The 121728-nt window shown below is 44.4% G+C and overlaps 6 protein-coding genes across 8 annotated transcripts; all 6 read right to left on the bottom strand.

Annotated features, from left to right (window-relative positions):
• Nucleotides 1–2240: 2240 nt before the first annotated feature.
• Nucleotides 2241–3744, bottom strand: atp5pf (ATP synthase peripheral stalk subunit F6). Its single transcript, XM_029520289.1, has 4 exons — nucleotides 3681–3744; nucleotides 3013–3182; nucleotides 2611–2735; nucleotides 2241–2481 (listed from the first exon to the last, which is right to left on the bottom strand). The coding sequence occupies exons 2-4, from the start codon at nucleotides 3180–3182 to the stop codon at nucleotides 2453–2455; spliced, it is 324 nt and encodes a 107-aa protein (XP_029376149.1). The 5' UTR covers nucleotides 3681–3744; the 3' UTR covers nucleotides 2241–2452.
• Nucleotides 3745–4341: 597 nt separating this feature from the next.
• On the bottom strand, nucleotides 4342–33710 carry appa (amyloid beta (A4) precursor protein a). Of its 2 annotated transcripts, XM_029514859.1 has the most exons (17): nucleotides 33503–33707; nucleotides 19277–19444; nucleotides 17932–18061; nucleotides 17622–17734; nucleotides 17320–17510; nucleotides 16692–17026; nucleotides 15990–16157; nucleotides 12986–13119; nucleotides 12001–12075; nucleotides 11756–11914; nucleotides 11353–11481; nucleotides 11120–11219; nucleotides 10129–10341; nucleotides 9863–9916; nucleotides 8887–8978; nucleotides 7349–7495; nucleotides 4342–6953 (listed from the first exon to the last, which is right to left on the bottom strand). In XM_029514859.1, exons 1-17 carry the CDS (start codon nucleotides 33560–33562, stop codon nucleotides 6852–6854), a joined length of 2370 nt encoding a protein of 789 aa, XP_029370719.1. In that variant the 5' UTR covers nucleotides 33563–33707; the 3' UTR covers nucleotides 4342–6851. The 2 variants fall into 2 exon arrangements, with proteins under 2 accessions (XP_029370719.1, XP_029370725.1); XM_029514865.1 differs by lacking the exon at nucleotides 15990–16157 and having other exon boundaries at nucleotides 33503–33710.
• Nucleotides 33711–34505: 795 nt separating this feature from the next.
• cyyr1 (cysteine/tyrosine-rich 1) lies at nucleotides 34506–39956 on the bottom strand. The gene is made up of 4 exons (XM_029518003.1): nucleotides 39692–39956; nucleotides 37115–37214; nucleotides 36165–36325; nucleotides 34506–34850 (listed from the first exon to the last, which is right to left on the bottom strand). Exons 1-4 carry the CDS (start codon nucleotides 39774–39776, stop codon nucleotides 34717–34719), a joined length of 480 nt encoding a protein of 159 aa, XP_029373863.1. The 5' UTR covers nucleotides 39777–39956; the 3' UTR covers nucleotides 34506–34716.
• Nucleotides 39957–42588: 2632 nt separating this feature from the next.
• On the bottom strand, nucleotides 42589–48818 carry adamts1 (ADAM metallopeptidase with thrombospondin type 1 motif, 1). Its single transcript, XM_029516202.1, has 8 exons — nucleotides 47880–48818; nucleotides 46398–46738; nucleotides 46172–46304; nucleotides 45619–46076; nucleotides 45340–45526; nucleotides 44970–45148; nucleotides 44565–44740; nucleotides 42589–44469 (listed from the first exon to the last, which is right to left on the bottom strand). Exons 1-8 carry the CDS (start codon nucleotides 48490–48492, stop codon nucleotides 43728–43730), a joined length of 2829 nt encoding a protein of 942 aa, XP_029372062.1. The 5' UTR covers nucleotides 48493–48818; the 3' UTR covers nucleotides 42589–43727.
• Nucleotides 48819–51798: 2980 nt separating this feature from the next.
• Nucleotides 51799–65235, bottom strand: adamts5 (ADAM metallopeptidase with thrombospondin type 1 motif, 5 (aggrecanase-2)). 2 transcript variants are annotated; one of them, XM_029521442.1, is made up of 9 exons: nucleotides 63969–65235; nucleotides 58875–59007; nucleotides 58550–58717; nucleotides 57798–58081; nucleotides 56527–56710; nucleotides 56232–56407; nucleotides 55971–56146; nucleotides 55296–55649; nucleotides 51799–55202 (listed from the first exon to the last, which is right to left on the bottom strand). In XM_029521442.1, the coding sequence occupies exons 1-9, from the start codon at nucleotides 65043–65045 to the stop codon at nucleotides 54968–54970; spliced, it is 2787 nt and encodes a 928-aa protein (XP_029377302.1). In that variant the 5' UTR covers nucleotides 65046–65235; the 3' UTR covers nucleotides 51799–54967. The 2 variants fall into 2 exon arrangements, with proteins under 2 accessions (XP_029377302.1, XP_029377293.1); XM_029521433.1 differs by having other exon boundaries at nucleotides 51800–55649.
• A 2643-nt stretch (nucleotides 65236–67878) lies between these two features.
• LOC115050604 (sodium- and chloride-dependent GABA transporter 2-like) lies at nucleotides 67879–121462 on the bottom strand. The gene is made up of 18 exons (XM_029513515.1): nucleotides 121350–121462; nucleotides 121073–121268; nucleotides 83680–83749; nucleotides 77922–78042; nucleotides 76852–77081; nucleotides 76559–76693; nucleotides 74863–75003; nucleotides 74688–74778; nucleotides 74470–74602; nucleotides 73729–73863; nucleotides 73049–73152; nucleotides 72430–72554; nucleotides 71644–71756; nucleotides 71432–71569; nucleotides 71222–71324; nucleotides 69997–70097; nucleotides 69546–69716; nucleotides 67879–69427 (listed from the first exon to the last, which is right to left on the bottom strand). The coding sequence occupies exons 1-18, from the start codon at nucleotides 121460–121462 to the stop codon at nucleotides 69269–69271; spliced, it is 2379 nt and encodes a 792-aa protein (XP_029369375.1). The 3' UTR covers nucleotides 67879–69268.
• Nucleotides 121463–121728: the final 266 nt, after the last annotated feature.

Genomic DNA, 121728 nt, shown 5'->3' with positions numbered 1-121728 from the left:
TACAAACTACAAATCACAAAAACACCAATCCAACAACAAACCACAAGCCAACAAATCAAAAACCAATTACAATCCAACCACAAAATAAAAAACAATCCAACAACAAAACCACAATCCAACAACAAACAATTCACAAAAACACAGAGCCAACAAATCAAAAGCGCAAGCCCACAGCAAGCCAACAAACTACAAATCACAAAAACACCAAGCCAACAACAAACCACAAGCCGACAAATCACAAACCAATAACAATCCAACTAAAATCACAAAAACAGCAAGCCAACCACAAACAACAAGCAAACAAACAGCAAGCCAACCACAAACAACAAGCAAACAAACAGCAAGCCAACCACAAACAACAAGCAAACAAACAGCAAGCCAACCACAAACCAACACCAAACAACAACCCAACAACACAGGGTAAGCCAACATGGACAGCAGCAGAACATTCTCTGGAGTGACAGATCAAAAAAGGTCCAACAAACTTATCTGTCACAGCTGATCCTCATGTCCTCCATCTTGGATTTTCTTCTGCAGTTGTTCTGGACAGCAGACCTGAACCCCTCTCCTCCAGAACAGCAGACCTGGCCCCCCCCAGAACAGCAGACCTGGCCCCCTCTCCTCCAGAACAGCAGACCTGACCCCCTCTCCTCCAGAACAGCAGACCTGACCCCCTCTCCTCCAGAACAGCAGACCTGGCCCCCTCTCCTCCAGAACAGCAGACCTGACCCCCTCTCCTCCAGAACAACAGACCTGGCCCCCTCTCCTCCAGAACAGCAGACCTGGCCCCCTCTCCTCCAGAACAGCAGACCTGGCCCCCTCCTCCAGAACAGCAGACCTGGCCCCGGGCCGTCCACCCAGCAGGACCCCCGGAGAGCCACTGGTCAGCTCCTACATTCTCTTTTAAGGTTCTCCTCATTAGGTCCAGGTGAGCCTCACCAGGACTGCCCCACCCCCTGACCTGTCCCTGACCTGGACTGCCCCGCCCCACACAGCTCACCACACCCCCACATCTCTTTAAAGAGACAGCGACATAAATCCTGTATCGTCCCACCTCCATTTTGAAGGTAAGGCCTTTGAAGCTGAGCTTTAATACATAGACCTGATTTTAACACATCGATTCAATTTAATGTTCTTTACTTTGGCCTAAAAATGATTTGATTGGATTTCTTTTAATGAGCTCTTCATCTCACGCTATGTGTTCATTTCAATCCTCTACCACTCTCTTTGGGCGAGCTATGATGAGCAAAGTCTTCTTACTCTCTGGCTTTCTGTGTGGTTCACATCTGTCACTGACATTTCCTGCTCTGATGGGATCACATTTAGTTTGACGGCACTCTGCTCCCCCCTGGTGGTCAGATGCTGGCACTCCACTTCCTTCACACATTACTTCCCTCTGCAGGCCAATGATTTCACTCTGCTTTATTTTACCAAAGACTGGTGGTTTATTAAAGGGATTTTAAAACGCTGAATCATCACAAGGGATTCCTCTTTTAAGCAAGAGGAAAGGCGTTTCGGTCCGTTCTAACAGTTTACCTCAGCCAACATTTTGTCTTTTGTATCACTGAGGCCCTCAGTGACACAAAACATCCTTGTGATTTCAGTATCAACACAAAAGCAGTCCAGGAGAACAGGGAGTCACTTCAGCCAGTTCTATTGAGCCACTGTTTATCAATATGGAGTGTCTTATTTTTGGACAGCGCATGAATGGATTGTTCAGTTTCATTTGAATGGTGCATCAGTAATAATGTTTTTCTATTCAAAACCACACTGCTGTTATTAATATTATTTGGTGAATATTACATCAGCTGAAATAAAATTTTGAAGTTGTCCTTTACAATTTCTGTGTTCAGCTACTTCATACATCTGAGTCCACAATTCCTTTCTTTAAATATGCTGCCTTACGTTGAGCTAAGTATGAAGCACACTGTAGAGTATCTTTGTCCCGATGACCTCACAGTCATGTCCTGCTCGTGACACCAGCAGCTTTAAACTGCTGGACTGCCCAGAACATCCTCAAATTAAACAATGAAACATATATTTATATTTATTTTTCCACGCTCACCGTGTTGGGAATCAGATCACCTACTAAGCCAGCTGGAAGACAAGGTATATTTAAATTTATATAGAGGATCGTTCAGTCCTGCTTCTATTCATTTCTACAAATTTGACATTGTTTTTTATTATCACCTGACAACTTATAGGTGGTTGTTTAAGTCCTCACACAACTAGGCCCTGTATGTATATGAAGGATTTACAAAGTCATTTTAATAATTAAATGACAACTGTGTCTGAACAATGATGTTAAACATTTTACTAATTACAATACTACAACAGTCAGAATTTTCACATTGCAATGTGATAATATTCTGGAGCCATCGATGGACAGTGTCAATCGTTTCATTAAATACAACATATCGGTGCTGTGTAGGAGGAACAACGAGGACAGCATTCACTGGGACACTTCATCCAGCTTTGGTTCTGGAAAAGGAAAATTACATCATTAAAAAAGGACTATTTAAGCTGTTGTTTCATTTATCTACATTTGTTTGACTCGTTAGTGAATAATTAGGGCAGGAAACTAAACTGCATCACTGTTAACGTAATCACCTGTGAATTTGAAGTCTGGGAATTTGGTGAGGTCGCCACCGCCGTACAGTCTCTGCAGTTTGGAGACTTCTTCAGAAAGGTTTTTCTGGTACACTGGTCCTGCATCCACAATGCCTCCAGAAGTCCTGGGAGAACAAAGACATCAAATGAGCTGGACGGTGATGGAGGATTCATTTGGGTATGCTCAGAGTTTAGAGGGCTGGTTTGGTTCAATGTCAACTCTACAGAAGCCAAAAACAAGCTTCTCTGTTTTCTACATTAGTATTTCATCAGCTGGAAGCTAGAAGCTCTTTTTCTGAATAACTCTTATCTTTAATCCATCTTTATCCTATCAGCCAGGGAAATAAACGCCCTTCTCAGTGTGGGGAGGTTGATGACAGGAGATGTGTGTGATGAACTAACTTGCTCTTGGTGTTGTAGTCACGGATCTTGTCCAGGAACAGCTTCTGGACGGGGTCGAGCTCCTTGGCCCGGGTGAAGAGGACAGCAGAGAGGCCGATGTTCCTGCGCAGGGTCAGGGTGACGGCGGAGCGCAGCACAGAGGACAGGTGGAACAACCGGTGCAGAGCCATCTGAAGGACAGAGGGAGCAAGTCAGGGTGTTAATCATTCACTGCTAAAGACGTGCATGAAATGGAAACTACGGCACTATTTGTCTTTAACAAACTTGTTCCTACGAACCAGTAAGGTGCTGCTGCAGCAAATTACTGTTAGCACTGGCTACTGATTAGCATGCGATAACTTCTGTTGACAGCAACTAACGTACACCGAGCCGGCCTCTTAAACACAACAGCTGTGCTAAAGTGTGCAGTTACGTCCAAAGTGGCTGTAAACGAGCTTTGTTTCATTCTTTCTGAGCGAAAACGGTTCGTTTACTGCATTCACCCAACCGCGCTAATGCTAATGCTAAAAAAAAAAGCAAGCTACGTTAGCTGGCCGGACTCATTGAAACAACACCGGCTGTCTTCTTCACTCGCTGACGTCACAACAACGGACACACAAATGTGCCATCGTGAGCAGACCACCAGGACCAAGTTAAACTCACACTTCTCCGGATGAATTAGCACTCACCTTGGATTTGACACTCAGTGAGACGGAGATCCAAATGTGAAAGACCCGCAGTGGATTGTGGGAATGTGACGTCGACGAGCGTCATGACGTCGCGCAACACGCACGGCTCCTCCTGTTACACTGAAACTGCACAGCGCGTCGATAAAGGAGATTTGAAATGTTTTAACATTTCAATATTTATGTCTGAACATTCATTTGTGAGCTGTTAAAAAAACATCACATTTAAAAAATCTCTAATTGCAGTCGGGGGGTATTTTACTGCATCGCACTGACTTCTTGTTTTGTTTTTTGTTTTTTTTTACTGATAATTCATCTGTACACACCTTTCGTTTTCATTGTGGTTCCACCTTTGATAAAGACACGCTGTATATCCTGTCCACACCTTTAACACAGATCATACAGAGTACAGATGCTGGTTTGGTTTTGGTGCAATGTAAAATAATATGAGGTTTGACAAGATGGTTTCATCTGGGCTGGAAAGTCCTCTGATGTGTCCTTGAGTCACACACTGCAGCGCTGCCAGCCTCAGTCTGACATTGACCTCTGACCCACTTATGGAGCTAAGAAAAAAAGAAAACGTCCCTTCAGAGCATCAATTTTTGACATTATCGTTCCTTAGATTTTTGAGGTCATATCCACACAAGACAAAGATCACAGCATCTGTATGTACATTCAAAACTTTATTATGGAATACAGTGTAGAAAGCGTTTTCCCAGTCAATGCAAATGGCCTGCACAATATTACACAGTGGAAAACAAAACCAATATATAACCCACAGAAAAAGATAGAAAGAAAATCCTGCTTCCTCTTCTACTCTACTGCCCTCTGCTGGGCTTCCAATGAGCACCCTCTGAAAACCAAGAACCCACCACACTGCAGCCTCCGAATATACATCCTACTCATCACTCATCACTGTTCTGACTCCATTCAATGCATTAGCAGAGCGAGAGGTCACGCTGCATTTCTTTCTGTAATGTTGAGATGATGACAAATCTTTAACATGAGCTTGCTGTATGAAGATGAACAGGGGGAGGGATGAGGAGGGTGTTCTTCTCTACAAGCTTGAATTTAACTCAGACTAATATTTGATCCCTGCTTTTGCTTACTTGTCCTAAGTTGCTCTCAGCTCTCTCGACGGTGAACGCCTATTATTTATATACAGACTCCAGTGCTGTGCCTCTGAGGAGTCAAATGTGCGTTGATGGTAGAGAGGTGAGCAGCATGCCTGAAGGGACAGGAAGGCGAAGGAGGGCGTGAGGGAAAGGGAAAATCCATTATATATACAGACTGCCTGGCTGGCTAGCTATCCATCCGGAACTGCAAGTCATCTCTACCTCGCCCTGCTTCCTCCTCCTCCTCCTCCTCCTCCTCCTTCTTCTGACACTTCACCTGTTCTAACAGCAGAAAGCAAAATGATTACAAAACCAAAGAGAAACGGTGTCAGCTTACAACTGGACATCACACCAGACTGACAATGACAAAATACTCCCACGCAGAGATAATCCCGACCCATCCCCCATCCTGGCTTCTCACATTTTCCCCTTTCCCTTCCCACTCCCTGTAACCTTCAGCCCCAGAACTGGCCCTCTTCTGAAAAACACAATAACATGAGTCCAACAACAAAGCAAAATTTAAATAGGATGATTTCTGAAAGCCCCTTGGTATGAGAAATTTTTAACACAATATATTGAAGTGAATGAGAATAATACACAAAGAGAGATGAAGCCAGCCCCCCTCCTGCAGCTTCAGGAACGTAGCATGGTATCAAAAAATAAGAGAAATGACAAACACACTTAAATTCAAAAATCACAGATCTCATTTAAATGTGTATTTTACATGATATCAAAGCAGAACCTGTTCATCTAGATTTATATATATTTTTCATCATTGTTTGAAGTCACGTGATCACGAGAAGATACTAAATGTACAATCTTGCTAGAATGACAATCTATACGTGAGAAAGGAATCTCAAGAGAGAGCAGCGTTAGATCTTGTTTTCTTTTTTTTTGTTTTTCCAAATCCTGTTGTCATGCACTACATAGGAACAGCTAAGACTTGAGCATTACTTTAGTAACATTACACGCAATTTAAAAAAAGGACTTTACATTGGCTGATTTTTTTTTTGTCTCTGTTTTCATTCTTTTTTGAAAAACAAAACTGGAAACGATAGAGAAAAACTCTAAAATAAAAACAGCTCATTCAGAATACATAGTTACTACTGTCGTCATCAACATATTCATTATCATCAGCATCTCCAAATATCCTTAAGAGCCTTGTGTGACTTAACACAGCCCAGCTGTCGTAAGAATGCACAAAGAAAAGAGGATGAAGGGAGGGATGAACACGGAGGAAGGGAGGGAGAGGAGGCTCACTTATACTCCAGTGTCGACTGTAGAGTGAGTGCAGTAGTGGCGCAGTAGGAGGGGAATCGCTGGGCCTAATTTACATAGATCACGTTGCTTGATTCATATATTTCATTAGATAATCATTACTAAGAACATGGTAGAAAGAGATGAATGTGTCCACGTGTGGGAGAATGATTTGAGATGACTGATTGGTTCATCTGCGTGCAACCAATTCTTGTAAATAAGGCCCACGGACAGCGTGCGCCTCTTATCCTGCTGATCAGTGGTCAGATTTGCCTACACTAAGTCCACAACTAAAACTTTCCCAAGCCAAAAAGGAAAAAAAAAAAAACAAAAACAAAAAAAAAAACAACAACAACTATACACTGGCCCTGAATCAGTGTGGCGAGAACCCGCTTCTTTCCCCTACGGGTAGATTTGTTTTGATGCACTGGGCGGGGCCTTGTTCCATACATCAGCAGGCCCAGGCGGAGCAACGTATAAAAGCATCTTTCTTTAATTAAAAGGCGTCTCGCTCCAATAAAGTGAACAAACTTGGTGCAAACTGGCTTGGCCGCAGTGTCCGCCCAGGCAAGAGTGAGAGGAAACCCCTGGCTACAGTCACTCCTCAAGCTCGTAACTGACTATTTCAGTCACTGTGATCTAAGCCACGCTGCCTGATAGAGACGTGGGACTAGTGGGAAGGGAGGGAGGGGGGGGGGGAGGAGGGGGGTGCAATGTGTGGGAAGAAATGTTTGTTTCGGTTCGTGTTTATGTGTGTGTTATGTGGGTGTGAGTGTATATGGTTGTACATGTGACATTCTCCTCAGTTCTGCAGCTGCTCAAAGAACTTGTAGGTCGGATTTTCATAACCGTTCTGCTGCATCTTAGACAGGTGGCGCTCCTCAGGGGTGACGGCTGCATCCACCTGGAGGGGAGGGGAGATTACACTCTTATTTAAATCAACTTCTATAAAAGAATCCGTATGATCATACATGAGCTTATTGTAAGAGTGTTTGACAAAAATAAATAAACTAGGGTTGATCCTACTCTCATTTTTCTTTAATTGAACAGATAATTAAATGATTTAATTAGTTTCAAGCATTCATGAAATTTTGAGGGTTTTTCCTTCTTTTTTTTTCAATGAACCATTTCTTGCTCTACATTGTTGGACGACCTAAATGAATGAAATATGAGCACATACTCCAGTTTTGGCTCTCAGGCGCTGAAAGCAGCCTGAGCTGACACATGCAGGCCCAGCAGGACGCTCAGCTAGAGCAGCTTGTACACAGCTCACACAAACACATCTCAGCTGTTTCTCACCTCGATGACTCCGTGGTGGATGGAGGTATACTGCTTCTTCCTCAGCATCACCAAGGTGATGACGATCACAGTCGCTATGACAACACCTCCAACCATCAGGCCAATGATGGCGCCCTTGTTGGAGCCCACATCCTCTGCGAAGAAGACCTGGATGCATTTGAAAAACAGGTGAGCTGATTTGGCTACAATCAATCGCAGCAGCACGACCTGATTAAGCTTTTCCATAAACTGCAACAAGAACTTCTTATTGTGTGTCTCTGATTGCTTTATTTGTTAATACAACAGACTGCTCCCAGAAATGGTTTGGATGTAACTTCCCTCACAGAGATAATAATCTCTTTCTATCTGCAGCTAATTTATTTTTGTTTCTCTCCCATTTTCATTTCCAGGTGTCCTTGCAGTGTGTGCTGCAATTATAACACCTATTTCTTTGTTTGTATTTGTTCTTATATTATGTGCTTTTTATTTTTAAAACTGTTGGTTCACAGAGACACTACACTTAAACACACACAGAAGTGACTAATGCTGTCTCTTGACTTATTTTCTGAGGAGTAATTTGCTGGTGAGAGCTCTCATTTCTTCCTGCGGCTGTCGGGGAGAGGCACACAAACCACTGACAGAGAAGCAGGTATGCAGCGTGACTCAGCTCAACCTCCAAACACAAATGATTTAGAGAAGTAAAAAATTATGAGAATAAATGAACGCAAGCAGAGTCCCTTGACAGGAGGAAAACAAGTCTGATATTTCCACCTAGACGGACGTTCCTGTCAATTGGCACCAACCACATTACACCACTAAAGCATCCTGACATTTCAATATGCCTGCTTGTGTCAGTGAGTGGAGGCTTAATTCCAGGCTGGTGAGCCTCCTCCACAATAATCCTACAGGACGCTGATTGGGGGTAACGGTGAATATCAAATTAAGAAGCTGAGTTAAAGGAGGCGGTGTGACACACCAACTGCTCCTTGTCAATGTAAGAAATGTGATATGTTATAAAATGTAGGGATTAAGGGAATAAAGCATTTAGGTGAGAAGAAAAAAATATGTGGATTATAATTTCACTGAGGATGGATTGCGGAGAGGAAGGGGGGGTTGTGCTGGTATTACAATGTAGGATGAGATTAATGAATGAATGAAAACAGAACTGGGTTGGAGCCTTATTATGTTCAGTGCAATGACCAGTGAAGCACTTACAGCTACAAACTGAACAAAACTTCACTCTGATCGGTGGCTTTTACAGCAGGCGAGCATGACGCATGATTATCACGGTTGTCTCCACGGAGTCTCCATGGAGACAACCTTCGAAGTTTGCAGGGAGGACAGGCAAGTGAGAACATGGACCTGATTGTTTGTGCTTGCAGACTCGAGGGGGCACAGTTCAAACTTGTCAGTAAATTAAACACATCTGTGTTTGCATGTTCTCGTCTAATACTCTATGTTTAATAGTTGTCTTGCATTTCTACACAAATTAGTGAGTTTCTGCATATCTGCACTGTTTGTGAGCTCGTGTCTTTGGAAGTTTGTGCACGCTGGCTTACCAGTTTCTGGTGGTGAACTTCGTATTCAGTGCTCTGTCTGTCCTCGGTCTCCATCCGCAGCTTGGGAATAGGTTCCTTCTTCATTCCAGTCACTGACAAGAGAAGCAAAAGCACAATCTATTATAGATGGTGACACTCAGCTGCTTTCTTCTCCCCCACACACAAAAGTGCAAATCAAACTCACTTCCTCAAACAGGAAGGACAGCAGAGTAGTGACTCTAGCAGTGGTGGGAAACGAATATAGCTCGTATAGCAGGGCATATGCAGGATGCACAGACTCTGCGGCAGCATCACAAATCTCCTAAGAACTGCAGCAGGCGTCTAAATGGAGGTCAATCGGAGTTGGCTGAGAGAGGGAGCGATAGAGGAAATTTTTTTTTCTGCCTTTCTAGCTCATCTTATCTTGGACCTGAAGCAAAGACCTGACTTCGCCCTAACAAATGTGTTTCCTTACCCCAGAGGATCCTTTTACTAAGTTGTTGATAAAATTAATAAAGAACTGTCGACGACAACTCAGTGGTATTTAAATACACGTTTTCCTCAGACAATGATTTGATTTACTGGGCAGCTTTCACTGTGGATTTAATAATCGTAAATAAATAGCTTTACTTATGGTTGATGCAAGATGATTATTCTGTGCTTTACAACATGACATAAGGGATGTAGAGATGTAGAAGCATTATCCTAATATCTAGATTTATTTTATATTTTATTGGCAAACTGATGCACCCAAACCTCCATTATTGCCACTAGAGGGTGCATTCATCAAGATCCATCTTTCCACATAACTAAGTAAACATTGATAAGGCCTATTGAATTGAGTGCTTGCAAACACAACCAGATGAGTAGGGGTGTAACGCAGCCAGCAGAATATTACCTACAGGCTATAAAAGATGACTATCGGATTTTTAAAATGCATATCAGCACTTAACACCACATCAGTCACTGGAAGAACTATATCAACAACGGCACCAACCTGGTCTTGTGGGGATGCCTCTGTCAAGATTAGGGCGAGAGTCCACTGGCTCAACTAGGGAAGAGAGAGAGAGGATTTTACTTTCAATTTGTTTTATGCACACGCGTCTGCAAAGTATTCAAATAGGTGAGCAACGTTTTTCATGGCATCCATTCCTACGACGACAAAATTTGTTGCCTTGTTTGGCTGCAAATGTCAATCAACCTTAAAGCAGCATAAATGTCACTGTTGCTCTTTGGTGTCGTTATCTGTGTGTCAGTAAATACCCTGGTTCTCGGTGTTGGGCTGGTTGAAGATCTCAGGATGGATAAAGCCAACTCCTGCCAGGCCCAGAGTGTCTTCCTGAGGCACCAGGTCGGTCTGGCCGTCTCCCAGCTCCTGGTCGGGCATCAGGGCGTCATTGCCGTAGCTCACCCTCACATCTGTCTGCAGGTTGGCCAGCTGCTGGGCCATCTCCGCCTGCTCCCTCTGCAGGAGCTCTGGATGGATGTGATGAAGGAGGCAGCAAGGAAGGATACGAGAAGAAGGGAGGATGGAGGAGGGAGTGTCACTTCATTTATCCAACTGTTATCAATCTTGCATTTTGTTGCTTTCAGATAGTTTCATAATTAAATGCTCTGCATGATGATAATACTGCTGATGATAAAATAAATAATCAACTCTAGTAATTAGAATGAAAAAATAGGACAAGCTGTTTCAGTTGAAAGGAAAAACTATTTTCTATGCTCACAGAGAGGCCTCAAGAAATGCTTCAACCTGGTGCCTAGTAACAACTGGAAGGTGCATTTACTTCTGAGTATGTTTGTTCCTGTGTGTGTGTGTGTGTTTTGCTGGGGAGCACAGACTGTGGCAGTCTCCGAGACAGAGACACAGATGGCTGTGTGACGCATGCAAACTCCAATAAACCCAAAAACCCACAGAAACCTAACAAATGCAGGGGTGGGAGGCGAAGGGGATTTATCTTTTGACAAACAGTTTAATTTGACAGAAGAATTAGGCCAAATGGCTCCGATGCCCTTATCAAAAAAAAAAAAAAAATTTTGTATTTTTGTGGGCTGGTATTTGGAGCATTCAATCTCCGTTTCATGTAGCACAAATAGCACAGCGTGTCGTCCTCTATCTCTCCCATGCCATGGTCAGAACAGCATCCAAAATACACACGAACAAGAGACAATGACTTATTATCTTCTCTGCAACAACCCCCCTCCACCCCCCCACTGTCTGTCCTATTGGTCCAACGTCCAAAGACAAACTCACCAACTTGGTCCTGGATATCGTCAGCCACTCCTGGCACCTTGTAGAGAAGTCCCAGACTCTGGTTCATACGCTCCTCAATGACACGCAGGTGAGTAAGCACCTATCAAAAACACAAACCTGCAATTGGATTTCTTCTTCACAGACAAAGCTGTATTTATAGTTTCTAAAAACCAAAATCCTTCTGTATAGGTCTCTTATTTCTGCTTTGCATGACAGTAAACGAGTCAAATCACCTGAGGTCTAATCTGGGCTGCTTTCTTTGGATCCACCATGCGGACGTGTTCAAAATGTTTAAGGGTGTGCTGCCTGTCCTTCTGCTCGGCACGCACGTACTTCTTCAACAGGCTGAAGACGTGGCGAGGCTACAAAAGACATGGGAGAGGATGAGACAGATGGTTAACAGCAGAAGAAGGACAGTGCAGTGTATTTATATACATTTAGTCTGGATCGGAAAATAAACCAGCAGTGATACAAATCCCCAAAATGATTCTTTATTGATTCTTTACTCGTTTAATTTTTAGTTTCCAGGAGAATTACTGACGTTTTCCAGCAGGCCAGATAAAGAGACGAGGGATAATATCTAATTTGAAAAGATAGTAGACATGATAATGCAGTTCTCCTGTCGATGAACCGTACCCGTGGTGGGTCCTGCTGCAGGGCGGTCAGGTAGTTCTCCAGCGCCAGGCGACGGCGGTCATTGAGCAGAGCCTCCACCCGGGCCATGTGGGTCTCCACCAGCTGCTGACGCTCGCTGGCTGCCTCCTGCTCCAGGGCCTCCACCTTCTCCTGAAAACGCTGCAGGGAGACAATCAACATAAGAGCCACAAAAAAAACAACAGTGGGGGCTGTTTTAGGATGCCTCCAGGTTCTGCAGGTCTTACCTGGATGACGGCCTTCTTGTCAGCACGCGGTAGATTCTTGGCTTCCCTCTCAGCCTCCTCCCACTCTCTCATCACCTGAGCACAAGAAAAGGACAACAACATTAATTAGACTTGTCAATCAGCCTCTTTTTTTCCAGATTCTGTATTGCAGGTTGATTTTACACTTGAGTGAAACATCTCTTTGCTCTTTGTGCCACAGATCTGATCTATTCACGGCTGTCTAAATGGAAGAAAATCTGACATTTTACATGGATGTGAAATGATAACATCTGGGCTGCAGAGGATTGACATTAGATTGTTCCAGTCTGGATAAATAATCCTCCCAGATTGTACATATTGATATGAGGGGTTTCTGGCTCTGTACATTACTTTGGGAGTTTATATTCTGAAGACTGAAATCTCCAGTTTCTATTCTTTATTTTCTCTCATCTTCTTGGGAAAGATAATTGTTCCTTCCTCACTTTTTTAAATCAACTGAGGTCTTGACTGAAGTCATGACCTAACAGTTTCTATAAGGGTGAACTCAACTGTGCCAAATCAGATGACGCTGCGTCCGTGGCCCTCCGGGCAACAACATGTGCACTGAGAGTGACAAAAGCCGCATGAGGGTGTTAGTGTTCTCGTTTGGGGCTTTGAAAACTGTGACGTCGTGAAGGACCATCTGGCCCTCCGCCGGAGAGCGAGCTGCTTGATTAAAGAATACAATTAAAGTTGGAATGGTTCAATCGGCTTACCCGGGAGGGATTAACAAACGTACCTATTCGGTTCACTTGCCACGCCTCTTTTCCTTCCATTTTCTATTCATAGAAATGATCATAGTCCTCTCTCAGCTACAAAGAAAATCCTTTTTTCTGTTGTCTCTGCACAGCCACCATTACTGACTCACATTCATGTAGTGACTACTGATCAACTTTAAGATGATAAATTGAAGAAAAAGAACAACTTCTTGTAATTTTTTCCCCTCCTCTTCCCTCTCAGTCTGTACCTGGGACATCCTCTCACGGTGCTTGGCCTCCAGGCTCTCTTTGGCCTTCTGGAAGTGAGCGTGTTCGTTTTCGTCGGTAGGCGCCTCCAGATAGTGGTCCACGGCGTCTGGAGAGCCGGGTGTGGCTGTGGGGACTGCATGATATGTAGGTAGAAAGAGAAAAACAGGAGGCAGAGAGGTGAAAACACTTTCAGTGGTGCTTCATGCACACTTTCATTTGGTTGATTGTGCACTGGCTGCGGCCCTTCAGCACACATGAACACCCTAAATGAGTTAATAGGGTTAGTATGAAACCAATAGAGGAAAGAAAACACTGGCAGCTGGAGCTGGAGGAAGCAAGCATGTGCATGGTTCAGATGACCTGCAGTCCTTCATAGAGACAAAGAGACAAAAGACAAAACCTCTCTCTTTTATATGACTTCATTCAGAGCTCAATATGCTGCCAAAATACAGACGCTGGAATTTATCCTGTGGGGCCTGGCAGGCCAAAATGAACTGTGGCCGACTTATCAGCCAGAAATTTAAGTGGATCGTATCTTTATATGCGTGAAAACTAGATTTAATCAGTGGAATGTTGATTATCTTTCACAAGTGTGTGCATGAATTTCACTGATGTGCAGTCGGTTATGTCTGATGAGAGTGCCTGACCGGACGAAACATAAAACAACACTTTGACCTGAGCCGAGTATTTTGTCCACTCCTGATCATGTGGCCTGTTCTGGTTTTATTAACCGAGGCTTCGAGGTGTCCTGCCTCAGGAACACAGAGCTATTTACAACACTGTATTTAAAGCAGGAATCCACCTGTTTCTTTTCTGTATTTTAACAGCTTTGTCTTGTCATTGCTGCACAGCTGCAATATTTTTACACTATGTTGCTTTTACAATTCAAGGCATCATTGTATTGGAGCAACTCCCTGAAGTCACAGAGCTGCTTGATAAATTTAGCGTTTATGGAACAGTATGTGCATTACCTTCTTTGATAGAAACTGCTGCCCTTGTGATAGATGTGAAAATTACAGATTTGTGCAACCGCCTGTCAACGATTGAGCAAAATGATGGTAATTCAGAATGAAAACGGACAGAAATATCAATTTCCATCCCACTATTAAGTGTTTATGAGGTTGGGGAATCATAAGAGGGAAGAGATTTCTAATACAGCCTGGGTTTTGTGGATGCATCACCTTTGTGGTAGTTCTTCTTAGTGTTCCTTTTTATTCTAAACAACCTGCTCCTGTCGCTGACCAACATCCAACAAATATTCATTAATTCCAAAAATGATTAATCATTATAATGTATCGTATAAAGAGGAAAAAGATGCAAAGCATGTAACATTAACTGCACCATAATTACTGTGATTGCGATAAGTAAAAAAAAAAAAAACAACCATGACATTTGCATAAAGACTGTGGGTGAAAATGCACCTGGAGAGTGTGTGTGTCTATGTCTGCAGCATTTTCTCAGCTCATCTATGGCAAGCAGAGCAGAAAACCTGTATGAAAACACACTTGCACATGGACTCCTGTGCATACACACACACACACACACTCACACACACGCTGTGGATAGAACTAGATCCAAATATAGGGAGTTGGAGATAGCATGACTCCATTTCGCTGCAGGGCAGATCATGCACTTCGTGACTGAGATGCACACACACACACACACACACATATATATCTTGCAAGGTCACTCAACCTTACAGAACACTGAAATCAGCATCATCGCCAAAACACTCAAACTGCTTTCACTCCCCAGGACAAAACACAGGCCCCATCTGCAATCAACTCGCACACATAGACACACTTTTCTAGGCAATGAAAAACAACTGCACTGAGATGGGGGTTGGGGGGGGCTGAAATGGAGTGAGTTTCTGCTTAAAAATCCAATCAATTCAGTTTGTGACTGAGCAATCACAACTAGTTCGATGGCAAGAGGCGAGACATCTCCTTTATTATGAGATTCCAACCGACAAACTTTTTAACAAGGTGTGAAAATCATCAAGCCATCAGGCCCAGTTTCAGCACTGCCACTGATAATCATCACAAAGGAGTACATAGAAGGCAGGTGTGCTCTGACAGGATGTAATGACGTACTGATGAGCTTTTCCTTACTGCCAGGTACTGCTGGGAGATGCTTCACATTTTCTGAACGGCAGCAGGAGAATTTGACCTCCAATTTAAGCGAACTGCATAAATTAAGCAAAATGTATATCCTCTGTGACAAGGATGGAATAATGTAAGCAATGTGTCAAGGATGTAAAGGATAATGTGCAGTGAGGTGAGGATTATTGCAAAATAATTCTTGTCTGGATGGTTTCACCGCTCACATTCATGCTGAAGTAATATATAAGATGATACCCATGAAATTGGCTGTAATCACACAATTATAGCAGCCCTGCGTGCTCCAAAGGATAACCACAGCTTAACCATGAAGATGTAAAGTCCTTCAGCCACTGAAGCAAATGGCCCATGAAAATGAACCTTATGTATCTAACTATTTGTATTTGACAGCATGTTTCACTAAATAAGTAACTTTAACTTTAATCTGATATTCAGAAATAGCAAATCAGTTGGTTCTCTCATGAACCGACTCTGCATATTTCACAACACAACTAGATCCTATTATAGGTTGTAAAGGCTTCATGATTCATCTCACACCTAAACAAAGTAAAAGCAAAGGCAAGAGTGAGGTGATCAGATTGGTGGCTTCAAGAGTCCACAGAAGATTATGGGAAAGGTGAAGTCTGTTTTCGGAGCACACATATTTATTTGGTTGACAGAACACACAGAAATGTACAGGCGGTGAGGAAATATTAGGCAGGAAAGGAGCTGGCAGGTCGGGAAGGACGAGAAGAGAAGCACACCAAGGAGACCCGTGAGCAGCTGTTAATATCAACCGGACAGCGAGTCACAGTGAAGGTTAGAGACACACCGGAGATGGATACAACCGCCACTCAAGCCAGCGAGCAGCTGGGTGAGGTTGGCTGCTGTTGGCAGGACTTACTGACGCTGCTGCAGACAGACAGGCAGTACTCCTCTGACTCAAAGTTATTCCTGTTGCCTCCGCAGCCGCCGTAGATAAACTGAGCACAGTGGCCCTCCTGGCGGTCAAAGTACCAGCGGGGCAGCATGGCCCGGCATGGACCAGTCTCTGCATTGGCCCAGCACACATCTTGAAGGACACACACACACACACACACACACTTGTCATCCACAAAGCTGTCACCATAAAGCACATCAGCACGTCATCTAACAGTCCTTGTAAAGATCACCTTTAAACACAAACACATTAAAAACCTAAAATACTTGATGTGACACAACAGTTCCAGCAGCGTGAAGCTGTTTGAAACTCAAATTAAGAACAATTTAACTCTGAAATGAAGAAACAAAGCTGTTACCACTAATTTTGATGCTAATGGAACGTAACTAATGAAGGCTGTGAAATGAAGAACGAGGACAATACGAAAAAATGACAGCAGGAAATTAATTGTTCAGGAACATGAGGTTCATTTGTGTTTAGCAATGCAAAACGCATTCTTGTGTGTTTTACCACTGAGGTTGTTCCACATTAATCTAAATGCAAAGTCCTGTCATCAGATTACTGACTGACTGAGTCTGTTAATGAAACCAGACAATAATAGAAGTAGAAATAAGATGTAAATCTAAATCGCACACAGAACACACAAATGCTGGAAACGTTCCTCACCTCTGACAACTTCCTCCACAGACTCGGTGGTGGTGGTGGTGGTGGTCGTCATGGCAATGTTGGTGGTGGGCTCGTCGGCATCCTCGTTGTCGTCGAGCGTCGCGATGATGTCGTCGTCTCCTTCCTCCTCCTCTTCCTCCTCCTCCATCACTTCTTCGTCCTCCTCTCCGTCTCCATCCTGGTCATTGTCCAACATGTCCTCTTCCTCTTCCTCCTCCTCGTCATCCTCTTCGGCTGCCACCTCTTCTTCCTCTTCCTCCTCCTCCTCCTCCTCCTCTACCACAGATGGCCTGGTTTCCTCTTGCTGCTCTGCTGGCTCTGGCTCACGCACCATACTGGGAGAGAAGGAGGGAAGAACAGAGGAGAAGAGAGAGGGAAAAGGAGGAAAAAGATGAAGGTGAATTGAAGCAATCAGACACATGGAAACAATTTGAGGAAAGAAAAGGTGGCAGATTTACAATGATGAATGAGAAGAAAGGAGAGAGACAGCATTTGAACAAAAAAATTTAACCTTGTAGTGATTTTCAGAATCAAAGTGGCAACATCTGTGATCATCTAAGCACTGATATATTATTCTGCTTTCGCTTCGGCCTCATTTATCTGTGTGTGTGTGTGTGCGTGTGCGTACCTGGTGTCAGAGTAGTCAGCCTCCACTCCACCCCACCACACATCAGAATCATCAGCGTCCTGCTCAGCGCTGTCAGCATCACGCTCCGATTCAGCGGGACAGCAGACAAACTCCACTCCTCTGAAGCGGTCGATGCCGCACGGCAACAGCATCCCATAATCATGAAGATTCATGGTGCGGTCTCCACAGGACTACAGAGAGAGAATGTGAAATATAGACAGGAAGAGAAGACATCAGTGTATGTAGTTGCGCTAACCATTGCAGCAGTGTGTGTGTGTGTGCGTGTGTGTGTGTGTGCTCACCTCCTTGGCCACAGTGTGCCAGTGCAGGTGGCTCTCACACTGGTCCATGCGCTCCTGGTGCAGGAACTTGCACTTGTCAGGGACGAGAAGGGCGTCGCTCACAAACTCTCCCACTGCAGCAGAAACAACGTCCGGATGTTAAACACACACATGCACGCAGCCTTCAACCACCACACTCCAACAAACACGCCATCGCGAACTCTGCCTCCCTGGTTACTATGGTAACTATGGCGGAGTAACCACAGCAAAGCCTTATCTTTGCTTCTCCGGCTTTCAATCCCTAAAAATGAACACACGTTGCTGCACTCACCCAGGCAGCGGTAGGGCACAACGATGTGCATGTGACTGCGACAATGCTTGCGTCCTTTCTTGCACCAGTTCTGGATGGTTACTGGCTGGTTGGCCTCCACAACATTGGTAATCTGGAGCTCTGGGTAGACCTGCATGCATAATATTGTGTTATAAATGGTGCCGCAGTACAACAAAGGTCAAAGAGATTGTGCATTCACACTCTCTGTGTCCTGCACACTTTTATACTTATTTTACATTTTAACTCTCCTGGTCTTCTTACCTTCTTGTTTACTTGAAGAAATTCTAGTTTCTCCCTCAAATCTTCCAATTTTTTTCCATTTTCCATTTCATTCAAGTTCAAATTGGGGAAAAAACTGATTTGGTGAATGTTTATTTTCACTTGATTTAGTATTTGTGAGAATACAGGAAATATGAACTTGTCCTTGTCAGAGAAATCCCATGCTTCTCCGACACTGTGTTATTTATCTGAGTTTGGTCTGGTTAGCTTCCACCTAATAATAAACTCTCCCCAGCTTGCAAAGTAAAGTCACATGGACTTAAGCCGCTTGTTTACGGAGTTTTGGCGATGTATCATCTTGCCAAATTGGGGATTTCAGCGAATAAAAACAAATCTGCTTGCAGACTCCGTTACACACTCATGATGGACCGTATTGTGCTCTAGATTCTTCAAACACAGCAGCTAACATCTCATTCCAATTCCTAATACACACAATCCTTTGTGCTTTGAATTTTTTTGGTACCTTTGCAAATTATTCTCAATTGCACAAACATGGCTAAGAGAAATCCTCTGGAAAATGAAAGATACAATCTGAATGAAGCAAACAGAGAGGCTCCTCTCCGACATGCTCAGTTGTTGTAATTTGCTCTGAGACCATCAGTTTAACGGCAAAAACTTAAATATGAGCCAAAGGATGAACTAAAATGGCTATAAAAATGTATCACACTGGTTTATTACACAAAGTAAAATAAACACGGGGAAATAAAAACTTGTTAGGTGGCTAAATTAGAAACATTTTCAGACTGCTGGGAACTACGAAGATTGATCAACCTAAAAACAAGACCCTGAAGTTTTTTTTATTATTGTTTTAAAACTATACTGACATTTAATATCTACATTCCCTTAAGTGCCCCCCCGCCACCTCCAGCTGCCACATTTTACTACAGTGCAGACAATTAAGATTCATATCAGCTTTAAAGGTGGATTATATTACACTGTAACCTCAGACTTAATTGATTCAGCAGGGGATAGAAAGTGTTGTACATATGGAACATAAGGTGAGCAGCTTCTGCTGCAGCTTCCAGCACACAGACACACACATGCACGCACACCACCGATGATTTACCTCCTGGCAGTACTTCAGGATGCCCTCCTTGGTGTTGATGCAGCTGTTGGTGCCTGAGGGGTCTGGCTCCCACTTGCCGCTCTGCACGTTGATGTGCATGTTGAGTTTACCACAAAACATGGCAACCTGAGGTTCTGCCAGTAGACCCATTGAAACATCTGTAGGTACCTGTGAAGGGGGGGGGGGGGGGGCAGAGATTTAATGAGACTTACCACTCGTTTTAAACTCTTTGAGCACCTTCACTGCAAAATCCAAGACGGTTGCAATTAAATTTTATTACTTGGATAGAGCGGGGCCAGGAGATTAGTGTGTTTGATGAAATGAGGTGAGTTGGTCTAAGATGAGAGGAACAGGAGAGAGCTGATGTAGGGAGGATTGAGAGAAGAAAAGAAAGTATAAGAAGCAAATTTTCCTTCCCCAATTTCATCATCACTCTGGGCTTGATTTATGTGCTTTCATAATCAAACTCTTATCCCAGATGCATCAGACATTCGTGCGATTTCATATTGCTGAAAAACGAAGGCCATCAAAAATCAAATTGCCTGAAACAACAGGCCAGGACCAACCCAACACACCCTCTGCTTTCTAAGATATTCACGCACGAGCACACAAACCCAGCCAAATGCCCAGTGCACCACCATTTCTGGGAAGAGTGTCCATCTTGGTGCACAGACAGGCTGTTTAAGGTTTTTCCAGGACAGTATTGTGTTTATATAACCCTCTGTTGATTTGTTTTTGCTTCATTTCTCCCTGTTAGTGCAGCACATACTGAGCCTGAGAGCAGGTTGGCTGGAGGCAAAGGGAGTAAATGTGTGTGTCTGTGTGAGAGATTCGCCTTTGGCATTTGAATGTCTGAATTTTTATTTTTTCTTTCACTGATTTCCGCTCCTGTGTGTTGAGCTGCATCTCTGCGTGCGTGTCTGCCTTCATGAGGAGGTTTTGTGCGGAGGTTCCCTCAGGAGAGGAGGTGCAGACAAACCGCTGAATGTCTGCATTGTGTTGGCAAATGAGCTAGAACAAAATGGGAGGGAATACGGTGGGGGAAAGAGAAGGAGACGGCGGGAGGGAGGAGAGGGGCCGTTGCCATTGTGTGCTCCCTAATCTTGTTAATGGTTTTGAAGGCCCTGGCAGGCAAACAAATGCTGCTTTGTGAGATGGATAGCATATTTTTTCTTCCAGACTTGATTTTCTCCAAGCAGCCAGGGGCATGAAGTCCTCTTCCAATATGAGAATAGCTGGTAGGGGCAATCAATTTGGATTAAATTTGAGGCTGAGAACTCAAATGTTTTGGATCGATTTAGCTGCCATATAGCCGGCGTATCAGTAGAAAGATGGACTTTATCAGCTTGCATTATATTCCATTTATACACATTGGCTGCATTTATGCACTTGGCAGAAGAAGAGGACAGCACTCTCTGCAGCTGCTGCCTTTCTCCCATTTACACCTGACTACGCCCGGAGTCCAGAATGAGAAAGCGTGCCTGTCACTCAAACATGACTTGAATGCACTAAACACCTGTACAATGAAACGCCATCCAATTGGCACCAGGGAGTAAACATTTGAGCCTCAGTGTGAGGCTGTTCTGTTATTGGCGTTGCTCTTATTGCGTTGTATTATATTTTAAAGTGCAGCTCTGCAGGAGACTGGAGAGATGATGGTGAAGGTTGTGACTGGTGCAAAATATTAATAAGACTCACAAACACTGAATTTATTGCAGAGCTGCTGTGTTGGTTTAGATCTCGAAGGTGTGGCACTGTCTCAAATTTATGGAGTCACACTCAGGCCATTAACTAAACCAACAAACATCAATGCTGCATTATGGGTAACTTAGTACTTACAGTAAATCAAGGTCAGTAAAGATGTTCACCTGACTGTAATGGGAACTATGATGAAGTCTGTGATCTGATTGGCCCTCCAGACCAAAGCATCAGCCAATCACATCATTTGCTGAGTCTTTGTTTTCATATAAGAAATGGCACTGTTAAATGAAAACAGAGTGACGAACATGAATAACAAAGTGTTACATTTCACAACTCCATCCTTCCTCACTTCCTGTTTAAAACATGCCCTTACATAAATGTATTGAGTCCAAGAGTTCAACCTAAAGATTTGACTCCTGCACCTCCAAGATCATGACATCTTGGAGGTGCAGCCACACACTGCAGGCAAATGGCAATAAAAACAGCACGCACACACACAGATCAGATTACACGTCCATGGGTTAGCTGCAAAGTTCACTTCCCTCACAGGTCCAAGTAACGACCTGCAAGCTGCAGTAGCACAGAAATCAGTAAATCCCTTGCACGCAGACACACACATGAGTGAGTAAAATCCCCCCCTGCCCCCACCTGCCTTCTGCTCCAACTTAACACCGGTGGTCATCAGTCTTGACACCGAGCCATCTGCCCCATGTGAGCACTCTGTGGCTCAGCAACTGAGCAGCACTAAAAGGCACAGATCAAACGCCATCCTGCTCATCAATCGTAAAACCCAAGGCAAGGCAAGGCGAGATCACAGAGTTTTGAAATACTCTTTAAAAAGTCACTTGTATGTGTGATATCTTTTAATTAGCTCACTTTCTGGGTGCCCACTTTCACTCCGGCCTTATTTGCCCATCCTCTGGCCTCTCCCTGACAAAGATAAACTAACTTCCTCTGTGTTCGGAGCAAAGGTAGGCACATCCAGGCCAACTGCTCGCTGGCATTCAAATTTTTTGTCATCCTCTTTTGGCTAGCAAATCAGATCCCAGCCAATCACACTCTCTTCCCCATTCCTGCCTTTCAGCCTCTCCACTGCTATCTCCTCAGCACTCTTCTACTCAAGGAGGAGGAGGGTAGCAGCCAAGCCTCCTCTACAAGCTTATATTTGAGTACCAGAATGACGGCAAAGGCAGGAACGGGAGGAGAATGTAAAAGAAAGGAAGAATAAGCACAATGGAGAGAGGCAGGAAGAGATTGGAGAACAGATGAATTAGACAATAAGCCTTCGGAGCTCGAGCAGAAGGTCAAGCGCTCTGTAAAACAGGAGGGATGTCAGGCTGGAGGGCCGGAGACAGACAGGGACTCTGAAAGACATCAGGGAGGGCTAAATAGAGAAAAGATGGGAAACTCAGCTGTCAGAGAGGGGTAGTTTGGAGAGAAAAGATGTTTGCCTGTACTGCAAGCAAAGTTCAACACAGTCACGTGAAAAGTGTGCAAAGAGTAACATCCCTGTGTGACGAAATCGTCTTTACACTTCCCCTCCATGGCTTCTGACAGATTGCATGCAATTAGGATTTTTGAATGCCCACCCCAAAAAAAAACAAAAAAAAAACACTGAGAGCAGAAGGGCTGTATTTTTATTCTTCTGGCTGCAGTGACAATGCTGGGAAGCTGGAACCTACACTGAGCGAGCAACAGATGGTCTAAAAAAGGCACACTGACAAATGGAGAAACACACGAGCGGCAAAGTGTCAGACAAATGTATAGTATAGAAGGAGAAACCAGGCTGGCCTCCTCTCTCTGTCTCTGTCTCTATCCTGTCTCAGTCCAGGTTCACTGTCCTGCCAGTCCGCCAGCCGGTCATCCTGCTGGGGAGGGAGCAGTAATCTGGGCACTGAGGATTAGGACGGCAGCCTGGTCAGGAGAAATATCCCTCTTTGCTCTCAATCTGGCATGATAGTCATCGTTGCAAGCGAATAAGCCAGGAGAACAGAGATGCTGCTGATGCTGCATGAGATTGACCCAGAGACGAAGGTTCAATTAAAGTCAGCAGACGCTCCCATATCGCTTGGCTACGTCTCACTACAGACATCACCGGTGATGCACCTGAGGCAGCGATCCATCAAAATGTTTTCCACCTTCTTGCCACTTTTATTAATCCGACACTTTCATTAATCATAGAAGCTGATGAAAGCTGCCCAAGTTTGACAAAAACAAGAGCAACAGAGCACAAAGGCTGTCAAAAAGAATTATAGCCGGGTAATGTTTGTGACGGGTTTCTCCAGTGCTATTTACAGAAAGAGTCAATCAGAGACAGAAAATACAGACTTAAGCTACTGAGCCTGCCGACCCACATAGGACCACAAAATTCAGTCGCACATTGTCCAAGTTGTTCAAGATGGACATAAACCATAAAGGTCTCGGGATGAAATAGAGTTTGTTTCACCCAAAAGGAAAAACATACAAGATGGAAACTTACCAAACACACAAACAGACAAACCAACAATCTAATAATGTAATGTAATCACATACAAGTTTGGAGGAGTAAAGCGATTACAGAGAGATTATTTGCTCTGCAATTTGATGAAGTGGTTTGTTGCATGAAGGTTTGTGATGAGGATGTCGAGCTCACTGGAGCGATGACATGCATCGTTATTTGAATCAAACTTCCCGTCTCAGACAGGTGGCCTATTTCACAGCTGGAGACCGTGACCTAAATCACATCCAGGCAAACTTTAGACAGCATGAGCAGTGCCTCGTCGTCATGAGTCTGTCAGATGTGCTGCTTCCAAGGATCAGTCAGACAGCTCAGGTCCCAGTTTTATGCCTTTGAACTTCGCTCTTCAGGTGCACTTGCTGAGTTTTGGCTTGAAGTAGTTTAAATCTGAGCTGCAGGGACTAATCCATTAATTGATAAGTCAATCGCTCTGATTAATCACTTTAAGCTATAAGGTCAAACATTAAGCTCAGAGGTTGATGAGATGTCTGTTTCTTTGTTGCCACATTTAGTTTTGCTATTTATAATGTTTTTTTAATAGACTGAATAATTATACATTCGGTTAATATAAAAGAAAACAGACAAATCAAAAATGAGTGCAATTATAAATTCTATGTCCTGTCAGGAAGTACACCATTATCGTAAATGATAATAATAAAAACCTCTTTTAAAAACAGAATAATAAATCAAAATCATCCTTTACAAGTGTGCGCCCCTTTTAACTATCTCGACTTTGGCAGTCGCCTCTCAGAGCAACAAACGTTCTCATCAATCTATAGAGCTGTGCAGCACTTCACATGTGGGACTTTCAAAGACATAACTCTTTGTACCCCTTTATGTAAATTGCCTTGCCATTCCCATCTCAAAGTCATTGTGTAAAGGGACTTGTACTGATATGTGTGAGCGAATCCGCTCGTGGCTGCTGCTTTCGGAGATGTGATCAGACGCAGAAAAAGATCGAGGGGGAAGAAAGGAAATGATTTATAACACATTACATTTAATGAGGGGTTATCAGAAAGAGAAATATTGCATCACATGCATACAAACTGCTATAAATCCTTTCTTAAGTGCACACGCACGCACACACACACGCACGCACGCACAAACAATCTTTGAAGTGTCCCCATGGGTGCTGGTCCTGCAGTGCTATTAATTGTACAGTCTTATCTGAGTTGCCCAGGCCTGCCACAGGGAGTTGGGTGAAGGTGGTGTAGGGATGGGATAAGGAGGGAGGGGTGTCTTAGATCAGCTCTCATCCCTGAGGGAGGCTCCCTGGAGAGCAAGATGTGTTGCAGAGCTCAGACACACACACACACACACATACACAGTCTCTCCAGCACACATCTTTTACAGGCATCTTTGGCCATGTCCAAGCTCGGAGCAAACAAGACAGGCCTTTGTTGTCCTGGCTGGAACAAACTGTCTCACAGACAAGATAATGTCAACTGGTGAACGTTAGGGATGGTTAACAACGGCTCTGATGCCCAATCAGAGTGTCAGCAACAAACTACTGTAAGTGCAGCGTAACACAAAGCCAGTAAAAAACTTAATTGTCATTTATGAGTTGGCTAATGTGCGACATGCTACAGTTGACTTCTGTTGATTTCCTTGGAGTCGTTAATCAAACTATTGAGGTGGAATCGAGCAGCAGGGTGTTGGTCTGCAGTTGTTTACAAGACTCGTTGCCGAGAGAATTTCATTTACTTAGCAGGGGAGGATATGTGACGGCTGCATTAGATAAGAATGGGGAAGTGACAGACGTGCTCAGACCTCTTGGAAACAGTGGTGCACGAGGCACGTGCACACCCGTACACATGCACTGTATAATCACCTTGGCGAGCAGGCTGCGCTGATACCTAAAACCCTCCGCTCATCTTTGACTAGACTTTAAGGCGTGCGTGTAACACAATCCCTCACTGGTGTGTGTGTGTGTGTGTGTGTGTGTGTAATGTTATCTGCACGTGGTATTTAGAAAGCAGAACTTGTGGGTAGTGTGCTTCACTGATTACAGGAGAGACCGACCCCGTTCTCATCCCCTCTGACTGCCCGTCAGCCAAAAGGTAAATGAGAGAGCAGCTGCAAAAGCCAGACTCAACCACTCTGTCAAAAAAAAAACAAAAACAAAAAAAACTAACTTTGATCTGAACGTGTGACAGAAAGAATTAAAAAGGTCAGGACAGCCACAAACTCTGTCACCTCTACAAACACATTTCATCGTGTTCATGCAGGCATTTCATAAAAATCAATAGGTCTCAGTCGGTCGAGGATAAAAATCGATTTCCTAACTTTAAAAGGTGAAACTGACGGTTCACCCGTCTGACCATAAAACATGCTTGTCTATGTTGGTCAGATCCGGCACAGCCTTTAAACTGGGAGCTCATCTCACCAGTCTTCGTCATCGCCAGAAGTTTTCATGGACTCAGTGCAGGGAATTTAAATTTGCTTGTGATTTATATTTTTCATATTCAAGGTGATTAAGCGTTTGTCTCGAGGGTTCCTCTGGAGTTACAAGCTCAGATAAATCTGATTAGAAGTGTGCAAGAGAAATTATTCTGACTTCTGCCCACTTCATTTGTCTAGACTTGATGGAGGGACTCTGGGTTTCCGTAGTGATTATCCCCATGGTTACAGAGTCTGCTCTCAACCTCTTGAGACCAGTCTGTTTTAACCTCCCTCGGTCAACGTCGTGGCAACCTGAAGTAACACCAGGATCCAAATCACCTGGGAGAGGGAATTTCATCACGATTTTGTGTTCATCAAGACATGTTTGTGTGTCTGTAAGCTGCGCGTATCTGGGCGTGCCTGCTTTTCAACGTGTTTCAATTCATCTGCTATCAACATGAATCCTCACCGATATCCACATGTGAAAATCTGGTTACAGTTTCATCGAAAAACAGTGAAAAACTGCAAGATGCACCAATCTCACGGAGCTCCACGTGTTATTTGAGTCAGGCAGTTTCTTTCTTTTTCTTCCAACCAGCTTCATGAAATTTAGGGCTGAGATAAAATAGCATTCAGCATTTTTCCATTTTTACCACATCCAAACAGGCTATTAAAACTCTAGTGTTGATGTAACACAACTGCATCCTCCTTCAATGGGCGACGCCACAAAGACAAAAGAGGACAGCAGCAGTCGTTTGTGACAGGCTCTCTGGATACATGTATCAACACAAAACATAAGCTCAGCATCTGCACCCACAGCTTCTTCTCACCCAGCAGGATCAGATCAAAACATGTTTTTCATAATTTGTCATCAGGATCAGAAACACATGCTGGAAAATACAACATACATACACAACGTGCGTATTTTTCCCAACGTGTCGGCTGGCAGCCGGTTTGGAGTGGGCTATATAAATGCAAGTGCAAGATTTTTCCTCTATTCTTAAACAACACCAGATTTCCATCAAACCCTGCTGAAATTAAAAACGCAGATGAGTAATAACCGTGTTTACAGCTACAAGGAAAATGATTCTACGGCTGATTGAGAGCTGAGGTCATCCTTCATCATTGTAGTTACAAGGAGTCATTTGTGAATTGGTGCCCCGGGGCTGATGGGTGTGTGTATCTGTAATCATCATTAGCGATTACACCTCCACACATAGCTGCCAGGTAAACAGTCAGTGTTTCCTCAAGGAAAACAGTCATCGGTGGAAATGTACTTAGGATCTTAAAAAGATCCCGTTTTCCTGCCTCAGCTTTAATTTAATTAAACATTAAATGACTAAATACTGGAATAATTACACAGTTCAATCATGATTAATATCAGTTTAACAAGATGAGAAATTTTAATTTGACAAATCCCAAGTGGAAATTTAGGTGAGTTGCTGTAAAGCGTACTCTGACTTTGACTATGAGGTGCATCCTACACAATGGCTTCCAATTTCACAAACGCACACACACACACACACACACACACAACAGATAGCTAATTCCTCATTGTTTTCGTCAAACAAACACAGGAAATCTGCTTCTATCATAGAGACCAAACAGGAAACAGAGCCAGGAATAGCAGTCAAGAACAGCAATCCACTCCCCCCCCCCCCCCCAAACACACACACACACACGGAGAACTTGGCATTTCAAACAAGTGTTGCAATTTCACACTTGCACTCCAAGAGAGCTTGTCATCTAAAACTGATGGTGTATTGCTTGACTCTCAGAGGTGGTGGATTCACAAACCCTCTGAACTGTGAATCTCAAGCCGAGGGCGCGCGGCACATCAGCGGCATACTGTATGGATGACACAGACTTTCAGGGAGAAGAGGGAGGGTGAGAAACTATTCTGGTGGAAAATGGTGTAAGAAGGGAGCGAGGGAGGAACGAGTGCGAAGAAGGACAGAAATAACACACAGTGACCTAATTATAGTCCAAGTACCAGGCACCTGGGGAAGACTCCACTGCTATGGCAACCCTGTAAACCTGGGATGTGAGAGGGCGAGGGGGTGAGATCATCTCTGCAAAGGGAGCGTTACAACCTTCCAAAACAACGACCCTTGTGGGTATTTATGTGTCGATGGAGGCAGCGAAACGAAAAAAGGCCTTCATCATGAAGGAGAGACGACCTCAGAAAGATCTGCCATCTTTAAAATAACGAGTCAGCAACCTCTGCAGAAATCAAAGATGAACCGTGACAGAGTGGTTTCCGAAAGCACATGCGAGTGCTGAGAGGTTGGAAATATGAGAATGGTGGAAAGGAGAGGAGGGAAAAAGGAGCAGTTAACCCAGCTCCACTGCGGCTCCGCAGAGTATTTCTGTGGCTCATTTGGAGGATTTGCATTTGCAAATAATATTTGGATTTGTCACATTAAACTGTGAAGATTAAATCAATTTTAAATCAAATGCAAATTGCATTTTCTTTTCATTTTAAATTCAGCTCATAAACCGAGAGTTGAGCAAACACTTAATCCAATAACATTTTTGGATATTGTGGGTGTGGTGATGAGATACAAGTCAATTTGGAAATCCTGTTCAGACACGTCTTATTTACCTTCTTACTGCAATCAATGGGCAGACGGGAAACAGTGTTGGGTCAACACAATGGTCTTCCTGCTGATTGTATCTCAGACTAAACTACCAGTACACATTTTCTGCGTGTTTTTTTAGGATCAATTTCAGGTAAGTATCTTAAGCCTGAGTCTTGTGGGCCGACTTCATATCAGTCTGCTATAGCTCAGGAGAGAGAACGAACGTCAAAAATCAGCGGTGGTGGGATCTCTCTTTCAGTCTGGAGCTTACAAGTGGGCTGCTGTTCCTTCGGCTCAATTTGAATTCAAAAGAGGCAACACAAAGAGAACACCATTACATGTTGGGCGGCTCTGAGTCATGATGAGTGATGACTAACTCAAAAACACCAAACACCAAACATCTGTTAGTGACGTGTGAGAACTGACTCAAAACTCATTCATCCACTGCTGATAATCAATGATGAACTGATTACCAAATTCTTATTATGATGATCAATATGGATATTTTCAATAAAGAGGTCATTACGTGTTGATGCCTCTGATGATGGAGGTGTGACTGGGACATGTCCAGATGTGTGCGTGTGTGATGTTGCTGCTGAGGAATCGTGCATGTCAGTACAACCCGTTTCTTGTCTTATTATTCAGATTCTTTCTTAACAGCTGCTGACTCAGCAGCAGCGCAATGAAAAGCGTGTCTTCGTGGTGTATTGCTGATATCGGCAGATGGAAATAACAGTTCGATGGTGATAAATGGTTCTACTCGTTGTGAGAGTCGCTCTAGCACGAGCAGCGGGAGGGAAAATGTTGTGTTCCCTTAAGGCTAAGAGGTAATAAAGCTTGTGTTGTGAACATGTTTGACCTATTAGACCTAATTATGAGAGGAAGACGTGAACAAAATGAAGAGGAAGCTTTTCAAAGGACTTGCAACACCACATTAGTGAGTGCGTATGTTTTTCACACAAAACACATCATTTATATGCGTCTTTGCAACATCTGTTTAAAGGGCTTTTGACTTGATCCTCAATCCAAACACATCGCCATCCAGACCTTCACCCTCTATCTGCAACTGTAAACTGAAACGCCTTTTTTGGATAATAAAAGTCCTCTAAATCTGAATCTTTTTGGTCAACAGAAGGAGCCCAGATTTATTCTGACACTATTTGAAGCTCGTTGGGTGAGACCAAACCTTCTGGTATTTATTCACAGAGTTTCATTCAGAGGCCAGGTTGCTCTGCACAAAGCAGGCCTTTGAGCTCCGCAGCGGTGTCTCACCACTGAAATCAGCCAGGTTACAATCATGCTTTGAAAAGGTGGGCTTCTGCGTTTCAGCAGGAAAACATGAACACATTAAGAAAACTGAGGCCAGGTAAAATGTGTGTTATCTGTGCTTTCATTTGGTGAACGCAGAAGAGAGGCAATGAACAGTCAGCTCCAAAAGCCTCCCATTTCCAGGCACCATGACAATAGAAACAACAGTATGAAAAGGTCAGGAATTCTTTTCTCCAGGACAGACAGGGAGGGGCACGGGGGGGGGGACATTAATTGGGAGCGCTGCAGTGTTGTTGACACAACCAAGATAGACAGCATACTCTGTTCGAACAAGAAGATTTCAGAGCCAACTTTCAGCACCACTGGTTGGACATGACGGATTACAAATATAAAATAGAAGCAAGGGAATAAAATTGGGGTTGGTGGGAGGACAAAAAGTGTCATTCTGGAGAGGACATTCAGTCCTGGAATACCAAGAAAAGGCCAGAGGAGGGAAGTGATGTCACCGAGACTGTGACTCTTTTCACTATCAATGAATGTGTCAGTTATTTTCTTTATTGACTGACTAATCTGTTGGTCTATAGAAAGCCAGCAAATGGAAAAACCAAGATATTATGTTACAATATCACGCAAGCCCAACTTCTAACGGTAAAAAAAAAAAAAAAAAAAAAAATGATTTGCTGCGATAAAAACCCGGAAATGACTGTCTTTTTTTTTTTTTTTTTTTTTGGCTTAAGGCGGTCACCTGGGTGTGACATGATATGTCAACTGCAGCAATAACAGCACATCAGCAAACATCAGGTATTTCCGAATCAGAGCGACTTTCCTCCACTGACAAATAAAACGAATAAAACCCAAAGACTGAGAAGCTGGAGTGATGGCGGATGTTAGCCCTGTGTGACCCGACGACAGCTCTGCCGTAAGACATGCTCCAGTTTATGGAGCGATTTCTCAAGTCCAAATAGCCTCAAATCACTTTTGTTGTTGCTATTCCATCTACAAGTGCACTGGCGGTCCTGGGTTAAGCCTCTCGCTGGGGGCTGCAGAAAGGCATTCTGTTAAACTACATTCTGGAGGACGGGTACGGTTTAGCCAGGAGGAAGTGGATACAATAAAAAGCAAAATAAGAAAGTGGAAGGCAAGAGTAAAATTATTAGTGTCGGGAGAATTTCTCCTTCAGTGAATTGAAACTGCAGCGTGAGCAGCAGAGAAGGTGCCAGAGAGAGAAACGCTGGCAGTGCCAACAGGCATAATGGCATTAAGGCTTACTAATAAGGGGAGAGGGCTAGTCCGCCCCAGGCTCAAAGACTGCAGTATGCACACAAACAGACTGCCTGCACCCATCCAAGAGCCATTTCCCAAGGATTTACAAACAAACAAAGGCTGGTATCCAACTCCCACGCTCCACAGCGCGGCCTGCGTGTACAGGGCGGGCCCGTCAGGAAAAGCAGCTTCCTCGAGCTCTGTGTTCAGAAGTGTGTGTTTGCACGGGGCCGTAATGAAGGCTATTAACAAGCCCTAACAAGATCAAAAACTCTCAACGTCTGATTTAATCTCAGTTATATTCTTCAAATTTAAACTTCTGGCGCATTTCATCACTCCTGCTTTTGATGTTGATAAAGTCAATATGACACTCAAAGGGTAAAGATCGTCTGAAGCAATGTAAGCAAAGGATTATGAACAAAGCCTATGGTTTGCCAAACTATTCATTTCATCTGCACTGATTACAGGCTACGTGCAGGAAACCAAGAAGGTCAGCTGCCACATTTCAACTGATGCAAAAACACACACACACACACACAAAAACGGCCATGACAGGAAAACCAAGAGGGCTGAATGGAGGCTTCACTGATCTATTGAAATAACACCTTTACGTATAAAAGAGTTATTATTATTCATATAATAGCTATAATGGCTCCAACTTGAAATCCAAAAATCTGCAGCTGCTCCTCAGATACAATTGCAGGTCCTGTCTGAGACAATGTGGCTACTGGTGGTCAGAGGAATGTGTAATTTATCTCCCAACATGGCCACACTGCAAATAATATCCTCCGTAACAAAATTCACATCAGTGCCATCACCTGAAACGAGCAAATCCTTCAACCTTAACTTTCCACACAGGGGAAATTCCTTCGAGGCTTTTTATTTCAGCTGGGGAATTTACTTAACACACTTGAGTAACCTGTTTGGGGTTTTTTTTTTTTAAAGGGGGGGTCTACAGATTTTAGTAAAAAGAGGAACTAGAACTAGAAGATTTTCTTTCATTATGCAACTTAACACATCTGTGTACTCAGGAAATGGCTGAATTCAATCACAGCAAACAAGGAACAGGAACAAGATCAAGTGGACGAGGTGTTACAACCAGATATTTTTTACAGTGGACATCCACAAAGCGTTATTCTTGGTGAAGACGTATGAAAAATGGATGTAAAACTGGGCTCACAGGAGGGGCAGTTCTCAGCCATAACAAAGGTTTTCAGTTGGACTGTTATCAGAATGAAGGGTAGAAATAGTGAGGGATGAGTGTGAAAGGCAGCAGAGATGATAAAAGCTCCTGCTGGCTTCTCAGTTTTCCGACCCTGTAAATGCTGCAGTGCACCGCCGCCATCTTACTTCTCTATTCTCCACCATCCGACTCAAATATGTCAGACAGCTGCTATAATGTTAGTTTTCACTGGTCAGCATCATTTTCACCGCCTGGTTTATTCCCTTCAGAACAAAAATCACCCGTCGAGTCTTATTCCGACACAACAACGACCTCTTATTATCTTATCATCATTCCCTAAACACGCCCACCCCCAGCAATATTTCCCCTCTGGATGTGGAAACTGAAACAATAGCATCTCATTTAGTTGCATTGGTGACTTTCAGCAGATGAAATGAAAAGTAATAATAATGAATAACAGTTTGATGACAGCAGCTTTCAGTCACATTGCGCAGTAAAACTGAGGATGACAAACATAAACTTATCAAACATTTGAAATTCGAGGAAATCAAACTGTTTATAGGGTCAATTTAAAAAAAAATAAAATATATATATTATAGGGGGAATTAAAGGTGGTGGCTTCTCTCTCTATTGTCTCCTGGTCTTAATAAATCAGTTACCACCGGCTGACACAGAGACTTTGGCCGAAAAGAGCGCACCGAAACGTCATTTTAAAGGAAATACATACTGGTTAGTTATCTCTGCTGCTTCCGGGACATTTATCACAAATGAACACTTTAATAACATCTGGATATATGTTTATAAAGTGCGTATTCAATGGTTTAAAATCCGAGAATTAACAATCAGCGCCAAGCTGCCTACATCATGACACGACTTTTCCGGTTCGAGCCTTCAGTATAAAATGATAAGCAGGCGACTTGTGTTTTTTTTTTTTTTTTTTGAATGTTGTTCAAAATACATTTCAAGCTATTTATGATGAATAAATAACAAAATAAAATCTGATTGTACTGTTAATAAAATTGTATTTTGGCTCACATATTCGTATTCGTCGCATCATGAACCAATAAGTCATCTTTTAGATGATGTCGATGGTAGAAATAAATTGAAGAAAAATAGCTAACTACAGTAACATCTTAATTATTAGTTTATACAACTCAATTTATTGTTCTTATTCTGGATTATCTCCTCGGTCAGGCTCTGAGCTTTAGTTTTGAAGGTACAAAAACGCGTCTCTTCCGGTTTAGTCGTGGCTGAATGTCGCCAGTTTGGCTGACTGCAACAACAATATGGTGGAAATTACTCCAAATTGTCCTCCCCCTCCGGCCAACAACACATTTTTATCTCCATACCTCGGCACTGAGAGCCGACGCCAACACGGCCAGCAGCAGTAGGGCTACTCGGTCCTCCATGTCGGCTCCTTCAGGCGGCGTTTGACCGGGCGGAAGACGGAGGAGTCGGCGGAGAGACGGAGCGTCGAGCTGCTGCGACTCCGGCAGTCTGACGGTGAGTGATCCGGAGACTGCACAGCTGCTGAGAGCCGGATCACCTGACCACAGCGGGTCCGCACACACACAGAGACAGAGAGACAGAGACACACACACACACACACACACACACACACACACACACACACACACACACACACACACACACACACACACACACACACACTATCCTCTATCTCGTGCTGTTTATCATCCACGTGCAGGCAGAAACACACACTGACGTCAGCGTTCATCCGTAGAAAAAAAAAAAAAGTCACGTTTTAATCACATCTTTAATTTACAACACATTAAAAAAAAAAAAAAAATCACACTCACTCACTTTACATCGCACACAGCTGAGATGATGAATGAATAAAGATTTACAAAGATTTGTCCTCCATTTTGGTTCAGATATAATATGACCCCCCCCCCCCCCCCTACACACACACACACACACACACACACTCCCTCCCCATCAAGTTCAGTTTACACCCCCATATTGTTTCAAGTAAGGCAACAGTCCATTCAGGTCAGTGTTACTCTGCATTATGTGTAGGACTCATCATCCACGTCCACCTTATTAATGTTTTTGTTCTTTTAAAAACAAAAGACTTCTTTTTCTTCTTCTTCTTCTTCTGCTGCTGCTGCCAGATTTTCCCTCCACGCTGACTCAAATAGTCGTCACCTTCAAAGCAGGCCTCAGCCTTTAATGTGCACAGGCCGGACAGATAAGGATATCGGTTATTAGTGGGGGAAAAAGTACCAGCTGCAGGCGAGCACGGCTGCTAACACTTATCACGACATGCACATGGTGTGGCCGTCTTTAAATTATTATTATTATTATTATTCCCTCTATACCAGTTGGTCGAGACTTCTGCTGGAATAAATTGCACTGCCCCCCCTTTCTTTTTTTTTCTTTTTTGTTTTCATGTGGACTCTTTTTGGCTCCTCAGAACTGCAAATAAGCAGCAGCAGCTTTTTGGAGGCCCGGCAGCGGAACAGCCTCGTCCAGGTCTGGGAGGAAACTGGGCCGTGAGCTTCTTCTGAAGCAGACGGCGGACGGTCTCTGCAGCATGGATTCACTTGCGAGTCAGGCCAGGATACGGAGGAGGAGGGGAGGAGTTGGCAGGCCGAGGCTGAGTCGGGGTGTAAGGCGGGGGGTGCAGGGATGGAGGGTACATCTCGTAGTCGTAGGTGTACGGAGGTGGAGGACCTGAGGTCAAGAAAAGGAAAGAGAGGAAGAGTTAGTGACGTTAAAGACATTTACTTCTTCCAAATGTTTCCTAATGTGGTTAAAGGTGAATGAGGCCATTTCACAGGCAGTTTGATGGGACAGTCGCCCCCTCTAGTGGTTGAACTGAGGAACCACATCCAAATGGTGAAATGATGCACTCAGCAGTAGTTTCATTGACCACAGATGGATCTACATTATCCACTAAAACATCCAAGCAGCTGGTCCAATGCTGCTCCAGGTTGATCAGCTAAACCGCACATTTCTGCTACTATTACGACCAATAAGTAATTTTGTAACCTGCTGAAGAAGTAGCTTTGGTCTAAAGTGTCCACTGCTGATCTGACACTCAAATGCCTTTTGTCTATGTGGAGCTGGGAATGGCAGCAAGACGGGTGAAACACTGAGGCGAAGGAGAGGTGATAAATAAATAATGACACTCAGAAAAACCAACGTTTCCAAGGCTGGAGAGTCACAGAGCACCGACTGTGACGTGCAGATAAAGTAGCTGCGAGAAACAACAAGAAGCCCCAACGTTGTTTTCTCCCTTCAGGCAGGAACAGGATATAACAGACACGGGAGTCAGAGGCAATACAAAAAAAAAATAATCTGGTGTTTTTATGTGCATTTGAACAGTGTTTTGCCTGAATTGAGCTCAGGGTCTTTCTGTTCTGGAAACAATCAACTCTCTTGTCAGGAAAGATGCCCAAGGCCAAGCCAAACCCCACGACACCTTACACCCTCACTTATTTATTCATTTATTTTTTATATCTGCTGTTTTCTCTTCCTTTGTGATAGCCTGAGGTAAGAAGATAAGGTTTCACTGTCATAGGCCACCGTGTGTGTGTTTGAAATCCACTTAATCACCATAAAGCCACTAACAAATATGTTGGAAGCAGTTGCTGATAAGGCTGCAACTCACAATTACAACTGGCATGGGTGGAAATAGTCATCCCAATAACTTAGTTATCATTTATTAATCAGAAACATATTGTGAAGAAAAACTTTAGTCACATTTAAAGATGAAAAACTCTCATGGCTTGTGTTTGTTTGTACTGATAGACACCTGACACACAACTCTTTATCCAAAAAAATTATTAGGATTATTAAATGAATTTGCTTTTTGAACACCATCAAGTGAAACTGATAAATGAGTGATACATTGCAAAGCTGTTTTGTTCATATTAAGAAATAATTTATTCATACCAAACTAAATTAGATGTGAGGGACTGTAAAGGTCACCTTTTAACTCATGTATAGACGTGTGTGTGTGTGTGTGTGTGTGTGTGTTCTCACCTGGATAGCCTTGGCTCACAGTGTTGATGTAGGAGGTGCTGAACACGCCGACCCGTGCGCCCCTCCCATTCTTCATGCACATACAGATGCAGAGGAACAAGGCCGCCATGGCGCCCATCAGAAAGACCACGCCGAAAACAATACCAGAGATGGCAGTGCCCCTGAACACACACACACACACACACACACACACACACACACACACACACACAAAGACACACAGTCAAATTTCTGCCAGTGAGACAAACGGCAGTATCTAACGCTAGCAGGTTTTGTGATGCATGCAGGCAAAGTGTGTGGCGGTGGGGCAGTGTGTGTGTGTCGTGTTGCACTGCAGAGGAGTCTGAGCTGGCACAGTCAGAAAAACAGGCATTATTAACAGGTTTGTTACGTCTTCACAGTCAGCATTAGTCAGCATGTTGGATTCAGCTCCAGCAGCAGCCAGCACAGCTTTTCCAAACCATTCAAGATTCTGAATGAAAATGTATCCAAACCAGAAGATTACAAATGTGTAGACAACGAGAATCGACTATGGGAAAAGACACGGCTTTCCCAAGAAGCCTGAGAACGAGGTGAAAGTGTGAACGCAGCTGTGAGGAATCAAGTCAGGAGGAGGTCAAGAGGTCAGCTTCTGAAGACGCCTCTGGCACTTTAACAGACAGCTGGTATGTGACTTAGTTCCTCTCAGGCAGAAAGAGGGAGGTGTGTGCAGGGAGTTAAAAAAATAAATAAATAACACCTCATGATGTGTTCAAGGTAAAATGTCTTCCAGTCGTGAACATGGAGGAAACAAAACGACAATATGTGGGCAGCAACATTTGTATTGTGTGATGGCTGACACGTAGACAAAGGTGATCACAGTTCTCTCCGCAGTAAAAAAAAAGCATGAAAGTGTTTAAAAGTTGCCTGGTTTTATCCAGCGTGTCGTCTGTGTGTGTGTGTTAACTTACGAAAGGACGTCCCCCACGTAGGCGTAGTAGGAGCAGCAGAAAGGAGGCGATCCATCGCAGCAATACTCGATACAGCCTTCACACTGAGCCTCAGTGCTACCTGCAACACGCACACACACACACCTGAGTCTGATTTGATAAACTTTCCTTCAGTGGCTGTCTGTTCAGAAACACTTTGAGCTGTCTGGGAATGTTTTCCAGCTCTAAGAACTCCCTGCTTCAGATAGATTTCCTCTTGTATCCACCAATAATGAAACTATTGAGTCAGGCTCTTTTTGAAGCTTCCCCTTCAATGGAAAAATAACTTCAGTTCTATAATGAAATGTTTCATGAACTAACCTCAACGCACACAGCGTCATCGAGCGGCCTCTACTTATACCTTCAAAAGCATCCAGACAGCTGATTTATTACGGGCTCAGAGACTTTTTAAAAGAAGCTATAAATAGCTGTGGCGTGTTTGGGGGAAAAATAAAATAGGAAAAGATCTGTGATGAACTCACACCAGGACCTTGGGTCTGTTCCATTAAACCCAGCCGCCACCGCTCCCCTCCATTACCATATTTCTTGATTTCTTTTTAAATATCCATCCGATTAGAACACAAATTACAGCCTCTGGGAGATTTAAATAAGTCTCCACTTACAGCACAGAGAGGAAACGCTCTCTTCCCTCCACACTCTGTCACGCTGTGCTGTGGATAGAAGATGTTTCCACCAAAAACAAAGCCTTAAATGACATCTGCAATTTTGCTGATGTTCTCTCCTTTTCAGATCCTGATTACAAAAAGAACTAAAGAGGATCCTGATCACAAATAATACCGACTACGGGAGCCGTTGCCATGTAATTTCTCTGCAGTATCTCATTGTGTTAATGGTCGACATGCATGCTTTTATTTTCTATGTTCAGACCTGACTGAGGTGACAAATCAGCCCTCGTGGGCAGCCAGCTGAATCAAAGACTGTAGGCAGCAAACTGGCTGAATCTGTCAGATGAATATCTAACACCACCTGGAGAATTAGCACATTTCCTGAGATGATTACGAAGTCGCCATCGTTAACGAATTTGGGCCCGGGTTTGTTGCCAGAGCGGCCAGAACTGACACAACATCTGCAAAGTGGCTTTCATTTCTTTTTTGTGAAAGGTTGCAGTCGTTCGATCAGTGTTGTTGTGGTCGCAGGATGAATCCATTTATCCCCACTGATCGGATTTATCATCGATTGAGTCACAGATTTACACTGTTTTGAAATATTGAGTGCAGCTAAAACGTTTTAAATGTTGGTCTGTCTGCAGAAAGGCTCCATAACGACACTGAATTGTTTTGCACTTCTTTTTTTTTTTTTTTTAACTAAAATATGATAAGTGCAGCTTTTTTCTCTTTGTTTTGTGGAACATAAAATCTTGATGGATTTGGGTTTTGGACTGTTCCTGGTTACAGATATACTAAATAGTGGCTGCTGAGTGCTGCTGAAGTTGTTTTGGCTCAACTCAATGTAATGATGACCAAACTTTAAAGTTTGGCAGTTTTAAAACGGCGCTCAGATGCAGCGTGGCGGCTCCTGAAGCTCAGTAGAGCAGCATCCAGCACATATTCCTGCCATGAGCAGACACACTATTTGCTGGATCTATGCTGGTGTGTGTTTGTGTGCTTAATGTGGTTCGCCCCACACACACACACACACACACACACAGCTCAGCCAAAGCTGAGCATTGTACACACAGCTGTGCTCCTCCATGTACTCGTCCCAACCTGCTGCCCCGACATACGCCTTCTTCATCTGAAGGCTTTTCCTGATGTGAACTGTGGGATTGTGCGTCTCGCTGTCGCCGTACACTTTGAAGAATGTAGGACACTGTGTGTGTGTCTCAGGGTCTGCTCTCTCTCAGCCATCACTCACTCAGATGAGGTGTGCCTGGAGGCATGGGGGCACATTTCCAGACGCCGGCTCACACACAGGTAGAGATGTGAGGGAAGAGAGCGAGAGCTGCCTTTTAATTAGTGCAGGAGGAGGAGAAGGCGAAGAGTCTTCTTCTCCGCGAGGAAAAAAAGTTCAGTGCAACTTAAATCCACCGAAGAAGACAGAAGCCCTGATTTCTGTGATCTGAGCCGTTGGTCAGCCGGAGGTCACAGTCAGCCCACCTCTTTAAACATAAGAGCGGCTCCCTGCAGAAAGGCCGGCACATTTCCATGTAAATGGTTTGGTGGGGGTTTGGGGCGAGGGAGGGGGGAGGAGGGGAGTGGGGTCATTAGCAGACTGGTGCTGCGCTCTGTCTGGGTGGTCCTCAGAGGTCCTGGCTCCTGTCTCTCCACACGCTCACAGACAATGGCACTATGTCCTCCCCCCCCACCCCCTTTCTCTCCTTCAACCCCCCCCCCAACCCCCCAAACCCCCACTGTACTGCACATGAAAGGTTTCCAGCACTTCTGCGCAGTTTGGCTGTCATCTCTCAGTCACAAACTTTGACTGTGTCTCCCAAAATGAATGTCCATCAGCCCCCCTCTGATGGAGGAGGGTGGGGGGGGGGGGGGCATTACAGGCTCAGTACAGATACTTTACTTTATCAGAGGATAAATAACTCACCAGTAAAGAAACAAAGCAGCAGAGAGTTTCCCAGCCAGGTCCAGGGTCCCCCCGCCGGAGTCCTCCTCCTCCAGAGGTTTTCCATTTGTCCCTCAGAGGACAACAGAGAGTCTCCGCTGTGTCCCCTCAGTCACCTCCGGGACATACTCTGTCCCCGTCCTCAGGAAGTCCAACTCTCCGGACTCTTCGGCTACTTTTCCGGATCTGTCCTCCGTCTGTCCCCCCACGTGTGGACCGACTGCCTCCTCCGTCTCTTCCGTGCCGTGTCCACACCTCTGACTGCCGGATCCCGGTCCTCCCCCCTCCCTGTCTCTCCTCCCAGCCTCTCTCTCCTCCCCCTGTTCAATTTACACTGAGAGAGAGAGAGAGAGAGAGAGCACAACACTGAACAACACTTCTCGTCGTCAATCTCAAAATAACACTCTAATTGGCTTTAAATCAATTCGATAAATTGCTTATAGATTCTCTTCTCTTCTCTTTTCTACTGACATAAACTCTCATCACCATCTTTTACTGAGCTCATCTTTTCACTCATATTTTTGAGTCACAATCTCAATAAATATATGTTGATCGTGACAAATTAAAAGCTTATTACTGCCATCAGATAAAAAAAAAGATCACACATGTGTGTTGTTTTCTTCTTTTGAAATTTTCTTAATATATATTAATAATAATAATTAATATATTTATATATCATATATTTTAACACACAAGTTTGAGTCTTCCTGGGCTCTTAATCACTGTTTATGTAGTTGGGACTCTGAAAATGAGTTTAAGCTTTTACTTTGAAGGTTTAATTATCTCTTTCCGATCTTGATATTTTTTTTTCTGTCTTGATTCAACTGGAGGAAAACACACGTGCACGTGCTTCTACTTTTGTGCACGTCCATGTGCGTGCACACACACACACACACACACAGGCCTGTTTCAGATCTCTGGTTGTTATATACTGAAAACCTCTATGAATGAACTCATCCTGTGAGACAGAGACAGCAGACCAGGACAGACTTATTAAGATTAGAGAGCTTGTCTGTAGTTTTGGATAAATAAATTCTTATCTGTGCTGGGGGGGGGGGGGGCATACCCGGCTGTAAATGGGGCAGAAAGAGTCCAGCCTGGGCCGTCCCACCATGGGACACCAGAAGATGAGTGGCTGAACGTGGAGGCCTCTGATCTGTGGACAGACCTCCTGTCCCTGTCCCAAAGCCCAAAGTGTCTGAGTGTCTGAGGACATAAGGACGCAGGGGAAGGCCACAACCCCTGTGACCCCCGCCTCCCGCCCCCGCTTCGGTGCTGGGATTACTCTGAATCAAAAACACTGCTTGTACTAACCTGTTGTGACTTAACTGCAGCCATTAAAGTGCCAAATTATACTTTTGGAATGGCCCCTTATGAGGATAATATACAACTGCTGGAACTGGCATCATCAGGATTATATTTTAGGGGGATATCTTGCAGCCATTTTTATTTTTATGTAAAAGTCAGAAACCACAACAGCATTGCAGATGCTCAGCAAGAAGTGAAGTTTCAAACCAAATGTCCTTACTGAACGCATTAAATTAAAATGCTTTAAAGTTTTTACACATGTTTGCACAAGAGTGTTCGATATTGTGGCTGGACTAAAACTTTAGCATTCAGAAAATGTGAATGCTGTCTTTGGAAGTTTGAAAATTTGCGTTAAATCAAACAAACCGTTGCGGCCAAGCAGGGGTGGCAAAAGGATGAAGATAATTTGGCTCTCGGAAATGCCACCCACATCGAGCAGCCATGATTCATAATGCTTTCCAGATGTTTCTTTTAAGCGTTAATGATGTGATGCTGAGACTTGAAAAAACAAGCAGGTAAAAAAGGAGGTTTGTCACAGGAGGAAATATTTATGTTGACATTTTCCTTCCCTGGTTTGGGTTTTTCTTTGTCTATCGTGAGGTCAGAAAGAGAAAAAAAAAATCATCCAGTAGGCCGCCTGCCTGCTCCAGTTGTTTAGCCTGAATCTGGTGGCACATTATGTTATTAGGCAGATTACAGAGATGGACAATTTTCTTCTTAACCATCTATAATTATGGGATAATCATTTCCTTTGTGCTGTTTGGGAGCCGACAAGGCAGGAGATCATCTTCCTCAGGTCCAAACAGGAAGTGCCACATGGAGCCCAGTTTTTAGTAACTCCGCTGAGGTACTTTCTGGTCTCAGCTGGAGTCCTGGAAGTTTAAAGGAGATATCTGGGTGCAATGCAAAAGACAAGACAGTGGTTATTTAATCTCTGAGCAGTTTGTTGTTCTGCTTCAAACAGCATGTCGGTGTGTTCGTGACAGTTTTGGAGGTGGGAGGATGGCAGTGGTTCATTACGTGAGATGTAGACTCACACTTCCCTATCTGACTGTCCTCTCAGCAGTGAGAGGAAGTCATCGTAACACAAACAACTTTATTTTCATGAAAATAATAGACTTAAAATCTGTCCTCACGACGCCAAATCTGGATTCTAAAATCGGCAAAAGGGTAATATAAACGTTTCCAGGCTGGTGAAACTAATTGGATTCAAACTGCACTGAAACACAGAAACATCTCCATCTTGTGGGAAAAACTTGAATAACAGAACTATAACTCACATCGTGAGGAAATGTATCTCCAGTGCCCCCTAAAGCATAAGTTATATAAATAAATGCATTATTTCTTCTGTTTTAAAAGATCATTTTGACAATGACATCACCGCATTGTGCTGAAATTTTGGCCCAGATGATGTTTCAAGGTTTGCTGATGAGTTCAGGTTAGACATGGAGGACGAGGTGAAGGGTGAGGATACAGTTATTAAAGTTAGTTTTACTATCACTAAAAAGACAAACCACACTGTGGACGTGAACTGCACAAGTCAATGTGATACTTTATTCATGAATCTAGGACCATATATATATAACACTGTATAAATACTCTATATATTCTACTTCCTTCTGTGATCTCAATAACAAATAAAAAATAATATTAAAAAAAGCCACATGATTATATTTAACAGGCTGTACAAAAATAAATAATGTTTGGATATTCTGTACAAAAGAGAAACAAAACTTAATAGAAAAAAAAAAACCAAAAACCAAAAACAAAATTGCCTTCCCAGAAGGCAGGAGAGACTTACTTATGAAGTATTAGCAGGAGACAAGTCCCTCTTTAGATCTCCACGCACTCACACATTTCTCAGACTCACATGACACTCACACTCTCTTCTTTGGTCTTGAAAGAGTTCCCTCACTGAAGGTCGAGTAGATGAAGGAAAGATATGGCTAAAGGACAAAGTACGGTGTACTGAGGCATTTAGAGACAAATGGGTGTTACAATGTGCCACTGGCAAAAACAAAGCTGAAGTGCTACAGGTTTGTGATAAATAAACGTAGACTGGCAAGTTTGAACATAAACATTATGACTATGAGCTATCTTATTATCCATACCTGATGGGGTGTTTCTTTATATACTCTGCAATATCCTCCCCCACCCCAACCCTGCCTGTCCAGCCCAGCTTGGACAAACACCATGTACATGCATAAAAACCTGGCACACTCACACATACACACACTGTCTCACATGACATCACACACACACACACACACACAGGCATGACAATGGCACGGTAAGCAGCATGCTTTTTTTTGTGTTGGTTTTTTTTTTTGTTTTTTGTTTTGTTTTTTACGAAATCAGGAATGTCCATGCTTTCTTCTCCTTAATGGGAGGAGAAATGTGCCACGGCTGCTGAGGACAGACAGCCAGCGAGCTGTCATCAGTCTTTGTTGCTGCAATTATGTGGCAGCGCCACTGTGGTTCAATGGATGGGTACGACTGTCAGCTGCAGTCACTGAGGACCCGTCAATGTGTGGGACTGTCAGACGACCAGGCACCCGTGGACACCTGCAGCACTCTGGCTCTGGATGTAAACATTCATCAACCCCTTTAGATTGCTCGCTGGGAACACGAGGCTGTGAAGAGCAGTTTTTATCTGACTTCTTTCTGAAAGCTGGGGGGATGACAGGAGGTTAGACTTGTGAAGCAGTCCTTAGCAGGCACCCTGATTGCACAGTTCCAGCAGGGGTCGCGGCCGGTCTTTGGGGTCACAGCTGTCGTGAGAGAGCGAGCGCTCGTCGAGGCCGATGCAGCGCAGCTGGCGCTTGCGGAAGCCGCGGCCGCAGGTCTTGGAGCATGAAGACCACTCTCCGAGGAGCCAGGAGGGGCAGGGCTGGGAGGCACAGGACCGTGAGGCCAAGGGGCGCAGCTCCTCCGGGCACTCTCTGGACAGACGACCCTGGGGGTCCAGACACACCACCTCTCTCTGCTGCATGCCTCCACCACAGGTCTGGGAGCAGGGACCCCACTCTCGCAGAGTCCACTCAGCTCCGCCTACCTCTCTGATGGCATTGATGGACTGGCGGCGGCCTCCGTTGTTGTTGGAGGCTGAAGCAGCGTTGTTGGGCCTCGGGGCGAAGTAGCTGTACTTCACTCGGGGTCTGGGGGCCTCCCCCACGGACAGCACCTGGATGGTGATGGGCCAAGGCAGCGGGGAGAAGCTCCGGATGCGCTCCAGGGTGGCAGCTGAGCCGCTGTAGCGCAACAGTGCACCCCGCAGAGGAATGTCAGTCTCTATGGTCATCAGCTTGTAATCGCCGTTCAACAGATAAGTACCATCCTGACGGCGCACTGCCAGGTAGCTGTTGTCATGACGACCATTGCCCGGGGCACGTTGCTTGATGTCCAAGTTTGTGGCACCGGCAGGGATGGTTACAACATCCTGGTAACCAGGTCTGAAACAAAGACAGACGGAGGTCAGACTTCACCATGACACGTTCTTGTTACGCTCGTGCTCTGAAGTTTGACTGAAACGCTCTCGGCTGCTTACCTGGCACGCTCCAGAGAACCAGACACCTTCTTGCAGGTAGAGCCGTCTCCACCGCACACACCACACTTATCGAAGCGCCGGCTCGAGCCGATGACGCGGTCGCATCCGGCCTTGACGCACTGGCCCTGAACACACACGGAGGTGGAGTCTGGGCTGCAGGGTGTGCCGTCAGCCACCTGGGGGAGGCAGAGAGGGGGGGAAAAAAAGGGCGCTTCAGGCTAATGTCTTATAAAACTGTTACATAACTGTCTGAGCAAAAAGGTGAAAAGTAAAAGTCTCTCCCTCAGCAACACTGCAGCCTGAGGCCACAGACAGACTGCAACAGCGAGACTTTTATCAGATTTTACCCTCAGACGCAGTAAAAACAGAGCTTGTTAACATAATACTGTGTCAGCCAACTCTCACCTTCGATTTGAGGACAAAGAAGTATCCAGTTCCTTTGGCCCGGCACACCAGCTTGCAGCGGTCTTTGGGTGAAACTCCAGCATACTTAGGCACCCACTCAACACCTTCCCCTGAACCCAAAGACACTTGGGCTGACATGTCGTTGTGGGCCAGACACTGTTCCTCACGGAATGACAGGCCTGAGAAAGACAGACAGAAATCAGAGCTACTGCTGCTGCAGCCTGACCTGCGTGCCAACTTTGACACCAACGTGCAACAGAGCTCAAAACATCCAACATTCAGGCTGACTTCATTAGAAATAAAACTGCGGCATTTGGCAGGAATCACATGGACCAGGTCTGGCTTTAGAGGAATGGATGAAACTTCTTACCGTTGGTGTCGGGGCAGGCTTCGGTGTTACAGGAGCGGTACTGGATCCTCTTGCCCTCGCAGTACTTGCCCCCGTTCTTGGGCAAAGGGTTGTCACAAGCCCGGAAGGAATACTGGACTCCTCCACCGCAGGTTCGAGAGCAGTCGCCCCAGGGCCCCCACACCCCCCAGCCGCCATTAACGGGAGTCTGAAAGCACCAGCAACACAACCATTAGAGTTTTAATCTGCGGTGGATGCACCACTGATCATGACTGTGGTGGATTTGGCCGCGGCTCCTACCTGGTGTTTGGCAGCTTGGCTCTTCGTGAGACAACGTCCTGCCAGGCAGTAGCTGTCGTGCCGACATGGCGTACCGTCAGCCCAGGGGAAGTTCTTGGTCTGGCACACCAGCAAACCATTGGATGTGGTCACGGTACACCACAAAGCCGCACACATGGTGCTCAGATCCGGGCAGTGCTGCGAATCTTCACCGAAGGTCAGCCGGCACTGATGGTCCACGTCGTAGACCGTCCCGGGCAGCGGCTGAGGCAGCGGCTGAGGTTTGACCGGCTTGTCCATCAGGCACTGACCGTGGCCGTTGTCCAGGAAGTTTGTGACCATGAGGGCGGAGCAGGGGGACCAAGGCTGCTGCTGATCCAGGTTGGACAGGGTGGAGGCCATCAGGTGGGAGCCCCAGTGGGCACCGTTAACGCCGGCGCACAGCTGGGCATCATCATGAGGCATGTTGAAGACGTGGCCTGTAGGACGCAGAGGAAAGGTTTCTTTGAGCACCTCTGGCCTCCAATAGCTGCTGGATCTGCGTTACTGATAACAGGAGAACATTTCTACTCACCCAGCTCATGTGCCACGGTAAATGCTGCCTGAAGTCCATCGTCCTCGATAATCGAACAGCTCCTGTCGGGGTCACACACTGTGCCGACGTCTGCCATGCCCAGAGTGTCGCATGAGTGAGCGCCACACAGGTCCTGGACGGAGGCGGAGAGAAAAGTTCCGGTGTGAATACATCTGAATGCTGCTTCTCTACCTTTTTTCAGACTCCCTCTTCCACACCCGCTTACCGTTCTGGTGAAGAGCACAGCCGTGTCATAGTGCTCGGGATGTCGGTCACTTGGAGGGTTGTGCTGTCGTTGCCACTGGCAGAAGTTGCGGAGGGTCATGGCGGCGTTTGATGACACCTGAGGGCCACGCTCCTCCTCGTACACCACCAGCAGCTTCACCACCGCCAGGGTGATGGAGTTGTGGATGCTGGGGTGGCGGTACAGACGGGACGCCACCGCCATGACCGTCAGGAGGTAGGGTTTGAGCCCGGCGCCGTGGAACTCAGCCATGGACTGGTCGGCCACCAGCATGATCTCCAGGAAGCGAGGGGTGGAAACAAAACGTCTGGTCCTGTGGTGGGCTGAGGGGGGAGACACAGAGGTCAAAGGTCAGGAGCTTTAACCCCATTGCACTCTAACTCATCAGACATTGGTTGTTTTGGCAGCCGACTGGCAGCTACAAAGGCTGTTTTTCAAAAGGATAGAGGCTCCGAAGAGCTCCGGATGTGCCTGGGGGAGCCTGGCTCCCGTGCCTCAGCGTCACACCGCCGAGGCTCCTCCCCCTCTGGGTCCACATTCCTAAAATGACCTTCTCTGATCTTTCACTATGCGGGAGAAAATAAACTGTGGAAGCAGAAAATCTTTTCTGGAGAAAAATGTCTGCCGGTGCTTGTAGTACCAGGAGGCGCGTTACCACTTCTCTGGCTGGCCCCACCGCCCCCTCCCTCCCTCTTTCTCACCCGCCCACACTCCTCCTCTTTCCCCTTGGAGAAGTTAGCCGCCCCCCTCCCCTCTCCTCTCCTCCCCCAGCACTCCCTTCCTCTGTCAGAGGTAGCTGCTCTGCAGCCCGATCAGCTCCAGCCGGCAGCAGTTTCTCTCCACATTCAGCGTTTAGGGACCAAATCAGATCAGATGAGTTCAGATCGGATCAGATGAGTTCAGATCGGATCAGATCAGATCAGTTCAGATCAGTTCAGATCAGTTCAGATCAGATCAGATCAGTTCTGTTCAGATGAGTTCTGTTCAGATGAGTTCAGATCAGATCAGATCGGATGAATTCAGATCAGATCAGATCGGATCAGATAAGTTCTGTACAGATGAGTTCAGTTCAGATCAGATCAGATAAGTTCTGTACAGATGAGTTCAGTTCAGATCAGATCAGATCAGATAAGTTCTGTACAGATGAGTTCAGATCAGATCAGATCAGTTCTGTTCAGATGAGTTCAGATCAGATCAGATCAGTTCTGTTCAGATGAGTTCAGTTCAGATCAGATCAGATCGGATCAGATGAGTTCAGATCAGATCAGATCGGATCAGATCAGTTCAGATCAGATCAGATCAGATCAGTTCTGTTCAGATGAGTTCAGATCAGATCAGATCAGTGATCTGTCTGTTGGTAAACTGCTGGAGACAAACTGGATGCAGTAAAAAAATCCCTTTCTCGGTGTTTCCTTTATGGGATGGCGGTCTGGAGAGTGTGCATGTGACTTCCTGCAGTCTTACCTGTCTGCTCTGCGGCTCCGCGTCCTCCTTCTTGCTCCAGATTCTTTGGCACCCTCTCCTCGTCCTCGTTGACTCCGCACTTGGAGCTGCCCTCCTCAGCCAGAGCTGCCCGACCTCTGCGGCGGATCGTGTGGACGTCGTCCTCGGAGCCGAGGAGCTGGCTGGAGTTGAGGGGCTGGATGAAGTACTCTTCCCCCTGGAAGTAGAATCCGCCCCGGAGTCCGTGGCACAGGTTGAGCGCAGCGGCGGAGCTCTCCTCTCCGTTCACTGAGCCGGAGTAGAAGCAGCCCGGCTCGGCTCCGGTCTTCGGTTCCTGTGTTGGCTCGGACTCGGGACTACCCACAACGTGGAAGACGAACCCCGGTGCCAAGAAGGTCTGGTCGGGTTCGAGCTGCAAGACCAGCTCATTACCAAATACGTCCAACCGGTACACCCTCATCTCCGCCTCCTTCTCCTTCTCCTCTGCGGAGAGAGTCCGCCACGGTTCGGGTCCGCTCTCGGACCGGGCCGTGGGGTCTAGTCTAACCGGCACCACGGTGCTCTCCTCCCAAGCGCCGTGCGCCGCAGCGACGCACAGAATGAAACCGACGGAAAGGCGTAAAAACCACATCATGTTACTGTGAAATCCGACAAGTGGAAAGACAATCTGACAATAAAGTCTCTACGAGGAGGAAAGTAAATCCTTTAAAGGCCTTTTTTTTTCCCACTAAAAGCTACGAAACCCAATTCTTTGGACTCCCACAAAACTGTCCAAACGCATAAAAATCTAAAAAGGGATCAAATCCAGTGCAAAACTCAGTTAAAGTTACGTGCAAGTCTGACTTGTTGCAGAAAGTAAAGTCGAAGCTGGCTCTCAGCAGTAAATCCAACAGGTCCTCTTCGGGACCAGATGATCGGGTTCTGCTCTCTGAGTTCGGGGCAGCTCGGCCGGCCCGTCTAGTCTGTTCTCTGCTCTTGCCTTCAGTCAGAGCGGACCCGGTCCGTCCTATATATCCCCCTACCCGGGACCACCCCCTTCCCGAGGGCCCTTTGATCTGAGGGGCCAAATCCCGTGCGCAAAGAAACGCACCAGCGACTTGGAGCGGTGCCATGATGGCCAATCACTGAGGGGAGAAACCCTTTCTGCTTCAGACTCAGTCTGTTTGTATCGATATGTTCACACACAAGCACAGCCCGGATTACACACACACACACACACACACACAGTTATCAGAGCCATGTGAGTTATTCCACCCAAAGACCTTCTGTGGTCCGTTAGTGTGTTTCTGTGGGTGACCCACATCAACCCAGAGCTCTAACTTCACTCATGGCGGAGTGTCCCAGGGCTGATGTGGACCGGGGTTGTGGTGTCAGTGCAACTGGAGAAGGGACATCACAGCAGGTCGGGGACGGGAACTGGCCTGGGCTGGAGCCGTGCTCACCTCCCCCGTGCCAAGCCGGCTGTGGTGCGCCATGGCCGGGTTCCGCAGCTCTGCTCCTGGGGGAGAGGGAACACAGAGGGGCCGCTGAGGTCTTAAGGTGGAATGGCTCCTCTCACCGGGCCGCCTCGGTGTTCAAACCAGGCCGGGAAGAGCCCCTGTCCTCCGGCTTCTCCCCCCGCCCGTCCGGACTTTTTCCTCCTCTGCAACAGGCAGGAAGAGTTGACACTGAAGTTTCATTAAAACAACTGGCAGAGCAGAGATCCTGCTGTCAACAGAGACAGAGGATCAGCACACATGAGTGAAAGTCCATTCACAGCAGAGAAAAACATCACTGCTTCAACGACAGACAACCAGAGAAGGAAGTAAAAAGTTCAAATCTCTGTGAACAACATTAAAATGAAGGTCAGGACGGGAGAATATCATGTCACAGTACAACAACAGCGAAGGCATTGTTGATGTTTCATTTTCTCATCAAACACACATTAAAAACAGGTTTAATTTTCTATTTAAGACTCACTGAGGCAAACATCAGCAGTCGGTGTTTTCAGGGGCAGATTGTGGAAGTCCACCTTAAGAGCAGCAGGTCAGAAAAGTGGATGGTTGTACTTTCGGAGTTTTCCAGCAGATGGTGGACACGTTCAGGAAAAACACCTGAGTGTTTGGGCACATTTTCCCAGAAATCCAACAGGTGGCGCCTTCGGACCGTGTTTGTGTCTCCAAGCTTGGTTGACAATTTCTTTCTTCCTCTGAATTTCTAATTTCAAAGGATCTGATCGAGTTTATGAGTACACCTGCATGTCAACTCACTGTTACATTAAAACTAATGCAGTTTGAGTCTTTGGATCGATATTCAAGTCATCCTGCAATAAAAGAAATATCAGTCTGAGCAGAGCATCGACTGTGAAGCTTCCTTCTTCTCCACTCACATTATCTGGCTGTTTATTTTTTGCGGTTTCCTTTCCTTCTTCAAAAATGCAGATGACAGGGAAGAGGAAGTAACTTATCTTATCAAAAAATATGACATTAAACTTCTTAATCGTAGATTTAGTGTATACTCATCTTTGATGGCTGTCTCATCTCCTCTCCTCTCTGGAATAAATCAGGTACTGAAGAAATATTACAAGTACTAAACTACAACACAATAACAGTGGATTTATCATTTTGAATGAGAGGACTGCTGTGTCATTTTTCTTCTTCCCTAAAAGACAAATAACAAACGAGAGGAAAGGAGCATACCGTTACTAAACATCTTCAGCAACCAGATTCAATGGAATCAATGTGTATTTTTCATATTATATCAAATTAATAAAGAAAGATCAATATTTGTGATAACATTGCAGAACTATCTACTTATCTTTTCTTGTGATTGTCCCGCCAATTTTCTCCTTCCCCCATCTCATTGCAGTTCCCCTTTTGAGAGACACAGTTGATAAGAGAGGAAACAGTTAATAGTTTGAGATGTTTGTAATATTTGAGACATCACTCCAGAAACATTTGTTTGTTGTTGGACTCTCTTCAAAGTTGATTTTCATCAGAAGAAGACTTGTTGGCTCCGAGGCATCCAGCGCAGACAGATCAGTCTTTAACACGATGTCCACTGCAGATTCTTCTATTTATCCTGCCGGTCTTTGGTGGATCGGTTGTGTTGTAGATCTGACTGTGTACATGAAGCTCAATTCCACTTCAGACACCGGCCAGCTCAAGAAATAAAGAAATGTGCACAAGGCACCAGCGCAAGACGCACTAATAATACTGAGCTGTGTGCCACAATCATGAAAAAACTGTTTATAAATTTACTGTTTACTCCTCAGCCAATATGCTTGATATGGTGCAGAATGTCTGCGTGGGCTCTGGTGCAAGACGCTACCTGGGGCCTGGTTAGCTCAGCCAGGAGCGAATACAGTCCTGGTGACCTGCCAGACGCAGGACACCAATATTGTCAGTCTCATTTTTTTCAGCAACAAACGTTGACTGTGGAGTCATATCCACACTGAAGGCTCTGATGAAAACCTGCAGCGGTTTAAAGACCTGGAGGTCCACCAGGAACTCCTGGATGTCCTAGTTGGTCTGTTGGACCATCACATCAGACGGTTTCTTAGGTTTGTTACTAACAGATAATGGAAAAAGACGAAGAAGGAAATCATTACTCCTGCTGGTCAGTATGATGTGACTGGATTAATTCAAGCCACAATATGACTTTAAAGCACAGGGAGAGCAGGAATCTAGCATTATTCAAATGTGTCGGGGCTTTTACAGCAGCTGACGCATCAGTCATTCCCATGGCAACCACGTCACTGACAAGAGTTCTCATCAAAAAGTTTTATTATTTAAAAAACATATATATATATATATCTGACATAAAGAGGAACATGTTTTAACACAAAGCAGAAGTGAGAGGCCTCCAATACATTTTACCGAAAGAAATGACTGTGATGAAAGAAGACTGTTGATTTCTAATTCAACATTTCATGAGACAAGATGAGAAGTCCAGAACTGCATCAAGAAATATGACTGCAGACAGCGAACACTCGTGAATTGTCCCTCACACCACAAACTGTGTCTGTATAGAGCCAGCCAGAGTACGACGAATAAACGAGGGTCCAAAACTTACAGCATGATATCCTGCAACCAACTCTGGCAGTGTGTTGTGGTATACAGACACTCCTGGGAACATTACACACACACACACACACACACACACACATTTATATATTTAAAAGCATTGATATCATATAGTACTGAGTCAATATCTCAACTTATTGAACCTCTCCAGTAATAAATGAGGATTGGCAAATCTTTTGCATGAGAGCGTAAAACTCAACCTTGGCCTCACAAAAGCTGCACAAACACACACACACACACAATCATATCAGCAAATGTGACCAAAAGTTCTTAAAATACCAAAGGTCACAGTTTTACATGTTATGTGCCGTTAATATCAAACTAAGTCTGTTGATCAATTTGAAACTGCTGAAGTGAATGTAATAAAAATACCACTGACCGCATTGAGACACAGAGACAAACATATTTAAATATATAGATTTTATATACATATATTCATGTGGATGACTAGAAAAGAAACACTATATTCTTACAAAGGAATGATTCTGCACAGTCATATTCCTAAGTTAAATAGTAATTTGATACAAAATTAGTATAATAAATAAAAGTCATCTCATTGTTGTTTTATTCACACATACCAGTTGTACAAACAATAAATTACAAATTCAGTGCTGTGTTTCTGTCGTTCAGCGAGAGGGGTTTCCCCACTGGAAGAGTCAGAGTAAGTTGTGTAAATGTGTGTTTGTGTGTGTGTGTGTGTGTGTGTGTGTGAGAGAGAGAGAGGGAGTCTGAAATCCTGTGAAACTGTAACTGATGGATTGTTTCAATGGTGTATGTCTGTATGTGTAAATGTCTGTGTAAATACAGTTGAATACTAACACATATATGAAAGATCTATTCGTGTACAAAAATGTCTACATTGTGTAAATAAATGTGAGTGTGTGAGGCGACAGGAGAGAACGCTTAGTGAGTGGTATGTTGACCCGTGTAGGATCTGAAAATGTTTCTGGTGGTCTAGTTTCTCCTGCACAGGTGCCAGATGGGTGAGGTTTGCCACACAGGAAAATATGAAGGGTGCCGGAGAGTTTCACACAATTACAGGAAGGTATTTCAGAGTCCATTGCTGTGTTCAGCCGAGGCTTCATTTTCACAAACAGAATGCTTCTTCCTACTTTTGCACTCTCTACATAATGTTGGACACAAGCATGAACAGACTGTCGTGTGAGGAAGCCTCGTCTGAAGACATCCTGGATTGAAACAGATGATACTTTTTGGTCGGGTGGAGGATTTGAAAGGATCACTTAGAAAAAAACCTCCAAACATATTTTCTCACAGTTGCACACAGTAATTGTTTTGTGTTTTGTGGGTAAGAATAGTTCAACCTTTTGGGAAATAAACACGTGTGTCTTCTTGATGAAAGTTAAATTAGCAGCAGCATCAGTTTCCAGGACCCATGAGTCCTCCAGTCACGGAGACTATTTCCTGGGGAGTGAATAAGGCTGTTGACTGTGCGTTCTGTTGATTGTCTATAATTGAGGGTCTGTTTTGGAAGAAAGCACTTGTGATGTTTTCAAAGCTGCGAAGAGCACTAATGAAGTTCCAGCGCATTAGCAGGAAGAGCCTCATTCATATGGCGATAAAAACCAAAACTACATTCCAATCAAAGTAAGCGTAAAGTAAATATTCAGGGTGATCTGATCCTTAAACATCCTCAACCATCAATATCATCCAATCTGATTTGTTGCTTTTGGCAAACTCCGCCCATCAGGGGAGGAGACAGGTGGAAAAGGAAGGATGAGTAAAACTGAGTTGAATTGCAGAAGGACAGGAATGGCAGTATTAGTATCTCTCTTGCTGTCGTTGCAAGTATCCAGGGCACACATTGTCAAATTAGCATCGTTTCCTAAACAGATAGACAAACAAACAAACAGACATTGACTGCCACAAAACAACAACAACAACAACAACAAAACCCCAACGTGACATGAGGACTGTAAACCTCCCAGCACCAGCAGAATGATCAATACAGGCGGAGCTGAGAGTTTGGAAGACACAGTAGAGAACAGAACATGTTCACGGTGCATAAAGTACGTGCTTTAAACACACGAGTGTACACAACGCACACAGACACACACACAGAAATCAATCATCGCCGCAAATTTGATTAAACATTACCCCCCATAAATGTTCAGGAGTGTCGTGGTTACTTTGCCCCTTTGTCGATTTCACTGCTACAAGGTTTGTCCTCTGAAGGCTACTGTACTCTGCCCTCACACCGCGCTGCTCTTTCCTTTCCCTGTCGGGCTGTCAGTACTTCTCACAAGCATGGAACTCACCGGGACGCCTGATTGGCTCGTCCTTTTCGTCTGGATCTGCTCTGTGAAATCACCTCCCTTTCATCCTCAGTTGGGAGCTGTTTTTGTAAATGTGCTGCGACTTCCCGGTTATCATCCGGACAGATCAGCTGGGGTCTGTGGACAGCCGTGATCCAGAACCATCAGAAGTTAGATGCTTTAATATTCTCTGATGTTTTTCTTATTTAGCAGATGACGATAGGGAAGAAATATTGAAAAATATTGAAATTAGATGTGCTGATACGACGTCCTGCAGTCTTAAAACGGGGCAGGCAGAAGTTACAGCGTGGTGAATGATGAGGGCTCTTGTCTCGGACATACTCAGGACTTTCACATACCCACAGTGATTAGAACACAAGAAATAGCATAAAAAAGACACAACATGCATGCCATTACACGGCAACACACACTAAGCCTCCAGCATTTGGAGACTGATGCAAAGACAATCAGTTATTGTCTACGTGGAGATGACATGCAACTCAAGTTCTCAGCTCTGTCGGGACAATACATGTCACTGTCGTACGGAAACTCTCCTCCATTTTACTTGAGCTCTTGCTACGATGCTCCCAGGACATTCCTCTAGTTTATAATCAGGTACAACATGTCTCTGAGTCCCTGGTAGACTGGTCCAGGAGTTAAATTCATTGGTCCTACATCCAGCGCTTGAGACGGTTATCAGAAGTTCAGATTACAACTTCTTCTTCCTGCACATTGTTTCTCGTCTCATCAGTCATTTCCCTCTCCCACCTCCTCAACATTTCTTTACCAGACAGTGTTTGAAGGCGGAGGGGCGGGAGTCCAGTGTGCAGCCTTTGGACAGTTTCCCGTCCTGGTCCTTACACTGCACTGTCCGGCTCTGCCAGCCAGTGTCACATGTCCTGGAGCAGGTCATCCAGGAGCCTGTGACCCAATGGGGCCCCGGGGGTGGGGCTGAGGGAACTGCAGCTGTAATCAGGACAGGGGGGGCAGAGGAAGACGTAGTGGTGCTGCTGGTTGTGGAGGTGGTTCTTGTTGTGGTTGAGGCTGTTGTAGTGCTCTGTGTCGGTGTCGACTTCGGGATGGGAATGAGCGGGGCAGACGGCTGCTGTGGGGCTGTCCGCCGGGGCACGAAGAAGCTATAACGAACATCCAGAGGCTTTTTGGCATCTGTTGCTAGAATCTGGACGACCAAAGGCTCTTGGAGGGCCCCGGGGCCCATGCTGTGAAGCCACTCGTCCCTTTGGCTCCACCCACTGTAGTTTAGCACAGAGCCGTTGAACGGGATGATTGTCTCAGAGGTGGAGATCATGAACTTGCCATTGAGGAGGTACTCGCCGTTGGGTCTTCGGAGGGCCAGGTAGGCGGTGTAGCGGGTCTGGTCCTTGGCCTTGTGTTGTCGAACCTTGACGTGGGTGGAACCAGCAGGGATCTTAACTACGTCAGTGTAGCCCTTACTGTTTGGCAAGAGCGGAGGCAGAGGAAAGATCAGACCAATGCATGAGCAGTTTTCTGTTACTGGCTTTATTTTGATGCAGCCTGGCATTCAGACTAAATGAGCACTTTGACCAAACATCATCCAAAACATTAAATAAGCTCTAAATTATGCTGCTGGCATTTGAAATTTCTACATAATAGAAATAGCTTATTTAAGCTACATTTCAATTCATGGAACCAGCAAAAGGGATAACCATCAAGGAATACTGTGCAATTGATCCAAAGTCAGAATAGCAGGAGAGCTCAGTGTTGTCTGATTTAAAGCCTCAGAGCTTTCTTACCTCTTCTTTGTGAAGTTGCCCACCACTCTTATACATCCTGTGCTGTCTCCTCCACATATGCCACACTTGTCAAACTGCAGCTTGGAGCCGATGATACCGTCGCAGCCCGTCCGCACACATTTCCCCTTCACACACACCGAGCTGCTGTACGGGCGACACTCCGTCCCGTCCACCACCTGGGCACAGAGTTATGACGCCACCATCACTTCACTTGATCTTTTCATGAAGAACACTGCGCCCTTTTCTGTAGTACTAACTCACCCTGTGAGAAAAGACCACGTAGTATCCTGTTCCTTTTGCTCTGCAGGTCAACTTGCACACATCTTTAGGGAGAACTCCTGCGTACTTCGGCACCCACTCAACGAAGGTCTTCACCCCTTTAGGATCTGTCTGGGGACCGTTCCGCACCTCACATTGCTCCTGACGGAAATTCTTATCTGGAGAAAGGTTCCGTGAAAAGAACTTCAATATGAAGAACTATATTTCTCTTTATAATAAATCAGTATTAGCTTCAAATCTTGCTGTCATAATATTATCAGTCAGCATGTATTCTCACTTGATGCTGGGCATGGTGTGACGTTGCATGACCGATAGATGGCTCTCTTCCCAGTGCAGTATCGGCCATTGTTGCGTGGCGGCGGGTTGTTGCACAGGCGCTGAGCAAACTGCACCCCGCCTCCACAAGTTCTGGAGCACGCACCCCACGAACCCCAGGAGCTCCAGCTGCCGTGGTTGGATGCCTGGGAAGGGGGGGGCAGAGACAGAGGAGATAAGAGTCAGGGGAAATGACAGCAGTGCAGAGATCAGAGAGTCGAGAAGGGTGAAGAGAAGAGGAGAGAAAATGAGATGAAAGAGGACAATTAGCGCTTATCACAGACATGCTGGAAGTCAGAGTAGTTGGCGGCCAAGCCACGTGTCGTGGGGAAAACCCTTTGGAGACAGATCTGTGATAAAGAAAAATGTGGTTTTGAGATTGTGGTTGAGGAAAGAGACAGAAAAGGAAGGAGGAAAACCTCATGTGATAATGACTAAAGCCTGTTTAAAGCTGCAGCCGCAGCCCACATGCCTCCCCTGAGGACGAGCATGAATGACACTCTCAAGGTAACATACTTATTTTTAATCACTGGATAAGTAGCATTTAACTTTTTATGAGACAAAGTTCAATAATCTCGAAGCCGGAAAACACTCTTCATTTAGTTCCACTGCTGAGTCTCTAAAGCACGTGAACTTCTTTCCATCATACTTCACAAGAAATGCAACGGAGCATCAAAGATTGTGAATTTTAAGATGGACTGAGCTTCACTGGTGGTCATGCGAGGCAGCCAAAATGAAGGGAGTCTAAACTTGGATCCACAGACACAGTCGCCTGCCAAGGATCGTGTCAGACTCGTCGACTGTCATGTGACCAATAGACACAAAGAAAATATTCTTTCGCTCTCTTCCATTCATTTAGACTCTCACTGGCTGAAACACACACACAGCCTCAGTCTGCCAAGAACAGTTTTGGTGCTTCAAGTTTTTCTGGCCAAATTCGATTTAGATCTGTTTAAGTCAGGCCAAGACAGCAAATAGCATCAATCACAAGAGACATAAATAAAAAGGTGAAGCCACATTAAGAACTCATGACATATTTCACAGTGAGTTTGTCTACTTCCTCTCAGCAGCTGTCCTGTGTGTCCTGTGTCTATTCCTTTTTTACTTTTGTCTTCCACGGATAGGTTTGTACAATGTGGAGAAGAGTGCTTAAAATATCAGTTTTTGAGCTATAAAAAGGAATCTATATTTGATTTTAGCCGTTTTTGTCTCCTTGACGTCCGCCCCTCTTACCGAGTAGTGCCTCTTGCGGGTCTTGTCCACACACTTTCCCTGGAGGCAGATACGTCCCTTCCCGCAGGGCGTTCCCTCCACGGCCGGCAGCTTCTTGGTCAGACACACCATCTGTCCCTGGCGAATGACGGCACACCACAGCCGGGAGCACACGTCCATGCCGGGGCAGACTGTGTACTCGGGGCCGAACGCAAGGCGACACTGGCGAACGGCGTCGTAGCTCTGGCCTGGGAGCTCCTCGGGCCCGAGCAGGGGCTGGCGAGGAGAATCTAGGAGACACTCAGCTGTGGCAGAGAGGAAGAAGGGTCACAATCTGTTTACATTTGGTGCTGTACTACTGCCTATCGTTTTTATAACAACTTCTATCTCAGTTTATGAGTTAACCAGGCCTCTGTGATTATCACTCAATAAACCAGCATTTACTGCCACACTATGCCGAGTCTATCACATGAACCATGCCAACAGCAGTTGAAGTTGCTTAGCACAACGTTAATGGCAGTGATTTGTGGCCGTGTTTAATAAAAGCTGGAACCAAAGCGTGACTCATCTTGATTTCCTGCCCATGATCTGTCTACACTTACAATGAAGTTAATAGGATTGTAAAGACGAGATTACTGCTTTGGTTAGTAATAAACAACTCTGTGGTGTACTGCAGGTCACACGTTGAATTCACACGGAGGTCATCTGTAGACAGAAAATGGAACTTTTACTGGGGAATAGTTGTCACAGTCAACACAGTTTCCCACACTCACCGTTGCCGTCATCGAAGAAGTCAGTAATGGTCGCTGAGGTGCAGCGGCTCCAGGGTTTGGAGGCATCAATGGAGGTCAGGATGGAGGACATTAGCCGCTTGTCGCTGTTCACTCCAAAGCGTTCTTCACAGAACTTGGAGTCATCGTGAGACAAACCAAGCAGGTGACCTGGGACACAGAGAGAAAGACAGAGAGGCCATTTTTCATGAGGTGTTTGTCTCAGGTTTACTTTCTGCATTCTGGAAGGAGGAGATGTGTGACGTCACATGGAACTCATGCGCTCGTCGGTCTCACTGGCTTTGTTGGTGTGTGTGTCCATGACTACCTATCTCATGCGCGACAGTAAACGCAGCATGAAGCCCATCGTCCTCGATGACAGCACAGCTTCTCTCCGGAGAGCAGATGGTGCCCACATCCGCCATGCCCAGGGTGTCACAGGAGTGGTGGCCGCAGAGGTCCTGCACAAAGGAAGCACTGGAAGGTTAAACTGACGCGCAGAGACGTAATCGCAACAGTTGTACTGACAGAAGTACAACTTTTTCGGACCCCCTTGTTCTATAAAATTGGAATGTCACTCTAATTTCCTTTCCACTGCTTGCAATATCCACTTCCTTCCTGCGGCTCTACCATCTCTCTCTGCCTCACAGGGTGCCAGAAACAGACTATTGATCTTTGTTTTGATTCCCACACATGCCCAGGCAGATGAGGCCACGGGGTGCACAGATCAATCTGCTAATCATACCGTTGCATCAGGGCACACAAGCCTGCACACGTGCATCCGCACTCCTTGGACATGCATGCGTACATAGGAGCATAAAAAAATGGAAAGCAGAGACACACACACGTCCTGCGGAGAAGATGAATGGTCACGTTAAGTGCTGCTGACAGGGCCTGCTGGGTCATGTGTGTGAGGAGCTCTGGGAGGGTGTTTACTCGTTCACAGGCCGATCGGTTTGGAACAAACTGCCTTGTGTTCTGCACTCACACACAAATCCAAATATGCGCAGATGCACACGCTGTGATTTAAAGGCTGTACTAAAAAATGTGTTTTTACTTGCACATAGGGAGCATATACATCACTTGAATGGGCACAAACACACAGTGCAAGTGGAGTGTGCTTCCTTTTCGTTGGATACTTGAGAAGGCCGAGTCTGACTGGATGAAGCCAAACTCTGCTTAAGTTTCTCTTTGCTTTTCTGTGTGCAGACAAGCTTGAAAGAGAAAGAAGAAAGCCCGTTTGTTGTGAAAATGTACAGAGAATCTGACCTTCATATTTGATGTTTCTCTTTCCCTGTTTCCCACACTCTTTTCACCTGCACGCTCTTACACCTCCCTCCATTTCATTTATTTATTCGTTCATCCCCTCCCAGGCTGCAGTCTGAGAACAGTTTTTGTTCCACTCTGTTTTATATACACGTTTCATTGGTACAGCAGAGACGAACAGGAAACATGTGGGTGAAAAGGAGAACAACGGGAATCCCACACTAGAGTTGAAATACTGAAATTTCAAAAAATATCTGAAACAATCCTAAAACTCACATCTCTGTCGACATATTATTGACTCTCTCCTCTGCCCTTTGTTTTCATCCAATGGCTTCGGATGTGTGCTTAAAGAAAAACGGGGGAGGGAAAGAGATGCTGGGAGGAAGGGATGGGGTGGGCGGGGTGGTCGATGCCGGAAATTAGAGTGAAGACCTCAGAGTCCAAGGAGTTATAGAAATATTGGCAGAAATACCAGGAGAACAGGTGGCAAGCTGGTTTTCAGGGGCCAGGAGACGACCAGAGCTCAGCGTGTGCGTTATAAGACCACTCACTATCCAGGCCAAGGTGAGAGTAAAACAAACACACACTGAAATCCCAGAGCGATGAAAACACACCAAAGCTGTAGAAACCGTCAAATGATGAGAGACGTCCATGTGTATCCACAGCTGAATAAAAGACACTGCTTCTGATGTTCCCGCAGAAACAACTTCAGGCCATGATTTTATTATTCCCTTTATCAGACATACAGCTCAAAGCACTCAGCCATGTTGTGTATGCCGACAGACGTGGAGCCGGCGTGGAGGGTTTAAGGATTCATGAGCCGTGTGCAGGTCGTCAACATACGGCAGACGAAAAACAGAAAGTGTGAAATATCAGGAACAGTAAAAACAAATAGAGGGAGTAGCTGTGATGGGGGCGAGCGCTGGGAAATGTACACTCTAATGTACAGGGAGAAGAGACGAGGAGAGGACAAGTTCAAATTCTTCTAAGATGTAACCTGGTTCAACTCGTGGGGGAAATGGGCTGTGTATCGGTACATGCTGTATTCACCGCTCTGCAACCTCCATCGATCATATAAAGAAAAATTTGTTCCGGCTGTTGGCCAGACAAAAGAAGATATTTCAGAACTTCAGATCAGATTTGAAGAATTCACACTTTTTTTTTTTATCAGATTTCATATTATCAGAGTTTCATTCAGCTGCAGCCTTTAGAAAGCATTGAAGACACTTGTGCTGATGTTTGTATTAAAAAAAAAAAAAAAAAAAACTTTCCGATGACGCATCCTTCATTTCTTTATTTTTTTCTTCTCTCACATCACCACTGCCACTAAAACACCACATGAAATATTACAGAAAGTTTCTGATCTGATGAAACGCTACACACCACCTACATTATTACACGTTTGACCAGCGCTAAGTGAAAGTTACCAAACTTCAAACCTGGTTGAATATGGCTAACAGTTCAATATTAACGGTTCCTGATAGAAGCATTAATCCAAATATTTGCCCACACATGCGTCTGCACTGCTCTGCAGCTCTTTAGTGGCCACCTTACAGTGGAGCTTTGTCTACTGTCCGAGCTCACAACAAGTGAACAGCCATGCATAACATTTAATGTTCCCATATACGCAGATGCACTCTCAGAGGAGTCCTCTCAATGTGCCTGTTGTTTTGTTCTGGTGCTGGTATGTGTGCGACCGGGTGACAGCACCACACAGGTCAGCTCACTGCGGGTACGGGGTGTTGGAGTAATTGGAGCCGACCACAAAGGGACGAGTTCGCTCCAACTCTGCGCTCCCCTGCTGCACCCCCGCCCCAATGTGGTCCGACTTCACAGTCACCAAGCCTTCAATGAGCTTCAGTTCGAGTTCAGCAGACTACAATAATCGGCGCTGACTCCACAGCCGCTCTAAATACAAAGAACGAGGACTTATTTGGTTACCTCTGACATTCAGTTTGAGGGAATACCAGGCAGACCATCATCTATTTCACATCTGAACTGAATCTACATCACAGCTTAGTCTGTCTCTCTTTGTTAAGTCTCCAGTGGGGCCACAGCCTTACTTATTTCTCAGAGAAAATAGTTCACACATTACCGTGCCTCCTATGTCACATTCTTCTTCTGCTCAGTTTGAGGTACCTGAGCCAAACAGTTATTTCCTTCCTGGCATTCTGTCAGTGGAAACATTAATGGGTCTAACCTGTTTGTAAAATGACGAATTCTGCGCAGCTCTTGACATTTTGTGGGGATCTTTCCTGGCAAAATGATTAATGGCTAAATGAAAGTGTGGTTCTAATACAGAATTGGGCCAAATGAGCCTTTTTGAAAATGCCAGTGTAACATACCACATCTTTTTTTTTTTTTTTTTTACTCTGCAGCCCCTTTAAAGCTGTGGGTGGAAACCAATTCCTCCAGAATAAGAATCCAGCAGCCGTCTTTGAGAGGCACAAAGTGTTTCAATGTAAACAAACCCCAGTCTTGTTTGTGCGCATGACAATGACTGAAAAGGCAAAGAAGTAGCAATTTACACACTCAGCCAAAGCAGAGAAATCTGATAATGGTCTCAAAAAGCCAAAAAGATCAGAGGTCAAACTTAAAGTAAGGTGGGGGCTGCCTTCTTTGGCTTAAACACTTACCTCTACAGTATTAAGGTCACGACCCTAAACTGAAGTCACACATTAGCTGTGTGTTTTCTCTGCACGCTGACTGAATTCAGCTCGTTTCTTCTAAACACACCAACCTCACAATGTCCCCTGAGGTGTGTACTGAGTTACACTGACCATGGCAGATGATAACTCGCCCTGATGACAGGTTACATCTACAGCGTGACCTCCGTGCTCAGGAGTGAAGGGGAGATGTGTGTGAATGAAGGTCTGTGGACAGGCTCATGAATAATGCCGGCGTGGTGACAGCTGAGAGACAACTCCAGTTTGAGGTTGATGGCTGTTTAGTAGAATAGAGTACAATCCACTGTGCATCCTTTCCGTTTAGCCTCAGCCATGCTGTCCTGATGCCGCCTTCGAGGTATCCGGATTTCCCTGCCTGTCTGACTCTGTGTTGCTGAACCCAACTGATGATGGTGCTTAATTTCTTCTTCCTGTGTTGCCTGTGCAGGTGGAGCGGCACGAGGTGGCTGGCAGGGAAGAGCTGCGCCGCTCTGTGCCACATGCCAACCTCAGGTGTGCACGACCGACTGGTTTGCCAGTGCGTGGCTGGGCCAAGTTGGCACCGGCAGCGGAGGATCCGGGGCAAGACCTCTGGAGCTTTGCTGCTTCGGCCCTGAACCACGGCAAGACCTTGCATGACTTGAATTCACCGCAGTCCAAGGCGAAGCGATCTGACACGTCAACTGGAGCTAACCACCATGAAGCCACACCCGGAAGGGCGAAAAATGCACGTGGATGGTGCTGCCCTGCGGCTTTCGGACCAGGCAGGGGGGGGGAGGAGGGGAGACGGGGAACGATGAAAGGCGGATAAATGAGTGTGGTCTTGGGAAACGTACGGGTCCTCGCAGGGCGGACGTGTTTGCTTTCCTGACAGCTCCCAGCTCCAGCTGACAGACGCTGGAGAGAAACTGGGGAAAAAATGTGCAGGCTGGTAACAGAGAAGGAAGCGCGAGGCTGGGATGACCGGCTAATTAAGTCAAGTTTCAAGGGAGTTTGAGGGAAATTTCTGCAATGCACCCAGCAGCTGATTTCAAACCTCAGGGCCAGGGAAGAATGTGCGTGCACAGACTCGGGCACGCGCATCAGATCACACAGGCTGCTGGGCTGTCTGGGGACTGGGAGGGGGGAGGCTGGAGACAGAGGAGTCTGCCTAGAAAAACACTGCTGAGGAAGTACAGCTTTATGGCTGTTTCACTGATGCTGTGCCGCATTACGCAAAACAAGAAAGGAAATTGAAAACAAAATTAAAAAAAACAAAAAAAAAAAAGGGGGAAGGACACAGATAGTAGCCAGAGACCTTTAAGGATTTAAGTTTCCTCGACTGATTTGACTGTAATTCTCTGTCAGGATTTATGCATCTCCTCCCCACAGAGGAAAAAAAAAAAATAACATGCACTTATATCATCACATGCAGGAAGAATAACAAGCTGATGTATGACAACAATTTTCATCACATTGTGTGTTTTAGAGCAAACCGGGGGTTTGTTTACCTGCCTGGTGAAGAGGATGGCTGCGTCGTGGTGGTGCTGGTGGTCGTCGTCCAGCGGGTTTTGTTGGTTCTGCCACTTGCAGAAGCTCTTCAGAGTGGCCGCTGCGTTCTTGGACACGTCCAGGCCCTTCTCCTTCTCCCCCAGCGTGGTCACCTTCACCACGGACAGCCGGATCGGGTTCTCGATGCTGGCGTGGCCGTACAGCTTGGAGGCGATGGAGGCCAGTGTGAGCAGGTAGTGGTTCAGGTCCTTGCCGTATTTCTTGGTCATGGTGTCGTCGGCCACCAGGAGCAGCTCCACGTGCCTGGCGCGCGAGACTGACCTTCTGCGCCGCGCGCCAGGCTGCGGAGCGAGCCGGCTCCAGCGCGTCCTTCCGTCGGCGTTTTCCGCCGGGCGCCGCTCTCCGTGCCCTCTCCGCTTCCCCCGACCTCTGAGCCGGCGTCTCCCGGCCCCATCCCGGCGTCCTCTGCGCCCGTCTCGCGTCCCGCAGCTCTCGCGCCCGCCGCTCGTGGCCTCGAAGCTGAAGCGCTCACGCGTAAACACATGGAGCGCGCTCTCCGCGTCCTTGTCCTGCAGGGCGCGCACGCCATGCTCGTGTCCCTTCGCCCTGACGATAGGCGTGATGGAGTAGCGCGCGTGGTTGACGGCGAAGAAGCCCTCCAGACCGCCGCCGCAGAGGTTGAAGACGGCCAGAGACTCCGGGTTGGAGTCCACCGTCCCTCGGTACGCGCACTCCCGCTGGAGAGACTCGGGGCCGTCCCCCATCATGGCGAGCACGTACCGGGGGCTGAAGTGATGCGACAGCACCGACTCGTCCCGCTCCATGTCCAGCTGAAACCGGCTTCCGTCCAGGTACACCAGGTAGCCCGCCTTCCCTCCTCCGTGATAAATCCGGTCAATGGTCCGCACGACTCCATCCGTCCTCCGGGCAGGTGTGAGCAGCGACCCGTTCGCAGGTGGAAGATAGAAACCCTGGAAAGTGGAGAGTCCTGCTGCCAGCTCCAACTCCACCGCGCACAGCAACACAAGCCGAAACCAGAGCCTGCCCCCGGCCAGAGCACCAAGGAGCCGCACCATTGTTTATTCCAGCCCGAAAAACATCTATGAATCCCCTAAAACAAACCCAGAGCGGCCAAACACTCAACTCTGGCGATTTGTTCCCCCAGAACGCGCATCCTCCCGGTGTCCAAGCCCCCCGACGCCAAAACAGCCCGGCGAGGAAACACAACCATGGAGGAGAGCAGCAGCGGAGAGGAAGAGTGTGCAGGCTGCGCGGCACTGAGCTGAACTTGTAGAACAAAAACACAAAGTTTGCTCTTAATAGGACCCAGAGAGAAAAAGTCCTGCCCCCTTTGCGCTCAATCACCACTCCTACACCCCCCCCCCACCTCTCTCTTCCTCAAATCAGAGTAAAGTCAAGTGCTGGAGGAGAGAAACCTGAACAATGCTGTCACCGGAGTCTTTCCCACTGAGGGAGCCTGTGGTGCTTTGCAAGTCCATCAAAATTCCTCTGTCATTCTGAGAGACAAAGAAAAAAGACACAACTGGGGGACCTTCAAATCTGCAGGGACCAACACCATTTATCTCAACACAATGTCTCCATTAAATGGCAGCCTGTTATTTTTACACTTTTACCACTTTGACTCCTTTAATAATTGAAGGCTAAAAGTCCAACAGGGTTTGGCTGGAGTTTCAGAAAACTGGAGGAGAATAGATAATTTATGGCCAGTCCCAAATAAGAACTGTGGGAGTCATACATTTAATGGTGTGTGTGCGTGTGTGTGCGTGAGGCAGAGATGGAGGAGCATGCTGAGTATGAGAGAGAAAAAGTGTGCGACTGTGGCTTGAACTGACTTGATTTATTGTACCTTTAGGGAAATATGGTGCCAATGGGATGTTGGACTTTTTTTTTTTTTTTTTGGTGGTGGTGGTGGTGGTGGGGGGGGGGGTAATGGGTTAGCAATGTATACCTACTGGGGGCATACAGTGTGCGTGACTTTCCAAACACACTCGTGTTGGCTCTGAGCTCGTCTGAGAGCCAACATGAAGTCTTTAAAGTTCTCACTTGCTGAGTCACCTCACAGAGATTACCTTCGCACAGCACAGCGGGGGTGTCAGTGGGTGCTCATGCATGAGGGAGTTCTCTCTTTGTCCACACACACTCAAGAACCTGAGAACAGATATTTCATTTCAACTTTGTTGTGCCGAACGGTGAGAGGCCGTGTGTGTGTGTGTGTGTGTGTGTGCATTCTCCTAAAGCGAAGTGTTAATCCAAAGTGCCCCCCCCCCCCCCCCCCCACTGTGACAGAGCGCTGTGGGTAGCATGGTGCAGGGATGCAGCCAGGGAGAGAGAATGAGAGGGAGAGTGGGTGGACGGTGGGAAATATGGCCAAAACACAGAACACAGTGTGCTGCCACCATAAGCCTTGCCATGCCCCCCCCCTTGTCAAATCCCACCATGGTACATCCCACACCAAAGACACACTATGTTCAAATTGGCCTCCAGAAAAAAAAAATGTCAACAGAGCTGACATCCAGAAAGGCTGCAAATTTTACTTCTGAGGTCTGGTAATTTTTTCCAAGAGGTGTGGTTGCATTGGTTGGGTGTGGGGGGGGGGGGCTTGGGGCCTCATGACCTCAGGGTTTGTAAAATCTTTTCTACGGCTATGAACACACACAGCTCACACACCCACGGGCTTCGTGATGATGACCACTGCAGAGTGGATCCAGTCTCAGGCTGAGTCTCATGTCCAAATCAGCCAGCTGTTATGCAACGCACCCCACGCCCCCCCCACCCCCACTACTCGTCTCTGTTTTCCTCCCAGGCCTCAAGTCTCGCCTCCGACCGAGCCGCTGTCGGCCGCTTCTTCTCTACACCGCAGTGTCAAGTGTATAACCTGCAGTGAAAACGGCGCCCGTAAAGACTGAGCAAACTGAAGCTGTGTGTGAGAGAGGATGTTTGATCAGGACAGTGGGATGTCAAGAGGCAGCTTTGGAGCTGGTGCGTCCTGATGCATTGAGACTCTTTAAATAAAGTGTCCCGGGTCAGCCCCCCCACCCCCAAGAAAAGTGTGCTCAGGATGTGGTGAAAAGTGCTGCAGCTGCGAACTGCTGGAACTGAGCCTGAGCAAAAATTAGGCAACTTTCCAGAGCATCTCCACACCATACACAGAGAAACAACACACACAAGCATCCGTTGGATCACATCCCTACATGTCCTCCTCCCTCCCTCTTCCTCTCTCCTCTTTGAGTCTCACTCACTCAGCCCATTGGATCGTTTTTAATCCCCATCATCTGAAAGAGAGACGTATGCCAAAGCAACCATATGGACATAAACCGCCCCCGTTCTCCACACACACACATTCACACAGTAACCCGGATCACACGTGCAACATAGGCTGCATACAGAATAGCGTGTCACCAAAGCATATTGTGTGTATGTGTGTGAGACCCGCGTGCCGAGCCACGTGCGTGTGGGACCGGCCCACTTCCTACGGTGGCTGGGAGGGGAGGGAATCCAATACGGTTAATTGATAAGCTGAGCCTTTTACATAACCATCTAAGTGGTGGTGTCAGAAACCGCCCCCTCCCCGAGCACTGCTACTCTGCGCACACACACACACACTCTCCATCCCCAGCCTTTTCTCCCGTCCCTTCATGGATGTTGAAGCAGTCATTCCCATCCGGATGAAAACGCTTCAGGCGAAGTGTGTGTCGGTCCTTCATCTCTCTTTGACTCTGCATAGAAACCCGGTGTGTTGCTGGCATCGTGGCACAGAGGGAGAGTGTTGTCTCCAGAGGGACAGTAAGCGGCCACCACAGGTCTTCTCTGGGGAACAGACACACACACCTGCACACACACATTCAACTCTTTGCACGCAATAAACACAGTGAACACAAACTCTTTTATCCAATGTCAAGCTATATTTATATATATATATCTATATATGTATATATAAATACATGTATTCTGATTTAGAAAAGAAAATAATGATACACATAAAAACAAAATAAAGACACAAAAGTATACCCCTGTAAAACCAGACGATAACACAGTTGGAACAAGCCAACGTACCTTCAAGTCTTTCAAAAGACACCAGATGGCTTTAACACTTTGCTTGTTGTTAAATTAATCTCAGTGGAGCATTTCAAAAGATGAAGGAAAAAACCCAATCAATAAAAATATGATTTAAGTCTGAACAACAGCAGTTTACTTTAACTCATTTAACATGAAACATAACAGAGATCATACAAAAGTTATTCTCCTCTCTAAGTTTTCCCAGAGTACAAGAGTACATTTTGACAGTGATGATTTCCTCCTTAAGACACTGGAGACAGAGTGATAATGTGAGTATACACGCAAGTATACAAAACATTTTCTTGCCCGACGTTAAAAAAGTCTGAAGTGATGTTACTGTAAGCGATACATATAAGACGTTTGGAGGATCGGTAGCTGCAGCACTTTTATTACATTATGTAATCATATTGAATATGTGCTGATTTGGCTACTGAACTGCATGTTTAACAACTTGATAGGTGATCATTTTGGTACAGTACAGAGACAAAAACTGCCTTTGCAGAGTCTCTATGAGAAACGTTTGAGAGAAATTGAATAGGTACACAGATGTTCTTCTTTTTTAAAAGTTAGATACAGTACATATGTTTGATGAAAACAGTATGAGGGTTGACCATGACCAGTTTAAGCTGTTGATATATTTGCAGTAAAAACTGTTCTGATTCATCTCTCTCGTTTGCAGTTCTTCTGGGTGTAAGGCGCTATATTAGCATTACTGATATTCCAACTCAACGATTTGGCTATAATATTCAAGGCAGAATCAAGCTGAACATCACAAGCTAACACGAGATCTCTCACGAAGAGTCCAGTCGAAGGCTACGTAAAGATCGTTCTGTAAAGGGGCTGTGATGAAATGGTCCACAAATACAGTGATTAAAACTGACAAATTAAAAGAAATCTGGAGATAACTGAATGTGCGTTTTAAAAATAGCTCTGTAGTAAGAGGTAAGAGCTTACACTGGCTGCATGGTGGTGGAGTATCACCAAACCAACATCCCACCAGGCAGAGACAGTGGCATGTCCATTACACCTTGTATGTCTCGTCTTCATGAATGAATTGTCTGAACTAAAATAATGAACGGATAGTCTGAGCTTCATGTAAAAAAAGGCCACAACTGAAGGTTGTGGTGCTTTGTGGTTTTTTTATAACAAACATTACCAAAGAGCCAGGCCCAGCAACATCACCTGCCATGACCGACCTCCACCCTGATTTCATCCCTGGCTTTTAGCAGGCCATGTGATCCTGGTTGATGTCAGTAATTTGCTCCTTGGACTTCTCGGTGAGAGCCAGTGCAGGGGTGTAGGAGGGCGCTGAGTTGTTTGAGTTGGATTGGTAAATGGCCTTTGAGAAGTTTTTGGCAGGGCTGCATAGATGTTGGAAGCGCTGCAGGGTCGAAAGATCAAAGTCAGCCGAGGATTTTAAACACATCATCCTTAATGTCTAGATTTTAGTTTTCCTCTCTCAATAACATGAGAGGGGTGTTGAAGGGAGTTGGACTAACCTGTTGCAGCGTTCCTGGAGTGGTGGCTACGGCATAAATGGCCCAGATGGGTAGCAGGGAGACAGATGAAAAGGTAAGAAACCAGCCCAGCATGGTGGCCCACAATGGAGCAACCAGGCCTTTCCCCAGACTCAATGGAGACCAACGCACCAAGGAGAACACAAAGGTGGCCTAAAGAAGTCAGAAAACTTTGTTAGCCAACTGGCCTTCAATGACTAAACTACATTACATGCTTTGTATCTTCACACGGAATTACACTCTAATGAATAGTATGAATGCTTTTTATGTTTCACTGAATTTACAAACTGCTGCACACAGTACAACATGTTGATGGACAGCTGTCACTGGAGTTGGACTGATGGACAGACGAGAAGAACACCCCAAACTTGCATTTATGTGGGTCACATTTCACAGCTACTGAAACAAAACAGTGCGAGAGCGGGTCACTCACAGTGCAAACAGCTGGGGTCAAGTATTTCCAGCACAGCTTGAAGACAGGCAGGGGAATGTAGCCGGTCATATCCCTGATGTTGGCACTGAAGCGCTCGGCTCCTGTGGCCAAAGAAGAGCAGCATGAGTGCTTGTGGTTTGGTTTGACGTCATTTGGCTCACGGCTGGCTTGTTGTTTTTGGTGGCAGTAGTAAACTCCAGTTCATTTTTTTTTTTGGCTGACATTTACAGAAAAGAGGAAAACACTTGAAAAATGTCTTGATTAAGAAAACTTGTTTACTATGCAACAGGCGGATCAGGATTACCAACAGCAGTGGGAGTCGTACAACGGTAAATGATGGTGACAGTTATGGGAGTTCTGAAGTGAAAGCACATTGCACAGGCCATGAAAACCCCAAAAGATTACTGAGTATTTTCTTTGTCTCCTGTGTTTCAGCTGTAACAATCAGTCACTTTACTAGTTATCAGTAACCAGAGTAGTAGTGTTGTAAAAAAAAAAAAAATGGGGTTGTTGAGTTGAGTCCTGTCCCGTCTTCCCCAGCCCACTTCTCTCTCCTCCTGCACTCATCTACCGCTGGGACAGCAGCAAAATTTGCCAAATACAAAGTTAATAGTACAAACCCAGTAGCACTAATCTGAGCTGTCCTGATGTGAGCACTTTACATTCCACCCATCTCACACTTAGACAGACAGAGTTTTTATAAATGCTTTAGAGCCTCAGGTCTGGCTGGGATAGGAGCTTCCTGGGGCCGCCAGACTGAGACTGAGAGGCGACGGGTCCTAGGGGCTGATTTAGGACCCAGAGGAGACAGACAGGGGCCTGGCTAGGAGCCAGTCTCCTTACAACAGTGGGTAGCTGCAGCCATGTTAATATACTGTCTACTGACTCCAAGTGGAATGCAGGAGGCGAAAGTAGACGGGAAGCCTCTTGGTGTGTTTATCAGATTTTAGGAATTACTTTTTTTGTGATTTCAAAAAGTGTATGAAAAGCAGTTTTCATATTTTTACAATTTACAGCAGTCAACATTTATTTGTATGATTTCTATTTTGGCATAATGTGAAGTCCTTTCATCTGACGAATGAGCTCCAACAGAGTGGACATTAAGAATTAGATTAAGACAAGGAGAAAAATGGGCTGGTTTGAAATAAGAAGAGGACAGGAAGAAAATAAGTAAAAGAGACAGAGACAGGAAATTTAAGCAGACGTGAGGAGCTGAGCTTCATACCGTAGATCCAGCCGATGGCCACAGACTGGAAGATAGAGAGGAGCAGCAGGCTGGCTCCACTGCAGGAGAAGTGGTCATAGACCTGAAAAACATACAGACCTCCCTGCCTCGCCATAGAGGCAAAGATGCACACAAAGGGAAGAAATTTGTATTATTTCAAGTCATTTTGACCCAAAGATATAGAATTCATCCATCATAGGTTGGACCTACCGGCGTCACCATGACCAGTCCGATCAGGAAGCAGACGGTGCATACGAACAGCAGCAGCAGCTCTCGTCGGTGACCTCGTCTGATCAGCTGAGGGTACAGGTCGCTCACCGACGTCATCAGGGCCTCCAGACTCACAAACTGGATGACAGAGAGGAGGCAGGGTCACGCCATTTCCATCAGTGATTCCTCAAACTTGGTGTGTGTGTGTCTACCTGTGTGTCCAGTCCGAGCATGATGATCATGAGGAAGAAGCAGACAGCCCAGAGTTGAGGCAGAGGCATCATGGCGACAGCTCTGGGATAGGCGATGAAGGCAAGGCCGGGCCCTGAGAGGACATACCACCGCAGACTAAATATGAGGAACAATTCAAACACAAACAGCTGGGCACTGGATTAAATTTAGGGATTCTGATTCTGCTCATCCAGTCAAATCCTATTTTGAATTCTTATCACGTTATATAAGAATAAAAGACATAACTTATAGTAGTTATAGTAGTGTGTCAAATAATGAGGCATTCAGAACAAAACCACAACGCTTTTGTCCATCTCTGAAGACCTTCAGGTTTTCTACTGGGGAGCCACAGTTAATCATTTAAAACAAGTTAAATGTATTCAATTAGATCTAATATCAACACCAGGTTGTTTCATACAGCTGAGCACTGCAGTTTTTGGAAAATATTGGTCAAAAGGAATAAATGGTGCATTTGTTCAGGGCTGCTTTCATTTGTGGATTAATATAGATTCATAGTTTTGGCCAGTGATGGAGTTCTTTGGCACAGTTGGCTACACAAGCATCAGTAAAATAAATATTGCTGATTTTGGTTTGTTCAGGGCATTAGATGAAATAAATATTGAACAATATCACGCATGCACGCAGTGAAATTTGATTCCTCAAATTATACATATCTGCAAATTACATGTGAAAGATTTTAATAGAGCAAAGGTCAATGTGAAAAAATAATGATAAATCTTTTGCTTTCCCTGCAAACCCGTCCTCACCTGACTGGGCCACGGTGGAAATGTCCACACCCTGCTCCTCAGCCATGAAGCCCAACACTGAGAAGATAGCGAAACCTGCCAGGAAACTGGTGCTGCTGTTCAGGAGGCAAAGCAGGAAAGAGTCCCTGGAAGAACACAGACACACATGGAAATTACTCAAGCGTTATGGCAGGGCACAGCTGGAAGAAAAACACGGGGAATAAGGAGAAATAATCAAAGTGATGAAGGAAAACAAATAAAGTATTCTCAAGGTGAAGGTAAAGGTGGACAACCAATGAGGTCTTGATCCTGGTCTCTGGCCTTGTATTGTGGAGCTGTGCCCTGTTACTGTAAATACAAGCCAAGTGTTCTGTGTGTGTGTGTGTGTGTGTGTGTGTGTGTGTGTGTGTGTGGATGGGGGGGGTAAGAGTGTGGGAAACATGGCAATGGGGGCTTTTCTTTAAGGTGTGGCTGTATCAGTGTGTTTTCTCTGTCCATTCCAGCCATTCCTTCTGGAAGCCATCTGACCAGCAGGAGTTCACATCTTACATTTCAGGAGAATTCAGTTTGTCTGAAGTGGAGCTAAAGGAGGCTCCTGGTGTGTGGTTGTGCTAAAGTGTTGTATGACAAAGTCTCTCACTTATAGCAGTTGTTGTTGTATTTGTTGTAACTGCCCAGGGCTGTGAGACTTCCTAAGCAAATTCCATAAGAGAAAAATATCTGGGTTCCTGCATCCATCCATACCTTCAGAAAGAAAGACAGACAAGGCGCAAAAATTACAGGATGCTATGATGATGCTGATACGCTATCAAAGCGGTAATTCTCTAGGTGTGTTTGGTGCCATGCATGTAAACAAAATAAAAAGTCTGCAGGCAGACTAAAAACAGTTTCTGAAGTCAGAGAAGCTACATCAACATCTCTACAGCCCGTATCAGCACAGCAGTGCTTCAACTTAGCATCTTGCCTAAACTCAAAATATCTGTATTTGATTTAAAAGACAATCTTTTTCAACAAGAGCAAACACTAATTCCTTAAGAATTCCACTATTCCACTATTGTGGAGATGTTTGCACAAGGGAATGAAACTGATGACATATAATCTCTAAGGAGAGGACAATGTGTATCTCATGGACCATTTATTATCGACCTTATCAGGACTGGCCTCGTTTTATTTCCCAGATTTGTTTACGTTTATGATAAATAGTTTGGAAAAAAAAGGAAAAAGCTTTAAGCTCTCTATTAATTACAGGAGCCACTATATCACCTTTAAGAACAGCCATTTCTATGGTGCCACACCTGTGGTGTGCATGTGTGCTTGTACCTGGGGGTCTGCCAGGCGAGTGTGGTTGGGTTTGAGGTAGTAGATAATGCCCTGGGTGGCTCCAGGCAGGGTAGCACCACGCACCAGCAGGACAAACAGCATGACATATGGGAAGGTGGCTGTCAGGTACACCACCTAGAATATACACACAGTATGCTGGGATGTGGTCAAGACAGCAAAGAGAGACAAAACAGGAAGGAAGAGTGTGTGATGCCCTCGAACAGGGATGAAATACTAAAAGAAGGAACCCTGGAAAGTTGGCATATTAAACCTGTTGACAGATGGCTGTGGTGAGACAACAAAATTATTACAGTGCCCAGGCCCTTATTTCATTTACTGACCGTGTAAAGGAAGATTTATGTTCTGTCTAACCCTGCCACCCCTCAAAAAAACAAGATCAGCCTTGTGCTTGTGAATTGTACAGGATATGGCCTAGCTTATAAAAAAAAAGCTGAGAGTAAACATTTTGTCAAGGTGGTATCCCTGAAAGTGTCCAGAATGAGTTATTGGCAGTTGTTGTTTCACTGATTCCCACTGAAATGCTGGTGCTTCAGATTCTTACATAACTTCTGGACCTTTGATGTTGGAATTGATGTGCTTGTTTCAAAATGTTTGATACTTCGGCTAATGTCACCAAAAAAAAAAAAAACAAAAAACAAAACACCCACAAACCAACCCAAAACAAATCAAATGGTGAAGACATCACGCTTTGTGGTCATTTTGCGTGTTTTTTGTGTTCACCTTTCCAGTGGACTTGACTCCTTTCCAGACACAGAAGTAACAAACGATCCACACGACGGCCAGACAGAGAGCCAGCTTCCAGTTGATTGGACCCAGCTCGTCCAAATTGTTGGAGAGGTGGAGCACCTCTCGTCTGCCATGCACACAGACACACAACAGTTAATACCTCATATCAGGTGGTGGGTGTTTTGGACTGTGTGAGAAACAAAGCCACTCACTCCCAAAACTCCATGACAGAGGACGAGGCGTTCTCAGGCAGGCTGCTCAGATTGGCTGTCTGGTTCCGGTGCTCGAACAACACACACGCCTCTACAGACACCCGCAACAGACTCCAGTTAGCCGTTAAGGTCTCGCAGTGCACCCTCAGATGGCATTAACAGATGCTTTACTGACCCGTGTTCCACGAGTTGTTGCAGTGTGACCAGGGCAGCTCTGCTTGGAAGCTGTAGGCCAGGTAGAAGAGTGCCCAGGCGAGGATGACGATGTAGTACACGCAGCCATGCAGGATTATCACCTGACTTGCATAACCAAGACCTGCAGGAGTATGACAAGACAGACAACGTGATGGTTTACACAAGCAGTTGTTATTGTTAAGCTCTTCAAAGCATTTTTGAGCAAAGACACATTTTCTGGTCCAAGTCTCTTGAGCTTCTGTTGAAAGAATCCATTTAATGTGACACTCAACGAACAGCCCACATCGAGTGCATCTTCATTTGGAATGAATGATGGTCTTATGAGGCCTTGAGTGGGTTAGAAAGCGTGGGCTGTTTGCATCGACAGACAGCCGTTTGTAGTTTCTTCTAATTAAATTCAGGCCATTATCTGGTAATAGAACATCGAATGTGAAGACTAGTGAGGAATTCCCACTGAGGCCTTCCATTGTTTGCACGTCTGATGTGGCTTCTTTTGCACTTTCCCAAAAAGCATAAATGTAATAGAGGATCACTGGTCACATTGTAGGATGGAGGATGTGAGTCAAAATAATCAGTGTTATGGTCTGCTCTGGAGTGATACGTGTATATCAGTCTCACTGGTAGGATGGTGACGCAGACGAATCGCCTCCCTGCTGAAGTGCCTTTGACCAAATGCCAAAAATATTTTGCAGCCAAGGCCGCCAGATAAAGCCCCGAAGCCCATAAAATCTCAGCAATCAAGTCGCTGATCTTTGGCCCTTGATGAATTCATATGATATATTTATAAGAGATTTGTAAAAAACTGTTGTAGTTGTAATTTGAATATTGTAAATAAAAGTACAACTCCTGATAAGCGCAGACAATGGCGGAAGAGAAGCCCAATAGCGCTAATTTTTTGGTCCATGCCTCCCCAAGCAGATAAATCTGTTCCTGTTATATGACTGAAAACAAAAACCAAATTTCAGTTTTTGTTGATTGACTTCTGTAGTCATACAACTAAATTACTGTTCTTTAAACATAAACTAATCCCAGTCCAGCCTGTAGAAAGAGTAATAGCATCCACTGTGAGTATTGTGCAGCGACAAGGAAGCATGGATATCGACTGCTGCTGTTGGCATTCACATCTGTTCTCAAACTGCCCAGCACACTGAGAGATAAGAGTCCTCAATGGGAAGGTACAGACGGCCCAGCTTCATGAGCAAAACAAAAGTCTTTTTGTTATCAAAGATGATGTGTACTTGACTTCAGCGTGTTATTTTAAAAGTTGGGAGCAGATTCTGTTCCTCTGGTGTAACTGGGTATCAAGTTAATGCTTAACTTTGTCTGAATATGATAGCATTGATCTTCAAGTGTGTTTTACTGGCAGACATGCACGCCTAGTTTGTCTTAATACAAACAGATTCAATATGACGTGTGCGGCCAGAAGATGGTGTCAAATATTTTGATTGCGGTTACATAATTTGTATGAATTTTGTATTGGTGTGGAACCATTTATGCTTTGATTGTTTGCGCTTGTGTGGTGAAAGTGCTCAATTAGGAGGACAAGAATAGAAAATAAAGAAAATGGGAAAAAAAAAAAAATTTCACAAGAAAACAAAACAAAACACCAGGACACAGTTATAATTAAGAACCATGATTACAAGCAAAACAAGAATTTTACAATTAGATAAACTTACCTCCAAATAATGGGCAGATAGACCTCCAGGCACTGACACCTCCCAGACTGGTGTACTGTCCCAGAGAGGTCTCCAGGAGGAAGAGGGGGATGCCACACAGCACCAGGAACAACAGGTAAGGGACAAAGAACACACCTGCGCGCACACACACACACACACACACACACACACACACACACACACACACACACGCTCTATGCTTTTGAAGACCTTCAACAATGAAATCCATAAAACTAAAGTCATCCCAGTTGACACTGTAATCCGAACCATTTCCACTGTGCCATGTGCTTTACCTCCTCCGTTCTTGTAGCAGAGGTAAGGGAACCTCCAGACGTTGCCCAGACCAATGATCTGCCCTGCCACAGCCAGGAGGAACTCCGACTTACTCGCCCACTGTCCTCTGGCATTAATGCTGCCCTTGGCGGCTTCTTTCCCTTGGTAAAACTTAGGCAGGAGCGAGTCCTCCTGCTGTTGAGGTATTTGGTCGGCCATGACTGGTTTGGGCAGAGACACGCAGACTCCCCTGAGGATGGATAAACACAACAGACAGATAGATAGAGAGGACACAGATGAGACATGCTAAACCAGCTTTTGGAGGACAAACATCAGAAAAATGCATAAAAAAAAAAAGAAAGGAAAGAGCACAATGCAGGATTCACTCACATCTTTGCAGCCGGGGACTGAATAACCACGAGGCACACGTATTTTCAGACAGTTGGTCTGGCTGCAAACTTATCTGTGATGTGTGTCTCAAGGGCGAACTTTTGTGGGTGTGTGTCCTTTATCTACACTCTGCAGCACAGACCTAAATTTGATCCACTTCAGCTCATACATACGGCTGAGAGTAAAAACTGGGCTCACATAGCCGTCTGTGTTGGTTAATGCTTTCCCTGCTTTGGCATCTTATCTTTTATGCTGTTTATTAGGGAACTGTCTTATGTCACATGTGTTTGGGTGGCGTTTTTGTGACTGATGAACAACCTGACAAGACAAAACGGATCCAAGAACAATGTGGAGGAAGAGTTGAACTCTGCTGAGTCACATGGCCCAAATTACGGCCAAATAACAAACCTTTCACTGCCACCGCCACCCGAAGGAAACACAACAACAACAAAAAAGGGACCAAGACATTGCAACAACACAGCTGAACTCTTTGTATCTCTGTATTTCACGCCACATGTGATAAGCTGTCAGGATAACAGTGCGCCATCGTTGCGGAACTGAAGCGCGGAGGCGTGAGGATGTCTCACCGAGCCCCTTCAGCCGACACTGCGGCCGATTCCGCCCGAACTGTGCACAAATCCTTTCTTGGTTAGCGGTAAAAAAGACAAAAAGCCCAGGCACTGGACGAAGCACAGCCTACCTCTGCGTCTGCTGTAGTCCTCTCCACCACGGCCACCCCCGCGTCCGGCCGGTGAATGGTTTGTTCCGGGCCGCAGCAGGGACTATATTAGGGTCTCTCTCAGCGCATGGATTCAGTCCAGCTACCAACAGGTTATAAAATCAAACGTTACAAGGTATCCTGGGCAATGCAGAGCTGGTTAAGTGTTACAAAATAATATGCATCCATTATAAATATTCGCGTATGATTTTTCATTTCATGTCATCACACACATAGAAAAGATGAACGCAGAGCGACTATTCATTTTGGTTAAAGTATAACATTGTAGATGTGATTTATTTATAATTGATGACAGTTGATCTTATATGATTTAAGTTTTACTCTACTCCCACTCTAGCTCCTCCTTAAAATGTGATGTCATCAGCTTACATTCTCACAAAAACGCACACACCTTAAACATGATCCCACCATTGTTTTCCCCTGTAACACAAACAGACACATGACAATACAACCCCGAGGTTACATAAACATCAGTGTGGTGTGTCACCTGAAACCTTCACTGACACTCAGCATCTTCCAACTCAACGGCAAAAGATTCACAGAAATACACATCACCGTTTAACCAAAGGTAAAACCGCAAGCTTTGCGTTCTTTTTCTGAATCAATGCACAATGTACAACAGTACATTGTGTAGTCTGTCGTGTAAATGTTCTTGGCATCTTGACCGTTTAGGCTGCCTCACGCAGCTCGTAGCACATTTAATGGGCTGCATCATTGCAGCTGAACGTTTACGGTCATTAGCTCGAAGGACTTCATTCAGAAAGGTGCATACTAATGCTGTGACATATTAAGCTGCACTGATTTTTCTAACCACCATGCAGCCGTGTTACTTCTGCTTATTCCTTCAGGTACAGGCTATATAATACGTTCAAACATTTCATTTCAGGGGGTGCTAAACCTGTAATTGAATTCCTGTAAACTCTGGAACCACAAATGTCACAAATTTACTTCGTTAGGATGACAAACATCCATCAAGCTGGAGTTGTGAAAAGGCACAATTGCTATGTTTCTAAGTCTGAAATGAAGGTCTAATATGAATTTATGTCAATTCACTTCATTCTGGCTCATTAACAGAGCAACCAAAAATCAAGAAGCCAAAGGTCAAGAGTCAGGAAATGGTAAAAAGTCTTGCAATCATATAGAATGTACTAACACACTAACACACACGCCTGCATATCTTCTGTCGGACTGCAGACTCTGCTTTGCGTCCCGGAGGCCAAATAAAAGTCCAACGTTAAGGGTCCTTCAATACAGTCGCCATTGTTCTGCCCTGACAAACCCGCAGCCCCTGTAAAAGTGGTTCCATGGAGTGTAACTTAGACCAGGCGTAGCTGTGTACAATCTCTGCATGCTTTATGGCCATCTTTATTGGTGTCTGGCATCCTGGGCAATGGGTCACTGATACACTGTGGTTGGCAGCGTGCGTCTAATCTGTCGTGAAACTCCTAGGGTTTTCCAAATTTTTTATAGGAACTAAAGTACAACTAAAGTAAACCTGAACAAATTCAGATTTGATTGCATCATATGTCTGAATTCCCCTTATGAAAAGAAACAGAGTGCAACACGTCTATGAATGTGCCGCACCCAGAAATATTTGTGCTCACGTGAGGTTGGTACAGGCAAATGATTCTTTACACACCCCTAACACACACAAGCTTGTTTTCCCTCTTCCCTGTTGCAGTTATATGAAGCATTACACCACCTGAGGTGATATTAACCTGTGCAGCTGAAAGGATTAGGAATTATGAGCTACCTCTCTTTGCTTTCATGTGCATTTGATCAGCACGTTTTGAGACTGGTTAAAAAAGATAGCGGCTGCAGAACAGTCAGCTTAAAAATTATCATGTGTCAGTTGACAGATTTCTGTTTTTGCCCCATTTCGGCCGTGTGAATGTTTTCACAACATAAAACCATCTATTTGATTACACTCTGCAAATTATTAGACCAGAAAGGTAAAGTATTTGGAGAATGATTAAAATTTTTTGTTGGCTTGGTCTAGACACGTTAATCTGCTGCCTCATACAGGTCAAACGCATCATAAGAAAGAAAAGTGGTCTTCTATCCTTGTTTGAACTTTGGACTAGCCGACTTCCACAGCCTTACATCTCTCCTGTACTCTACTTTCCGTGTCCTAAATTGGTAAACATTCCTGTGGCTAAACCCCCTTCCCCCTGAACCTGTGTGAAAAAAACATACCTTGTAAAAGAGGAGTCATTTAAAAGTCACCCCTGGCCTTATGTCCACTTTGCACAGGAATCCCCCGAGGTCTGTGGTGGGCAAGATATTTGGTGCTGATAATCTTTCCTGGAGATTTTATGGGAATGTTTTCAGGGGCAATTCCCTACATCAGTCTTAACCACACTGGGTAGTCCTGTGAGGTGGATGTGCTGCTGTCAGCGATTTGTAGCCCCAAAATATTGAAATAATTTCTTTTTCAATACAAAACTCTAACGGTCTGTTTTGTTTTGTTTTTCTGTGGAGCATTTTTCTCCTCTTCATTAAGGCATTACATTATTTTAAGCCTATTTGCAGTTGTTTGGATTCCCTTTGTGGTCGCTTTGCAATTCTATCTGGGATAATTTGTTGGCAAGACCAGAGATCCCAAGGTGGGTGTTTTGTTTAATATTCTAGCCGGCACATTTTTCAACCTATCAGTAAATCAAAGGAGAGCAGAAACATACATAACAGCGCATCACACCATCCTGTAAGCAATTTCCTGATGAAAGCATCCACAAACAACAGACTGGTAATCCAGCTCCTGTCTGAGTGCTAAATTCACAAATTTCAATCCAGATCATGGTTCTAGATTTCACTATAATCAAGTAACCAACCTCCTGTAAGCACAATAGTCATCGTATATTCATCCACTGTTTAAGGAGTCTACAAATATATTCCAGACCTTGTGATGACTGTATGAACTAATTAAGTTATTAACACAGTTGTTGACTAAGAGGTACGAGATAGATAATATGAATCAAATATAATCGTACGCTAATCTTTTTTGAGGCAGACTCACTCTGCCTGCCCTCATGCTGAACTTACCTCTGTTTGTGTGGATGTGGATTCTCACTAAGCCTTCAATGTAGCACCTTAATTAGGTGAATTAATTGAGACTGTGTTCGTCCAGATCATGTTACAGAAAATTAGAATGACCCTGCGTCTCTTCGCCAATACAACTCGCTTGTAATGAACCTAGCTCTCAGGCAGGTCAAAGCAAGCTAAGCAGACCCAGATTCCTGCTGTTCAGTGAGCATAAAGCCAGGGGCTTGCTCATCACATGATGGGACTTTAATAAGTGGGTTCTTCCTATTTGGCATCAAACCCCAGCCACCAAGAGCAATGCTTTACATGTCTGAACAACAACAACAATGTGAACTTCTTGGTTAAATACAACAGACTGTATGTAAGATATATGTCACACACAGAAGTTTGTGTCTGATAGTTTGTGCACAAGAAGCAAATAAATGAGTGTGGAGGCAAAAAACTTCAGCCAGCTCTGCAGCCATTTAAACATCTGATGTGGTCGAGGCACCCAGACTTTCACACTCTGGGCCGAGGTCGCCCCAGGGAGGAATGTGGCGCTGGATTAAATCAAAGCATGAAATAATAGGCACCCCTTCTGCCACCACTGACAGTAAATAGAAAGACTCCTGTTTTTCATCCCCACGGAGAATTCAAGACATGAATAAACTCTGTGGGAGACCAGCTTTGAAGGCAAGTTAATGAAATCACTGGATAGCAGCTTCGACTGGCCTTTGTCGACTTCGACAAAGGCCAGACATTAATAAATTGATTCATCATCAGTGACTAGTACCCCGCATAAATGTGGGTACATATGATATAATTACTCTACTGACAAATACGGCACAGAGCTCCAAGGGAAATAGTGCTTCACTGGGGATTTGTTGTGTCTCGAACTGGCTGCTCCACTGACAAATACGGCATAGAGCTCAAACAGTGTGGTCTAGGAGCTAACAACCAAGTGAGGTGATGGATGGCTATGTGGATGTATTCTTTTACAAAAAAGCTGCTGTATTTCATGCAGAAACCAGATTTTCTGTTTGGGATCTCCAAACTTAACCGATTTCCTCCATGGCAAGAAAGAAGACAAACGACACCTTAGTCAACCCACCAAACATAAGCTGGGAGATCAACTGACTTATGCAAAGGGCCGACTCGCCTATGAGTAAAATCCTGTACAATGTAGTGCCAGATTTTTCCTTTGTCCTTTGTCGCTTTGACAAAAAGGGGAACTACAATTTTGGCAGCCCTTCAATGCTGTTGGGGGAAAACTGAGCTGTTGTTCCCCATTTCAACTATTCGGTTTAACTCTCCTGCCAGCCGCTCATCAAAGGGGCCTGATAGCTTAACACAGGCCAACGTCCGACCACATGGTGATGACAGAAAAGTGCATTTGCCAAATCCAAGTAGCTGCCTCAGCACTGTGGCCGGATCACAAGAAAGGGTTGGAAACATCCGTGGTCAACTTTGGCAGGCACTACAGAATCCACGCAGCTAAAGTGAGACCGCAAATAAAACACTTGTACTGTAACACAAGTGACATCACACTATAGTAGCAGAGAGAGATGAAGTTGGGTGAATAAATGATTTATTCTAAAGACTTATACTGTATATAAAGTATAGGAACCATGATGTTTGCAATTAATCCACCATGTTGAATATTTACTGAAGTAAATGGCTTCTTTGTTGTTTACTGAATATGAGTTTACTTAATATAGTCCAGGAAAGTGAACAACTGCTGAAGTTTTAAAACCCCAACAGGCCATGACCTTATCTTCTTACTGTTTTGTTTAATAATTTCACAACTCAGTCTGCCTCAGATCACAGTCAAAACTATGTTCACAGAGACCACCAGACAAAATAACACACTTTTAAATGTTTTTAAATGAATGTTGATGAATGATGAATCTATGTCCAGTAAATTGGTGTGTTTTGCAGTCAAACTGATCCAGTTTTATCAGGTTTTGTATCAATATGAACTTATTGGGTGACTGTTAACTGTTCTGGAAATGATTTGCTGAGTCAGTCTGGCACAGTTTTATGACTCTCTAACTGTCACTTTACCTCTTATTCTTTGGCCTGTGTCATAGGTAATAAAAGATCATTTGAGTGCACTGGAGGAAAGCAATCAGGTCAGTAAATGTCTATTATTGGGCATATAATAAAATGAGAAAACAATGCCACTAATACAGAAAAAGGATCTGTGTTGTATTGTCCTCAGTGCCATTCAATACCTCCCCACAGGTGTTTTACTTATTAATGCAACCAGGTGTTTTACGCTGCCTTTATCATCATAATCATCTCATATTCCAAACGTGGATCACACTACTGTGCGAGTAACGGCTTTGGACATCACAGAAGTAAATCAAACACAACAATCCGAGACTGAAGCACAAGTCTTTGCTGACTGAAGCATGATTCAGCTTTTTGTAGAAGCTACTTTGCTCTGTCTGTTCTCTGCTCTTGTAACTGAGACAACATGACAAACTGTTTTTGGATTAGGGTCATCAAATACAAGATACAGGCATTTTCCCTTCAGTAAACATTGCTTCTATTTTGTATGACAATCACAAACAAAGACCGCAGACATTGTGTCACCACATCACCTCAACTTGATGAACTTGAGACTTCCTGCCGACATTTAAATAAAACTGATAAGCACACACACGCACATACACACACATTTGTACACACTTACATATTGTGCACCTATCAGAGGTACGTTGTGTTGGCTCTGTAGTCTTCTGAATGAAATGACTCAGCGTTGCCTAAGAGAGTGATAAATTACCTGGGTGGGAGGAGTCAATAACTGTCAGGTGCACTGGATTTGCAGACTCGCCCTTCAATATGAAAGCTGCACGTGTGTACTTTGGAGGGGTTGTGATCAGCCAAGTTGTTTCTGTCAAAGACAGAAGAAAACACCACCAGTGTCTTTTTTTTAATAATCTGGAAAAACCACATCACTTTTATTTCCTCAATATTCACAAGCAAGTAAACGTAAGACAGTTTTATGATTGTACTGACCAAGTCTTAAAGGTCACGTTTCTGTTATTTTGTACGTGACCTCTCCTCTCCTCTCACTGTGTATGTGATTGTAAAACCCCAATTAAGCCTGTACCTGTTTCAACTCAGTGGTTTTCTCTGGGAGAGCGAGCAAGAGATGCCGACTGATACGAGCAAAGGCAGTCTGTCATTAGGAGAGCAGGGCCCCCTCAAAACAACACCAACATGCTCTAATAAGCAGCTCTCTACTCTCCTCTGTCTCCATCGCTGCACTCTTTTCTCCCAACTTCTTTTATTTTTCGCTCTAGATTATAATGAGACATATTTTACCAGTGTTGTGGTCACAGTGTGGAAATGAATAATAAACTGTTCTGGTCAATATGCAGGCAAACTGGAAGAAAACATGACAGCTATTGTGTGGTTTAAATTGTTTGCTTCACAGAGTTAAGTGTCCAATGTATTTCAGAGTCTGTTAAAAGTCACAGCAATCCTAAACGTTCTCACACCACAGTGAACATGTTAAAGTCCATGAATAATTACTCAGCTTTATTTTTGCTGCTTACTGTTTTCAGATGTCAGAGTTACTGCTTGAAGAAAGAGAAAACATCTGGGCCTTGGAATGATCGATAATGATGCGTCACCCTATCTTGATGGTGTGCAGCACTTGCATGATAAAGAGTTTACACAAACTAAAATCTTTCCAGAGGAGAGACCACTGTCTAATTTGACACTTTTTGACACATATGGAACTAATTATCAACAAACACCTTCCCTGAGCAAACATGCAATCAGGGATGACACACATCATTGCTGGAAACTTTGCTTAAACCTAATAAGCCTTGGTGAAGATGTCACACATGACAAATCGACATTCACTGTTCCAGTTTCACTGAAGCCATTAAAGCTATTTCATTCTCCATAAAATCACGATCTTTTAAAAGTGAATAAACATGAAACACTTTGAAAAAAGTTAAACCCTCAAAAATGTCTCTGTGCCAAACTATCAGCTATTATTACTGTATTATTGAAGTGAGATAGAGTCATTTTTTGTGCAATTATACCCACACCCTTTCCCATTCTGAGCAGGGGAAAGGCATTCCAGGCATCCTCACTCTGAGCATTTAGTATTATCTGACATGCAGTCACAGCTCTCTTTATCTGATGGTTTGGTCTGATGCTGTCAGCCAGAGTGAGGAGCAAAGACAAACCTGAGGGCTGGCAGGTGCCTCCTTAACTTTACAACCTTTGTCACGGCTGTTTGGGGTGAGATTTTTTTGTTAGTAGTAAATAGCAAATAGCATGTTAATGACAGAGCCAGGCTGACTTGGTGCAAAATGCACAAGTGTAATATGAAGTGGTATCTATATTCTCATCACACTTTTAACAAGAAAGCTGATTAACTGCGTTTCCCTAAATGCCCCATCACCATTTTTTGCTTCTGTTTTACTGCAACTCATATGAATGCACACCTGTAAACTGGCTAAGAAGTCATTCACTCATGTTGAAATATTTACAAGCCCTCATCTGAGGAAACAAGAGCTGGGGTCCCTTTATTACACCTTCTACCTTTCAGCAACCACTTACTTAATAGAGTTGGTGGAGGAGAGGAATCTGACAGTGTGCTGGGTTCCTGTGAGGGGCTGGGTCTGGTCTCGTAATAACACAGAGGGATTCCTGAGGAGTAAACAAAAGGACCATGATCAACAACTGTGGTCCTTGTGCCAGAACATGACTCCAGTGTTAACATTCTTCTGGAAAAAATCTGCGGATTATGAAGACAGAGGGAGTGGGTGGTGGTGTCATGGAATGAGGCGTGTGTTTATTGTTTATTGGCAAAGGCAAAGCAGACTTTTTTCTGACTGTATGAGGGACATTTTTAATCCTTCGCATGTCTGACTGACTTCATACTGCACCAGTTTTGTCAAGACTTGGCTTAAATAGAGGAAGAAAAATGGGATACGTGACCCACAGTGTAATCACAGTATGTCAGGGCTGGAAGGGAGGGTCCACTCCTCCGGTCCAAATCTAAATTCTCTGCCGGGACCTCATTTATAAAACTCTCTGCGCCGTTTCTGTCCTTCTGCCCTAATCCAAGCCAGAGTGGTGGTTCATGAAAAGTGTTTCATTTCAATAAAGCTGTAACCCCGTGCACACGATCCGCATTATAAAACGCTTTGCTGTGGCAGCAATGTCGCACGGCACAGACGATCATTGCACATAATGGAAGAAATATAGGGAGTGACTGAGTCAGGCTGAAAACACCTTATCATCATCATCATCATCATTATCAGCATCATCTCTTCAAAGGCAACGCAAACACCAAATCAAAGGCCATATAAGGATCAAAGTTGTTTAGTACAATCATTCAATGTGGAGGAAGTTTTTAAGATGATAAATGCTGTCATACGTTGCAGCCAAAAAGCCCGCACATATACACACACACACACTTTATAACAAAGCAGTAAAACTGTCTCATTAAGTCTGACTGCAGAACACCTTCGAAAAGTATAAATTCTTATATTGTAACTTAAAAGTGCCATCTGCAATTTTGTCCAGTTGTAGCGAGTAGCCGTTTTTTTTTATATAGACAAGGCTTATCGGTTTTATGCCATTTAGTTTGTGGTGGGAACATGATAAGAAATGTAGCAATGTGCCAACAACAGCCAGATTAAGAAACAAACTACATGGTAGCATACATGAATGGAAACAGTGACTCCAGCAATTAGAGTAATCATGCTATTTGCTGGGAATGATCAACTTCAAGGGGAAACAGTTCAAAAAGATATTGTCCTGAACACACAAACAGACAAACACCTTGTCACATGCAAATTTTGACAGACAGCACATCCACATTCAGTGCGCTGGCCTCCAGGTTGTTGCAGCTTGAGTGGAGTTACAGTCACCCCCCCTCGCTGCCCCCTGTCCCCTCCAGGCTTTTCATTACCTTCCCCTCTTGATGAATTGCCCCGAGACACAATAGGCATCCGCTATCTTCTGACGCCTTTTCTCAACAAATAGCATTTTTCAAGTGCTTGAAAGTACAATTTTGGGATGCTCAAAGTTCCTTAATATTCCTTGTAATGCTGTCACTGAAAAATCTGACTGTCCAGCTGCTTTATGTTGTTTCTCTTGTTAGAAACCAGCATTAATTGTCCTGACTGAAGGAAATGCCTTCAAAAAGAAGTCAGTTTTGCTGTAAATTTTCAGCTTGTACTCTGCTGATATTCTTGGCTCACAGTCCAGATGGACTTGACCTCGCACGACATCCTGCTCCTCGTGGTTTTGAGTCAATAATTTTGTTTTTGTCGTTTAAACTTAAGAATCTCTTTCCTGTCTAAGCTCTTAATAGGCAGTTGAACAGCATTCCTCAGCAGCAGGTCATAAAACAATAGACGACTTTCCTCGTGAATCTGTAGATCTTTTGTGCTCCATGCAGTTAGCTCTTCAGACTTCATATGAAGTTTTACTCAAAATGAAGCCTGTAATTTCAGAAATTATGATGCAAATGGAGGTCACAGGGAATTTCTAATGGTGAATGTCTTAATTGGGATCTTCGTGTATCATAAACATGATATGTAGAGTCATTCTACTTTAAACGAGGACAGTTTTCCTAAAACAGTTCAGAGAACAAGCTGCTATTGTGTGTTTGAGGCAGCCAGTGCTTTTATGATATACTGCTCGGAGACACAAAGAAAAGAAAGATGTCTAAAAAGACCATGAAAATGCATGACCAAAAACCACACAGGCAAACTCTGCCCTGTCTCGCCTGGACTGCAATTAAAAAACATGAGGTTGGCAGACAGAGAGCCAGACAGTGCGAGGAGATAGAGGAGCAGACCCAACATCTCAGGCTTCACCCACGTGGAGAAAACCTCCAGAGATGCTTCAGACAGTAAGTCTTAGAATTTGTGGTGTAATTATCTGATACAGAAGAATTTGGGACTTGTGAAATATGAGCACTTAAAAAATAGTACTGTGAATTAACCTGAAGGCAGAATTCCTTCAGAGAGAAAAGTAACTTAAGACGATGTGGGCTGTCTGTCTTCAGAGGGACCACCCCATCTGTATCCTACTGTTTGTCCCACTACAATATCTTTGCTCCTGTTCTCCATCAGTCGGATGGTTGGAGCTCCTTTGGGAGTCCCCTCCTCACTCGCGCTGTTCTGGCATCAGATTTGATCAGAACTGAAGATGCGATGTCTGAGAATTTCTGGTCCTCCAAAACAGACGAGCTGCCATTCACACCCACTTGATGCCATCATCTGCCAGCTGTGCTGAGGTCATGGGAAATCTGATATTTGAACTTTCTTTGTACGCAACTGAGCGTGTCCCTTTTCCCATCATCCCCTTTAACGACATAAATGAACTCAATGCTTTGAGCAGTGGGGTGATGACACCTCGTGCTCCTGCTAGTTAATTAATGAAATGAAACTCTGTTTCAGAGTGAAGGCCATCGATGCATGTCATTTAAATTTTGTCCACTCAGACCTGGTAATATGTGAAATATCCACATTATCGTTTGCACAGCCAGATATCAAGAGGAATAATATACGTGCAGGGCTTTTATTTTCCTCTGGCAATGGCAAGAAGCATTTGGGTATGAAGTGAAATCAAATGTTTGTCTTGAGTCCAGCTGTACTCTCCATTTCTACCCCTGTGGATTTTGTCTCTAATATCCTGGAGCTCCTTTCCTCTGGGAGGATGTTTGACAGGAAGTGGAACTGGCCGGAATCCCTTGCGGGGTTCAGGCAGCCACTTCCTTTGCCAATTCATGCCAAGCCATGCCAGCTTGCTGCTCAACCCAGACCACCGTGAGAAAAAACAGTCTTCGACATTCTCTGGGGAGTGAGAACTGGGCCCTCACTTCCCTTGCTGTGCATCCCCCCACAAAAATTTTATTTAATTCATTCATGTACATGCTCACTGCCCAGATTGCAGCATTGCAGGCAAAATGCCTCAAAAAAAGCCAAAACAAACACTATTGGACTGTGAATATGGAAACCAGAAATCTATCGAGGTCACGGAGTGCAAAACAAGACATGCAACACAGCAGGAGGATGAGAGATGAGGATTTTGATGATCCATTGAGTTTAATTTGCTCTTTCGGAAAGACAAAAGTGGAAATTTCAGAGAGGAGAGTTCTGAAAAACAGACCAGCTCAGCAGAACAGACAGCAAAGAACTGATAAAAAGGGGGAAGAGGCAGAAAGGTGATAGTGTGGAGGCGAGGGGAAACAGATGGAGGCTCAGAGGGGAAAAAGAGCGAGTTTGAAAACAGAGCGGTAGAGGAGGAGCGAAGGAGCTGAGGAGGAAGACGGGAGGTTTGGCGGTGAGGGTTTCCCTGATGAAGCACAGCTGACGGTGCGAACCTACAACGCTCTCTTGACAGGCCTTACCACATCAACCCGTTGACATTATTATTCAGCCGTCCAGCGCCTGGGGCCCACACACACACTCCTGACCTGCTGCACTTCGCTGTGCCGCCAGCGTGTATGAATGTCTGATCTCTGATTCAAAGGCACGCACACCAAATGCTTATTCATGCTCCTGCAGTCAGGTACACACACCACCCCATCACACACACTGCTCTTTCTACACAACTTGTAGTTATGTTCTTTGGCTCTTAGCTCAGCTTCTTTTGGAGCAAAGTCACACCAGCAACAACCAAATGATTTTAATGCAATTCTGAACATGTTTCGGCGTGTGTGTGTGTGTGTGTCTGTGCATTGATCCACACAGCTTTACCTCAAGCTTGGCTATGTGCTGCAAAAAGAGAAATGTTGCCAGGTGTGTGAACCCTCCCATCTGCACAGCCCTCTGTTCCAAACTGCCACCCTCTGTGTTTTAAGTCCTGTCAAACTGAGTTATAAGCACAGTGAATGCAGCACCACACAGCAACCTATAAACCAATCCCTCCAATTTCATTGGCCAAAGACCCTGCTGAGATCTTTTATTTCAACGCTTTGATAAATGTCTGCTTCCACAATATATAATGAACAGTACAAAAAAAAAAAAAAAACCTCCCCCAAAAAATGAGTTGAGCATCAATAAAACTTGCTCAATGATTAACGGGGGGGAATATGACTGGATGTGTTCGTCCAATTTAAATTCAGTCTGGTTCAGGGTCATGAGACATCCTTCTAAAATGCTTGCTGTCAATATTTGACCCACATTACAACTTTGAACAGCCGCTTCCAACTGGACCCTGAGGAGAACATGCATGTCTAGATTCTGACAAACATGTGTGTGTCTCAGGTTCATGTGATGTGTCTGGTTTTACTTTCTCTCCCAAGAATCGGTGTGTTTACCTCCAACTCTGGAGCCAGAACTGCTCCTCACAACAGTCTGCAGCTGCACGGCAGGTAGCCGGTAACATACATCACCTGATGAGCCATGTGAACAGTCGGCCCCCATGATAAACACTGCAGACACACACACACACACTTATCACTCATCAGTCCTATTATCAAAAGACAGGATGGTCGGCGGGGAAGTTTAGTTTAGAGTCAGGGGATTGGCCCTGTTTTGCGCCTTGCGTGTTATTGTGGATGGAAAGTGCATGTGTGATGATGTGTGCATGCTTGACCCTTGACCCCTGTCTGTCTTTGTGTATAGAGCTCAGGAGACTGTGGAGCAAAAAAAAAAAAAAAAAAAAATGGATAGATGGAAGGAGTCTGTTTCCCTGTGTTTTGGCTTAATGCAGCACAGATGAACTTTCGCGCTGAAGTTATGAATAAAATGTACAGAATCCGTTTCATCCAATCTTATTGTTCATTTTGTTCAATTAATCGGAAAAAACTAAGTGTCGTCCTTTTGCTGTTTTGGGAGAGTCTCTTTAAATATAGAGAATCTTTCAGAAACAATTTCTTCCTCTTCAATTAGATTAATACTACTTTTCATGAAGCCTCCTGTCAGCTGTGTCCATAAAACAGAGAGGAGAGTTTGGCTTTGGCTCCCTTGGACATGAGAGGAGGAATGTTTAGTCGCCACGTGTGGTGTGAGAAAGCAGAGTGAAAGTCTGACAGCGTCGTTATTCCCCTCAGGGGTTTCTGAAAAATATACAAGGTACCTAGAGCCATCCATCAGTCTACAGCCACCTACATTGCTGCTCCAAGTGTCCCCGAGATGCAAATCATTCGTTCAGTGAGGGAAAAAAGGGACAGGAGCACAGCAAAAATCTGAGTTTTGAATAAACAAGTAAAGTTAAAAATGCATTAAAAAAATGCCCTTTTTTTCTGACTGCAAATTAAAGAAATAAAATGATATTTTCCCAAAACAAAACATTTCTAATGAGTCAGCAAGCACACCATTAGGTCATACCCATATCAGATTACCTTAAAGAAAACATTTGCTCAATCAGCGTGAAGTCAAACAATAGCAGGGCAAGGTTGAATGAATATACACACTTTGTGACGAAAATCATCGTCATTTCCTTGTAGCCTTCCTGTCGCTGGGCACGAATGAGACACACACCCTCAAGCACACATCACTGATATATATATATTGCTTTCATTGGCAAGACTGTTTTAGAGGAAGAGCTGTGATGGAATAACACAGAAACAAGAAGGGAGCTCTGCCCCTGGAAGACCTGCTCATCCCTGGGTGACAGAACCGGTGAGGCCTGGGTAGTTCTGGAGGGTGTGGGGCGAGGAAACGGAAAGCTTGGAAGGGAGGGGCCACCCCGCCGAGGGATCCTTTTAGCTGCAGCCAGGGAGATCCTTCTGTGGTCAAACACACACACACATATGGAAACATATACTGTTCACATTGCTCTTCTCCCTCAGTGACAGGAGCAGCTTCCTCTTTCTCACACACCGGGCCAATATCAATACGCCCACAGTGCGTTTGATCTACGTTAGGTCCACGCAGACAGTCAAGACAAGCGAGGACTCCTCCATCTTTCAGAAGACTACACAGAAATAGTGCCTCGAGACAAAAGTACACAAATCATCTCACAGACTTGTTATGTTTTACTTGTACTGATATATTTCTAAGAAATACAAATCCTGACTTGGATAGCTGAAGACCACTTAGACGTAAATGATCCAATGTAAGCATTACATGCCATTCAACAGTAGTATTTCTGAATTCATTAGCAGGGCTCATGAATTAAACCTGAAGCTGTTAAAGCTGTCTCATTTAGGGAGTCAAGCTGATGTCTTTTCTAATTCAATTCTGTGCCCATTAAAGGTACGTTTCATGTACAGCTGACAATTACGAGCACGCTTGAACACGAGCCGCTGTGACAGTGACGGTGAAAGATGTGCATGTTTTTTAGGAGTAGAAGCTGCTACAGGACAGATTTTGAGAAAAGTCACGGCATGTGCTTTTGCTTTTGTCTTCTGCGAAGTCACTGAAAAATATCACGTGCAGGGTGTTCCCCAGTCCTCACCAGTGGTATGTCCTGCATGCCAATAGAAAAGCTCTCTGCTTCAAGGTGATGATGAAGATGATGATAAGGTATAACTCATGTCACGCAGCTTTGTCATCAGAGCAGAGACGTAAGATGGTGTGACTAGTAGGGGCCGGTGACTGGGCTCCAATTCTCCAACGAAATGCATTGTGCTGATTATACAAAGGGGGAGTCAGACTTTTGATTCATATAAATAATAATCTACACATCAACAGGAAGAATAGCATTGTACTGTATTTAGTGAGTGTGTGAGGTTGCAAAACAGGATCTACAGAGCTTTACCATAAACCTCTCCCACCCAGCACCTGGTGTCAATAAACCGAGCATTAACAGGGGGTCCCCAAAACCGCCAACGTTTAAGAGGCCACGGCGGTCGCAGGAATGCTTTTATTTTCATCCCCGGATAATAACGCTGATACGGACAGTGGTATGTGATAGAGATCTGCCCTCTCCTCCCTCCTCATTTCATCTTCTTCATTCACTCTTCATATCCTATCTTCTTCTCTCCAATTTCCTCTCCTCCTCTCCTCCTTTCCTCCGATGCTCCACCACATCTGTCAAAGACGTTTTCCAGATGACACCCAGCTGGCAGGTTGGCCGTCCTCTCATCTCTCTCACTCTCTCTATTTGTCTCACCACATTAGGGGAGGAGGAAGAGGAGGTCTATCTTTATCTGCCCAAAACTTCTTTTTCCCTTACTCTCCATCTGTCCATCACAAAAACATCCTGCTCCCATTAGCAACGAGCCTCTTCTTCATTTCATCCATTCAACATGTCTTCTCAGCTCCATGTGGCTTTCAGCCCTCCCGTCTGCTTTGCACTAACATGATCGACATTCAAAAGTGGGACAGCAGGAGACATTAAAGGACATTTGTCAAAGTTGAACTCTGTCTACAACAACTGTCTACTCAATAGCAAAATTAAGAGCTAAATGAAAGTGCACACTTGTGGACGACAGGCTTACTTTACAGACAAATTGCTGACACACAAGGTGTACCAAATGTTTCCTGGACAGGTGAGAAGGGCCAGCTGTGCATCAGTGCTCGCTGACATTGACCACAGTTTGGTCTGGCAGACTGTTTTTGTAGAAATTTGAAGGGGTAATGAAGTATCTTCGGAGGGAGCCGTTTTGAAGCAGCAGCGATTTGTAATCACGTTTAATAGGAGGGAGTCTGACATGGGCAGAGAAAGTCCAGCCATGTGGGTCTTTAATGGAGGAGCTCTGGGAGAGTTCGTTGTCTCCCACTGTGATACGATCTGTGAGAACCTCCCTGCAACATTAGTCAGCTGGTTCCAGAGATAAGCCTCCACGCTGACCTCAGAGAGGCGTTCAGTGCCCCTTTGTGTATGAGCAACAAGCTAAATGTCTTGCTGTCTTGCCAACAGACAACAAATTTACTTTGCCGGAGTAAACATCAGTTAGATAAAACTTAGTATGACCATTTTGCTTAGTTTTAAATAAAATGAATGCCGAGGAACTAAATCTGGTTACAGGGAGGAGGTCACAGGTGGCTGGTAATGCTTCTTAGGTAAATATACCTGTTGGGTTGTTGTTAAATTATGGTGAATAATCTCTATAGAAACCAACTTTTCAGGTCTTTAAATTCTTTGTAAATATTTAGTCCACTTGCTTTACATAAATTATTCAGTATTGTGAGGTCTAATTTTCTAATTTTCTACATATAGTTTATACATTTACAAACTGTAATTTACATTTCTAAGCTACTGGAAGACAGCAGAGCGTGTCTAACTTCAGTACTTCAGTTTTGATAATAAATTGAATGGTAATGCAACAAGCAGAGCTGGAAATTTCCAGGAATACTGTAGGTAGCCCGCTGCATGGCTGATTATACGTGAAATAAGACTCGACAATGTGAACCGTAAATGTGCTTGTGCATTAGTCTAAATGTGTGCATGTGTGTGAGTAATATGTAAGCCATACAGCCACGAGCCTTTCATCTGATTCAGCTTGACTTCGTGACTTTGCCCTTCGCCATTGTTACCCTATTTATGTCTCTCTCTAATTAGACATCTGGAGACGATCTGCACTCAGCGTGTTCATGTGTCTCTATGTGTGTTTGTCAAAATGCTGACTGGGATTTTCAGCCAGGGCAGCCCGGGTTGAAAAGTGGGATGCTGGTTAGAGAATGACATGGGGAGAGTGAGATTTCCATCTTAGGAGGTTCAGTGATGAGTCAGGTTGGTAACCTTGGTCTCATTTGAGGAGCGCGATGAAAGTGCTTACATGACATTCATAGTTAGCGGTCGACTGAAGGTGATTTAAAGTCGAATAGTCTCCTGTTTTAGAGGTAATATGTGTGTGTGTCTGTTTGTGTGGATACAGTATGAATCCTTTCCCTTTTTCATTGCATTAGTATGTGGCAATTGGACTCTAGGTGCCAAACCAGCGTTCTACCAACATTACACTGGGATTGTGTAAGCACTGCTGCAGTGGCGAAGGCCAGAGGACGAGGTCAGCGGCTGCAGCTGTTCACATGTCCTCATCCTCGAAGCAACCATGACTTCACAGCAAGCATCGGTTCCACCTCACTCCAAGGCTGAACTCTGCATTGCACAGTTTAACACTCAGCAGTCCACAGAGAGCTCTTGAACATCAGTGTGTTTGTATTCGTTGATTCGGTTTTTTATTGCCAAATTTGTTTAATTATTTATGTGAGTTTCGTCCACTGCTTTTTCACCCCCACCACAACCTTTCATTCCTCTCCTCCAGCGGACTCAGTGATACTGTCCAGAGACTATGCGGTGTTATTCCTCAGCTCCCTCTAATAGCTTCTGATGCTCCCAAGCTTTCAGGATCATGTTCCCACCCGGCTAATACCCCCTTGACGAAGGGCAGAAATAACCAAACACGCCCGTTAAGATTCCGTCTTGGACTGAACCAAATTGTAATGCTGAACCATTCAACTACCAAATTAAGCATGGTTGATTTTTCCTTGTGTCAGTACAGTAGCTTTGAAATTCGATATATGGTCTGGGTGAAACATTTTAAAAACCATAAAAACATAATGTTCTTTTTCAGAGCTTCTTGGGTGTTTTCTCTCATGTGGATTACGCTATCAGCTACCTTCCTGTCCATCACTGTACCAGCCCGTGACCCCGTCTGTTTATTTGGGGTTAAGTTGGAATTCCTCTTATGGACTGGGTTTCTCCACTTGAAAGAGCGTTATTGGATTTGCAGGTCAAGAGTTGATTTGGCTTCAGATGTTGGTCTAGTTGTATTTATTCAGACATTCTTTGGATTTCCAAAGGCAAAAACATGATACTGATATAGAAAAAAAGCCTGTGGTCAATGCAGAGGTTGATAATAAGATACCCAGATCATAGAGCAGGTTGTTTGTGTTTTCTTGCGGCCAGCCCGTGGTGAGGTTGTGTGCCTCAGTAATGATGTCGTGCTGCGGTCACTGGCATGTGCAAATGAGCGTGCAGGATCAGCGTCTGTTGGCCTTGATTTAGCAGAAAAAAAAAAAAAAGCACTTCCTGTTGTTGTCTGTCTGGGTCTCACGGTCAATGACCTAAGGGTCAAAGGTCAACTTCCTGTGAGAGTCCTGTCTGGCTGCGTTACAGTACAGTGGGTTTAGAGAGGACACTTGCAACAAGAGGGTTCACTCAGTTGCATCTGTCAACACACTCACAACAGGCACAACGAAGATTGATAACAGGAAGCTGCTGGAGCTGCTGGCAAACTGTGTCACCCACCCCTGTGAACCAGCCTGGTACTCTAACACACTGACACACTGACTGACTGACACACCCTCACGTAAAACCCACCAACCAACAGGCTCCATGCACACTCTGGACACAGTTAAATCATTGTGAGTGGCCTAGAATAGTGTGCATTTGGAGAAGTAGGTCAGTGCCCGCAGGCAGTAGCAATCCAACCAATATAACACCAGAATTACCAAAAAGGCCACAACAGCATATTTGATACGGACGAGTTCAAAACTCTGATGAAAACAGGAAATCAAAGGAAAACATAAAAAAAAAAAATAATCCAAGTACACACATGATGTCTGAGTAAACTCGTACTATAGTGGAGTACAGACTCAGTGACCCAGACGTGATCATTATCTCATTACATGGAGCGCAAACCAAACATCAGAGCGGCAACATGGTTCATGTCAGCAAGACATTTAACATCCACAATGTTGAGAAATGTGCACATGTGCAGGTCATGTGGTGCACTCTTTATCAGCTGTGCCATACCATCACACTTCACACACACTCTTATACATGTCACAACTCATTTGTGGAAGAAGCGTGTGACAGACTCCTGCTTTGTGAAATTGAACTTTATGAAGCTGTGTTGCGGCTCTAAAAAGCAAAAACTAATTCAGCTCAACAACACATGCTTTATCTGAGAGGTTAAAAACATACAGTACATCCACACTGCAGGCGGAAAACCTGAGAGTTCGCAGCACACTGTTGAATCCAAACGATTCAAATGCCAGGAAAAAGAGGAATGTTATGGAATATGTCATCCATCACAGAGTCAAATCCATCATCTGAGGTAATTCACTGTGAACCAGAGAATGATGGTTTAAAACAGCAGTGGTCCATTTCATTTATCACAAGGTCCTGACGCTCTTCGGGGGAGAGGTGTAACTTATTGATGGCCTACTCAAGCTGCAGGAGGGGAAACTTTTTCTGAAAATTGTTTCAATTATCTAATTATTTTTTTACTTTCTCCTTAGCTTCCCTCATCCTCTCCTGATCTGCCTGTCAGCTTTCTTCTGCTAGTTGTTTTCCCCTCTCCTTCCCTCTCACCGGCTTTCAAAGAGACTGAATGAATAATGTTCAGAGGCTGGAATGTGTTTTTGTGACCAATATTCCTCAACAGAAAGAGGGAAAACCTGCTGAGTTGCTCATGCACACTGTGCATTCACCTCATTTCCAAACTGCTCCTTTCCCGCTCGCCCCTTTTCCCTCTTTTCTTATCCTTTTGACCTGCACTTTTCCATCGTCATATTTCTGTCAATCCTCCCATGCATCAGGAAATCTAATCAGGCAGGGAGTGTCCTTCCAGATTGTTTCAGGGTGAGAGGTCAGTCGTGATTGGCATGTCAGAGTAAATGTGCTTACAATGGAAGAGCTGCAGATGTGAATGTGTGTCTTTGGCACTTAATTTCTAACATCTTCTAAGGAAAAGTTAAAGGATCACAGATAGTATTTCCAGGAAAAGCTCTGTTAATTTGTCTTCATGTATGGTATTTTTTATTTTTGTTTTTCTATATTTCGTGATCATGTTTAAAAACTTCAGTGAGAGGTCAGGAGCTATACAAAACTAATATAATGATGTCAAGGTGGCATCTGTAGGGCATTTGTCAGCTTGTACTTTGATTAAATCTGTGCCCTCGACTTTCTGAAGCTGCAACATTAAACTTTAGAGGATGGAAATCATTGCTTAAGTCCTATAAAAGCTGTGTTCCACTTTAGCTCCTTTGATTAAGTGTTCACATGAGATCACATGTGTAACTAATGCCTGTGTTCATTCATTAAATGTCTCCCTGTGTGTATCTGGTACATGTCTGTCTAATGAACGTGTGGGTAGTTCGTCTTTATCTTCCTCTTCCTCGCTCGGGCCCTGACAGAGAATCCTCCCTGTCTGTCAGCAGAGCCCCATTAATTCCTACAACTTACTCCTACACACACACAGATAAAAACTACTCTTTCAACACCTTTGATTAAGGCTTACATGGCTGGGGGCAGACAGATTTAAAATTCCTACAGGTACATCCAACTCAAACATGAACTTCAATGGCTTTTTCCACATAAACAAGCCACAGATTGAATGGGAAACACTGTCACGTCTTGGCTATAATGATGTCAGTAAAACGCTATGGTTGAGCCAATAATCCTTCGGGCATAGTCATTTCAACTACACGGTTATAATCAGCTTGGGTTGCTGCTTGGTGTACGTAAAACACACTCTTTAACCAAAACCGCAAGAGCAGCTGCTTCCACCTCCCTCTGTATGTCTGCTGATGATCATGTCCAGTCTGTGTCTCCTGAATCTAGGCTCTATCTGATCCTTCCGGCCGGCTTTGACCAAAAAATAGTGCTGAGCCAGACAGACGGTCAGCGAGGTCATTTCACACGGCGGGAACGCCTGCATCCAGAAACTGTATATCACCCTCGAAGCAGTAGTCACTACATAAAGCAGGTCAGATGTTTGCATAGCGTGGTGGAAAATATGAGGAGAATAATAAAAGAGAAAGATGTTTGACCTCTTTCCCCTAGCTCTACTCTCTGTCTATCTGCTGTGTCTGGAGAAAAGATCAGAGACAGAGGAGAGAGGAAAAAAAAAAGAGATGGAGAAAGGGAAGGAGAGACTGTGGGGAGGTCCCCAAACTGAAATCTAAGCTCCATCCAATGGATTGCTGAAAACATGTGTCCACACCATCATGGTGTGTCTCTGCTCATGTCAGTGGGAGACCATAAATGTATCGTTAAAGTCCTATAAATGGGAGAAATAAAACTGTCTGTGAGGTGCTGCACCCTGACTTCAGTCTCTTAAGTAGTATTGCAGAGTGATCCTGGTCTAATTTCTTCCTCTAAAAGTTGCATATTCTTGATTTAAAAAGTCAATCAATCGTGTGGCAGCATGGCAGCGTAGTGGTTAGCACTACACTAGTGATGGATTGCCGACCTGTCCAGGGTGTACCACACCTCTCGCCCCAGAACGTTAGCTGGGATTGGCTCCAGCAACTGGCCCGGCCCGGAACCGGAAAAAGCTGTCGAAGATTGATGGATTTTTTTTTTTTTTTTAAGTGCTCCACACAGACACAGAGAGTGGCCGAGATAAAGGTTTTTCTTTTGTTTCTCCTTTTTAACGTGACGGCCCACTTCAAGCCTTTAAAGCCAAAAGAACCTTTTGTGTTTGCTGGTTTTCAGTACTTTTCCATCAAGTCAGTTTGGACACAACCAGGCATTTTAGGTTCTCTTGCTCAGCATTGCTTTTACTCACAGAAGCAGCAGCAGGTGGCCTCTCTGACCCTCTCCCTAATGGCAAAACCACCATGAATATGCACAAAAATGGACTGTACACAAGAACATTTCTGCAGACACACATGCAGTTTACACACACATGGTTGGCACCAGTTGTTGTCAGCGTGTGTGTATGAGTGGGGAAATGCCAGACTAATCCTGTGGGACAACCTGTCTGTCTCAATGTGTAACATGAGTGATGTCAGACCACTGCCCTATTCCCACTAAGTGCTGGGAAAAGTGTGTGTCCAAGTACATTTTGTGTGTTTTTATGTCTGTGTGTGTGTGTCCAGGGTGGTGTGGGATTTAAGAATACCTCTCATCAGTCTGTCTGCTGGCTGCAGAGAAGCTGTCTTCACAGTTTGGGCGTGTGAAGACACAACAAAGCTTCAAACTGAGAACTTGCTGACAGTGCTCTTGGTGTCAGCCTGTTTGCGCCGGTGTGTTTACATATGCTTGTCTTACTTGGTTTTTATGTCCCGATGTCTATGTGTGTGAGACAGAAGGAGAAAATCCCTTTACTAACCTCAGCAGAATTCTTTGTCACCAAAAGCAAATAAACTTCCTGTTTTGCAGATACTTCTAATTGATCTAAATTGAATAAAATCATTACTCAGGCAGCAGTGGTTTGCTACAAAACACATTTGCTGATGTGATTTAACCGTGAATGAAATGAGGTCCTGCTGTGTGCGGCATTTTGTTCGTAATAGTTGGGTGGGTTGACCTTACAGCTCCCTCTGGCATCTCTCTGCTCCAGAAACTTGGATCGTTCGGCTCACAGCCACATTAGGAATCAGTGGAGGGATATTTCAAGTCACTCAGTAAAACCTCTTGTGCACTCCTCGACCTGTGTGATGGGCTCCCTGGCGGTCAGGAGTGAGCAGTAACGGTGCTGTAAGTTGAGCTGTGAGTTTGGGGGATTCCATGGAAGTAGCTGGCCTTCTGTCCTGCTTGCTGCAGATGCTCTCTTACATAAGTGTGTTAGGTCTCCCTGCAGACGTTCAAACCAAGAAGTTCTGGTCTCTCCGTCCTCTTTGGCTCGGTTTGTCTCGTCTGTCTTGTAATACTTGTAATTTATATGTTTTCTCAGAGTGGTCTCATTTTGTAAGAGTTTTTACTCTCAGTGGCTCAAACCTTGTCAAATGACAGACAAGTACATAAAATGAATCTCCTGCTTCGTTACCTCCTCCCTGTTCTCCATACCTGTCACTTTGATTGCTTTCTTTCTCTTTATTTCAACCTCAAATGGTTACGGCATATTTCAGCTCAAAACTACGCCACATGTCTTCTGGGTGCTGTGCTGCAAATCCCCATCGAAGCATGTGAGCTCAGAATCCGACCGTACGTTTTCCAACTTTCCCAGAGCTCAGAGAACTGTGTTTTTCTGGCAGCGGCACACAGAAACACTGCATTAGGTTATGCACGTATGGTTTATTTTGCATGTCTGGAAAGGAGACGAGGTTGCGACATGGTTTTTAAGCAGTAATTTTTTAAGCATATGACTATAAACTGATCTTTAATTGGCAATGTAACAGTGCAGGGCTAAAATTTCCACCTTCTCCAGTTTCTCTATGTGCACCATCGTTAGATAGCCAGGACAGAAGCAGGGGTCTCTGTCTGAGGCGCCAAGCCAACAGCTGAATAAACACGACATCACAGCCGTGGTGTGTGGGGCGAGAGTAGGAGTGATCCTGCATTTGATTGATGTCTCCTGCATTAGCAGATCCCTAAATCAGCATGAGGCTGACTCACTGGCCTGCGTAGGACCGACTGTCAGTGTCTTCATTAGCTGCACCCACACTGCTGAAAAACTGCACATCAACTTGTCCAAATAAGTAAGTTTTGTGGCAAAGTAATGTTGGTGCAGTGAAAGTTTAGATGGTAAACTTTTGGGAACGTTAACAGGGGTTAAGTTGAACTGCTGTCTGAACGGACACTGATGCACTGAGTAGAAATCATGATGCAATATAATTATTATATTTATGGCTGTCTGTAAAACCTTACAATAATGAATCCATTTCAAACTTTAAAGCAACAGAAACCAAAGTGAAGAAACTAACCAGGAAGGTGGGAGGAAAACTGACTGCATACCATAATATAAGAGGATATGGCATGTTTGTGTCCTAGCAGACTGATCAGGGTGTATGATAATGATCGGGTGGCGCCTGTGGCAGAAATGATGACGACTAAAGTCCATCAGGATAGCTGTTTCAACCCCACTGACTGCAATAAGTTGAAGTGTGGAAATACCAGCCTTCCCAGTGCAGTGTTAGGTTAACCTGGGACACATATGGCATCTTCGTACTGAGCCCAGCCCTATTCCAAACTACACAAATCTCCAGGTTAAAAACCACCTTTTTGGCTTTTGGTGAATCGCTCTACTGTTTCCTCCCAGAACCGGCTCGTCCTTTGCCCTCTCTGAAAGGTTGTGAAATATTTCCAAAAGGGTGCCAATCCACTAATGATTGTATTAGTTTCCAAGGCCTGACGCGTAACGTGTAATTGGTCCTGTTGCTCTCTCATCATTTGGACTCAGACACCAGAGCGCACTTCATTTATAAACCCTCACTTCTTACACTTGTATACGAGTCTGACATCCTCCTGAGGTGTGAAAACTGTCTCAGACTCTTTACTAGCAAGACTGAATCCTTTGAATCTTTTCCACTTCAGCAATATTTACATGGATACAATTAGCTACAGACCACCAACATAAGCTCAAATTCAGTTAACCAAGGTTGAAATTTGGTTTTTGGTGCTGGCACAGCAGAAGTTTACAGCAATGTTTACAAGATGCTCCAAAAGCCAGAACCTGCCAAATTTGTCAGTTAGTGTCTGCTGCTGCGTTTCATATGTGGTCGGACGCTTGCGTTGCCTCATAATGCTGTACTTTTCACAAACAGACACAGGCATAAGGCGCTGCCTGCACCCGCACATGTTAATGTGCAGTTTCCATTCTCTCACCCTGGTATTACGGGGAGTTAGCGAGGAAACAGGACCTCGAAACGAGCCAGGTAGGCCCAGAGTTACAACAAAGAGAGAGCGAACACGTGTGTGTTAGAAGTCCACATTAAGAGCACCAGCCACACAAATTTCCCATCCCATTAAACATGCACTTAACAAGTCTATATCCTGTTTATATGAACTAGAACTCATTTCCTAATTGCACTCAGGCACCTTCATATACATTACAATCATATGTGCAGTACAGTATTTAGTGGGCATGTTGGGATTTCCTGACATGAAACCCTGGGCTGCTCCTGCCCACTGAGTCTCTGGTGCCCATGACCCTCTTAAGCCACATCCTGTGAGACAGGACGTCCACTCTGCACAGGAAATGACCCTGATTGATTGTTCCCTGTTAACTGAGAATGAAGCAGTCGGAGGGAGGTGGAGGAAGTGACTGGTTAAAACAAGGCAATTTGCACAATGGGTGTTACTGTGTGATGTATGTGTTGTACATTTCTCCCATCAATGTGCATGCATGTATAATTCTACTGTACCTTTTCTTCTATTCGATAGTGAGCAGGAAAGATCAAAAACAGCTTGAATGCAAAAGATTTGTTCTGATTTATCCTCCCACCTCTCTACCTGCAATGATTTACCCATCTTTGGACTTTCTGTCCATTTGACCCAAGTATCATATTTTCTAATTGCATGTGCTGCAGCATAATCCAACTCTCCTCACTTCCAGGATTAGGGGTTGATTTATTCTCACAGCTCGCTCACATTATTCATCAGGATTGAAGAAAACGGTTCTTGTTTTGTCCCTAATGTTTTCCCTTTGTTGCTCTCAGGAGTGTCCTGGACCACTAGGAAATTACACCGCAGTTACTAATGATTGGAATTCACAAGTGTGTCTAAGTGTGTGTAATCTAATCTGGTAAAATAGACGGCTTCCTGCAGGACAAAGCCAAAAAGAGCAGGTGCATAGAAGAGAAAAACAGAAATGTTTTTCCTCTGAGACCCTGATGGCTGAGTGACTCTGAATCCACTGAGGAAGCAATTAATGACAATAAATAGAAATTAGATACACCATTGTTCTTTTCTTTTTTTTTATGTTGCACTTGTATGTAGTCACGCATCTTGGTATGAAAAGAGATCTCTGCATTTGTCTCTTTTTGTTGTGGAAAACCAACCGTGACAAAACTTTTTATATGTATTTCATGTGCACAACTGGCTGGTGCAAAGCAAAAGATAGACCAAATCAGGACAGACAGAGTTTGCGTGATCTGACCTTTGGCCTGAAACGGGCTGGACAGCATCCTGGCAGTGTGACATGGGTTTTGTTTTAAAGTGCAACTACTTTGTTTGCAAAGTCGGGTGTTACTAACAGCAGGAAACAAGCATGAACAAAGTCAAGTGGCCGGTCACCTGTCATGGATAAATACCTCTATGTGGGCTCTTTAAAAGGGCAGTTTGTTCAAATATGAGTCGTAAAAAAAAGCTTTGTGACATCTATTGGGAAAAGAATATTGACTCAGCTTTGGAATATCTGTTGGGACGCCCCCACACACCATAGACATCATTAATCTTTATATTAATGCTCTATTGATATTGAACCTCTGATCAAACTTTGGTTAAAACTTTTCAAAGTTGTTGTTCCATTTACTTTTCTCCTGTTTCTGTAAAGTTAAAGGAACAGTTAGTGGTTGGTGGGCTTTGCTCATGTTTTATCGATTTGTTCTGCATGTTATTTTCTGGGAAATGTGGGAGAATGCCTTTGGGGGAATCTGCAGTCTGAACGGGTGCTGATGGGCCGTAATGCATAACAAAAATAGACCCACCAGTCGACTTCCTGACTTTCTAACTAACAGAATCCGTATTTCTAAAAAAAACTGAGGAATACTTCTGCAGCCTCCCTCCAACCATGTATGATAAATGAACAACAACAGAAATAGAAAAACACAAACCATGTGCTCAATGTACATATCTCCATCTTCTGGAGCTCAGCGCTCACTTAGCATACGTCTTTTCTAAATGAGCTGTGGAATAACCACAGCACATGAGAACAGGCTTTCATATGGACTGTCCAGTGTTTAATTCCTTGTGCCATAACACTTACACTGCCCTGTAGGTCTCACTGGTATAAAACAGTTGGAGAAATAAACTGCAATAAACATTCACTGTGGAGAATTTCAAATGGCCTGGCACCATCAAATGCAAGACGTACTGGTAATCCACATCTGCCAACACACACCATGTGTTTGCTGTGGTAGGATGACGTAAAGAAGAAGCGTAAGACTTGAAATGTGAGTAATGGGAGAATCAGTGAGCAGTCTGAACGGTATTCAGTTCAGAAAGTCCAGCCTTTGTTTGGTTTTACCTAATAAACCACACCAATTCCAGTTAACACGTTCCTCCTCACAAAGCTACTCTTTTTGTTCAATTACTAACAAAGTGATGCCATGAAACTGCTCACCTGCACCAGCATTTCTGAGGTTTACTTCTGACATCCACAGAACATTCCCTGGCGGTCAGAAGCTGGTTCATCTGTGGGGAAATTACACCCAGTGGTTTGTTGTGTTAATAGATCTTGTAATCCAGTGTCTCGGGGTGCAAACTGTGTGGTCCTTCCTTTCAGCTCCTCTGTCAGGTGTGGGCTGTGGCATTATTTGTTAACTTTTCTAACTCCTTGGCTCTCATGTTTCACATAGGAATTTTGTGGGGTTTCTGTGATTGTACATGAAACAGTGAGTTTTAGCCACTATTATTACCTTGATGGTCTAAACCATGACCCATAAATGCCAAGTGCAATTCCTACTTTCAATGATGCCAGCCACACCTATGCTCTGAGCTTTGAATAAATGCGACAGCCGTTGTGTGGGAAAGATTACCCTTAACCTACTGCTGTTATGATTTAATGTGACAGTTATGCTGAACACCAGCATGAAAGAAAATAAGTCTTTTCCTTCAAAAAATTGGCAACTCATTTTAATTGTTTCACAAGGACTGCGGACTGTACAAACAGCCTTCTGCTGAAAATTCAACATTCCTCTGTCTCTTCAGCCTTTATTATTACACAATAAAGACACAAGCCTTGTACCTCTACTAAAAAGCAACAATATATGTTTAAGTCATCTGTGAAGTTGTAACGCAGCTTTATTCCTTTGGTGTCAAAGCTGCAGTTGCCCAAGTCCCTCAATGGCTTCATGTGACTGTTGGCGCAGCATAAAGGTAGCTCTGTAAGTCTGGGTTGTTTTTGAGCTACTACACGATGGCAATAGTGACATGCTTAACCCCAAAGGACTAGGGAATAAATCTGCCTTTTACTGAAAAGTCTTTTTTTAGTAAATTACTTTCCGCCACTATTGCCAAATAACAGTCTAAACACACAGTTATGTCATTTTGCATTCTCTCAAGCTGAGTCCATGCGGTGCAATTTATGAACCTTGATATAAATAAAGTTAATTATTGGTATTCTGGGTCTCATGCGGCTTTATTAATGTTTAAATGTCTGTGGACGTGGGCCTGTGCTGCAAAAAATCCAAAGATTCCAGTATTCAATGCCAGCAGTTATGACAAACCCGTCATGAAGGTCTTTCCATTTGGCCCTGTGGTGTGACAACGTGTGTGTGTGTGTGTGTGTGTGTAATTGTCTGATGGTTATGGGTAGGGGGTCACACGGAAGTACCAAGAGGAGCAATTAGACTTTTATGAGAGGAACTGAATTTCCAGTCGCCATGTTATTATTGTAGCAGGGGACCCTAAGCAGACAAAAAAAGCTCAATAAGCGAGGTGGACGCGGACTGAGAGTCAGTGTGGTTATAGACACAGTTAGTGTCCTGCCCACAGGAAGAGCATTCTTATGATTTAATGCTCCCTGTAAATAATCTGAATAAGCAGCCTGTTTACAGGGCGCAGATTGGCCTCTGAGCGGCTGCTAAACTTTTCCATGGTGGGAAACAGACTTCTTGTAAACTACAGCAGCCAGGTAACATGGACACCATTGTTTTCTGTTGGATAGAGCGTAATTTTATCCTGGCACAGTTATCAGTCCTGTAAACAGACTTGCAGCCGGTTCAGGGTATTTCCCCACATGTTGCCCAGTGCATGCTGGGATCCAGCTGCTATGTCTGTGACTAAGAACAAGCAGCTAAGCAACTAGGTGACTAAGGTATGGATGTCAAGTGTTTACTCGGACTGAAGTTGATAATGCTTACAGGAAGAAATGACTCCTTGGTTAATCGACAGTTAACCAAGGAGTTTTCCTGCAACAGGAAAAGCAACTCGAGAGTGTGCAGTACATTAACCTGCTTTACAAAGACACATTCATCAACACTGTGAGACTGAATGCAATGACGGCTTGAAACCATGAAACAAATATTTTAAACAAATTCCTCACATGAGTGGTTTACAGATTCACCGCTGAAGGAAACAACATGGCATTGCAACATTAAAATGCCTGAGTACGTGGCTGTTGAAAACATTAAGAGGAAAAACTTGTGGTGCTGGTTTTTGTAACTGCCACTGCAGTTATCTAAGCATAAAGACACAAAGACTTTTGTGGAAAAAAACTTACCCTAAAAATTCACTCACAAACACATAAAAAGTACAGATTTTACCAATTTGTTAGCACATGTAATGAACACCTCTGTGAAGCCATCACCTGTATGGAAAAGGCTTCATCCAGTTTTGCATAAAATATTGAAACATAAAGTATTGTCTGGACCAAGTTCAACATTTTTCCAGGTTCTAACAAAGCAGAGCGCTAATCTGACGCCAGCTAATGGACAAATGCTGTGATCTTTGTGTGTCATCAGTGGGAGACATCTGCTGAGCACACAGAAAAGCAGCAGCAGGATCAGAGCTCAGTGTTGAGTCAGGAGCAGCTTTGTCCCTCCTCGCAGCTCGCCTCAGGGCTTTCATGGCTTGTTTTTTCATAATTATCATCTTAAGCTGCGTTCATGAACACACCTCACTTTGTGTTTTCCATCATTATGCTTCATTCAGATTACTTTTAGCGATGCAATTTACCTCTACTGTAATTTTCATACTTCAAAGAAGCTTATTTCACCAAATACTATAATCTAAAAAAACCTCATGATCTAATTTACTAACAACTGTTGTGGACAGTTACTTCCTCTCGCTGGAAAAACAAGCGAATCGGGAAATGAAACTTTGGTTGAGATAAGATCAGACTAAACTTGTACAACATGATTCACGCTGTTTTTACTACATGTCATGAGGGTTGATGTGGAGCAGCAATGTTTGTTGGTGGTATGTGTAGCGCCACAGTCAGAGATTCACTTGTGTAACTTTGACAAAAGTGACACAAATATCTTCCGTTTAAGATTCAGTAAAGGAAGTCTACCCCCCCAGCTAAGTTCTTCTCCACAGGAGCAGCTTGATTCTCCAGAGTAGTAAAGTGTAAAATATGAGTGAACTCACACTGAGAGTAAAGCCAGAGGAGTCAGATGATGTCATTTCCTCACCAGAGTGAAAACATGTCGCTTTTAAGGTGCAGTGGTGCAGAAAACAGCCTTTTGAGGGTTTACAAAATGTGCTATAGCTGCTAACTTTGCTCAATCTGTGTGTCTCCTTCGCTGCATACTGAATATCTTCTGTGAACTGTGACCTTTTTAGCCCCACCTGTCCACATCTAAACCATGTTTGCTACCACCGTAACCACAAAGACTCAAGATTCATACTCTTATTTATTTTTGAAGTGACCAAAGTAAACAGCGCACTGTGCCCTCATGTGGGCCTTGGATCCTCAGAGTGATACTGGCAACCTCTTTCCCAATGGGCACCATGTCCTCGTGTCCTTTGTAACACAGCTGGATTCCATGTCAAGACGCAAGGAGAGATGCTTTTGGGAAACCCTAGCCCAGAGCGAACCACCGCAGGCTGCGAACGGGGGCCAAAGCCAGATCCTAGGCAGCCAGATGTGGGCGTGTGGATCGCCAGCTGTGGCTATGCCTGCACTAGCTGACCTGAGCCTGCATGTGTATACACACCTATAATCACATGTGCTGTATTTTTCCTGTATTGTGTTAAGTGAGAGGACGTAGCTGCTGATTAATGTGTTTTTTAAGGTGCGCATATGGACAGACAGTATGACAAAAAAAAATCTTAGTGAGTGAGAAAATGTTTTTAGAGTGTATGGACAATCATGCACGATAAGTGTATGTGTGCGCACTGTATGTTGGAAGTGTAGCGGCTCCCCCTTGGACTGCCAGACAGTGTTATTGCAGCTGTGAGCAGCTCTCCTCCTCCTCTTCCTCCCCTGACTCACACTTCAGGTGCTTTCCAGTCTTGGCTCTCCTCCTTCATTTCCTCCTCTCTTCTCTTTTTTTTTCTTCTTAATTTAGTTTTCTCAAACTGTCCACCGCTGCTTTAAGTACATTCTTTGCATTCATGCCAACCAAAGAATGACTGACAATCCCACTAGGCGAGACAGGCCGCTGACTCTCTCATTAACCCCCAGCTCCCATTGCTCGCTGCCATGACAACAGTCAGATCGAATGGGCTTACCTGCTTGCTAAGCCAAATAGTAATTTGAGGGTGTGTTTTGTAGGTATGACCGAGGACATGCATGGGTACGTGCAAATGCACAATCACATTTGTCTCCAGTGTATGTTTTCTGTGAATAAATGCTGGACAGCTAAAGGGAAGCGAACCCTCTTTGAGTGGTTATATGATTTCTAAATGAAAATAGATTTCGTTGAGAAGTGACATGTAATTTTAGGTTTCTATAAATTTAATAAAATCAGACATTTCCACCTGCTGGAATGCTGCTTTTTCTTGACTTCAGAGGATGAATTCAGCTGTTTTAAAGTTTTGCAAAACACATGAATACCAATGTGAGGAAAGTAGACCTGATAAGAAATACTTTGTCGCCACTTCTTACATTTGAGCTTAACCTCCTCCTCTGAAAATACTCCCTTATTTAACCCTCAATTAAATAGGAATGTTGACAAGGTGGGTGTTTGTTTTTTGCTATAAGGGCAGACCTACAGCTTTTTAAATGAGAGTTGAACTTCTGGACTGAACAGTAAAAACAGCATATTCAGGGTTTTTATCTGAAGTGTCCATACATTCAATTTTTTCCAAATTGTTGTTTCAAACTGGTTCCAAGTAAACAAGAGCCAGCCCTTGTCAGGATCTGTCCCAGGTGTTACCTGTCTCTGCCCTGCTCATCATCCCCATGACCATCACCTGTGCCTGATTATCACCTGCAGTATATACAGTAAATACACTGCCTCTCCTAACACACTTCAGACTGCAAGATTGTTCTTTGTGGGACACCAGACTCGACAGCAGTCATCCCTGGACTGAGCTCTCGGTGCCTTATCTCTGCCTGCTGAGCATGACCATGCTCGATGACCTGTCTGTGTTCCCTCCATGGAAGGTTCTGCTGGATGAAGCCATCGTCACCGATTGTGATCTGTTGCTGCACTTCTGTGTCAAGTTGCGGAGGACTGCACAGTATCTGCTTGCTGGCATGAACAGTCTCAGCTTGACCTCTGCATTCCCACGTCATCTGTGCCATAGCTGCTGTTTCAGTAAAGAGTCAAAATGATCCTTCCTTTGGGTGTGTGTGTGTGTGTGTGTGTGTGTGTGTGTGTGTCGTGCTGCAGTTGCTTCCTGAGCTTTACTTGACATTGACCGGTGATGTGCTTAGTCAAAATTTCCATATTTTTTCCATTTCTTTTTTTAAGCACAAAGAATGAGAAGTGTCAAAACAGCATTTTTCATCAGAACTAACATTTCTCTGGTCAGTTTGGACAGTTTAATTGTTTCTTGGGTCTGTTTTGGATAACCCTAACCCTCTCTTGACAAGGCAACCTTTTTTTTTTTTTTTTTTTTTTTTAATGGGAAGGTTACCCAGTAAGCGTGTACATTTTTTCCAGCCGAACTCAAACCCACTAAATGCCTGACCTCTAGCCTGCCAAAAACCACATCGCGCTCGTTGATGAAATTTAAAAACTGCCATTTTCAAATCCAGGCAAAAAGCTACTGTGTTAAAATTCAACACAAGCCTCCTTATGCATTGCAAGTGAGGACAAACAGTCTGGGACAAAAAGCAAAAGGTGTGGTCAAGCTCATCTGACTTAACATATGGCTGGCTCAAACACATGCTGAATTGCTTTCAGACTAAAAGCACATCTGAAATGTGCAAAGTAATACCTTTCCTTGGCAGCTTCTGCGTCAAATGAAATAACTGAGAGGAAACTCCAACACCAGGTTTCAAAGTATACTAGGATCATGTAAAAAAACATGCCTTTGAAACTAAATTTGTATTGGAACTAAGAACAATTATCTTCTTACATGCATATTTTTTTCACTTGCCCAAAGACAATACTTAAGTGAATTGTTCTTTCATCTTTCCCTTTTATTCAGCAGCAGGTACAGACCAGATTCCCAGATTCCCTCCCCAACCCTCAGCCTGTTTTTCCAGGCTTGGATGGCCCATTAAAGCCCTTGACCTGGGTCTGGTGGTGAGGCTGACCTGCTGGTGACCAGAGCTGGTGGTGAGAAGCTCAAGGGAGGCCTTACTGTACCTCCACATTTACCCTTCTTGGGTGGGGCTCACCAGGGAGGAAGGGAGTGAATGGTTTTGTGGGGGGGTGTATTTTGCAGAGTGTCCGGGAAGCACCCGAAGTTGGGGAATATCTGGAGCAAGCTGTCAACTACGGTATGTTGGAGGTATAATCAATGTGATTAAACAGGAAGGGGTTGAGGGAGACTGTATTATAAGTTAATGTTTTTGGAGATTGCTCAGTTTTAAAACCATACTTGATCTTTGAAAGAGGATTGTCAAAACCAAAGCAGCAAAATACACAATTTGCTGGATGTCAAATGTAACTAGCAGGCGTCCCTTCGCATGTTTAGGCAACAAAAATACTTCCACTTTCTGAACCCTTTCTATGTATGCCTGTCATTCAAGTTACACAACTCACTAACTGCAGGACACACACACACACACACACACACACACACACTGACATATGCTCTCTGAATTCCCCACTAAGTATTTGCATGTGCTGGTGAACATGTATCCGGGTCATGGTGACTTGGCAGAAGCCAAACAAATCATTTACAGATCATGTGAGGTTACTATGGATACATCACTAGTTCAAGAGCCATATGCTCTGTCTTATGTATATTTTCGTGTCAACAGCACTTTGGCATGCACTACCATGTTTTTAAATGTGCTTTATCTTGTGTTTTTCAACTCATATCTATTTTGCTGCCGTTAGCTGAATGGCTTCTACTTGTCCATTGGAAGAGTAAGAACAGGTTATTCTGCATTATTTTAAGTCTGGCAGTCTGTTGGTGTCAGCAGCTGCACAGCCAGCTGAAACCAAGTAATTGTTTTGGAGGTTTCATGTCAGAGGATCCGTCTCCCAAAGAGAAGCTCAAACCATGCACCATTCCCTCGCCTACAAAATGCTTTCACCAGCTCCTTGTGTTTCCGTTTGGAGCTGATCCTGCGGCTTCATGGATCATTTCATGTACAGTCCAGTGTTAAAGATAAACTGTATATGAGGAGTCTTGTACAAATAAAGCCATGTGCACATATGCATGCTGCCCACACACACAAACACTAAAAATGGTTGCATATGGAAGTTTATCCAGCTCTCTTCCACGGCCTCCAGGCAGAGCAGGATTTATTAAAAACAAATGATAGAAACATAAAGAAAAAGAAGCTAATTTAATGGTCAGACTGATAAAAATGTGACATTCAATTTGAATTTGTTGAAAGGGAACAGAGCCCAGGTTTGATATGGATATACAAGCAGAGGGACAGTGTGTTACAGCACACCTGCGTTGTTGCCAAGATTTATCTGCTTATTGTGTTACTTCTGTGTGCAACTGACCTTCAGTTGAAGTTTTCAGAAATAGGAAATTATTTTTCCAAAGAGAAGGGAAGTTTTGAAAAATGTATTTTGTAGAAGGGGACATTACATCGGGGGAATTTTTCTATGAAGATGATGATTCAGGTCACATTTCCTGCCACACAACTTCTACCCAGACATGGAGAGTTAGTCAGTGACCACGGGACAAAACAGCCCATCCATGGTCCAGCACATGATCCTGTTGCAGCAGAGAGGGCACTGGAATATGGGAGATTTCTGCATTTGTCTGTTACTTCAGTCATCCTCTTTCATCACTCTGGTGCTCCAATCTCAACACAAAGGGAATCTTTGTATAAACACCTCATGGAAAGTTTTACTGTAAATTATTGAAAGATATTGAACAGTCCAACAGCAAAACAACTGAATGGCTTCTGTTAGCGTTAGTTCACTTGTTGATTTTCTTCAGGGGCCTTTTCAAGTGTGAGCCTTTTCTGAGATTTATGGTTACTGCGGGCTAATGCAGAATATCTTTGTAGTCTAGAGACTCAAGCTATAAAGTGCGCAGGGGAATCTTTATATTGATGCACGTTTAATAGCTCTCCTTCTTTTTCTACTTCCTGTCTACAGCCCAATGAAAATTCCCTGTTAAAAACTCAGCCAATTGTGCAATCATCCATCCCCTGTGTCTGCTGGATATCAGATCCCCAGTGGGGTTACAGATCAAAATAAAACCGAAACCCAGAGAAACACACACACAGAGCATTGTCCTACTGACCCATTCTTTGGCCTCTTTGTGTGCGTGTGTGTCTGCAGTCTGGGGAATGTGACTGCACAGCGGATCCAAGCCGACAGTCCTTGCAGACCGGGCTCCAAGCTGTGAGGCCAGAGTGAAACGCAGAGGCCAGACTCACACTGGAAGATGCAGCTTGGGTAACATATAAAGGCATGTAGAATAATCTTGCATCCCTTTTTGTTTTTTTCTTGACTGTATGTTTAATGAGTTCAGCTCGAAAAAAGTTTCTCCAGTTTTAGTTTAATCAAATCAAGTCACTTTGATATCTCGACACAGTGCGGCAAAATCTAATCATGCAATGGGTCCATCTCAAGTTATGGCAGCCATGTGTTTCTCATCAGCTGAGATATATATGCACGTGAAGGCATTCCTGCCTTCTCTTTGTCCCCCTTCTGCGTTAAGTGAGTTTGGCTGAGCAGAACATTGTGTCGGTCTGCTGAAGGATGGCAAATATTAGACGTGGCTGTGCACTGACTAAAACAAATGCCACTTAGTAGACAGAGTGCAGACCAGGGGATTAAAGTGCATAGATGAAGTAGAATGTGTTCGTCACCTCAGTCTGTTTCTCATTTGCTCTCACGCACAAACACACACAAATACACGCACACAGCCTCTCGCTACAGCTCTGTCTCACATGTGTTTTTGTGATTATGTTTACTGCAGGTGGGATATATGCGGTGGTGCTGTCAAACTATGGGTATCCACAAATATACAAGTGTACAAATGGTCATGCAAAATGTATTTACATAAATACAATGGACCCATTTTATAACCTGAAATTGAAAACAGAGGCTACCTCTCCCTGATAAACATTTACCGAAAGCTCCACCCGATGGAATGATGTGATACAAACACAAAATATAAACACTATATACAGAAAAGAGCTGGATTTTGATAATTAGATTTCAGTTCTCTCATCATTCTGGCGTGGGTTGGTAAACAGTTTATTAGCGTCACATACTATGATTTATCGGTACTGAAGTTCAAACTGTGTCCAACTGGTTTACCGTCACTGCTGACTAAACTGCACACATTCAAAAGGCCAAGTGCAACACACAAATCACAGGAGCTGCAATTTTAGGTAACATTGTTGGGCACAGTTGGCGCATACACACTGTGGTGCGACAGAGACGACACAGCCTACAAATCCTACTCTTCATCCACAAAGGGACATATATGTTATGTTGGTAGAAAGGAGTGAGCACTGACTAACTTCGTAGTTTACTTGTTAGCAAGTAGCAAAAACAGGTCAAAAACACCAGGCAATGTGGCTGCTGTCCATCCCTGGGCAGGCAGCGGACTATGGGCTCTGTGCTGAAAACAGCTGGAAACAACATATCGTTAAACAAGCTTGATTGGCTTGTACACTGGAGCGATTTCCCTCATAGCCAACAATCTAAGTTTGTCATGCTTCACTTTCAGTTTCTGGCAGGTAGCTCAGTAATATGTTAAAGCTGTGTGGGCAGGAGGAGGTGAGGTTTTGGCTATTTCCTGGAAGCATAACATAAAAGTACATGCCGAACTTGAAAAAGAAAAGAAAAAAAAAAAACAAAACATTTAGTGGTTCATTTCTTGCCAGCATTAGTCAAAGTAAGACACGCTGCCTGAGCTTGAAATGACTGGCATTAAAAAAAAAAAGGTGACGACCTCAGCAATGAAGAAAATATTCACATTCTCACTCTGCTCCTTTCCATTTGTTTCACATTAAAGGCAGCTGAGAAGAGCTGGGGATTGAGCCAAACTAAAATCTGAAGTGTCCTCTGAAGGTCCAGGAAAAGAGTCTCTCCATATGGACTGAGAGAAGGGAACGACAATAGAGGACTTCTCGCACACACACACACACACACACAACACCTGCAAACTTTGATTTATATGTGTTTACCTGTTCTGTAGGAACTAAGATAAACTGCCTGCACGTTGGTCCTGAAAGAGACATATTTTTCACTTTTACTTATGTTGCATAAAAAGAAAACACACACAGACGTGGATGTAGATTTATATCCATACAAACACACAGACAAACACACACACACACACACACCAATTTCAGTCCAATTTTCCCCTCAGCATACTTTCCATATTTTTTCTGGTGACACAAACCAGCTCAAAGGTGTGTGTGTTTGTGTGTATTACTTTCATAACAAACCATTACTCTCTCAAACGTCATTACCTGCTTTACACCCTAAACAAACACAAATCTATTTCAAATATGTGATTACTGACAATACTTTGATGAGAAAACCTAATTCTGTGGATTCTTCTGAATCCTTTTCTGGATTCAGATCAGCGGTTTTCCTGATGGTTCTGATCCAGCCCTCTCTTCACCGATCTGACAGGAATGTATTTATCCTTGCCACGTTGGCGACAGTCTCTTGTAATCCCACTCATGTTCTGTCCAAGACATCAGTCATTCTGAAAAAGCTTTTAGTCACAAAACCACTTGAAGCCAAACTGGAAAAGTAAACGAAGCAATGAGGTGGACAGAGTGGAAGGCAGAATTCCCAGAAAGCTTTGCATCGAAACAGGCTCTGGCCCAGCTCTGACCTGTGAGCAGTCAGGGGATGTCTGTCTGGTGTGTATTTGTGGATGTGTGTGCTTGTTTTGGTGTTAGTGAGTCTGCAGGGGAACTGGTGACAACCTGTGGGTAGTTAGATCTCAGCTGGAGTCAGAAGCAGTTGTTTTTCGGCAGAATTACTCGGTCCAACTAAATAACCTAGCCCCCCCCCCCATATAGAGCTGCCTGATACTGTTAGCAGTAGGCATTTGAAGTGACCAAATCACCAGGAGACAATAAAAAAGACAGTTTTGATCATCAACCTTTACATCTTATTTTCAGCATTTGATGTTGTTGATGCTGCAAGATCTAAAACAACTGCAATTTCAAGCAAACATAGTACAGAGGCCTACAAAGGTCAAACCACAACATCCATACATACAATTTCCTCCTCTGTCTTGTGAGCATTCATATGAAGCCTTCATTGATTTAAAAAGTGATTCATTATATTTTGGACTTGTTCCCATTTCTCTCTCACACTTGACAAACTGACAGACTGCGGCCAAATCAAAACACAACATCCGGATGTGGGGCACGATTTGTGGTTCCTGTGTGCCCCTGATAAATGAATTCCCACAGAAGCGTACCTCGAAACATTTGTGACCCCTCCTCCTGGGTTTTTGCTTTTAGAGCAGTATTTCCCAACTGTAGAGATCATATGAAAGTATGAGGGCAATAACAGACTGGAGGAGGCAGCTGATTGGACATGACTGACCTGTCATCTGCAGTAATCACAAGAATGGAGAAAGCGTAGTTTACTCTTTTTATAAATATCCCCTATGCACTTGGTGTATTTTACCACAGTCCCCTCCACTTCCTTTGGCCCTTTTGGCACACAAACAATAAAATATGATCCTGAGATCCTTTTGCTTCAACAGAGAAAATGTTCAATGGTGGCTTTAGAAGTGTGAGAGAAAAAGAAAGAGCAGAAACACACATACATCCAGAAGATAAATGACCAAAGCCCTGTGTGGCAGAATGTATGGGCTGTCATTCCTGCACAGAGCAGTTGTTAATGGCATCGGGCCAGATTTTGGATATTTTTCTTATGTTCCAAGTACAGAACAGCAAATTGAATCAAGTTTGTGAGCCCCTGCACTGACTGACGAACTGATCATTGACCATGTTGACCTGATGAACTGACTGGCTGTCTGGGCAGCTGCTGCAAGCTGAATAATTCCCCTTTTCTCTCCAAAGACTAGACATGAATTCAGAAACAATGCAGCAATAAGTCTTGAAAAACACACACCAGAGATAGATACACACATCACCCTGGACTCTCCCTGCTCTGACACAACCACTGAAGCAGCTTGTTGACCTCCACCTCAGGTAAAAGCTGTAATTATTGACATTATGGTCATTTGAGCCTTCAGCCTTACAGTTCAGAGCCATTTCTCCAAAGCCGTGCTTTATCAGCGGTGACAGCCGGCATTACATCTGTCTGTCTCCAAGACGGAGCCAGTGATGCCTGAATGATCCACCACTGCACACACCTTCTCTGACCTTTGTGTCCACTCTTTCTTTCTTTTATGGATCTTTCTGGTCTTTTCTCTACTTGTTGATCACAGTCTCATGGGTAGTGTGATATAATTAAGGCCCTTATTCAGGTGTTGGATTGATATATTAATCATATCATCATATCAACGAAATTGCGAGATTCTTTCTTTCATTGTGTATCACAGAAGACTAATTAGCATATGCAGAGAACAAATCTTCAACACTTCAACACATCAAGTTCAGCTAAATCTTTATAGTGAACTTTGGCTTGTAGTATGAAGAAAAGACACACCTCACCAAAGAAATAATAGGGATTCAGTAAAACTGGATAAAAACAGGTAAGCCCCTGAGCAGTGGCCTTTCTTCAGATTAGTGGTTTCTGGAAGGTATAAAACTGTGATAGACTTGCAGACTTAAAACCAAGTCTCTGACAGAAAGTTGGAGACCCAGACTGGATAATCCCGTGGATTCCCAACCCCCAAGCACGAGCTGCTTCTATCAGATCCCGGCAGCTGACAGACTGACATGCCAGACGCTCTTAGCATGCAGCTGAAAACACTCTCCAACAGGCAAGGACGAGAAAAACACAGCAACTCTTCTGCTAAGAGACACATGGCATCTTGATAAGGTTTTGTGGGTTTGCAGGGAAAAGCGGAGCAACGAAAGAGCTGCAAAAGATGAGGGATAATATCAGATGGAAAGTTGGAAGTATTGTGGCAGCGGGTGAGGAATGAAAGGAAGTCAGGACAATGATAGACGTGTGTGATGAAATTAAAGTTGTCAGCACAGCGACAAAAAAGGAGAAAGGAATGTGAATGAGAGCGAAGCACTGGGGCAAACAGAAGAAACATAGCTGCTCTCAGCCAGGTGTGTGGTCTCAACACCTATTTGAAAGTAGCGGACACTAATGCTAAGGATACAAGCCTTTCTCCATATGTGTTCTGTGATTTGTCAATCACATTTGTTTTGGCGTCTACCTACTGCCTGTTTTATTTCACCCATGAAGAACAGTGGAAATTATTTTTGCCTCCATGCCCCATCTGACTCATGTAAACCCATGTTCAGCGGCGGTGCCATGGTTTGCTTCAGAGGCATCATTATTTGTTTGCCTTGTTTGGCACGTTTTACCTGATTCTGACTTAAAAATATTCAGCAGCATCCTCAAACAATTTAAATTTCATCCATTTCATAAAAACATAAATGAAATTACAACTCCTGAAATATTATAACTTTCTTCACATACTTAGTTTTTTATTCTATGCAATTACAACTTCTTAATTTGTGAGATTTTAAAATTATTCCCAAACCTTTTTTTTCTGGGATTGTGTCCCCTACATTTACATGTTACTATTTACCACATGGATTTCATTTATTTTAGAAACATGTCATCCCCTTTATTTGATCAAAATGTTAAGCTGTCTCAAGCTCGCCAAGTTAAGACAACACATTTGGGTGAACTCTCATTCTGTCTAATTTCGGCATCATTCATTCCTTTCCCCTTTCACTGTCATAAGTAAATCAGGCTGTGGTCATAAATAAGCACAGAAATTACTTCACGAGTCAAAGCAACACATTTTTCAGAGATGTTTTCAGCCAAATGTAGCACATTCATCTGCATTCCTCCACTGAAGAACATCTCACCGCTGTCAGCATCAGGGTTATGAAACAAAGGCCCGAGGCAGATCTGTAATAGCCATGTTTGCTGCATTATCTGCCCAGAACATAAAGAAAATACCTCGCAGTGAATTCAACTCATTTAGTTTCTCTATCAAGTTACGGCAGGCTCTTAAATTGCGGGTGTAAAAACAGAACCTGAGGAATTCTGCAGCGGACATATCCTTTGACCGTCAAGCTAAGAGAAAGGGGGATGATTTGTTTTGACGTTAACTGATAACCACCTGAGGTGGAAAAAAGGTGACTGCAGTGCTGTATTTCTGTCAATATGCTGAAAAACGTCCACCCACTTTCAAGTAGAGGTTGACAGGTCAACAACTCAGGCCTCATGAATGGCCGTAAGGTCTTTTTCTGGATGCACAAACGTAAGCTTCTTATCACATGCAGGACACTGATTTCTTTTTGAGGTTTTCCATAAAGGAGATTCCACGAGGACTTAAGTGAAAATTACCAATTTAAGACGAAAATGTCAGTGAGGAGTAAGCTTGAAAAACAGAGATGGGAGAGTGGTAGTAATGAACAAACAGTGCCAGGTACAAGGATGATGGAAAGGAACACTGAAGACATTTGACTTTCGTGTATTAAACTCTGAGGTTGATGTTTAAAGAACAGCTGGAGGTGTTTATGTGCCCAAACACTGCCATGCACCAGCAAGAGTCATGCAGAAGAAGACAAGTCAGCAAACATGGATGTAAACATTTCATAGTTTAGAATATTTTTCAAAACAGATTTTGTAAATGTTTTATGTGGAAGGAAACTTTTCAAACATTTGTTATTCCTCAATGATTCACACTAAGAAAACTGAGTGTAAACCGAGCTCCATGAAAGCTTCACGTGATGAGAGTCAATCCGGCGAGGCTGACAGCTTTCAAAGAGGACATTGAAATGTTTAGTGACCTTCCTATACAATCCCAGACAGCTGCTATTTAATAGGCCTGTGATGAGGAGGAGGCCAGACCTGGCACCTTACAAAACCCCACTTAGATGAAATCACCAGCATGCAGGCAGATTTCACAGTGGTTTATCAGCCAACTAGGCCAATGCCCAGTCTATGAACTTTGCTCAGTCAGCAGTTGGAGTCAGGATCAAGCGTCAGTCTGGAATTATCCGATATTCATTAACATCGAGTAAATGGAACGGAAAACACGATTGCGCAGTGACTCAGTGTGGCGATGTTTATTCTTGAAGCTGTAGTTGGCGCTTTTAATTGCAATTCGTGAAAAGTTGAAAAGTTTCCATTTTGGCATTTTCGCTGGATATCTAAAGGATGAGGTATGATGAAGAAGGGGAGCAGAGGGCTGCTGCATGCTTCTATTTCTTCCCTCCAGCTGCCCCCTTGTTCTAAGTGAGCTTACACACACACACACACACACACACGCACGCACAGAAATACTTCCCTTCCTTGACCCAAAGTGCTTTGATCCTCAGCCCGTCTACTGGTATGAATTGGCAGATCTGGCCCTTTGCCCCTGTTGCCCTGCGCTGTGCTTTATCTGCCCAAACAGGGGAGCAATGCAGGGATGGAGAGTGTGAGAAAGGAAGGGAAGGAGGGGAGGGTTGAAACTTTGCACCTGCAGCACTTGGGAGCTTTCTAGAGGTCAAGCCGTCCAGTGCAATGCAGGGAATTTATCAGGAAATACTTTTCTTTAACGTCAATATTTTCCCCCCTGACTCATTTTGTGTGGAGAGAGTAAGCTCATTTTACTCCTTGTATTTGTATTTTGATGCGCAAACACAAACGCACACACTTGGACTTCAGGTCGACTGCCCTCCCTCGTGACTGCCATAAAGCCCAGAGCACTTCAAAGTGGCCCTGCTGCCCAGAGTCCCAAGCTGCTCTGACATCACTTACTGCCTGTTTTCACAGCTGCTGCTCAAGGTGCCAAGACAGCCCACTCCTCACACCGCTTGTGTGTGTGTGTGTGTGTGTCACTGAGTGTGTAGAGCGGTGTTTATGTCTGAGTTTTGTGTCTTATGTATGTGACCATGTATTTGTTGGCATGTTAACAGATGGATTGTGGATGCCAGTGTTTTACATGGCCTTCAAAATAAGATGTGGTTCACCCTGTACATCACTGAATTTATTTGTTGAAGAATCAAATTGGTGACCTGAGGTGTCACTCCTCCAAACTAACATCCACTCCACCTTTCATCCTTCAAAGTTTTGGGTCCAAGGATTTTTCATTCTTTTCTGACATCAATCGATGAAGATTTGTCAAAAAAATCATCAGCAAATTAGTTGATAGTGAAAATTTGATTCTGGCAATTTTCCTGCCGTCATTAGTCATAAAAAAGAATATAGGATCATGCTGTAAAAACAATCTTCTAATTTGTGAAATGCACCTCACACCCATTCACACAGCACCCTGACAATCAAGAGGGAATCTGACTCATCCTCCTCTGCTCTGTTTTGCTGCCTGATGTCAGATTTTGGGTCGTCCTGTCCTGGAATGGCGGGGATTCCCATAATGTCACGGGTCCCCTGGGAAGGGAAGGAGGGAGAGACACTGTCGTCACCCCAACAGATAATCGACACCCGGAGGCGGCTGTCACACGGGAGATGTTGGCATGACTTACTGCGCAATGGTTGTGGGATTGCCTGTTTACATCACTACCGTGGACCGCACCAGTGTTGCCGGGCTACGTCACTGTGATGAACTCTGGCTCGGCGATGAGACGGAGCATTATGCTTGAGGGCCTGAGTGGTGTGCTCAGTGGAGTGGCGTCTCTTGACAGTCATCACAATACACAATGATGAGCTTTCATGACTCTTAGGGCCATTGTAGGCTAGAAACAACAAGTGATACAGTAAGACTTTCTCCAGGGGTTTCTGTGACCAAGATGAGCCTATGATTAATGAGATCAGATGATGGATTGTGAGTGACAAGTGAGGTTAAAAATGAAGGACCGAAGGAAGTGTATATCCTTTTTTCCTTCTTTCCTTGACCCTGTCATTCTAACACCTCCTTTATTATTTCATGAGCCTTATATGTGAAGAGCTCCACC

Source organism: Echeneis naucrates, chromosome 2 (genome assembly GCF_900963305.1).
Source record: "Echeneis naucrates chromosome 2, fEcheNa1.1, whole genome shotgun sequence".
Taxonomy (NCBI): domain Eukaryota; kingdom Metazoa; phylum Chordata; class Actinopteri; order Carangiformes; family Echeneidae; genus Echeneis; species Echeneis naucrates.
The sequence above is the reverse complement of the archived record's forward strand: the minus strand, read 5'-3'. Positions and strand labels throughout refer to the sequence as shown.

Coding starts and splice junctions, on each gene's coding strand:
- atp5pf (XM_029520289.1), bottom strand. CDS start 3,182: ATGGCTCTGCACCGGTTGTTCCACCTGTCCTCTGTGCTGCGCTCCGCC. Junction 2,736..3,012: donor GACTACAACACCAAGAGCAA/GTTAGTTCATCA, acceptor TTGTTCTCCCAG/GACTTCTGGAGGCATTGTGG. Junction 2,482..2,610: donor CCCAGACTTCAAATTCACAG/GTGATTACGTTA, acceptor TTCCTTTTCCAG/AACCAAAGCTGGATGAAGTG.
- appa (XM_029514859.1), bottom strand. CDS start 33,562: ATGGAGGACCGAGTAGCCCTACTGCTGCTGGCCGTGTTGGCGTCGGCT. Junction 17,511..17,621: donor GGCACACTGTGGCCAAGGAG/GTGAGCACACAC, acceptor CTCTCTCTGTAG/TCCTGTGGAGACCGCACCAT. Junction 11,915..12,000: donor ACAAGAAGGCCGTCATCCAG/GTAAGACCTGCA, acceptor GTCTCCCTGCAG/CGTTTTCAGGAGAAGGTGGA.
- cyyr1 (XM_029518003.1), bottom strand. CDS start 39,776: ATGGAAAACCTCTGGAGGAGGAGGACTCCGGCGGGGGGACCCTGGACC. Junction 37,215..39,691: donor GCTGCTTTGTTTCTTTACTG/GTGAGTTATTTA, acceptor TGCGTGTTGCAG/GTAGCACTGAGGCTCAGTGT. Junction 34,851..36,164: donor TGTGAGCCAAGGCTATCCAG/GTGAGAACACAC, acceptor TCTTGACCTCAG/GTCCTCCACCTCCGTACACC.
- adamts1 (XM_029516202.1), bottom strand. CDS start 48,492: ATGATGTGGTTTTTACGCCTTTCCGTCGGTTTCATTCTGTGCGTCGCT. Junction 46,077..46,171: donor TACCGTGGCACATGAGCTGG/GTGAGTAGAAAT, acceptor TGCGTCCTACAG/GCCACGTCTTCAACATGCCT. Junction 44,470..44,564: donor GGTTCTCTGGAGCGTGCCAG/GTAAGCAGCCGA, acceptor TCTTTGTTTCAG/ACCTGGTTACCAGGATGTTG.
- adamts5 (XM_029521433.1), bottom strand. CDS start 65,045: ATGGTGCGGCTCCTTGGTGCTCTGGCCGGGGGCAGGCTCTGGTTTCGG. Junction 59,008..63,968: donor CCATCCTCTTCACCAGGCAG/GTAAACAAACCC, acceptor TCCTTTGTGCAG/GACCTCTGCGGCCACCACTC. Junction 55,650..55,970: donor GGCAACTTCACAAAGAAGAG/GTAAGAAAGCTC, acceptor CTTGCCAAACAG/TAAGGGCTACACTGACGTAG.
- LOC115050604 (XM_029513515.1), bottom strand. CDS start 121,462: ATGACTGTCAAGAGACGCCACTCCACTGAGCACACCACTCAGGCCCTC. Junction 77,082..77,921: donor GGACTACAGCAGACGCAGAG/GTAGGCTGTGCT, acceptor ATCCATCCTCAG/GGGAGTCTGCGTGTCTCTGC. Junction 74,603..74,687: donor TCTGTCATGGAGTTTTGGGA/GTGAGTGGCTTT, acceptor TGTGCATGGCAG/ACGAGAGGTGCTCCACCTCT.